At 36.6% G+C, this 144,179-nt stretch overlaps 3 protein-coding genes across 4 annotated transcripts; 2 read left to right on the plus strand and 1 right to left on the minus strand.

The window, feature by feature from the left end:
- Positions 1 to 8,258: 8,258 nt before the first annotated feature.
- LOC129236920 (open rectifier potassium channel protein 1) lies at positions 8,259 to 104,165 on the plus strand. Of its 2 annotated transcripts, none has more exons than XM_054871222.1 (7): positions 8,259 to 8,658; positions 52,824 to 53,009; positions 87,116 to 87,417; positions 89,695 to 89,946; positions 90,027 to 90,130; positions 95,960 to 96,107; positions 101,165 to 104,165. In XM_054871222.1, the coding sequence occupies exons 2-7, from the start codon at positions 52,868 to 52,870 to the stop codon at positions 103,322 to 103,324; spliced, it is 3,108 nt and encodes a 1,035-aa protein (XP_054727197.1). In that variant the 5' UTR covers positions 8,259 to 8,658; positions 52,824 to 52,867; the 3' UTR covers positions 103,325 to 104,165. The 2 variants fall into 2 exon arrangements, with proteins under 2 accessions (XP_054727197.1, XP_054727198.1); XM_054871223.1 differs by lacking the exon at positions 95,960 to 96,107 and adding an exon at positions 100,795 to 100,840.
- A 15,803-nt stretch (positions 104,166 to 119,968) lies between these two features.
- LOC129237310 (leucine-zipper-like transcriptional regulator 1 homolog) lies at positions 119,969 to 126,168 on the plus strand. The gene is made up of 8 exons (XM_054871973.1): positions 119,969 to 120,949; positions 121,030 to 121,338; positions 121,396 to 121,510; positions 121,645 to 121,808; positions 121,865 to 122,692; positions 124,414 to 124,589; positions 124,648 to 124,826; positions 124,889 to 126,168. Exons 1-8 carry the CDS (start codon positions 120,381 to 120,383, stop codon positions 125,291 to 125,293), a joined length of 2,745 nt encoding a protein of 914 aa, XP_054727948.1. The 5' UTR covers positions 119,969 to 120,380; the 3' UTR covers positions 125,294 to 126,168.
- Positions 126,169 to 127,873: 1,705 nt separating this feature from the next.
- On the minus strand, positions 127,874 to 128,688 carry LOC129237311 (uncharacterized). The gene is made up of 2 exons (XM_054871974.1): positions 128,475 to 128,688; positions 127,874 to 128,353 (listed from the first exon to the last, which is right to left on the minus strand). Exons 1-2 carry the CDS (start codon positions 128,532 to 128,534, stop codon positions 128,048 to 128,050), a joined length of 366 nt encoding a protein of 121 aa, XP_054727949.1. The 5' UTR covers positions 128,535 to 128,688; the 3' UTR covers positions 127,874 to 128,047.
- Positions 128,689 to 144,179: the final 15,491 nt, after the last annotated feature.

Below are 144,179 nucleotides of genomic sequence, written 5' to 3' on the forward strand. Positions count from 1 at the left end.
CAAGCACAATTTCCTTTACTTTTCCGATGTTTTCGTCGTTTACTGATGTTGCTGGACGACGGTCATGAGGCAAGTTTTCAACCGATGTACGGCCCTCTTTGAACGATTTGTACCACTGGAAAACACGTGCACTCGATAGAGCAGAGTCCCCATAGGTTGTCTGCAACATTTTTAAGGCGTCTGAAGCCGAAATTTTGTTGGAATAACAAAATTTCAAACAAATTCTTTGTTCAACTTGAATTTCCATCGTTAAATTCGAAGAACACACTCGAGCTTGACTTGTTTACAGTAGCACAGAAAACAAACTACGTGACATATCACGCTGAAATTTGCCATGTAAGCTTATAACAGTCCTACCAAAAAACAAAAAATTTATTTTTGCCATATGTCATCCGCGGACCGTTTTATTGATAACGTCTCGTTCATATTTGAGTAGAAGGTATATATATTTTTAAATTAATTTTTTTGTAATGCATTTCGTAAAATTTTTTTTTTAATTATTTCACTTTTGGAAAATTTTTTCTCTCCCTTAATTTTACCTAAAGCTTCTTCTAATTGCTTTTTTTATTACATTCGAGCTGCATTGCACTACCATTGATACATTAATTTCTTTTTTCTCCCAAATCCGTTTCATTCCCTTTATTAGTATTAGTATTATTTTCTATTTTCTAATATTTTAGTTTTCAACGTCTTAGTTATAGTCTGTGTATGCCATTTTCACCTTTCAAATATGCCTGCAAGCCTAAAATTGTTAGCACATTAAAGACTTCCACAAACAGCAGCAGCTCTTGCAGCAGCCACATCTTTAAAATGATAATAAAGTACAAGTATATGTACATATGTATATGTATATATACATACATTTCATTTTCTGCTACTACTTGTTTGTGCAGCCTATTTGCACATTTATCCGCTTTGCCTTGCTTCGCAGATCTTCAAAAGTGTAGTCTGTTAAATTCCTTTATTGGTATTAGTAACATATTTCATCTGCTTTTTTGTTCTCGCGTTTGTTTTGGTCACCGGTGTAGTGTATCTTAGCGTGTCAGCAAATCACTTATTTTCATAATCAACACTTTTTGATTTTCTTTTATTTACAAACAAAAAAAATTCTCTCTTCATGACGACATGCTTTTTGGAGTATTTGCTCACTAAGCGACTTAAAGTAATCGGTTTTATGTTTACTATTGTAAATTAAAGTAATAATTGAAAGGATTGTTTTGCCCAAAAATATTACATAAACATAATTCATAAAATATAAAAATTTCGACTACCTACTAATATTGTACTTTTAGGGTATTGCCTTTGGCAAATTTAACGCCGTCTTATAACTAGCCGCAACGGCATAACATTATCATGCGTTTTTATTACTCGGCATCCGTCGTTTCCGCTACTACGAAGTACCTACTACTTTGTTGTGTTTCCGACGTTTAGTTTATAGTAATAAAAATGTTTTAATTACCGATGACTTTAAGTGTTCGAAATGTGTTGTAGGCTTATGTGTTTATACTCGTATACTCGTATATGAGTAAAATGTTAAGAATACTAGTGAATATTTCGGCCATATAAATTACAAGGTTGAATAGGCAGTAATTTGAAAGCGGAAATTGTTTTAAGCAGCGCAAAGGAATATAATTTAATCAAATGAGACTAGATTAGGGAAACAATTTTTGTCGAGCAAAAGGACTAGTGCGTCTTTCGAATTCACGAATGCGGCCACTAATACTGGCTTCTAATAACAAATCAGAGGTAGAATTGTAGTTAGAGGTTCAGCTTAGTTTATACAAAACACTCTGGTATAGCCACCAGAAGGTTAGGTTATGTTAGGCAAAGGTAGTTACCGTTTTATATGTCATTTGTTGCAACTCATTGTGATATCATTCAAAAGTGTGTTCAGTGTAGTTCGATGTAAGGCAGTACTTGCAGATAAGTGGCGGAACGGGTACATTTTGAACAAAATTCAGCAAAAATAATTCGATTGATTTCCTAAGTAGTATTAGGGCTCGCAAATCTCCATAAATGCTGTCATTTCATCGAAAAAAAAAACACTGCAATGGTCTAGTTAAGGTGGTTTTAGGTTTAACTAAGGTTATAAGAAGGAAATTGAATTCAGCGCAAGTAACCTTAAGTCTGATTCAAGTTTAAGTTAAAGTTGGGTGAAATTTATAAACTTTTCTGATAAGCTTGCTTATCTGAATCGAATGAAATCTCGCTGTTTTGTGAAATTAAATTCTTTTTTGACGTTATAACGTCTTATAATTCGATTTAACAGGCTGCACGCACGAAAAAATGTGTCGTTACCTTGCTCATTAGTGTTACCTTGCTCATTGCCGTTACCTTGCTCATTTGTCGTTACCTTGCTCATTGCCGTTACCTTGAATGAACTGCAAGCGAAAGCGCGGAGCGAACGACAAAGCAAACAAAGCAAACGAACGGCAACGTTCGACATCTTGCTCTCTCCTACTTAAGTGAGCGTATATGTGTATGTATATGCGCATATGTACATATATAAATTCACGTATTTGTATTTGCATATGCCTTCTTATTGATTATTATTAATTTGATTTACTTGAAGAATTTAAAATAAAACCAAGTTTGTTAATAATACCTGTTGTTTTAATATTATTATTATTTTTTGACGTGATAACGTCTTATAATTTTATGTAGCCGGCTGCACGCACCAAAACATGCGTCGTTGTCTTGCTCATGCGTCGTTACCTTGCTTGAACAGCATGTTATGTTATGTTATGTTAAGTTATGTTATGTTATGTTATGTTATGTTATGTTATGTTATGTTATGTTATGTTATGTTATGTTATGTTATGTTATGTTATGTTATGTTATGTTATGTTATGTTATGTTATGTTATGTTATGTTATGTTATGTTATGTTATGTTATGTTATGTTATGTTATGTTATGTTATGTTATGTTATGTTATGTTATGTTATGTTATGTTATGTTATGTTATGTTATGTTATGTTATGTTATGTTATGTTATGTTATGTTATGTTATGTTATGTTATGTTATGTTATGTTATGTTATGTTATGTTATGTTATGTTATGTTATGTTATGTTATGTTATGTTATGTTATGTTATGTTATGTTATGTTATGTTATGTTATGTTATGTTATGTTATGTTATGTTATGTTATGTTATGTTATGTTATGTTATGTTATGTTAGTTTATGTTATGTTATGTTATGTTATGTTATGTTATGTTAATGTTAACTCATTCTCTATATCCATACAAAATATTATATCTATCAAACAAATAAAATTAAAATTTTCTTTTGAAAAATGCAACCATTCAATCAGTATTTTCTTATGACGTTATCACGTTAAACTATCGTCAGTAAACCGACTTTACAGACAACCTCTTTTTTTTAATAAAAATAGAAACGTTCTAGTTTTGTTCGACTCTTATTACTACTTTCACCATATTCCTGGGCGCTTCAATGCATCAACTCATGTTTTGAGACTTCCCGCTACTGAGCCCTTTTCTGGCATCTTCGAGTGGAGTAAGTGATACGAGTAATTGGAATGACCAATTCGTGGCCGCCGTAGCCGAATGGGTTGGTGCGTGACTACCATTCGGAATTCAGAGAGAACTTAGGTTCGAATCTCGGTGACACACCAAAACGAAGAAAAATGTTTTTCTAATAACGGTCGCCACTCGGTAGGCAATGGTAAACCTGCGAGTGTATTTTTGCTATGAAAAAGCTCCTCATGAAAAATATCTGTCGTTCGGAGTCGGTTTGAAACTGTAGATCCCTTCATTTGTGAAACAACGGAAGCGACAGATGCCGAGTAATAAAAACGCACGATAATGTTATGCCGTTGCGGTTAGTTATATGACGGTGTTACATTTGCCAAAGGCAATATCCTAAATGTACAATATTGTAGGGAATCCTTCCCGTTGGCTAAATGACAGTCCAGGGTATTGTTTACAAGCGCGTGGAAGCATTTTGCAGAGAGTAAACGCGAAAAAAGAAAATCAGTAATGGATTTCAAACGTAATAGGGTGATTGCATTATATTTGGCTGGAGAATCACAACCAGCGATTGTTCGTGAGCTCCAGTACCTTAAAGTACATAAAGTTTTTGTTTATCGTACCATTATTCGTTACAATGATACTGGTAGCATCGCGAAACGTCACGGAGGTGGTCATAAAAAGACTGCAACGCCACGTGAAATGGTTCAAAAAGTGAGGACATGTTGAGCGAAATCCCCGACGGAGTGTAAATTAAATGGTGAAAGAACTGAAAATATCTAACCGTAGCATCCGCTGCATACTAGAAAATGATCAAGCCTTATAAGATCCAAAAGGTGCATGATCTCACACCAAAGCACCAAAAAGTCAGACTTGAGAGAGCGAAGGAGTTGCTTCGCTTGGCCGAAAGCGGTCAATTTCATTGATTGGCCACCAAGAAGCAGCATCCGCCACAGGTAATGGTTTGGGTCGCTGTAACCGCAGATGGGCGCTCCCCGATCGTTTTTATCCAGCCTGACGTCATGGTAAATGCGAAATATTATCGAGAAGATATTCTGGCGGTTGCTTTGAAGCCGTGGGCAGACAAACATTTTGGTGGCAGACCATAGACGTTGGAACAGGACTCTCTACCGTCTCACAAAGCTCGAGTGAACCAAGAATGGCTAAAAAATAACGTTACGAATTTCATAACGTCCACACAATGGCTCTTAAATTCACCAGATGCGAGTTCGATAGATTATTCGCTTTGATCCATTTCGGAGTGCAAAGTCCGAACCAAAAGATTCACCAGTCTCGAGGCGCTGAAAAAAGCCATCATCCGCGAGTGGGCCAAAATACCTGCAAGTCTCAAGACCACCATAGCCAAGGCAAAAGGTGGTCATATCGAGCAAAAGCAAATTAATCCTTAATTTTATACAGGGTGGCCCATATAGCGTTTGCTTTTTGAACCACCTATTTTTTTGAGAATGGTAACACAAATGACATGTCAAATGTGTTCATAATTTACTTAAAGGTTTGACATTTACGAAATGGGACGCTATACGCTTGAACAAAATTGGGAAATATTGAAAACCTATTTCCAAAGTGGTGAGTCTTATTCTTCTTCCGCGGTTACAGTAAATGGCGAGCGTTACCGTGACATGCCCAACGAGTTTTTGTTTCCAAAAATTGAAGAGGATGACATGGACGACATTTGGTTTCAACAGGACGGTGCAACTTGTCACACTGCCAAAGTTACACTCGAACTTTTGGCTACCGTTTTTGAATTCCGATATCAATTGGCCGCCTCGGAGCTGTGATTTAAGCCCGTAGGACTATTTTTTGTGGGGAGCCGTTAAGCTATACGAACCATCTAGAGACGATTGATGCTTTAAAACACGAAATCGAAGTTGCCATTCATGGAATTGGAGCCCAAACAATCGAAAATGTGCTTAAAAATTGGGTTGATCGAATGGCCAGTCGTGGCAGTCATTTGAACGATATTATTTTTTATTCATAAATGACAATGTTCAATCTTCAAAATAAAAAAAAAAATTTGAAAAAATATTGATTAGTTTTTTTTATAGCCGATTCATAAAGCAAATTTTACATGGCCCACCCTATATTATTTTCACACATTTTTTACTTTGAATTGAATAAAAGTAATTTACCAAACTAAATTTATTGCCTTTTTAATTGGTTACACTTCGAGTGCCGCACCCTGTATAACTTGATAGATAAGTTTTAGAGCGCAATATAAAGTCAATTTTAGTTCCAAAACTCGACCTTCTCTACCCCAAATTTTCTACAACTCGAATGAAAAGTTTGGCACATGCTCTGAGTTGATTTTGTTTTTTTTTGACGTTCCTTCTTGGTGTGACGTTTGCCAATGAGTTTTAATAACAGGCTTTCCCACTTGGAAAAAAAACTATGAATTTTGAGTTAAGTAGTTTTTGAGTTGATATAAATTACAAGCATTGAGGCATAATTTGAAAGTGATTTCAAAATCAAACCACGAGTTATCGGTTCTGAGTAACGATCTCCAGATCCTATTCGTATTTACACATCATTACTGTGATAAAAACTGATAAACAGGAGTACGTAATCGCTCCGATTGTTGTCTGTCTAAGCATATTTGCTTTGGAGAGCAATGCAATACACAAAAACAACAACAATCACATGCTACACTTACTACTTGTTTAACTAAAATTTATCTATACATTGCAAAAATGTGTTAGTTTTTATTTTGTTGTTGTGTTTACTTATTTTATTTAGCTTTAGTCCAACAAATTAAGCAAGCCTGTATGTATGTATGCTTATCCATAGTAAAGTATTAGTGTATGTGTAAATAGTGATCGCGAAAAAGCGTACCTTTATTGATTTATTTCTGCGTGTATACGTGTGTATGTATGTGCGCCAGTTTCGGTGATTTTGGCAGGCATGTTTATATGTATGTGTATAGGCTACTGCCGTTGCTTTTTCGGGGACCGTTTTGTATGACAACAAATTTTATAGCATGCTACAAATTAAGCGCCTAGAATTTTGAAATGAAGATGACACCAATGCTGACAAAACTGCTGCGCTGCAACCAACGAATAGACACACAAACACAAATGCGCGGCCTCATAAATCCAAACACCTGTCAATATGGCTATGATAGTACAACAACAATGCGCGGTTGGTGTTTTTGTTGCTCTAGATTTTTTAACAGTACTGCTAAAATCTGCCTAATGCAGTGAGCAGTGAAAGCTACAGTGCTGTACGCCATTGATGGGTGCGACAGGGTTGCAATTCGTGGCGTGCGGTGTTCACCAATGTTTGTGACGCGCCAACAAATTTAATTCATTACTAAGTAAATAATAGCGTTCACAATAAATTCTATTAAAAAACGCAAAAAAAAAAAAACAAAAATCAACAACAAATGTACGGCTACGTAGCGCAAAATCACTGTTCTTTAATAGAGCCATGCGCTATTAGATTAGCATAAGCGCTCTTCAAAGGCGCGTCTTTGCGTGCAGAACGGCTATTTGTACAACTGCTAGCAGCACGAGCTGTATTTGTATGCGTGTGTGTGTGTTTTTGTTTTTTGTATTGAGTAGTATTATTGCTCGGCATTTTGAATCGCGCCGCACCGAGTTGAGCCACAGCGCGGCTCAAAATGAGTACGCTACTAAGTATGTATGTGCAGGCGTGTATGCATGTATGAGTGTGTGAGCATTCCCCAGTTATAACACCTACGCGCATTGCGCTTAAGCTATTCACATTGAAGTTAGCTATGTATGCGTGCGCGATCGCACTTCCCCTAATGCAGCGTAACAAATATATATTCGTATAGTAACAACAACTATAATAACAAAGTAAACTACCAATACAAACGTATTTATATGCACATATGCGCGTATGTAGAGCGTCAGCAATGCTCTGTGACTGGGGTGTGAAATTGAAAATCGAGCAGCAGCAACAGCAACAAATCACAGTGAAGCCAATAGCAGCAACAGCAACATCAGCGGTAATCGTAGTAGTAGCAGCAGTCAGTATCAGTAACAGCAACGAGCAACCAGCAACGACGGTAGCAGCCACAACACAGTAACAACGCGTTAAGAAAACTCGGTTCAGCCTGCTGTGCTGTGAGCGTGTTTTTTCTTTGTATTTTTTTATATTATTATTCTTATTATTATAAATATTCTGATTTTTTTTTGTTTGGTGTGCAAAAAGGAAATTTTCACTTAACGTTAGCGGTGCACACTTTCAATCGGCCAGTCATATGATGGACATTCCGGTGAACGTATGCCGGTTAATGCAGTGATACAGTTTAAATAAAAATTAAAAAAAAAAAGAAAATATTTATAAAATACTCGAGTACGCCGACAACACAGAGAGCTTAGCCGTCGAAGCCAGTAATACGTAAGCGCGACTCGACGCGTACACACGCGTCCGAGATTTGCGAAAAGTAACGAACTTAAGTTATTCAAAACAAAAAAAAAAACCAACAGAATCAACGTAGAAGCAGAAGAATAACACACAAAATATATAAATTACTTTTGTAACATTCAAAAAGGAGCAAAGCAAAAAAGCAAAATTTATTTGTAGCGCGAGAATATGCACATTACAAAGCTGTAAGCGTCGCTCGGTGCTGATCTCTGCTATTCGCAATCGAAACTCGATCAATCTGCGCTTGATCGTTTGCATACATTTGACGGCCAGTAAGTCAACCAGACGCGGCGGGTGGTGACTTTATCGGTGCTAAATCGTGTGTCAAGGCGTGAAAGTAACAGGTCTAAATAAATAAATAAGAAAATTACAACACAAAAAAAAAAAACCGTTTAAATAAATTGCTTTTCGTTGGCGTATAAATTTCTTGCAAGCGCAGCATAAGTTTTCGTCAAAAAAAAAGAATAATAACAACAATCGAAAATGCAACAAAAATATGTTTTTCGAGTGTCGCTACCGTGTTGAGTTAACAGGCTGGCCAAGTGTGCAATTAAATAATAATAAAACAAGTATTGAGTTGTGTGCTGTTAACACTTCATTTATTGTAACTTAAGTGCATTCTTAAATTTATAAATTTAAACCAAATAAAATTGTAGCGTGATCTCGTAACCCCAAGGATTGATATTCGAGTATTATTAGCGCAGAAAAGAATAAGGCGTAGGAGAGCAGCGTTTGGTGTGAATACTTTTTGGAGTAACTGTAGGTTGCCTATTTTAAGACAGTTTGTGTTTACTTATAGAGATGTGGACAACTAAATCAAGTGTGAGCCAACATGCACTGTCATGTTTCCCGAATTATTTTCTAGATAACGGTAATTTTTTTCCTTTAAATGTATTAAATGATACAATTTTGCAAAACTTTTATATGAAATGCAATGAAATTAAACCTAAAATATGGTAGTTCGATTTGAATAATTCGGCGCCATTTATAGGGTGGTCCTTTAAGCATTTTTAATTTAAGTTGTAATAATATAAGACGCAAGCATACTTTTAATTATTAATTTTTTTTACTTAGAAATATTAAATTTTATCATTAAACATGGAAGACAATCTCAAGCCAAATGATTTTCACGTCTGTTGGTACATTAGCCCATTCTGTCAACCCAATTTTTCAGTTCATTTTCGCCAGTTTCGGCACTTACGAGTATCTCAACAATGGCAATTTTGCGTGCATAGTTCAACTCATGAATTGTCTCTGTATGTCTGTATCCTTAAAGATTTCCCACAAAAAAAAGGCTATTGAAGTATTTGATTTTTGAAGAATTTATGTTGTTTTTAAAATTCGCCAACTTTATTCAAGCGAAAAGCAATCATCTAAACATAAACGAAGTTACTGACACATTACGAATATAATTTTAGCTGCCAAAGTAAAAAAAAAATCCACAGTTCAAACTCCAAATGCTTAATGGACCACCCTGTAGTTGAAGCGTAACTTTTTAGTGCAACGCAAGCGTCCTTTAACTGCAGCTTAACATAAAAACGAGTTGGCGCACTAACTTGATGCACGCGTATATCCAGGATGGCTGGAATCTGTGAAAATCTGTGCTTTGAAGTGCGCCATTCAAAAGCAATTTATTAGCCCCAAACAGGATGCGTAATTTTCGGCAGCACGCACGTTTGAAATTCAAACCATTTTCGCAAAATCCGCAGGAAAAAGAATTGACTCTATTTAGTTGTCCACAACTGCACGAAGTGTACTTTTAACTTGAAATCAAAAGTCAATCAAAAAATCGCATGAAAATCATTTGAAGGGCTGTTTAACTCATAGCCCCATTATTCCAATTATTGACGGAAGAACTTGAATTAATCTTATCAGGCGTTTTTTACAGACCGCATTTCAAAATAAAAAGCGAGTTTTTGAAAATGAAAACAACAATGAGAGTTTAAGGTAACAATAAGTGTTTGTTTTATTCAAAATATGCCCTTACAACTGACATACGAGTATGCACGGTGTACAAGAGAGAGTAAAATTGTTTGAAGGCAGACAACATTTTGAACAAACCTCGTATGGTTGAAATTTATTTTTTATTTTTTAACAATGAAACAGAAAATAAAATACTCAAAACAAAAGTAAAAAATCTTTGACAGTTGAAGTGTGAGCTTTAGTCAAAAAATCGGTCATAATTGATGATTTAAGAGATGATTAGACAAAAATTAGTCTCAAAGGGCAATAACAAGTGACTATCGATCAAATCCCTATTGCAAGATGCTCTGAAAACTCAGGCGATTATGAAGCTTGGTTGACAGTTAAAATGCGATTTTAGTTACAAAATCGCTCGTTAGTGATGATATTGTAAGGAAAAAACATAAATTACAAATGACGATTGATGATATGCGTAAAATTCCTTCTATACGAAATTCAGGCAAAAATCATGGTATCAGGTTCACTAAGGGAAAGGCGATGAAAGGAGAAAATCGAACTTCTTAGCAATAAGAATAATAATGTGCTCGTAATCTTAAATAGGTTAGCCTAAATTTTTTAATAGATGGTCCTTCCATTTAAATCAAACGATCGATATGAAGAATTTGCTTCTACCATTTTTGACGTTTCATGTACTCAATAGACTTTAAATGCATAACCGCCATACTCTCTTGCTGCTCACTCGCATAAAAAATACACAAAAATACACAAAATCGATGGTTACTCGACTGAAAGCTAGCTTCGGAATTTGTTGAACAATTTTTGCAGGGTATATGGAAATTTCTTTTTGCTCCACAGCTTAGTTCATCATTGCCTTACTGAGAAAAAAAATGGATGCGCCAGAAAATTGTGATGTTATGGCTATTAACTAGGGTAGGAAAGTTCGTGCTTCTGTTTTTTGGAAACGTGCATGACTTTATGTCCTTTGAGTGATCTCTTTTAGAGCAGCTCGTTTATGCTTTGCTTCAGATTTAGCTTCAAGTTGGCTCCTTCAAGGAACTTTGTTGTTCTTCGAAGCTAAGCCTTGAAGCTATTTCGAGCCCCGAAACTTTAAAAAATCTTTTTAAGCATTCGGTGTGGCAGTAACTCAGTCACTCATCAGACTAAACACAGTGAGTGAATTCAGAAACCGTTAAGTGCTTGTGTTTTTTTTACTAATTCAAAGTGTCTTTCTCGGGTGTGCTCATAGGATGTGTAACGATGATGCGGATGAAAAGAGTCGGAAAGACTTTTGAATCTAGAGATTCCTTCTGATTATCACTATGGAGATATCAAAGGGCTGATGATGTAATGGGAGTGTAGAGAATTGCTGGTCGAATTATAGTAGTTACTCACGATTTGTAGCATCCAAGAGGCTCAAGTGATAACCGCTTCAAGCAAGTGGTAAGCGATTCAATACCGTTAGACTTACTAGGCTTCGTATGGAAAAAGTTGTGGGAATCAAAGAACGAGCTGGTGAAAAAAAGATTTGTAGCATTCAAGAGGCTCAAGTGATAACCGCTTCAAGCAAGTGATAAGCGGTTCAATACCGTTAGACTTACTAGGCTTCGTATGGAAAAAGTTGTGGGAATCAAAGAACGAGCTGGTGAAAAAAAGAGATGGCAAACCTGCAGAGTGCGAAACAAAAACGCCAAGGCTATGACTAGACCGTTGGAGAAACGAAACACGCGGCAGATGGATGGCTAGGCTAATAAAAGATGTCGTCACATGGAATTTCGGTGCAGTAAATTCTCATACAACCCAAATGTTTCTGGGCACGGGTATTTCCAGAAATACCTGTTCGAAAAAGGGAAAAGCGAACACCCTACCTGCATTTACGGTTATACAGCCGAAGATGACGCTGAACACAACTTATCCCAATGCGCGCATTGGGAATAAGAACGTTGAAGGTTGGAGAATGCATATAACTACTGAAAATGTAAACGACAAGCTGCTAAGTAGCGAGGAAACGTGGGGAATCATCAGTGGATACGCGAAAAATATAAAAATAAATAATAATAAATACTTGGCGTGTACACCCTTTTTGAGTGTTTGGCCGAGCTCCTCCTCTTATTTACGGCGTGTGACTTGATTGCTCCACAAATGGAGGGACTAACAGTTTTAAGCCGACTCCGAACGGCAAATGGTTTTTTATGAGGAGGGATCTGTCTAAATCTGCACCAGTACTCATTTCCCTAGTCAAGTTACGAGCTGCCATAGTCACTAGTTTTGGACTTGACAGATTTGTGTACCTAGCGCCATAAGCGTTGACGCAGCTTGTCTTGCCAGACTTTTTTGCCGCCAAATTTCTTATATGTAAATACGCAGACGACAGGTTCATTTGTTTACCTCATCTTTGTGTGTTATTTTCAGCAGCAACGCACAGTGGCTGGGAAGTGTAATAATAAATTTGTACAGATCCCTGTTAACCGAGCCCTCGAGCCTTTAATGAGACTGACTAACCAATAAAGTAAATACAAGTGGAATACCACTTTAGACGGTACACATTTGTATGCGCATAACTCAAATAAATCAGCTTTGTAAAATTCTGCATGAAATATGTATTAAATCTGCATTGAATTTTAAGGTAATGCAAAAAAAAAAACCCAAAAAAACACTAAATTCGAAAAGCGTCTGACGAGACGCGACGAGCGTCTTCTGACTCTGTTAAAATTGATTCCGGTTTTATTTCCCATTCATTTACACTGAATTGCACGTCTGACTTTACCAATTTATTCGATTTGAAATCACTCATTAATAAATTATCAAAGTAATAAAAATGTAATTAACGAAAAATTAAGATTTAATCAAACGAATTTGTAATTACTTAGCACGAAAATATAATAAAAAATGATATAAACAAATGTGTAACTGTTTGTTTTGTCACTTTGTCATTTGTACCCTGCAGTGAATTGAATTGTAACGGGACTGCTGAATAACTAGTAATCCATAAAGGTTTCAATATTCTGGTTTGAAATTGAATTTAATTTGGATTGGAAATTTAAGTGAAAAAAATGAGCATTTTTCAAGGGGTAATATCAGTTAAGAGGTAGAAACTGTAGACACTCCACTACAGAAAGAGACTGTAGTTATTCCAAAAAATCCATTTATTGCTTAAGAAAGGCGCCAAATACTTTAAAAGTGGCGTACTGAAAGGCTTAAGGTACAAAAGGCGCTGTTTATGACCGCGAGTTGCTCGATGGCGGGCGAGATGCTCAGACGCAATTTGAAGGCGACTTTCTTTGTTTCTTTCATTGAGCTCTGAGTTCGTGAGGCACCCAAGCTCCCAATTTTTCGGTAAATCCCATTGAATGAAGGTGATTGAGAATCGTTTTATGATCGCAGTTCATTTTTTCCGCCAATTCGCTACTGTTTTGGGGACCTTCTTCTTTCAAAAATGATTTGAGATGTTCTTCATCAAATTTAGAAGGCCTTCCGCTGTGGTTCGTGTCATCGACGTGCTATAGACACCTTCTCGCCTATGACACCTTCTCCATACACGTCGCAAATGTCACAGCTCTTTGGCAGCTCTTTGACCTCAATGAAAAGCAAAGAAAAGTTGATATCGAAAATGTTGATTTTTACCTTCTGGGCATTCTGTTGTTTGTTGATCCCTTCCGAAATATCGGATTTGTTCAAGTCTGAAAAATAGTCATACGTTTCTGCAATCCCATTTCTCAAATTTTACGAACAAATAGTAGATAGAGGGATCCGCGTGAGCCAAGTCTGGAGAATAGGGAGGATGTGAAACGAGATGGACCCCGATTTCCTTTAATTTTGTGACCACAACTACTGAGGTGTGAGCTGGTATGTTGTCGTGATGGAAAAGGAAAATCACTCGACTTCCTCGACTCAAACGAATGCCAATTTTTCCCCCGATTTCCTTTAATTTTGCGTCTACAACTGCTGCGACGTGAGCTGGCGCGTTGTCGTGATGGAAAAGGAAAATCACTCAGCTTCCTCGATTCAAACGAACGCCAAACACAAAGAATTTGATCGATCTATGTAGCTGAAACTTGGTGTGTGTTCTTCCAAGAGATGGTACCCTAACTAAACATAGACTCGATACCCGTCAGTAGTGCCATCCCTCTGACTTTGCATAGAGTTACCGATCGCCAGAGCCGTAAAGCTATCAGCTTTCGCAATAAATAAATAACAATAATCTCGAGGGTGTGATTATCATTCATTCGGCATTTAAACTCTATAAATCCCATCAGTCTAGTGAAGGCGTAATACTTATAAGTTCAGAAACATTTAAGAGATTCCAGTCCCTGCTCTATCTTACAACCACAATAGTTTTGAAACATTTTGGAAGGCTCCAGCGCTCAGAGGCGCGATTTTATCTCAAATGACGTTTCCTAAGGTGTTCTAAGCAAACTTTTTTCTCTACATAGATGAAATAATGAAATCCAAGTTTAGTGCCTTTTAAAAGGGGTTGACCGAACCATTCGTAGTGCACATTTTCAATATATCTGTGAGCTCAAGAGGCTGTCACTATTGTCCCTTTCTGATAATCAATCATGGATACGAATTTGTGGAATAGCTTCATTGGCCGTTGGGTGTAGGAACTTTAAGGGATGGTAGGAAGTTGAGTGCATAAGGAGATCGGCGTGTCCATCGCGCATACGTCCTTTCAAAATATGTTAACCTGAGACACCGCCGAATACTCCTCGACACATTTTACAGCGTTATATCCAGGATCTCTTGAATCCTAGTATTGACGGAGCTTTTAAAAGTATCAAAACACTCATAAAAGTAATGTGCTGTAGTTGTTGTTGTAACAGGAGACTCCAGTGCTCCTTCTCCTTGAATGTAGCGCTAAAGTGCGTAGAAGGTTTGTGGGATTGCCGTTGAAGTGGCAGACTTTGGTCGGCGGATTTAAATGCGGCTGGTGCCAGTAACTGATACCTGGCTCTCGTGACTAATGTCGAAAGCAAAATCTTTCTGAGTGCTTGGCTGACAATGCCAAAAGTTTTCACCTTTTCTGGCAGAGGTTAGGTTAGAAAAGTTAGGTGGTAAAATCCTGAATGCTTGGCTGTCAGTGCTAAAATATTTCAATGTTTCTGTCAGTTATAAGTTAAGTAGTTAAAATACCTTTATGTTTCGATAGATAACATAGTCCCAATTATTCTTTTTCGAACCCTTGAATAATTATCTAGTTTGATAGATGTCACCGGCAGCTTGAGGCACCTGTGACAATGGCGAGTTCGATGTGAAGATGCCTACTATTTTTTAATAAATCAAAAAATGCATATCACTTACTTTCAAACAAGTTCCTTTAACTTGACCATGAGTGGTAAGCCTTTATCATTTTGCGAGGATTATATATATTTTAAACACGAAACAAAACCGTATATAAATACCTCTTGCAGACAATGCAATCCACAAAGTCTTGGTGTCGCCTCAGAAAAAAAAAATATTTTGGTGTCTCACAGTGGCTAAGGCCAAGCTTCTACTCCCATTTGTTCATGCAAATGTTTCTCTACAAATAGGATGTACCAATTCCACGCCTCATCTAAATGTCAAATAATTTTTTGTGAGAAGTTTTTTTATGATAAAATTGTATTTGGACACCAGCAAAAAATTTTTAATATTTTAAGACCGCAGTGATCATCGAACTCAGTATCTACAGTCGATATATCACGCACAATACCACTTGCCAACGAATGTCGTTTCCGTCACAGTCATGCATTCCATAAATCTAAGCAGATAATAGCTTGTCAGAGGATGGTACGAAGTAGGACAGTTTAGTTTTAACTCATCAAAGTAAAAAACCCAACTTGTCAGAACTTAGGGAACATGTCAATTTTGCTATAGCTGTCTTTTATAATTTTTTCTCTTCCAATGTTTTCAAGAAAGTTACGGGTTTTGTCAGCAAAATATTGACGCTGGCAAAAAAAGTTATAATAATAAAATATTGATCATGGCTTTTGTGGGTGAGTGAGTTGCCAGCTTGTGGACATGATAAGTATGGCATTAAAATTATTTAGATTTTTTTATATAAAAAATTAAAATATAGATATAGTGGCGCATGCCTTGATGTTGTTCCACAAATGGAGGGACTTACAGTTTTAAGCAGACTGCGAACGGCAAATGGTTTTTTTATGAGGAAAGGTTTTCCATTGCTTTTTTTCATATACACATCTTTTCCTTTCATTTTGCTGTTTCCTGCACGGAGACTCGATCCTACGTACCAACCCACTCGCCAACGGCGGCCGAATAAGCAGTAATTATTTATTGTACGAGTATATAAATTTATATTTTTGTTTTTATTGTTTTTGTAGTTGTATATATTAGCATAAATAAATAAAGGATACGATTAAAAAACATTTAAATGTAAAAATATTTCTGCAATTATTGGTAAAAAAAACTTTACGAACTAATTTTCACAAGCCAGTTTTTTGGAGCCCACGAAACTTTTGCAAATGCGATTGAATCTTAATTACTTAGCTGCCAACTATATACAATCGATAGTCGATCTTAGCTGCTACCAAAATTGTGCGCCAATCGCCTCTGCATTGCGCGCGTTGACGCCAGTTAGAACAACCACGGACGATCAGGTCGTCGTCGACTTGGCCTTTCCAACATAGATGACCATGTCCTTTTTTGCGAGTTCCACTAGTACATTTCGAAAATAGCACCTTCTTTGTTGGAGCGTTATTGACCATTCGCTGAACGTGACCTAGTCAGCGCAGCTGCTGAATTTTAATCTTATTCGGTATGCATCCTTTACGCAAATTGGACCATAGATCCAGCGAAGAATATTTCTCTCGAAATCTCCTAATAACCGTCCATCGGTGTTTGTCAATGTCCAGGACGATTTTTCGTGCGTCGAAAGAGGGCTCTGCTTTTCAATTGCCTACCTAGCCCAAAGCAGCACCTGTTGGCAAGAGTTAATCTGCGCTGGATCTCGTGGGTGACGTAGTTGTTGGTGTTAATGCTGGATCCGAGGTAGACAAAGTCCTTGACCACGCCGAACTCGTAATTGTCAATCGCAACCTTTTGTCCAATACGCGAAGACTGGAGATGTTGATTGAATCTCCCGTCCAAACTTTTTTGTTGGGTGTTTGGCTGAGCTTCTCCTCCAATTGTTGTTGTTTTTTCACAAATAGAGCGACTTACAGTTGTATGCCACTTCCAAAAGGCACATCGTTTTCCCGAGAGTCTTTTTCATGGCAAAAATACCATGAGTAATATTCGTTCTCTAAATGGTGAGATACCTGTATGTCTTACTAAAGACATCTAGCGGAAAATGCTCAAATTTTTTACTGCCACACTAGTTGTATTTATTGTATGTTTGCGATGAGAAGCAGCACCTGCCGCTGGGTACACGATTGGTACACTTCCACTTAGTAACTCACACAAATAGAAAGCAAATTAATTCCCTTATTTTTTGTAATGAAATTTACGTTTTGTATTGCGCTTATCACCCTAGCAACTTTATTGCATTCCCTACAAAAACTTCATAATTTACAAAACTTAATCCATTGACTTAACGCACCATTGTTATGATAAATTCGCTGATTTAAAATTAAGGCTTGCATGCCCATCAATTATGTGCCTTTTTTCATAAATTTATTAACATGCTTAAGTAGTAATTTTCTTGTTCTATATAGAGCGATTTTTTTCTTTTATTGAAATGTGATTTGTCTAAATATTTGCATTGTTGATATTATTAATAGGAATTTAGTGTGCGCAAGAAAATTGTTGAAAGAATTCAAAACTTAGCACATACAGACATACCATTTGCGAGTAATGTGCCGCTAGCTGGTATAACGATACAAAGTATGGAACGAAAGAAATTTGCTACTATAGAATACTAAACAATCAGTTAAGTGATCTTGTATGGGAAACTTTGCTTTTGTGACTACAACGTTTTTGACGTGATAACGTCTTATAATTCGATTTAGCCGGCTGCACGCAAGAAAAAATGTGTCGTTACCTTGCTCATTAGTGTTACTTTGCTCATTTGTCGTTACCTTGCTCATTTGTCGTTACATTGCTCATTGCCGTTACCTTGAATGAACTGCAAGCGAAAGCGCGGAACGAACGACAAAGCAAACAAAGCAAACGAACGGCAACGTTCGACATCTTGCTCTCTCCTACTTAAGTGAGCGTATATATGTATGTATATGCGCATATGTACATATATAAATTCACGTATTTGTATTTGCATATGCCTTCTTATTGATTATTATTAATTTGATTCACTTGAAGAATTTAAAATAAAACCAAGTTTGTTAATAATATGTTTTAATGTTATTATTATTTTTTGACGTGATAACGTCTAATAATTCTATGTAGCCGGCTGCACGCACTAAAAAATGCGTCGTTATCTTGCTCATGCGTCGTTACCTTGCTTGAATAGCATGTTATGTTATGTTATGTTATGTTATGTTATGTTATGTTATGTTATGTTATGTTATATTATGCTATGTTAATGTTAACTCATTCTCTATATCCATACAAAATATCTATCAAACAAATAAAATTAAAATTTTCTTTTGAAATATGCAACCATTCAATCAGTATTTTCTTATGACGTTATCACGTTAAACTATCGTCAGTAAACCGACTTTACAGACAACCTCTTTGTTTTTAAATAATTAATAAATAAATTTCATTTATTCAAACTTCAAACTTAATGGCAGGGTCATATGAACTATTGCTGAATCTCTTTCTTCGATTGCTAGACCATAGCTGTGCATCCCAAGCGAATATATTGATTATCATCGTTTCCTTTACCGCCCTATTGGCACATTAGGGACCCAAAGCGGATATATTAGCCACAAAAGAAAGGTTTTTCAGCAACTAGTCTCTCTCTAAAAAAAAGCCCTTCAACTTTAATTAGTGTCAGTCCAAGATTCTTATATAATCGTCGTAGCTAGTCTACTGTTATACATAGTAACTCCAGGTTTGTTCGAGTCCGACACTCGAAAGGCCATAAATTTAGTTAGGAAAAGTACTTTTATTCAATTCAAAGTAAAAAATATGTGAAAATAATACAAAATTAAGAATGAATTTAGTTTTACCTTGACTATGGCCTTGAGACGATCCAGCAACGAATCGCAATCTGCCCGAATGCGACTTGCAAGTAGTTTGGCCCACTCGCGGACTATGCCGTTTTTCAGCGCCTCGAGACTGGTGAATAATTTAGTTCTGACTTTGCACTCCAAAATGGCTTAAAGTGAATAATCCATCGGATTCGCGTCTGGTGAATTTAAGAGCCATTGTGTGGATGTTATGAAGTTTGGAACGTTGTTCTTTAGCCATTCTTGGTTCACTCGAGCTTTGTGAGACGGTGTCGAGTCCTGTTGAAACGTCCATGGTCTGCCACCAAAATGTTTGTCTCCCCACGGTTTCAAAGCAACCTCCAGAATATTTTCTCGATAATATTTCACATTTACCTTGACGTCAGACTCGATGAAAATGATTGGAGAGCGCCCATATGAGGTTACAGCGACCCAAACCATTACCTGTTTCGGGTGCTGCCTCTTGGTGGCCAATCGATGACTCAGATTTTCGTGTGAACGGTCGGTGAAATAAACCCAATCGTTTAGGGAGTTTACGAATTGCTCAATTTGAAACATTTTTCTCGTCAGAAATCACAATGCTCGGAAATTGACCGCTTTCGCCCAAGCGAAGCAACTCCTTCGCTCTTTGGTGTTAGATCATGCACCTTTTGGATCTTGTAAGGCTTGGCTTTGAGATTTGATTTGATTTTTCAGTATATGGCGGTTGCTATTTTCAGTTCTTTCGCCATTTAATTGGCACTTCGTCGGGGATTTCGCTCAAGCAGCTTCTTGACTTTTTGAATCATTTCACGTGACGTTGCAGTCTTTTGATGACCACCACCATGACGTTTCACGATGCTATCAGTATCATTGTAACGAGTGCGATAAACAAAAACTTTATTTACTTTAAGGTGCTTGAGCTCACGAACATTTGCGAGCGGTCTGAAGTTGGTTACATTTCCAGTGCCGGACCTTGCTACGCCCTGCCCAACGTAGGTGAGATTTATTTTGTCGGAGCAAACTAGCAAGTACAACATTCAAACAACATTAAGTCCATTGTACTGCACTCGGGTTCCCTTTTTAATTTTTTTTTAAATCTACCGGACCTTCGAAGAAATCTGAGTAGATCTTGTGGTGCCAAGCAGTCAAATTGGTCTCTTCTTAACACATCAGTGCCAAAGACTTAAACCTGATTCGAGCGAAGGCCGAGAAGAAGCACAGGAAGTGGTCCGTCGTCTCATCCTCCTCTCCACAAGCTGGGCAGATTGCACTGTCTGAGATGCCCACCCTTTCCATGTGCTTCGCCCACAGAAAGTGGTCCACCATCAGTCCAATCAGCTGCCTATGGTAGCTTCTGCTTAATGACAGGTGGATCTGCGACAGTCGGTCGTACATGACAGGTAACATCAGTTTTGTCCATTTGCAGCCTCTTTCAGCCTGACAGGTTCGCTTAAGTAACCCGTTTGCTAACCATAGCTTTGGTGGCTGCAGAAGGGAGTGGCAGAACAGGCTCTGGGACCAACTTCTTAGTTAAAGAGTCAGATATCTCGTTACTCGCGATACCCCCGTGTCTCGAAGCCCATACTAATATAGCATCAGGATATTATGTATACCGACAGCTCAGTTTAGTTCAGTAGTAGGCGAGATACGATCACAGTTCGCAGTTTTTTCAAAGATTCTTTTTGAGGTTTAAGTTTGCTGAGGCCCTATAGATTGTGGTAGAGTCAATAATTTCTATCACAGCTAGCAATAACCTATACCATTCATAAAATAAAAAAATTATGTTTTCGAACCCTTTTCTATTTCCAGAAATGTTGGCAATTTTTGACACTTTCAGACACCAAAACCAAAATAGTTAAAAAAAAAAAAATTGAGCTAAACTCATAAAAATTACTACTCGGAAAACGGTTAACACAATTTTATTCGGAACTGTGTATTTTTTTATTATTATTTTTATTATGTTTTTATTATTAAAGCTTTAATTTGGGTATACATTAGGCCGCGTCGATTTGTGGGGAGGCAAAAAAATCGCCCATTGCTTTGTGAAAATCATATTCTAGGGATCAAAATAAGAAACGTTGCCGAAGGAACCATACCTCTAAAACGAATTCTGATGTCCCCCAATTTGGGTCGAACTTTTAGTGTCTTTTGTGGGGAGGCAAAAAAATCGCCCATTGCTCTGTGAAAATCATATTTTAGGGATCAAGATAAGAAACTTTGCCGAAGGAACCATACCTCTAAAACGAATTCTGATGTCCCCCAATTTGGGTCGAACTTTTTAGTTTCTTTTCTCATGTAAAGGCCAAAAATGGTGATATTTTGAAATGATGGGGAACCCCCCAGGGAAGTTCCAGGGGGTGTGCCACTGGCAAGGGTGGATCGGCCGTCCAAAGTTAGTGGAGGTCGGTCATACATTTGGACTCGATTGGAGCACTCTAAATGGGTCAAAGTGGGATTTTTTGTTCGACCCAAATTGGGGGACATCAGAATTCGTTTTAGAGGAATGGTTCCCTCGGCAAAGTTTCTTATTTTGATCCCTAGAATACGATTCTCACAGAGCAATGAGCGATTTTTAAATCGACCAACCCTAGTATACATACATATGTATGTACATATAGTATGTTGAAGTCTCTGGCTCATCAGGGTTTTGTGAAAAGCGTTCTATAAAAAAGCTCATTAAGACCTGTGCGCATGCACGTAATCCATATTAAGATCTTTCGAGGTTTTCGGTAGTTAAAAATAACGGATCCCGAGATTTCGGGATTGACACCACTAATATGTATATGTTATACTTCCACTCATTTACACTTACTCCCTCTCTTTTTTATAATAAAAAAAATCGAGCTCCAATATTTCGGGATTGCCATCACTAATATGTATTACATTTACATATGGAGCTCTTCATTTAATAGTCACTATCATTCATATTTAAAAACACTGTATCATATTTAAAAATAATGGATTCCGGTTTTCGGAACTGCCAGCACTCCCTCTCATTTATACTTAAAAAACCGAATCCCGACATCACGGGATTGCCTTCACAAATATGTATTCACTCATTTACATTATATTTACTTCCTCTGATTTATACTTAAAAAACCGAATCTCGACATCTCGGGATTGACATCACTAATAAGCACATACTACATTTCCATATTTAGTGCGTCATTTAATAGTTCCTCTCTTTTATACTTCCTGTTTGCCATGGAAAATCACTCATACCTCCTTGGGTCAATTGATATTCAAATATCGTTTAAATGTATGCCTTTCTTGAACCAAGTTAACGCACCAACGAAGGTCGCCCTCTTGGCACTAAACACCAAGCAACGTCATCATAAAATTGGTCACAAACTTCGATGGGCAATTTTGGAGTATTCATACAAGTGTGTGAGTGTGTTTACATGCATGTACGTACGCATGTATGTATGTATGTGTACAGCGCTGTGCATTCAACCAATCTATGGTGCTTGAGCATTAAGAATCGATCGATTATTTGCACGCTTGAGCTGTATTCTTTCTAGCCGCATACGTACACACAAACATACATACATACGAGTATGGCTGTCAAATTTAAATAACTTTAATCAAGTCAAAAGAGGCTCCAAAGCCACGATAATCCTGCGCACAAAGCAAACCGCAAGCGGTACATGCAAATATGAATTAAATACAAATTTATTTATAAATAATCGATCATGTTTTTTGAGTGTGAGTGTGTGTGTGTTATTTTTTATTTTTTTATTTTGTTTTCCTATTTTATTAATTTTATTTAATAAATGATTTGGCGTTGAACTTGAATTTACGCATTTTTCCAGTGACACTATGTGTATGTTTTTCATATTTACAGGTATTTTTGTTGTTGTTTTTTTATTTTTTTTTTCATGCAATCGATATGGGTGCGTGCTGAATTTAAATTCATGCGCAACATAAATTTAGGAACTACTAATTAAACGCTAATAACGCATGCAAGACAAGTGTCTGTGGCTGAGTGCGTACTGGATATGTTGAGCGAAATATTCTGAAAAAAAAAACAAACAGAAAGTGAATAAAAATAAAATGAAATGAATTATAATGTTGAATTACATGTGTAATTGCGACAAGATATGTACTTGTAATCAAATTGCATTGCTCAAGTTATGATATCAGCGTCGTTCGCCGCCAACACAACCACATGCGTACAGGCAGGTGGGGTAGATCAGGCCAGGCCAACGTAAACTGGGGCAATCTTATCGAAGTTTACGTTAGATTGACACTCGAAATGTGTGCAACACAATCAAGTGAGCGTAGATATTTGTGCTAAATTGTTATTTATGCGCTTTGCTAGGCTAGTCTGAGACTGGACTAGCGTATGACCAGCCAAAAGTTAAGGTGTGCACACTGTTGGAAGCGGGTCGAAAGCGCTAATTGTGTCACAAATTGAATAATTTTAGAACTATGTTAGGAGTTTGCACGAAATAGTCGTTAATTTGAGATATAATCAAAGACAAGAATTACATGGAGTGATTGAACAAAATTTTGTACTGAACCAGGCCGACGAGTTGAGGTGGGCAGTGAGAGAACTTTTGGATATGGGTTGATCATAAGTTGATTCCAATAAGAGGTGTTATTCCCGTAAAAGATCAATGGTTTCGATGCTTGTGTGGCACGTAGCGCCGTCTTGTTGAAAATAAACGTTGTTCAGATCAATACCATCTAATTCCGGCCATAAAAACTCGTTAATCATCTCTCGATAGCGCAATCCATTCACCGTAACTGTTGCTCCAGCTTCATTTTCGAAAAAGTTAGGTCCAATGACTCCGCCGGACCATAAACCGCACCAAACAGGCACACGTTGAGGATAAAGAGGCTTTTCAACAATAACTCTTGGATTATTTGAGCCCCAGATCCGACAGTTTTGCTTATTGACGAAGCCACCGAGGTGGAAATGAGGCCCATCACTCAAGATGATTTTTCGATGGAATTCCGGATCATTTTCATGCATTTCAACGACCGAATCAGCAAAGACGCGACGTTATTGATGATCGGCCGGCTTGAGTTCTTGTATTAACTGGACTTTATAAGCCTTAAGACCCAAATCTTTATGCAAAATACGGTGTAATGTCGTTTGTGGAATGCCTAATTCCAAAGAACGACGAGGAATAGACAAACCTGGGTTTTCTTCAACACTTTCGGCTACAACAGCAATATTTTCGGCCGTTCTTGAGCGACGTGCACGAGTTTTCTTCTTCATATCACTAACTTGTCCCAACAGTTCGAATTTTTTCACCAATTTCTGTATTGTGGTCCGACAGGTGCTTCACTACGCACTTTTGCGTTAGGTGCTGATACCGAGGAGCTTGGTGATGCTCAGTCACCGTACGAGCTGCGTGTGCTACGTATTTTCGAAAGCTGTATTATCTTCTTCTTCCTGATTGGCGCGATAGCCGCTTACGCGATTTTGGTCGAGTTTAACAAAGCGCGCCAGTCGTTTCTTTCTCTTTCTAACCCGAACCCGTTGGAAACACCAAGTGAAGTCAAATTCTTCTCCACCTGATCTTTCCTACGGAGAGGCGGCGTTCCTCTTTCTCTACTACCACCAGCTGGTACCGCATCGAATACTTTCAGAGCCGGAGCGTTTGTATCCATTCGGACATTTATTATCTTAATCATCAACATATTCTGACAGCTTGGTGGCACTATTGGCAATATTATTTTCTGCAATAAAATCCAAGCTGGTAAAAATATACAAAATGAAATAGTCCCGACCAAGGAAGAGATCAGGCGACAGCCGGTTCGACGTTACCGGAACCACGGAACGGATTTATATGCGGCCAAGGACTGTCACTTCATTTCCCAAAAAATTATGAAAGAACTGAAAGAGTTAAGGAAATGAGAAGCAGAATGAAATTAGAGACAGAAGCAAATGAGAGAGCAAAGAAAATGAGAAAGCCAAGGAAATAAGGGGCAGCGTGAAATGAGAGATGAATAGTTAAATAGGCTAAGGGAGGTGCCTGGCTGGCTTAATCTGTAGCGGTTGCAATATATTATATATCCTCGCCATCTTATCCAAAACGGAATTCAATTGTACGCTCTTGGATTTACTGTACCGAGCTGCTTGTCTACCATCGGACGCGTCCCCAGGTGGCGGATCGAGGAGTGTTCTGTAGATATGAAGGGTAGGTGGGAAATAAAATACCACCCGCGACTCAAAACAGGCACTTACCTGATTGAAGATGCAGATAGACATCCTATCATTAAGCTAGGGTAGACGCACTAAGACTTTGTATAGCTTGGGACTAGCACTAACGACAGAAATGACGTCAGCCTGGAGATCAGACGGAAAATAGGCAATTAAAAGCAGAACTCTCTCTCTCTCGAAGGACCAAACTGACACTCTACAAAATGCTCATCATCCCCGTCCAGAAGTATGGACAATGTCAACATCAGGTGAGAAAGTTTTGGGAGCCTTCGAGATAAAAATACTAAAATTCTAAAAGATCGTTGGCCCTCTACGCTTTAGTGAAGAGTACCGCGTATGGTAGAACATCGAGTTGTATGAGCTATATAGGGACATGGACATAGTTAGGCGTGTAAAAATACAGCGGCTACGCTTGGCTTGGCTATGTCACCCGTATGAAAGAAGAGGCAAAGCGAATTTACGACACGATTCGATGCGAATTTACGACCCCAAAAAGGAAGACATGGAAGAGGAAGACCACATCTCTGTCGGAAAGACCAAGTGCTGCAGGACTTGTTATCACTCGCTATTTCCAACTGACTCCAACGAGCGCAGGACAGAAACAGCTGGCGCGCTATTTTGGATTCGGCCAAAACCCGACACACGGTTGTAGCGCCACATAAGAAGAAGAAGAAGGTAGGCTAGCAACTTACCTATCTGAAACTTGCTAATGAATCGTCAAATTTATTGTCTCGGATAAAAAAATCAAATCAGTCGTCGACGACTATCATATTAGTACTATGATCGGATTCTGGAATGTATAAACCCCGAGAGACGCTGACAACGACATTAGTATGAGGTTTTTGATGCCCCAAACTCCAGTAGGAGTTGAAGGAAAATATACATATATATTCTTGGATTAGCGAGGTGGAAGTGATCAGACATTCCCTTGGCACGAAAATCGGTTCTGCGTATCGGACTGACTCAGCGTTTTGTCAGCCCAAGAACTGCAATCTTACACTGTTTATATGGGTTAACTTCACTATTTGTGGATGATCAGACCTCCAAAAGTGTAGAAATGCAAAACAGCATTGACCAAACTAGTGCAGGCGGCAATGTTTCAATGAGTTGGGACTCTCAACTCGGTGGAAATCAGCGACCTTTTAAGTTTCTGAACGTTTCCCAGGAGAGATCAGGGCAAGTTACCCTTGCGGCATCACAATGCGCTATGAGCCTGAGTGTAGCCCATAGTGGACAGCCGATACAACCTAACCTTACTCAGCGCAGAGTGAAGACAATAGAGCTGCAGAATAGAGAACAAGTGGATTTCTTCAACATTACCACATCTGAATGGCTTGAAACAGAATTTTAAAATGCAACTGAAAATGATGAAATGCTAAATAACAGTAATAAATAATAATCATCATAATATGTAAAATCCATTAACTATCGTTCAATGACCTGCGTGAAGCGATGATAAGCTTCTGCTCCTCGCCGCTCAAGCTATCAGGCCATCCGTGTACAACATTAATCAATCTTATGAGTTATTGGTGATGGAAAAGTGGCTTACTTTCTTACAATAAATACAAAATATAAAAAAATGTATGTAGAATGCCGTTATTGTAATATTTCCAGGGCAAGCATTCATTGTTCGCCAATCATTTGTGGGATTATTACAGATATATTTATAACGTACGGATGTGTGTTCATAAACACGAGAGTCGGTTAATAAGTATTCGATGATGATACGTTTTTCGTAATTTATTGAATTTTAAAACTCATCAACGGTTTTGTCATTACTTGAATCAAAATTCTAAATCGTTTTCAAAATATTAAATGTGAAACTCTGATAGTTACTGGGCGACCCTCGTAGTTATGTATATATGTATACCTCGTCCACTCGCCTCTTGTTCTTATGCTTAGTTATTCACTTGTTCTTGATAAATTTAATGCTTTTGGCACACAGCCTGTAATCGCACCAACGACGTCATTCACTTGAGCATTTCAAAGATTAGTTGGTGGGCTTTATTTGCTGTTGATCGAGTTTATGGAATTATCAAATTTTTCAAAATAAATTCAATTTAGAAAAAAGCATTTAAATATTTATTCATTACTGACAACTGGCTGATATCGCTTGACAACAATGATATCATCGCTATGAGCGATATTAAAAAAAATAATAAAATTATATAAAAAATGTAAAGGGGAAAAATAAAATGAAATAAAAAAATGAGAAATAATAATAGAAAAAAAGTAAAAAATTATAAAATAGCAAAATAAAAAAATAAATAAAATGAAACAAGAACTAAAAATAAAAATAAATGAAAAATAACGATAGCAAAAGTGAAACAAAAATTAAAAATAAAAATATAAAAATTATAAAATAAAAAAATTAAATAAATAAATAAAAAAAAAATTAAAAATAGAACAAAATTAAATAGAAATAAAAAAGTAAATTAAAAAAAAATTGAAACTAAAATTTAAAAAATATAAAAAATTATAAAATATTATATATAAATAGAATAAATAAAAAATAGAAAAAGAAACAAAAAATAAAAGTAAAAAATTATAAAATAAAAAATTAAATAAGTGAAAAATAAAAATAGAAAAAATTAAACAAAAAATGTAAAAAATTATAAAATGAAAAAATTAATTAAATGAAAAAATAACAATAGAAACAATTAAACGAAAAGTAAAAATAAAAAGTTTTTAGATAAAAAATAAAATAAGTAAAAAATAACAATAGAAAAATGAAACAAAATTTAAAAATAAAAATAGAAATGAATGAGAAATTATAATAGAAAAAATTTTAAAATAAAAAATAAAACAAAAGATAAAAATAAGTATTAAAAAATTACAAAATAAATAAATAAAAGAAAAATGAAGAATTAAAATAGAAAATAATGAAACAGAAAATAAAAATAAAAAATAAAATAAATGAAAAATAACAATAGAAAAAATTTAAATAAAAAATTATAAAATGAAAGTTTAAGTTAAATGAAAAATAAAAATAGAAAAAATGAAACAAAAATTAAAATAAAAATAAAAAAATTATAAAATATGTAAATAGAAAAAAATGAAAAATAACAAATAAATAGAAATGTAACAAAAAATAAAAATAAAAAACTTTATAAAATAAAAAAATAAAATAAATGAAAAATTACAATAAAAAAATGAAAAGAAAAAAAATGAACAACAAAAATAAATTAAATAAATAAAAAATAAAAATGAAAATAGAAAAACTAAACAAAAAATAAAAATAAATATAAAAGAATTATAAGTAAAAAATTAAATAAATGATAAATAAAAATAGAAAAACTGAAAAAATAAATTAATATATGAAAAATAAAGTTACAAAAAATTAAACAAAAAATATAAAATAAAAAAATTTAATAAATGAAAACAGCTATAGAAAAAACTATTATTAAAAATACAAATAAAATAATTATTACATAAAAAATTAAATTCATGGAAAATAACAATAGAAAAACGAATAAAATAGAAAAAAAGATAAAATAAATGAAAATTTATGATAAAAAAATTAAAAAAAAAATAAAAACCAAATATAATAAATATAAAAAATTATAAAATAAGTAAATAAAGGAAAAATGAAAAATAGAAAAAAATTAAAAAAAGTAAAAAAAGTAAATGCAAAATAATAATAGAAAAAATTTTAAGAAACAAATTATAAAATAAGGGAATTAAATTAAATTAAATAAGAATAGAAAAAACGAAACAAAAATTAAAAAGAAATAGAAAAGAATTATGAAATAAAATAAAATAAATAAAAAAATTGATAAAATGAAAAAAGTATGAAATAAAAGAAAAAATAAGAAGAAAATTATAAAAAAATCGAAAAAATTAAACAAAAATTAAAAAAAGTTTTGGAATAAAATAAATGTAAAATAACAATAAAACAATGAATAGAAACAAATGTAAAAGAAAAAATTATAATATATGAAATATAAAATTAGGAAAAATTAAAAAATTAAAAAACAAAATGATAAATACAAATAAATATCAAAATAATATACTAATAAATGAAAAATACAAATAAAAAAAATTAAAAGTATTAGTATTAAGTGAATATAAAAAGTATATAAAATAAAAAAAATTAATTTATGGAAAATAGAATTAGAAAAAACTAAATAAAAAATAAAACTAAAAAAATTATAAAATAAAAATTTAAATAAATGGAGAAAAAATCATAAAAATAAAATGAAATAAAAAAAACGAATAACAATCAAAAAATTATAAAATAAAATTTACAAAAATCAATTTTAAATTACATAAAAGAAAAAACAAGTATTTAATAAATGGAGGGAAAACAAGAGAAAAAAATTAAATCAAAATACAAATCAAAATCAAACAATTATAAAATAATATTTACAAAAATCATTTTTTTCTATTAGAAAAAGTACCTCTATTCTGATCTCTCTGATCTAAATTAGAAAAAATTAAATAAAAAAATTATAAAATAAAAAATTATAAAATAAAAAATTAAATAAATGAAAAAAATAAGAGAAAAAAATTAAATAAAAATCAAAAAATTATAAAATAAAATTTACAAAAATCAATTTTTTTCCATTCGAAAAAGTACTTTCATTCTGAACACTCTGATCTGAATTAGAAAAAATTAAATAAAAAATAAAAATATTATAAAATAAAAAATTAAAAAACAAGAGAAAAAAATTAAACAAAAAATACAAATAAAAATCAATAAATTTGAAAATAAAATTTACAAAAATCAATTTTTTCCATAAGAAAAAGTACCTCCATTCTGATCACTCTTTATTTGGGCCACTTTGTATACATGCGAGTTTTACCTTTCATCGGTGCAGAATTTACCCATTCCATTATCAACAGCATACCTTTGAAACCGGAATTCTCCGGATGATGGTAGCTAAAAATTTATGAATTTTGCAACTCAGCCGCGTAGTTTTTTTCATTTAGACCTGCTAGCAGCATCCAATTAAAGTGATTTTTCTGGATAACAATACATCATACCCAGCAAATCGTGCCAAGTAAATTTTAGCTGGACTTAGCTGGGAAACACTGCCCTTTGTAGGTTATTCAACAGGTCTAGCTCCATATAATTAGCACTAATTTTCATGAATAGGACATGCGCATGCTGAACAGCACTTCATTTCTTGTGCAAACATTGGCCGACGACTAATTTGGCGCAAAAAAAAACAACACTTCTTTCTTACTCACGCATTCACAACGGTAGCGTAGTTTGGGGGAGATCGATTCGCTTGATGAAAATGAAAGATAATTAACGTGAGAGGTTTAGCTGCTTTGTTATTGGAGTTATAGCTGATGAAGTCTTTGAAAAGTTATCTAAAAAACGTGAATACTGGAGCTCTTTTTCTAATACAGATTTGTTTCAGCAGACATTTTGTAGAAATTATGGTTACTTGAAATAAAATACTATATGGGATTTTGTAAAATCATTTTTTTTCTTATTAAAATAATAAATCATAGGTATATACTTGGTATGCCTATAGACTTGCCTTATTTGGCTTATAATAAATTATTTCATCAGGCTTTACCTTTGACTAGTTGAAATTATCAATCGATCAGCTAAGTAAATCAATATGAATGCAATGATGGCAACATTTCTCAGTGCGAAGTAGACATGACTTGGATAATAAAAAAAAATCGTTCACCTCTTTTAGGGTTTGCTGTTGTATTAATTTACTAATAATGACAATCCCTAAAGGCTACAAGAAAACTGTATCAGATAACAGACAAACAGATAATTTTTATAACCTTTAGGGGTGTGTTGTTTCGAAGAATTGGAAGCAATTGATAACACCTTTGCCAAACCTTCCGACGAAATTGCCATTAAAATCATTATTAAAAGCATTTGTTTGTCTTTATTTATTTATCGAATTAATCTTAAAAAAATTATTCACCATTTACGTAAATCTTTTCATATCAAAAAAGGGCGTTGGTTATGTTGGAAAATTTTTTTATCAAACCCAAATATTAGATTGAACTTTTATTAATATAAACAAATGAAGGTAACAAACACTTGTTAATTATTTGGAAACCATTGAAGTGATAAAAATATTTGTGTTGCGTAGTTTTAGTCAATAATATCGTTTATTGTTTTATAATTATTACAATTGACACTTTCGAAATACGAGACGAGCGTTTAAAAAATTGTGGGTAAAATTAATTAAAAATTTATGATCAAACCACGAATTTGTTGAATGTTGAATTAGAGAATTAGAGTGGAAAAAATCCGTCATTTTCCAAACAAAGATTAAGGAACCTCCATAGCGTTAGGGTACTTTTCTACGTAAGAAATTTTGAAAAAAAAATTCATTTTAAGATTTTTTAGTGCAAAGAAAATGTAACCCTAAATTTCGTGCTTTTTCTACCTGTGTAGAAACTTGGCATTTCTGTGAAGAAACTTGGCATCTGAGAATATCTGGTGACAGTCTGCAGCAAAGTTGTGCAGTGTCAGTTTGTTCTTGATGTGGTGGCTGTGTAAATTTTCCGTAAGTTGAACAAAGAGAGTTCCTTTTATTTCGTGATCATGGATCAAGATCACAGGGTATTTATGAAACTTTTGACTTTTTTTGACTATTGGAAGGCAACACTTTGCCTATTCCGCTGTGGATAGAGGATGCCCCTCTTTTTCTGCATCCAGGACTTAAGCGCTCTTAGACTGCCCCTGTTCGTTTGTTAGCTCCTGTATTTGCAATGTTCACTTTAACCCAGAAGCACCTACTACTTCCTGAACCTGGACGAAACTCATAGAAATTTCTATGGCGTGTTTTTTTTTATGAATTTCCAAAATTTTTAGCAAAAAAACACGCTCGATTTACGTTATTCATGCATTTTTTTGAGTCAATTTGTTTATACTATATTTGCATTTTTCAACCGCTAATCATTTCTTTATTCGAAGCGGAAATGTGACAATTTATTGAATTCACACGAAAAATTTCGGTACCTAGGTGGGTATGTAAATATGAAGAAGTGGCTAGATGACACGAATAAAGCGACAAATGAAGAATGCCGTAATGTCAGTGAAATAAAATTTGTAAATAACATAATTGAATGGGGAAATACTTGCAGGGCAAATAAAACAGGGTCTCTCAAGTTTGAGTTTTTTTCTTTTTTTAATTTTATTTTATTTGTTTTTTCGGAAGACAAATATTTTGAATGTTAATTCATAGTGTGTGAATGCTAAATTAAATAATATTATTACACGTTTACAATTGTCCATTCGTTAGTTGAAATTTTCAATGACAATCAGGTATAATTTGAGTTCACCCCTAAGCTGATGGAGCATTGTACACCCCCCTGGGTCCGAGTGGTACCTTTTCCATTCATATTCCCTCAAGGGAGGAGTGGGTGGTGTGCAAAATTTGGAGACAGGGCATGGCAAGCGTGTTTACGGATAGCTCGAAGTTAGACGGAAGAGTTGGTGGGGGCGAATTCTGCGAGGAGCTCCCTTTCAAACTCAAATTTAGACCACCGGATCAATGTAGAGTTTTCCAAGCGGAGGTAGCCGCAATTAAGGAAGCAGTGGATTGGTTGCTTACTTCTGTAATTCCTATAAAAGGCGTAAATATCTACTCAGACAGTCAAGTGGCAATAAGGGCCATAGGTTCGTTATTTGTGCGTTCGAAAGCAGTAAGGGAATGCTTGACTTCTCTCTCGATTACATCCGAATACTTTATAAGCTCATCTGGGTTCCCAGTCACAGCGCCATAGAGGAAAACTGCTGGGCAGATAAGCTGGCTAGACAGATGACCCTGGAGATGGTTTCATCGCAAAACGAAAGGATTGGTGGTGCCTTGAGAAGCTGTGGTACACTTCTGGAAAAATGGGCTTTGCGTCAACTCAGCGAGCGCTGGGCTAGTGCGCAAACCTGCATAGTCGTATGATCTTTCTGGCCACGGGAAGATCGGGGGCGCTCGTGCGAGCTTCTAAGTCTAAGAAAGTCGCAGCTCTCGAATTTAGTAGGTATCCTTACCGGACATTATCCGTTAGGTGTCCATGCGTTGAGACTTGGGATTGCTTCAAGTCTTTCTGCAGAAGCTGTTGGGAGGATGAGGTGCAATCATCTCAGTACGGAATATTCGACTCATGCGTGAAGTCCGTCATGTTGTACGGAAGCGAAACATGGCTGGTCTCTAACAGCATCACACAGATGCTAAAATCCTTCATCAATAAATGCCTACGCATCATCAGCAGAATTTTCTGGCCAAACACCATCAGTAACGACGCACTGTGGAGAATACCGAATGAGGAACCCATCTATAGGGAAATCAAACGCAGAAAATGGCGATGGATAGGTCACACATTCAGAAAACCACCAGATAGCATCACGAGAATGGCTCTGGACTTGAATTCGCAAGGGAGCAGAGGTCACGGTCAATCAAAAAACACTTGGAGAAGGTCGATGCTGCGCGAACTAGCAGATGTCAACATCCCATGGGACGGTGCAAAAACAACAGCACAGAACCGTGTACGATGGAAGAGTCTTGTCGAGGCCCTATGTTCCCGAGAGGAGTGAACAAGGGAAAAAAAAATACAACCGCTAACTACTTATTTATTGCAAGAAATCGTATTAATTCAAGAGCAAAAACAACAAACAGATATTTGCAATAAATAAATACACCAACAAGGGATAATATTGCATGTCTAACGCTCTAAAGCACAAGCGCACTTGAGGGCATTCATTTTTAAAATTAATTTATTTAACTTTATTAATTTTTTTTATACCGATTGATACTGGCAACAATCAATTACTATTCCATCAAGAAACTATTACTAAGGGTGATAGAAGTCACAGAATATCCGAAGAAAAAATATACAGTGGTCACACGATTTATTCGTACACCCTGCGTAGTACGTAAAAAGCTTTAGCTTTGCGAAAAATATTTGCTGTGACAAAACATATATTTTTTTTTGGGTCAGTGTAAGAATGTTAAATTTCTGATGAATTGCCACAAACAAAACTCCCGTTATTTCAACTCACACTGAGGGATTCCAAGGAAAGCAGGCAGACGTAGCAAAATGCTGCAAAATATTTACACCTTCAGATCATGATATTGTTGCTACAAAAGTAACAGTAAAAATCGTTTGGGTTTTTACTAGTATTGCTTAAAACGAAATAATATAGGTGTTTTTTTTATCTTTTCTTGCTGATTCAGTTTCAGTTGCGCGTAATATCTCGATTGAAAGTGGCAAAATGGGATGAAGTGCAGATTTACCATTAGAAATGCGTAAAATTGTTATTAAATTGTACATGGAAAACAAGTCTCGGCGCGCTATCGACAAAAGACTGGCAAATCGCATTATACGGTGCAAAGTGCTATTGCTAATTACGTTAATACTGGTAAATTGGAAGCTAATCACCACCACGCCGGAAGGCGAAAAATCTTGACTTCACTTGTAGAACGCAACATAGTAGCGTCAGCCGCGCAAAATCCCAAAATAACCTTCACGATACTGTGCCGAAATATTCTAGAGTCTTTGCATAAAAAAGTAAGCCCATAAACAGTCCGTAATTGTCTGCAAAATGTTGGTTATCATAGCAGAGTGGCACGCCGCAAGCCTTACATTTCAGATATGAACAGAAAGAAGATATTACAGTTCGCCAAATGCTATGTAAATAAGCCAGATTCTTTTTGGGGAAACGTCATATTCAAAGATGAGTCGAAATTCAATGTTTCCGGAGCAGATGGGCCTCCAAAAGTTTGGCCGCGAAAAGAAAATACAGAACATAATGAAAAAAAACCGTATTCCTATCGTTAAGCATGGAGGCGGAAATGCAATGGTTTGGGGGTGCATAGTTGCATTTGGAGTAGAAAAATGGTTTTTATTGATGATAAAATGAACAAACATTATTTAAACATTTTGAAGAATAATTTGCATGCTAGTGCCTTTAAACTTGGACTGAATGCTAGAGGGTTCTTGTTCCAACAAGACAATGACCCCAAAACACTCATCTTATCTCGTGTAAGTCTGGCTTATTTACCACTGCAAGCAGCTTAAATATTCACCTCAATCACCGGATCTGAACCGAATTGAGCATGTCTAGCACATTGAGTGCCATGGCTACACGTTTTCGTGCAACACCAAAAACTTCCTGGGGTGCCACGTCGTACGAAAACGTGCGACAGGCATTGTCTGGCCTTAGATATTGTCGTTCGTTTCTATTTGACTCTACCGGGTTTTTTATTGTTTTTCTAGTAGCCTAATGTTGACCCTAAATTTTGGTCCAAGCTTCATAGAGATATCTTCATTTGTGCAGTTTTTATGATAAAAACTCGGAGGTTCTTTTAAATTTTGAAAATTTATTGGAATTCATTCGAAAAAAGTATAAAAAAGATAGAAAAATATTAAAATTAAGATATGATAATTTCAATTTACATTAATTTTTTAAATGCGTATATTTTGGAAAGCATTCAATGCACAATTGGGGAGTGTTGGGGCATTGCGGACAGTACGTAGTTGTCCTTTTTATGTTCTGTCTTGCTTCCTTTCGACTAAATTTTCTTTTTGCTTCAGCTTAGCATAAAACGCAAGCACGTCGGATGGTTTTATTATTTTCATCTACTCTTTTGGTGATGATATGCTGCGATTGCGGTACAGGCTGCGGGCATGTAAAGCCTAGTAGGTCCTTAGCAACGCGTTCACGGAATATTCGTATACTCATGGTTTTATTATTCGACGCTGCTTTATACACAGTAAAGGCATTAACCACGGAAAGTTCAATTCCCAGCTTTCGATACCAGTTTAACCCTTTGCGAAGGGTATTTGGTCGGAAAGATCAATGCCTGCTTTCCCCTTATTATATTCTACCACAGCCAATGGCTTTTCTGTTGCTCGTCTTTTACGCCTCGCTCCTCGACTAGTTGAAGTCTCTTCAGGATTACGCGCTCCATCTGTTGTGGATACCATTATCGGGGCATGTTTCGTCAATAGCATTCTGACGTCGCGTTTATCTTTCCATTTCAGAACAACTATACCATTGGGATCTTCTCTAGCCACTACTTCGCCTTTCTTTATAGATGCAATCATAACTTCTTTTGGGAAATGTTTCTTGTTGGCACGGAGTGTACCGACAACATGTGTTTTTGATCTAGCATTGAACGAGCCAATTCATAGCTTGTATAAAAGTTGTCTACATATAAAGTTCGACCTTGACCTTTCAAATCAATAATCAGATCCTCGAAAGCACTTTTTGCCAAACCGACTTCTCTCAATCCACTTGATGACTTTCCGGAGTATATTCTCAACGACCAGGTGAATCCTTCAGTAGCGCAGAGCTTAAAAAGCTTTATACCATAAGGATGAGCTTTATTTAGTATATATTGTCGGAATGATAGTCTGCCTCGCCATGGAATAAGGGTCTCATCAATTACTATGTTTGCACCTGGTACGTAAATTCTTTGGTATCTCATTTGTAGCATGTCCAATAGTGGTTTTATTTTACCAAGCCTATCACCTGGTACAATTGAGTTATTGTCTGTGAAGTGCAGGAAACTAAGCAATAGTTGAAAGCGATTACGTGATATTGTTTTCCCCGGAATTGAAAAGTTGTAGAGCGAATCTTTGGACCAATAGTCTTTTAAACTCCCGACCTTCACCAAACTCATCCACAAAAGAAGGCCAAGGAACTTCTTCATTTCAAAATCTGTTGTTGGTATCCAATTTTCCAAAAATTCCAAAATAAATATAAGGAAAACAAAAAAAAGACAAATAAAAAAAAATAAAAAAATTTAAATAAAAACAGATATAATAAAAAATTTAAATAAATGTAAATGAAAATGCGTAAAAAAAATTAAGAAATAGCAAACAAAATCGCGTCGCACATTTTCGTACGACAGTGATTTTTACGATTACAATTCCGTCGTGCAGTGCCATGTCGTACGGAAACGTGCGACATAAAAAAACCGCTATAAAATCCAAAATAAACCACAAAATCATCCGGGATTGGAGCAGAACTGAATATTTTCTACTTTTACACCAGTTTATAGCAAAAAAATGTTCTTGGCACCCGGGGAAGGTTTTCGTCAAAACCCCTTGGCACTCAATGTGTTAAGAGCGCTTAGAAGGGAGAATCAGAAAGCACAAAATAACATCAAAGGCGTCACTAAAGACAGCTTTAAGTGTTGAGAGGGAGAAAACTGCAGCTAATGAAACCAAGGTATTGGTAAAAAGTATGCAACGACGTTTGGAAGCAATTATTAAAGCTAAAGGCGGCCCAACAAAGTACTAAATACTCGTTTTTTTCATTATTTTCTTAATAAAATATTCCTTATATGGCTATGTACGAATAATATTTTTGCATAAAATTGTGCTTTATTTCGTTATTGCCTTAAGTTCTCTAATTCCAGAAATGAAATTGAAATTTTTTGTTCCTTAAGGGGACAGATACTTGTAAACGGTCATATTTTCCCTGATTTTTATTAAAATTATTTAAAATGAAGAAGTCAATATATTTTTTTCAAAATTGGCATACAGTTATGCATTAAAATAATACATTTTTTTTTTATTTTAAAAATTTAAAATGGCGGATGTACACTCAATTCTTCCAGGAAGGTCGTAGTGGGGCTTCTCAATTGGTGGGCATTGCAGCATCGACGTCAGTGACCTGAATATAAAAGACCAACAATTTTTTTGTTTATTAATGTCATAATTTCTATATGAATTAAAAACAAATAGAAAAAAAAAACGCGGAATAAAATGCTTAAAAAAATGAATTTTGGGGAGAATTTGCATACAATTTTTTGTTTTGAAAAAATAATTTTTTCGAAAAATTTTCGAAATGTAAATTCACATAGAAAGTAATATCAGAAAAAAAATGTATGCAAAATTTCAGGGAGATCGGTCAATAACTTTTCGAGTTATCGTGTACGCCAATTCGAAAAGTAAAGTTTTGAGAAAAACGCGTGTAAAGTTTGAATATATGAAAATTTCTCCCCCAGTGCTCGAACGCAAAGAATATATTCGTCATGGTTGACGATCTACAATATAATATAAGAAATACTTAAATTTACGTTCTAAAATTTGTTTGACATATTCTTAAAGGATTATATTAACATTTTATGAAAAAAAATTTTTTTTCTCGTAACTCTACAGGTATCTGTCCCCTTAAATTTTGAATGAATATGTTATTCTTTACGAATAGATCAAAATTTTGTTCGTTTGTATCAGGTGTATCTGCTTATAAACTGTAAGTGTGCGAATAAATTGTGTGACCACTGTATGTAAAACTCAGTGAACTGTTTAGCTTTTTTACGTCAGTCAAAGAATACCACTCTAATAGTCATTATTTTATGGCTTCAATAAAAGTATAAATTTTGATAATTCAATATCAGTAAGTAAAATAATAAATAAACTAAATGGGTTAGGTACTCAGGCGTCCTTCAGATTATCCCACCTGGGAACTAAGTTTTAAAAATTATCATTAATTGGTCTACAGATTATTTCCGTGCTAAAATGACAATAGGAAAAAAAATTATAGACTCAAAAATTGCAGCGTTTAGGTACGAGCAGTAAGAGTTAATAATATTACTTTGCAATAATTGACGCACTGACGTCATTAAAAAAATTCTGAAAGCTGAACAAATTTTATATAAAATTTATATTTGTATCAAAATTTTTCTGCAAGAAATGCATATTTCTTTAATTTATTAGTAGTTGTTTATTAGACCCAAATTCATTTTTTTAAATATCCACTAGATCCAGTTTCCTTTTGAGAATCAGGTTATAGCTGGCTTTCTTCTGGCTGCAGTTGGCCGGGATGTCTCCACCTTCAGCGTGCTATAGCGCTACATTCAAGGAGAAGGTGCACTGGAGTCTCCCGGGATTGGTCGCAGAAACGACAAGAATCAGTGGACCATATCCCGATTATGTGCAAATGTCTACGTAGTCTGCAGTGACCCGTAAAAATACCCGTGAGCATTCTCAGTATATCCTTGGGGAGGGTCATGAGATTTTTAAACCTCTTTCGGTTGTACTCTCCCAATAAGGATTTCGTCAGGCGTAGCCTCGTACCAGTAAAGCCGTAATTCTTGACTCCTAAGCTTCTCCTTGCTGATGCGTTGTCCCATAGCAAGGAAGAGCTCGGGTCTTATTAATGGCAAGATCGCAGCCTGTCTCGCCAATGCGTGCGCTACTTCGTTCATATTTATACCTCAGTGTCCTGGGCCCCAAATTATCCGTATGCGATTGTGCGTTCTTCCTAGTAGATTCAGTTTCTCGATACACTCAAGGACCAGTGAGGATTTAATCTCACATGATGATAGACATATATAAAAATTTTTTTTTTTGTCCTAGAGTGAACATTTTATTTGAGTATCAAACTTTCCGACAACGAAGCACTTCACATTAGAAAAGGTTTCCGTTACGCACCTGTGCATTCCCCATTTTTTTAAATTAATTTTTAAAAATATTTTTTTTTTTGTTCCAGAGTGAACATTTTATTAGAGTAGAAAAGGTTCCCGTACGCATCATTTCATTTCTCTTTTTTTAATTAATTTAAAAAAATATTTTTTCACAGTTTAAATTATATTTGCATAAAGACCAATAAATTCCTTTTCATTTAATCCTTTGCCATAAAAAATCTTATAAAGAAGTTATTTTTTAATGCTTTCGCGCTTTAAATTCTCTAAGTGACTCAGTGACTAAGAGAAAATCCCCTGAGTGACTCAGTTTGAAATGCTAATTCAAAGTTGAGGTGAAATTCTCAAATAAAAAGATAAAAACTTATTGAAGTTATGATGCGAAACATTAAAAAAAAACTACTTATACAAAAATTATAATTTCACACTTCAAATTATATTTGCCATAAAGGCCAAGAATTTTTTTAAATTTCTTTTAATTTTTTGCCATAATATTTCTTATAAAGAACTTACTTTTTAACGCTTTCGCGCTTTAAATTCACTAAGCGAAAATACCCTAAGTGATTCAGTTTGAAACGGTAATTCAAAGTTCAGTTGAAATTCTCAAATAAGAAGGCAGAACATTATTGCAGTTAAGCTGCGAAACATTTTTAAAAAATCTACTTAAATATAGTGGGTGTTTGGCCGAGTACCTTCTCCTATTTGGGGTGCGTCTCACTTGGCGTTGTTCCAAAAATAGGCGGACCTACAGCTTTAAGCCGACTCCGGAGGACAGCTTTTTTATGAGGACCTTTTTCATGGCAGAAATACAATCGGAGGTTTGCCATTGCCTGCCGTGGGGCAACCGCTATTAAACAAAACTTTCTATTATTTAGGTGTTTAATGCACGGAGATTCGATAATAAAAAATATAAGTCGAGTAAAAATCGTTTGAAGTGCCGTTTCGTGTTATGCGAGGTGATAGGGGGCGACTTCGAAATTTTATGGTATACATTTTTTCAGTGATTCAGCGTTTTCCCTTAAAAGTTAAAAGCTATGCTGCCCGAAAAAAACGTTTGAAGTTCAGGTAGGCCACCGTTTCGAGGCATCTGAGATGCTAAAGCAGTACTTCGAAATTTTATGGCACACATTTTTTTGTCAGTAAATCAGCGTTTTCCCTTAAAAGTATTTTATATGGTTCAAAGTGCCTTTTAAGCCAATTAAAAATTTAATATGAAAAAAATTTCACTCTCCTGCTACGCTTTAACATCTGTCAAAAGGTACGCCATCGAAATGTGACAGCTGTCAAAACGAAATACTGCTGAAAAAGAAACCCAAACTTGAAGGACCCTGTACGTATGTATACATGCATATTTAAGCTTGTCCAAAAATTGTTTGTCTTTTATTGTATAAGAAATTTTTTTTGTACTAAAAGAAATTCGAGCACTACCAGTGGCGAGTGCGACAAAAGCAAACAAAATGTTAAAACATCTGTTTCCCATAGATTTGTTTTCAATTTAAATTGTATTGTTTATTCATTTTAAAACGATGTAAGATTAGTAAAAAGAATCACGTTCAATATGCTATTTTGCGGTTTCTGAACTACATCTTTTAACCGAATCGCACTTTGCCACTTGCCATTTTCCCTTAGCGCGGTGTTGTCAAAAACGACGCTAATAAAAATAATTTAGCAGTTATCACGTATTTAAAAAAAATATTCATCGACGTTTGTGCATACACCAGTAAATCTTCACATACAAAAGTACACACACATATGCACATATTTTTGTCGTTGTGAGCAATTGTTTACTTTGTTTACAAAGCTGTCTACTGATGCCACACAGATTTTGCTTTTGTTTTTGTTTTTGTTTGTGTTTTTGCAGTTTTCCATGAATTTGTTAAAAATGTGCAGTTACTAATTTTTGAATGCAAGTTACTAAACATTTTCGCAATATGTCGTCATATGTTATTTTGGCAAATAAATGTAAATCACCTGCTAATGAGCAGTGGCGAAAACGAAATGTGACAACAAGGCGGAACGAAGACCACAACTCACCACACACACACAGTGATGTGCTATAAAATATATTAGAATCACACAATCGTTGACGGTTTTACTTTAATTTTATCACATCCATTGTAATAAAATTTCTAATAATTAACTGTACATTATTAAGTACATGCCGTTATTTCTAGAATAATTTACGTTAGATTAGACTAGATTTGTGGGGGTTGGACAAGTCCAAGCACTCGCTCAGGAAACCATTGTACTGCACCCGGATAGATTACAGTAGAAAGAATAGAGGTAGGACAGATAAAAAAGTGGGTGGTAAGACGGATAAATTAGTTTGAGGTCACTCTTCCACAAATCTCTTGGCTTCATTGATGAATCTGAAGAGATCCGGAAGAGAAAGAGTATGAACTTTATCCATACTCAGTCATTCGCAACCCAATATCCTAAGTCTGATTCTGGAAAACGCCGGTCAGCTAAGAGAAAATGCTCTGCAGTGGCGTCATCCTCAAGATAGGATAGGCATATCGGGCTGTCTACGACCCCCATAGCAGGCATATGCTGACCACAGGCGTTGTGCCCTGTGATTACACCCAACAGTACTCTCAGGTACTTAGTACTGCTTAGTTTTAGGAGGAAGGTCGCTATTTTCCTGTTTGGTTCTTTCACAAAGCACTTGGCTGCTCTGCACGAGTTCAACACAGACCAACGTCCTCATGAAGTCGTCAATCCATAGTTGAATCGATGGGGAATCGAAACCTAGAAAGGGTTCAGGGCCTAGTGGCATACTTGCAGAACCTTCATTAGCCAATTTATCAGCTAACTCGTTCCCTGCAATACCACAATGTCCAGGCCCCCAAATAAGACTAACTTTGTTGTGTTTTGCAACACTGTTCAGTTTTGTCTCACATTCACCGACTAACTTCGAAGAGCAGTGTGGGTTAGCAAGGGCTTTCAGTGCAGCTTGACTGTCACTACAAATTCCAATACTACTACCCCGCTACTTTTTCTCTATTAGCCAGTATGCCATATTCAAGATGGCTTAGTCTTCCGTAAGGAATACCGTGACCAACTGTCCTGTGGCATAGATAATTTATCCTGCTTTAATGTTTGAAATATCAGTGAACTTCGTAAAACCGGCAGAAGCTAAAGAAAAAATCGCTGAAAGTTTTGGCCGTACATAAGGAATTTCTCAAAAATGCTGTCAAATATAAGAAGCAACCAGAAAATAGACACAAAAATTCTAAAACAATAACTAATTTACAAATACTAATTCTGCATCACCTTAAGAAGTACAATTTTGTAAAATCTTAAGCCTAAAAAAGTAGTATTAATTGCATATCGGAATCTCTCTAATAGAAAAAATGCTGTTTAAAGGTGTAAGAAAAGCTGAGCAACTGTCTTCCAGCTAATATGGAAAAAATATTTCAATTTTCTCAGGAGTGTTTAGAATGTCTCGTGAGTAGGTAGCGAAATATTCTTTGGTTCAATGAAACGAAAATTAATTTATTTCACACTAACCAAAGGTGTGTACAGAAATCCAAATGCTTGCTTTTAGTGGATGTTAAGGGCCTAATCGTAGGACGGTGTGTCTATAAAAATTGCCAAATAATTTCAACTCGTCAAATAAATTGACACACAAAGACTAATGCAAAAAATTATTTTAGCAGTATTTTTTCTTCAGAGGTTCATACCACGCGTTAGTCTGTAAAATATTGAAGTAGGCATCATAGTAATATAGTATGCGTATGTTTCTCATACAATGGAATAGTACCGTTATATGTGATAAAGCATAGATGTTGCTCAATACATAAATATTATATTTTAAGCGGCAGAGTTCATCGACGTAATCAGGGTTAAAACGCTGAAGTGACCGTCCTTGGTGGGGTAAAACCCGTGCCTTGCCCTGTATGGAATTGGTCTTTCGACAAGATAACTGCCCGAAATACTTCGAGGTGGCAAAATAATGGTTTCCATGAAGTGAAAGTGGCGAGAAGAAAAAGTGATTCTAAGAGGTTGACATCCCATCAATAAGGCAATAAGGGGAATATGTGAATGTTTAATGTTTACTTGTACGTGCTTCTTGGAAATAATGGTCAATTGCTTGAAGAGAGAGAGAGGGAAAGAGAGAGAGGGAGAGAGTTGACGATGATGGTACAATTTATTTTAATTGATTATTTTTCTGAACTCAAGTTTTTTATAGCTCACATTTTAGACAAAGCAGTTTTAAACTTTTTATTTAATTGTAAGTAGTACTATTTAAAAATAAACAAATTGAAAACTTTTGTTATAATCTCTTGCTTTGAATACTTTGGTTAAAGAGTCTTTATTTCAATGCCCACCACTGTACAAGGCAGCCTGGATAAATACAGTTAATCACTGAAATCACCTTTAAAAAAAAAAGAATAATTTATGGAACACATAAATACATATTTAGCCTCCCAGAGTAATACTTGTAACGGTAGCTTCTTTAGACGCACTCAAATTGCAATAATAAATATAGCAGTGACAAAATTAAAAAAAAATGATACAAATTAGATATTTTTTAGCCAGCCATTGATTTCTTGAGATGCAATTTTATCAAAATAATTTCCCATAGTGGTCAACAATTTTCTTCCTTCACAGAAAAGCTTCAGATAAAAATTGTTTACCAAAAAAATTACGTTTTTTTTATTGAAACAATCGAGGAATGTACGGCAATTACGGTCATTCTCAAGTATCATTCATAGCCGGTTGTTGTTATTGTACAATTTCAAAGGTAGTATGTAAAATAAATTTATTGTTTACCCAATACTCTCTCAAGGGACGATAACGAGACCCACGTACTCAAATCAAATTTTTCCTCTCATCAAAGTGTTTTTCTTTCATAAAATGATACTAGCGTCATAGCTCCCATACTTTGTACTGATACATTACTTACGTGTTTTTTTGCTCCGTTAAGCACTTAACAGCAATGGGGCATGGATACATACTTATAGGCAAGAGTGTATGAATATCACTCTGTCGACATTGGTGCTTAAAATACTCCATATATTTCACAGATTGCAAAAAATATATGTAAGTGAAAGTGTATAAGTGTATACATATGCATGTATGTATGTGTGTCGCCACTACAACTCAGGGAAACCCGCTAGTACCGAATTGTTAAGAAACACGCGTTAAGGAAGTGTTAATTGCCCTCGATCTTGTTTTGATAGTTCGAAATTGCGATAGATGAGATCTAAAACGCTTCGATAGCTTCGAATTCGATAGATGAAATGTATTAGATTTAGTACTAAACTTGATATATAAGATTTTACATACACTGAGTCTCTTTTTCGATAGTTTGGAACTATTCCAAATTTCAAAAGACACGATTTGTCACGATCTCCGTTAATTTTCCGTATTTTAGAACTATTTAGTATTAAATTCGGCAGATACTTTTTGACACAGTGTCATGTCTCTTTTGATATTTCATAATGAGTGCTAAATTCAAAAGGTGAGACCTAGTACGAATATATGCCGTTTTTGATAGTTTAGAACTAGTACTAAATTTTATATATACGATTTGGCATACTGTGAGCCTCTTTTTCGACAGCTTAGAACTAGTACTAATTTCAAAAGACTCGATTCGGGACGATCTCCGTTCCTTTCCCGTATTTTAGAACTATTTAGTATTAAATTCGGCAGATACTTTTTGACACAGTGTCATGTCTCTTTTGATATTTCATAATGAGTGCTAAATTCAAAAGGTGAGACCTAGTACGAATATATGCCTTTTTTGGTAGTTTAGAACTAGTACTAAATTTTATATATACGATTTGGCATACTGTGAGTCTCTTTTCGTTAGTTTAAAACTAGTGCTAATTTCCTTTTCCGTAGTGCAAAGTGGTTGGCTTGTTAGCGTAGGCTAAGGACGTAGGTCTAAGGAAAATAATCAAGCAGATCGCTGCGGCTAATTGATGAACTCTTCCAGTGAGATGACCCAGTCATCAAATTTCCGCTATACAACTTCAAGCCAGCATTTGAAGCTGTCAAAATATTTCTGCCACTATATTTTCGGTATAGCCATCAGAGCCGCATCATACACTCTCACCAGGGACACCACTATTTTCCAAGCGGAACTATACGCAATAATGGAAGCAGTAAACATCCTGCAACGTAGAAACCATAAGAGAGTAAAGATCAAAATACTCTCAGACAGCCAATCAGTTCTAAAAGCTTTAGGTAGCTATACCTACAACTCAAAAACCCTCTTAGAATGCCACAAGGCACTCAATAATCTGGCATCCAAAAACAATGTTTCATTAATTTGGGTACCGGGACATGAGGGATATGACGGCAACGAAAAGGCAGACTTTCAAGCCAAAAAAGGGGCAGATGAAAACTTCCTAGTCCTATGTTCGGATTCAACAAAAACAACCTAAAACAAAAAGTAAAATACTGGGCCAAAACTCTATGAAATCAGCATTGGAACAATGTAGAGGGCCTTAGACACTCCAAAAAGTTCCTAAATTTCAACGCTAAAAGAGCTAACATGGCCTTCACGTTAAACAAAAAGAGCATTCGTACTCTCACAGGCGCCCTCACTAACACCAGCACCTGCAAGTTCTGCTGCGAAGATGAGGAGTCTATAGAACATCTCATTATCGAATGTCCGGGGTTGACGCATAGAAGGAAAAGGTTTTTAAACAAGTTCATGCTTACAGATGAAGACCTTCAATCACTCCCTCAGAAGGAGCTGGTACAATTCATAAGCATACTTAAAAGTCAATAGACAGCATAGGGTGCACAATAGATCAATATGGTCGCAGTGCTAAAGGGCCACACCTTAACCCTTTACAACAATTAACCATTAACCAATAGAAACTCGCTGTTGCAAATTCCAATCAATTTTTAAAACTGTAAAGCATCGAAAAGGCGTGCAGAGGTAGATTTACTCAAGGCGGCGTAACTTTTACAAATGTCAAGCAATAGCGATTAAATTTTATTAAGCACAGGTGTGGCAACATAACATAAATAAAAAAGGGACCTCACATCAGTTGACTTAAAGCGTCCCCTGGCGGTTTTTCTACGAACTTTTTGATCAAGCTGGTATGACCATCCTTCTACAAGGTGAACACCTCTCTTAGTCATTAAGGCTCGACTCTAAAAAGTGGTGAAACGCAAACACTTATGGCCTCGGACTTTGTTTAGTTCTTATCAACCCTTGATTTTAGATTTTAAAGATAATGAAAATGTATTTGTGGGTCAAAATTTATAAACTTTTCACGAAATTGGAAATTGATTAGAACTCTCAACAAAACCAATCAAAGAAAATAAATTGCGCTGTGGCGATACTTTGAGGGCGTGTATGTGCGCGGGTGTGGCTATGTTTTGTCTGGCATTAACTTAGAACTCAAGCAATTAACCAATTATTAAAGTAGTTAATTGCTTTTTATAAGCCAGGTACTGATATTTCGCAGAGGCAAAATGAGTTCGTGTGAAGAAAATGCTTTGCTATGATTTATTACTGTGGAATATTTTTGTGCTTATTGGAGATAAAGGAATTGATTCAAGTATTATGGCTTGACGTATGAAGGCAATCAAATCAGGTAGATCCAATTTATTAGCGCAAACGAATATATTTCCAAGAAATTGGGGAACCATGTGATTAGCCAATCTGTGGGCGTTGCCTCATAGTCATCTATTGACGGTGATAACGGCGAACGAAGTGATGAGTGCTATAAATAGTCGCGGAGTCCAATGAGGCTTGGCAGAAGCGCATTCTAGTAGAAAAGCTTAGACGGCTAACAGATTAGAATTAGATTGTTAAACTTTTACTCTGCAGATCTTCCGTGTAAAAGTCACCCCGGTTGTCCAATCGCAAGTCAGCCAAATGTTGTAGGTTGAGCTAAAAAACTTTGGCCGCTTTACAGAGTGACCGAATTGACGTCATACAGCATGCTAACACAACATAGCCCATTCTGTTTACAAATACGTGACCGAAACTGTACGAGCGCGGTTCAATAAGTACCCGTGTTGGATGATAGCGGGCGTTCCTGAGGAAGTTGGTGCTAGCATCATGTACTGCCATCTATCAAAGGACGGCCAAATAAATTTCAGACAGATTGATAGATGAGTTTGGATTTGGTAGCTATTCGAGTAAAAAGTGTTTCGTAATTTTCGCTAAGATGGAAAATTTGCGGTATCGTTCGGTAATTCCTTTTTTTGTTTTTGGATGGGAAAAAATGCGAGGAGATAAAAGCAAAGTTTGATGCTGTCTATGGGGACGCCGCGCCATCTATCACAGTTAGATATTGGTTCAACGAACTTAAACGTGGGCGATAGTTTAGGAGCGACTAGGACGCCCGGCAGACGTGGTTACCGAGGATATCATTGAAAAAGTCCACGATATGTTTCTCGTCGATCGACGAACGAAAGTGCACGAAGTAACAGGGGTCACAGGTGTGTCGACCCGAACTGCTATTAAGATTTTACATTATAAGCTGGCAATGAAAAAATTGTCGGCCCGATGCTCACGGTAGACAACAATCGGATGCGGCTGTTGACTTCGAAGCAGAATTTTGAGCAATTTAAGGAATTTTTGAATCGAGTTGTCACCGTTGATCAAACTTGGATTCATCACTACACACCAGAAACTAAGCAACAAGCAAAACAATGAATTTCTCCCGGTGAATATGCTACAAAGCAGGTGAAGACAGTCCCATCGGCCGGAAAGGTCGTTTGGGATACGAACGGCGTCATCCTCATGGATTTTTCACCCTTCCTGGGTGTTTAGCCGAGCTCCTCCTCCTATTTGTGGCGTGCGTCTTGATGTTGTTCCACAAATTGAGGGACCTACAGTTTCAAGCCGATTCCGAGCGGCAGATATTTTTTATGAAGAGCTTTTTCGTGGCAGAAATACACTCGCAGGCTTGCCATTGCCTGCCGAGGTGCGACCGCTATTAGAAAAAATTTCTTCTTAATTTTAGTGTTTCACCGAGATTCGAATCTACGTTTTCTTTGAATTTCGAATGGTAGTCACGCACCAACCCATTCGGCTACGGTAGCTACGACTACTGGACTGATACTACAGTGAATTATTGCACCGCTTTCACAAAAAATTGAAGGATACACGCCGCATTTGACGAAAAAGAAGCTGCTGTTTCACCACGATAACGCACCAGCACATTTATTCGGAGTTATCGCCGCCAAACTGCATGATTTGCGCACCCCCCGTATTCACCCGATCTGGCTCGCTTCCACTTTTTCTTGTTCCTTAACATGAATAAATGGCTCTCGGGAAAAACTTAGTTCAAACGAGGAAATCATCACCGCGACAGAGGCGTATTTTGGAGAGTTCTACAAATCCCATTTTTTTGGAGGATTTAAAAATGGCCGGAGCGCTGGGAGAAGTGTATCTTACTGAAAGGGGACTATAGTATGTTGAAAAATAAAAATTTTTTTTTTTGAAAAAATGGTGTCTTCATTTCTAACACGACTACTTATTAAACCCCCCTCGTATTTTTGCTACGTAAAACTTTGAGTGCAGCAGGGTCAGCCCTTTACTCATAAAAAGTGATGACTTTAGAGTGTTGCAATATTTACTAAGTGGCTGCGATACTTATTTACTTAAATATATATATATTTTTTTTTTACTTTGTTTGCTTTATATTATATTACAGCGAACAATACGCATCTTTTGAAGAAAATATCACATTTTTGGCGACTGAATGCAAGTCATTCACGATTCGCTTAACAAAATACTTGAGTTTTAAAACATCCGAGATCGATATCGCGCATGTAGACACAGCAATTACATGCGTGAAAGTGAGTTGTTGTAATCAATATATTATCTGAATGCATGTTGAGCAATATTTTAAAATAAATTATAAATAGCATTATTCTAAAAGATAAGCAATGCGGGGGGAAATATTATGACATTGCCAATAAATATATAAATGAGAGCACTTAAATGTGTGTGTGTATGTACCCTCGGGAACATAATGAACTAGTAACATACATAAATATCCGATCCAGAACTACTTCTTTGATAAGTTATGTAGATCTTCCTATTTTCTTTTTTTTTTTTTTTTCTCTCGAATTTAGTATTAGTTCAAAAATTTGGCGAGAGATGTAAAGCGTACCGAATCTTATTCGTGGAACTTAGTGCTAGTACTAGAGTTGCCAAAGCAACCGGCATGCATGGAAGCTCATGGTAAATCTTGGAGGTGGTCCAACACAGAGCAAGCGAAAACTTTTAATGGACCCGATGAACTCGATTCTTCTACACGGATGCGAAATATGGGCAAATGAAATTCCGGGGAAAAACTTTATAATCTGTGCAATGTACCTGCGCTCTCAGAGTGGTTTCTTCATACAGAATAGTATCGGATGCAACGGTTTTAGTTATCAGCGGAACCATCCCTATAGATCTTCTAGCACAAGAGCGCAAACGAAGATGTGAGGCAAAAATCACAGAAATTTCAGGACAATGTTTCTCCGACATTAGAATTCAAGCGCTCACATCTTGATCAACAAGATGGAACTCTGAACAGTTCGATAGATGGACAACGGGTTTAACACCCGATTTACAAGAGTGGGTAGAAAGAAAGCACGATAGAGTTAACTATTATCTTTCACAAGGTTTTTGTCCGGATACGGGTCCTTTCGCAAGTATTTGTGGTGAATAGAAAAGGTGAATCTACCAAATAGCATTTATGGATGTACTGACTACGTTGATACGGACACACCTTCTTCAAATGCGAGAGGTGGAACACAGGGAGAACAGCTGTGCAGCGAGCTATTGTACACCTGAAGAAATAATCGAAAAAGTGATGATAAGCGAAGAAAAATGGAATGCCGTCGCAAACTGCGTTGAAGGTATTATTCGAAAAAAGAAGCATGAAATTGGAGACTTATGCTGAAGAGCATTAAGCATATATTGCTCAAAACAGGCGAGTCTGGACGTACAGTGACTAAGTGAATGTGTTCTTCTTTGGGCGCCAACTTGGACCTCTACTTCGAAGCAATGTGGTAGCAGTTCCGGGGTTGAGGAAAAATCCAAAAGAAGAGGAGGGATGTTTTAATGGAGGCACCTCACGCGTAGTAACGACGGAACGACGGTTACTAAAGGGTTTTCCAATAAGAGGTGTTATTTAGTTATTCAAAGAAAAATGCTACTTTTTAATATAAATGATCGGATGTTTATTTCATTATAAAGAGGAAGGTATGCCATTAATATTGGAAAACAACATCATGCAAATGACCACCACGATCATGAAATTTTCCATAACCGTATTACAAAGTGGCTGCCCTATGCCCTCGATAGCCTCATGAATTCCATCTTTGAGGTCTTGAATCGACTCTGGGTTGTTGCCGTAGAGCTTCTCTTTCACGTGGCCCCAAAGAAAAAAGTCACAAGGTGTTAAATCACAAGATTTCGGTGGCCAATTGCGATAACCTCTTCGAGAGATAACACGGTCTGGAAACTTTTACCGTAAAAGATCAATGGTTTCGTTGCTTGTGTGACACGTTGCGTTGTCTTGTTGAAAAGAAACGTTTTCCAGATCAATACCATCCAATTCCGCCCATAAAAAATCGTTAATAATCTCTCCATAGCGCAATTCATTCTTTCATAGCACTTGTTATTGGAAAAACCCGTTAGTTCTAAGCTATCGAGATATTTATAAAAATGTGAGCTATGAATTGATATGAATTACTGCCTTACCCTCCCGATTTCACCCGATCTGGCTCCCTGCGACTTTTTCTTGTTCCCTAACATAAAGAAATGGCTCGCAGGAAAAAAATTTAGTTCAAACGAGGAAGTGATCGCCTAGACAGAATTGTATTTTGGAGAGTTCGAAACATCCTATTGGAGGGGTTAAAGAAAAGGACGGAGCGTTGGGAAAAGTCTATATTTCTAAACCGGGACCATGTTGAAAAATAAAAAAAAATAAAGAATGGTGTCTTCATTTCTAACACGGGTACTTATTGAACTCCCCTCGTAGGTAATAAATAAAAACTTTTCATTTCTAAAATCGTTGAAAAAAAATATTACAAAAAAATGGTGTCTTCATTTCTAACACGGGTACTTATTGAACACCCCTCGTAGGTAATAAATAAAAACTTTTCATTTCTAAAATCGTTGAACAAAATATTACAAAAAAATGGTGTTTTCATTTCTAACACGGGTACTTATTGGACCCCCCTCGTTGGTAATAAATAAAAACTTTTCATTTCTAAAATCGTTGAAAAAAAAATTAAAAAGAAAATGGTGTCTTCATTTCTAACACGGGTACTTATTGAACCCCCCTCGTAGGTAATAAGTAAAAATTTTCCATTTCTAAAATCGTTGAAAAAAAATATTAAAAAAATGGTGTTTTCATTTCTAGCACAGGTACTTATTGAACCCACCTCGTTGTTAATAAATAAAAACTTTTCATTTCTAAAATCACTTAACTTTAATAAGTTTTTCCTACTACAACTAAGAATAATAATAAATCACAACAGTAATTAATAAATCACGTGCGAGTACCGTAAATCACATTTCAAAAGGTATTTCAATATTTTCGCTAAGTGTACTTTGGTTGCTTGGATTGCCTTGAATTCTTCCTAATCTCTTGTTACGTATGGTTGTCGATAAACACAGACGCACAAAAATGAAAGAAAAAAAAGCAACTCTGAGGTATGTGAAAGTAAACAAACGCAAACACAGTTAAGTAACGGTAATCACGAGCACAAAGATCATCATCATCATCAAGACTTGCTTGCTTTAATTTTATTTTTTATATCGCGCGATTGCCGTTAGCGCTGATATCTTGAAATTAGTGATAGTTTTTTTGTTTTTGTTGTTGTTTTTTTTTTGTTCCTAATTACAAATTAGTTGTATACTGCTGTCTAATTGAGGGTGGCAATTGGTGGGTGGAGTGTGCAAGCGCCTGCTTGGCCATAAGGCGCTGATAATGCCAGCCTACTTCAAGTAATACTTGAGCACTTGAATGGCAAATAGGAATACTTTCTTGTTTGATTTAATTTTTTGCGCTATTACTTTTTATAGTACAACTGCATAGGCACATACAAACATACCAGCTATATTGTCGCTTTTAAGTGAACTTATAGGCACCAGCGCTAGCAGTTTGCGCGCTATATTCCGCGCGTCATGTACGCGTTGCATATCAAACTCGTTTCTAGCGAAATCCTGCAATTTAGATTTTAAACGCGTACCTTAAAACAAAAAAAAAAAAAAAATTACGCGACTTCCCCTTCAAATGATTTTCATGCAAAAATAATATTATTTAAAATAAATTAAATTTTAAGCGTGCATTGTGCACTACTACATAATTGTTTTTGTTTTTTCTACGTTCCTCCATTCGTTCGTTCACTGAAAATCCTGCGACATGCTTTACTTAATGTTTGCCAAACGTTTGCTTGCATTGAAATCATCATCGCATCATCGGCATGGCACAGAGTTTGGCAGAGGCCATCGGCAGCAGGATTGTGTGAGCAGAGTAATGTCGCCGCAACGCTGGATCTTGTTGCTCATCTTTTACATTGCATATTTGATGTTTGGCGCCAGCATCTACTATCACATAGAACATGGCCTCGAAAAGCAAAATCGTGCAACGGAGCTGCGCGAACGTATTGAAATGAATGGTAAGTAAATAGCGAGCTTTGGTTCGAGTATCAGGTGCGGAAAATATTTATTTATTACTAACTAATAACTAATAAATAATAACTAATAACCAACTTGTTGCGTTGCGTCTTTACACTTAATAACGGGCATTGCACACTTTTAAATTAAAAAGCAAACGCTTTTGGTCTTATAATTATTTCATTCGGTACAGAACATGTAAAATACTAGCAATAAATGTGACATAATTCCCGTTATGACATATACCGTTTTAAATATACAACCATGGTCATATAAATAGCACATTTAGATTCTGAAAGCAAAGAATTGAATATGATTTTAAATAATTACACCGGCACACAAAAAAAAAAAGTGGGGAGTACTTTTGACTAGACCCATATATCCCTATGTATTTTGACGCGCTGAATCCGAATTCGGTGTCCGTTTTGCCCGTACACCCCCAAAATTTTAAGTAAATAGCGAAAAACCGTGAAACCCCATGAAAAATCGCTGAAAATCGCATTTATAGACGTTTGTCAATTTTAAAAACTTTTCTTATGAGTGTATTATACCTGATTTCAGTGTATTTTGACGCACTGAATCCGAATCCGGGGTTTGTTTTGCCCGTACACCCCCAAAATTTTGATTAAATAGGCTAAAACCGTGAAAAACCGTGAAAAATTGCTGAAAATCGCATTTGTAGACATTGGTAAATGTTCGAAAGTTTTCTTGTGAGTGTATTATACATGATTTTAGTTCATTTTAATGTGCCTAATACGAGTTAGGTGTTCGTTTTGCTTTTAACTACAGATTTTGCATAAACTGTACATATGCGACTGTGATTGCATAAAGAAAATGATAAATTTTTTTCATTTATTTTTCATTGAGTGCTTATGATAGAGATGGAAAAATATGTGAGAAATGCTGCTCTTACACTGTTCTTCTTCTTTTGTAACATGCTCTTTTTTCTTCAAACGACCTATGTCATGGATTTCTATTTCTCTTCTTGTTCTTCTTTTTTTCGTCTCTCTGTAACATCCAGCAAAAATCCGCCATCATGTTGACATCCCATCTTCCCTGATACCGATTCTCTATTTCACTTATGTCTTGATGGAATCGTTCACCTTGTTCTTCACTGGAATCTCCTAGATTTTCAGGAAAGTATTCGAGGTGAGAGTGTAAGAAGTGCAATTTTAAGTTCATTAAACAACCCAAGTTTTTGTAATTTTCTAGTAACCCGTCAACTATATTCTCGTAATCCTTACTTTTCGAATTTCCTAAAAAGTTTTAAGAAACATTTTTCAAACTTCGCCAAGCTGCTTCTTCAGTGTTGTCCATGCTTGTAATAAAATTGGCATCTTCAAAAAGTCGGCGAATTTGTGGACCATCAAAAATACCCTCTTTCAACTTAGCATCACTTATTGCGGGAAACTTTTCTTGCAAGTATCGAAAACAGTCTTTCTCTTTATCCAAAGCTTTAAGATACTGTTTCATAAGTCCTAGTTTAATATGCACTGGTGGTAGCAGATATTTTGAAGGTTCTATCAATGGTTTGTGTAGAATGTTCTTCGATCCCGGAATAAAGTTAGTTCTCTTTTCCCATTCTTTCTTTACATAGTGATTTATCCTTTCTCTACTATCCCATAAACACAAAAAGCAGGGATTTTTGGTATAACCAGATTGTTGGCCTAGAAGCAGACTAGCAATTTTCAGATCACCACAAACTTGCCATTGGTGTTCTGAATACTTTATCTTATCCAATACTATCTTTAAGTTTTCGTAAGTCTCTTTTAACTTTGTTGAGTGGGCTATTGGAATTGGTGCAAATGTATTACCATTATGGAGAAGAACGGCTTTCAGACTTCGTTTTGACGAATCAATAAAGAGTCTCCATTCTTCATCTTCATATACATTTGGTTTTAATTCGTCCACCAATCCTTTAACATCTGAACAAGTATGTATCTGATTTCTTGTAGCATTATACTCTAGAGAAGCCAAGTTACCCACTAATGTAGAGCTGCGGTCGCTGGATGACGACGACTGCGGGCCCGCTTTCTCACCCTGACCAGTCGCCGATACTGGGGTATCCCTCCCCTGCATCGTAAAGCACTTGCTTGTACTTGCCATGACGACACGATAGCCGTTAACCCAGGGCTCCGCCAGATTGCTCTGTTGCCCACCGCCACCTCGTGGAGGTGCCCTGGTCGCAAGTACAAGCAAAAGAATAGATTCATATGCCAAGGTTTCTTCAGTAGTAAAACTATCCATGAACTAGCCTATTTAATCAAAATTTTGGGGGTGTACGGGCAAAACAAACCCCGGATTCGGATTCAGTGCGTCAAAATACACTGAAATCAGGTATAATACACTCATAAGAAAAGTTTTTAAAATTGACAAACGTCTATAAATGCGATTTTCAGCGATTTTTCATGGGGTTTCACGGTTTTTCGCTATTTACTTAAAATTTTGGGGGTGTACGGGCAAAACGGACACCGAATTCGCATTCAGCGCGTCAAAATACATAGGTATATATGGGTCTAGTCAAAAGTACTCCCCACTTTTTTTTTTTGTGTGCCGGTGTTATTTTTTACTGGGGAAAAAAGCAACATAAAAAATAAAAAACTTATTTATTTTCACCCTTAAACAGAAAAATGGTCAAAAAGAATTTCAGTTCTGATGTAGTGTACGAGAACGTTGATAATACACGAAACCACCTGGACACATAAATAGCACATCCTAAAAAATCCAAACAAAAGCAAAAATAGCAAACAAATGAGATAGTTAAGTAATAATATTGTTTTACCAGATTAGTACTTTGTACTATATCCACCGTTTCTGATTACTTCTTCAAGCCGTCGCTCCATTCTTTCTACAAGCTTGTGGCATCTTTCCTTTGGAATCGAGCACCAAACCTCCATCGTAGGTTTCTCTTTTAAAGGCAATATCGCTATTCTTTCGGATAGCCAAGCTGCAATCCAGGCACTGGGTTCGGCTACCACAACCTCTAAAGTGGTTGAACAAAGTATCTTCTGCTCAAATATGAACGAGACGTTATCAATAAAACGGTCCGCGGATGACATATGGCAAAAATAAATTTTTCGTTTTTTGGTAGGACTGTTATAAGCTTACATGGCAAATTTCAGCGTGATATGTCACATAGTTTGTTTTCTGTGCTACTGTAAACAAGTCAAGCTCGAGTGTGTTCTTCGAATTCTCTTTTATGACTTCAATTGTCTCAAAATGTTTTCCACGGAGCGGCAACTTGAGCTTGGAAAACAGGAAAAAGTCACATGGAGCCATATCAGGCGAATACGGTGCTTGCGGAACGATATTAACATTACTTTTGTTCAAATAATCGCGAACAAGACGTGATGTATGAGCTGGTGCATTATCGTGATGCAAGAACCATGACTTGTTGTCCCACAATTCCTTCCTTGTAAGACGAATGTTCTCGCGCAAACGCTTTAAAACGTATAAATAATATTCAGCGTTAACCGATTTTGCGATTTGTGCGATTTTCAAGCACAATTTCCTTTACTTTTTCGACGTTTTCGTCGTTTACTGATGTTGCTGGACGACGGTCATGAGGCAAGTTTTCAACCGATGTACGGCCCTCTTTGAACGATTTGTACCACTGGAAAACACGTGCACGCGATAGAGCAGAGTCCCCATAGGTTGTCTGCAACATTTTTAAGCCGTCTGAAGCCGAAATTTTGTTGGAATAACAAAATTTCAAACAAATTCTTTGTTCAACTTGAATTTCCATTGTTAAAATCGAGCTTGACTTGTTTACAGTAGCAGAGAAAACAAACTATATGACATATCACACTAAAATTTGCCATGTAAGCTTATAACAGTCCTACCAAAAAACAAAAAAAAGAAAGTGTGTGGTAGTTCACGGAACCCGCACGATTGAAGTGAAACTTCTTTTATCAACAAATCAATAATTTAACTATTATTTCAATATAATGCATGCAGAAGTCATGGAAAGCATGGAATGGAATTTTATTAAACAGAATTATTTATTTATTTTAATATAAAAAGAAATGAATTTATTGTACTCAATTACATTTGGTTCTCGGCATTGTCATTATCATTATTGGATTCGTTTTCCAAAAATGAAACAAGGGCTTTATGGTAACTGAAATACGTAAAAAATGATCTACATTCTAATCTATCAAGGTATCGATGAAATACTGCATCAATGGTAGTTCCGCATCTTGTTGTTGGTACTTCACCATCATTAACCATATTTAAATTTAATTTTTCTTTGAGGAAACTTATTAGAGTCTTTGATCGCTCTTCTGCAAAATTGACATTAAAGTCGCCACTTAAAATCATCGGAATTTGATGATCATGTTGTCCTAGCAACTCAGACAACATAATTAGGTCCATGATACTGATGAAATGACCGCCCATCGACTGATCGATTTACGGAGAAATGTTCTTCATCGATATCCTGATGCACAGATGACAAATTATCACTTATCGTACAACCGGAGGATTCACTGTCACGGTGTTCAACAGTAGCTCTTAATTTTTTACGCTCCAAATACTCACGTTGCCGTTCAGCACCTGTTTTCGGTTTCCGTTTTTGTTGATTTGATGCCATATTTAACAGAAATCAATCAACAAAACAAAATATGTTTGTAAGATTTGCTCAAAACTACACACACACTCTATGACGCGTCTCGCGTTACTAATAATATTGTGTTTGGGAGAACTGTCAACTGTTTCCACCGAAATGCGTTCGCAAAGTGTATGGTCTTTGGTATGGTAAACAGATTTATGATACATTATTTTGCGGCGACAGCACAGCGCAATAGCCCAGCGGCTAGCAATGTGGGCTTCCGATCCGAAATCCTTGGTTCGAATCACAAGAAAAATTTTTTTTTTATACATTTATTTCATTTTGTTTTATGATATGTTTATGAGCAGATTTTTTTCATGGCAGAAATACACTCGGAGGTTTGCCATTGCCTGCCGAGGGGCGACCGCTATTAGAAAAATGTTTTCATTAATTTTGCTTTCACCGAGATTCGAACCAACGACCTCTCTGTGAATTCCGAATGGTGATCACGCACCAACCCACTCGGCTACGGCGGCCGTCAATCAAATGTCATATTCGATAAGAATGCAATAATAAACGACCGCATTACATTCACGACGACACGCCACGCCAGTCTTTTAACAGATGGCGCTGGCATAGCGTGAGTTTTACGTAGTTTAGCGTAGTTTTACTCCTCACAGCGTTTCATCCACGCCACGCTTTTAACAGATGGCGCTGGCGTAGCGTCACATGTCGATGAAACGCTATGGTTTTACTCCTCACAGCGTTTCATCCTTCGAGACAAAAGAAGTTTCACTTCAAAAATTTATTTTTGCCATATGTCATCCGCGGACCGTTTTATTGATAGCGTCTCGTTCATATTTGAGTAGAAGGTAAGAATAGCTTTACCACCTTGAGTGAGAACCATAAAGTTACCTTAATCTGGGTTCCGTGACATCGGAACATTGAAGATAACGAAAAAGCAGACGAACTGGCAAGAGGGGGATCTGCCATCAGTAACGCTCTTGCAGAATCGGTATTCACACCATTAGATACAGTCAAGAATATAATTTCCCGAAAATACCTCCGAAACGCGGATTGTAGATGGAGAGACCAGACGAAATACAAAATTAGCAGAACGTTATGGCCCACCTACAACCTTAAGCAATCGTCGACATGAAACGACGGGACGCCTGGAGACTAACGACAGTCACAACTGGCTTTTGGTCTGTGGGGGAACAAGCAGCCAAAATGGACATCCCTCACAACACATACTGTCACAGTTGTAAACAACTGGAGAAAAAGGAAACAATATTCTATTTCCTCTATGAATGCCCTGCCCTATGGAAGGACAGAATGTTAACCCTGGGCCAACCGCTGTACGAGAACCTCGATCAACTGTTCGGCCTCGACGTCAACAACCCAATAAATTTCTTAAACCGCACAGACTGGATATAGTCATGCTGTAAATAACTGTTAAACAAGTTGGTAAGGAGAATGTGGCAACAAAATGGTGCGGAAGCGCTAGTTGGATTCTGGAACAATCACCACCTTAACTAACCAACCAACCCTCCTCAATTGCGACCCACAAATCATCAACAGTTTTAAGATTTTTGTTAGCGATTTTGATCTTAACGCTATTCCACAAATTTTCCATTGGATTCAGAGCAGGGCTCTGCGCCGTCCAATTAATTTGCTCTCTTCTAACCTATTGCTTCACTGTCTTTGCAGCGGATCATTGTCCTGCATAAATGTCCAATTAAATGGCATAAACTCAAACACAAATGGCTCCATTTTATTCTGGAGTATATCCCCCTCGGCAGGCAATGGCAAACCTCCGAGTGTATTTCTGCCATGATAAAGCTCCTCACAAAAATATCTGCCGTTCGGAGTCGGCTTGAAACTGTAGGTCCCTCCATTTGTGGAACAACATCAAGACGCACACCACAAATAGGAGGAGGAGCTCGGCCAAACACCTAACAGAAGTGTACGTGCCAATTATTTATTTATTTTTTTTTATATCCAGACACTGAAATCTATCCATTTTACCAAACACGCGAGCAATCGGTCCACCACCATGCCAGGAAAAAGCTTCCTAAACCCTGATGCTTCCGCCGCCGAGTTTAGTCGTCTTTTTTTGTGAATCTAGGATTTAGCGCTGGTTTTTTTTTTTTGGACGACGTACAATAGTTTTCTCATCTGGTGCCATTCTATTTATTTTGGTTTCATCGGTCCAAAGTACGTTTTTCCAAACCTGAATAGATTTGCCTTTGTGGGCTTTTGCAAAGGCAAGTCGATGTTTGATATGTCGAGAGGAGTGGTTTTTTCTGCTTATGCGGCCAAACAGCTGGGCTTCCATAAGTCGTCTTCCTGCAAGCTTTCTGGACACCTGTAGACCAGATTCTTGGTTTATTTTAAGCATTATTTGTCGTACCAACTTAAAAGGATCTGCTTTGCTCTTGTGTATTATAGCTCTATCCACATAAACATCAGTTTTGCGCGGCTTTCGTTTTCTCTCCGTGTTTTTGCTTAGATAGGATGAATCTTTCTTAACTAAATTAAGAGCATTAGAAACCATTTTCTGAGAACACATCATCATTTCAGCTATTTCCTCAAAGCTTTTTCCGTTTTGACTCATGTGGTATATAAGAGCTCTACTAAAAATCGCTGAAAAAATATTAAATTTTCTCTCTCCGCTGCACAAGTTAAAATGTGCTATTTTTATTATCCACTTCAAAACAGCAAAATAAATAAATAAACTAGAACGCACAAAATTCCATCGAAAAAAAGCGGTAAATTTCTCTCATAAATGTAAGCTTAATAACGGTAGTAAATGTAAACAAACAAATTTATTTGATCAAAGCAGAGTTCGTACTAAAAACTTAACTTAACATATAAGTTTCACATTTGTGCTATTCATCTGTCCATGGCTGTATAATCAACGAAACGATATTAGGACATTTTCCTAGTATTGCTTTAGTAGATATCATCATAGACATTTTGGTCTTATAATTTTTTGTGCGGTGTAGTATTGGCAGCAAAGTGTGAAAAATTTCACAAAGACTAGAGCAAACATGTAAATTTAGGCTCCGGTTTCCATGCAAGTATGAAACATTCTGCTGCATATCGCTCATTACTTCTTCGGCGTCATAATTAAAAAAAAAAGATTGATTGATATGCAAAAATCATCAGCAGCTCTTCTTTTACGCTTTGCAAAAAATTCACAGCGAGATCTGCTAATCGCATCTCATTAGATGAAAATAGGTCTGTTCATGAGGAAAATAGTTTGTAATAATTGTTACAAATTATCACCTTTTGGTGTTCATGTACCCAAAAAACGTGCAAAGTAGGGGAAAGTGAGAGAGCAAAATGACTTTTCATTTTAAGGGGAAGTTGCAAGTATTTACAGGATAATTTTTTAACACACTTTTATTAGCTCGGGTTGTATGTATGTATGTATGTATGTATGTATGTATGTATGTATGTATGTATCTATGTATGTAACGGAATCTTTGAGCTTAATTTTCACTGGCTTCTAAAAATCTAATCGACTTGAAATTTTGCACACCTATCAAGGACCGATGACAATGCAATAATTTGATAAAAGTTTTCCATTATCCTTATTAGGATTGCCAGGATTAATATTTTCTTTTTTTACCTGTGGGCAAAAAGTAAGGTGAATTTGGTTGTAAAATGAAAAATCTTTATTTCTAATGAAATCCGTCTTTTATGCGTATTTAACCCCAACATCTACCGTTTCTACTAAATGTGTCTTATAATACGTTCACATATAAGTAAATGATCTACTTTTTCGCGCTTAACTCAAAATCTGTAATTAAAAAGCGCGATTTCCCATACAAAATTTGTCTTCCAAAATCTGAGATTATAAAATAATCCTAGATAATAACGATATTTTTTGGCATACAACCCTGTGTTTTCTGTGTTATCGATAATTATTATTGCGAATGTAAGGAGAAACAGCAAAATAAAAACTAAATGAAATGGATGCTGGGAAAGAAAATAGGTCTGTAAACATAATTCTAATAAAATTTTTGTCAAATATTATTAAATAGGGATTCATTTTACAGAAAAAAGCGTGTGTCCATGAACGTTTTGTCCTCTTATTATAAAATGTAATACAGCAGCTAGTCCTTGACGATTTGCGCAGAATGCTTCAGGTCATTATCTTGCTGGAAGATCCAGCTCGACCCTAGGTCTCGTTTGTCCACGGATGGCATCAGGTTTTGTTCCAAAATGTGCTTGTATTAGAAGCGATCCATATTTCTTTCAATGAAAACGAGGTTTCCAGCTCCTGTGGCTGCAACTGCTCCCCAAACCATGACACTGCCACCACCATGCTTTACAGTCGGAATCAGATTCCTAGGATCCATGGCAGTGTTTGGTTTTCTCCAAACTTTGGCTTTGCCGTCGTATCCAAATATGTTGTATTTGGACTTATCAGTGAATAAAACTAGTTTCCAAAATTCTATTCCCTTATAAGGTACTTTTTTGCAAACTCCATACGAAGCTTTCAGTTTTTCTCGCTTATAAGGGGCTTCTTGCGAGGAGTTCTGCAGATGTTACCTTCATTATTAAGGGTCCTGCTTATTGTACGTGGGTGGACAACAATTTGATACCTCTCGGCTACCTCCTGGGCCAAATCAGTAGCATGTATTTTCGGATTCTAATTCACTGCTTTGCGAATAAAGAATACATCTCTCCGGTTGAGCTTCTTGGGCCGGCCACTACGCGGCTTAATCTTCAATTGGTTGTTTCAAAGTTTTTACAAACAGTTTGTACCGTAGACTTGCTTAAATGCAATAAATCAGCTATTTAACCAAAGGATGTCTTATTACTTCTGTACTCAACAACTAATTTTCTCAAATCAGTAGAGATTTCTTTGCGGAGCGACATTTTTCCGATCGTACACAAAAGACAAAATGCCATAAATTTTAAGAAGAATGAAAAGTAGAACCACAAAATAAAATAAACGGTACTTTACAGTTAAGTATTCGCAGAAAAGAAGAGCAAAATAAGTGTCCTAATATAACGTATGTACACTTTTGTCAGGGCATTTTTTTGGTTTTTCGTGAATAACTTTTAAAGTAACTACTGAAAATAATTTTTTTTTACATTTGTTAGACTGTTAAATAATTAGACTTAAAACAAAATTGCATCATTACATTCCTTTTGTATGCTTTAGATCGGGAGAAATTAAGAATAAAAAATAGTTAAAAAAAACTAAAAAACACGGTTTTATTGCTAATCGAACTAAAAAGTAGAAAATAAAAAATAGTTTAAAAAAACTAAAAAACACGCTTTTATTGCTAATCGAACTAAAAAGTAGAAAATAAATTTTAATGACAAAGGGACCTATAATGAAGTAATAGCAAATCGAACGATCAGTCATAGTCAACTACCTCAGAACAGAATTATAACAAAAATTAAGATACAAATAGAGTAATTCAAATTAGAGTTAAAAGCGCGGGATGCTTGATATAGTAAATATTACAATCATTCTATTGGCAACTACCTATGTACAGAATGTTATGAAAGTGAATCAAAATGCATCCCACGCTTTTAACTCTAATTTGAATTGCTCTATTTGTATCTTAATTTTTGTTATAATTCTGTTCTGAGGTAGTTGACTATGACTGATCGTTCGATTTGCTATTATTTCATTATACTACTGTGTCCAAAAAATAAGGTGACATTGTATTTATTTTGAAAATTCTTTATTTATTCTTCCAAATCAATTTCATCCCCTTCAAAGTAATCCCCTCCCGACACAATGCACTTATGCCAACGTTTTTTCCAATTTTCGAAACACTGGTTGTAGTCACTTTCCGGGATGGCCTTCAGTTCCGTCTTCGTTGCGGCTTGAATCTCCTCTATCGTGTCAAAACGGTGTCCCCGGAGCGGTCTTTTGAGCCTGCTGAACAGCCAGAAGTCGCACGGTGCCAGATCAGGTGAATACGGTGGTTGCGGAACGATATGGGTTGAGTTTTTGATGAAATGATCACGAATTACGAGTCCAAAAAATTCAATGTTTTCGGTACCAGTCGAGATTTGACGCGCTTGAGGCCCAAAACATCCTTCAAAATGGTATTGACTGAGCCTTTCGATATGCCAACATCATCAGCAAGGTCTCTAATCGTTAATCGACGGTTTTTCAACACCAAATCTTTGATTTGTTGGACGTGAGCTTCGTCAGTTGAGGTTGATGGTCGCCCAGGACGCTCTTCGTCTTCGACACGTTCACGACCGGCTTGGAACTCACTATACCACTTGTAAACATTTTTTTTAGACATAGCCTCATCACCAAAGGCTTTCTGCACCATCCTCAACGTATCCGAAAATTGATTCCGCAAACAATATTTAATGCAAATTCTTTGCTCAACAAATTTCGACATTGCAAAAAACGAGAAACTCACTTTTAGCAGCTCACAAAACGACGCGTATCTCAAACAGTAAATGAATATTTCACATGAAATTTGACATAGATGTCACTCACAGTACTACCAACCTAAAAAAAAAAAGAATTCTTCTAATCCTTCAAAGCGCGCAGTTTAAAATCAAATGTCACCTTATTTTTTGGACACAGTAGTAGGTCCCTTTGTCATTAAAATTTATTTTTTACTTTTTAGTTCGATTAGCAATAAAAGCGTGTTTTTTAGTTTTTTTAAACTATTTTTTATTACTTGTAAGAATTTGCAAATGAGGAAAACAGCTGATCGCAAAGTAAAAACAAACACGATTTAAAATTTGCGAATTGCAGTTGCTGCAGAAATGTTCTTCATCTGACAGCGATGATGAAATGGAAGAAATTATTGTGCAGAAAATGATATAATGTGATTCCAAAGCTCGTTATTTTGCATTTTATTTGCTTTGTTTTTTATTTTTTATTTAATACGAGGTAGCTCAAGTAAAATAATTTTAATTTTTGTGATTTTTCCTGCCAAAAATTTAATCAGATGTTCGTAAAACTTCCAAATTGTTACTGGTTTTGCGTTCGTGTACTTTTTCGATATTTTCTCTTTGAGAGAGAATTCTCAGATTTAAAGTTACTGGATATTTTTTACACGAACAGACATAAATTATCATTACTTTTGCTTAGGGAGGCATAGTATGCAAATTGGAGACTTTGTAGCCCATTCTGCTACACATTTTGATTTTTTGTGTTATGACACTGATGATATTGAAGTAAATGAGCAATATTTACATTAAGTACAACCACGTTTTCCGTATATCCTAAAATGTATGTTTGTATGTATATATTATTATTATTATAGCACCGCGCATTGCGAACAAAATAGATATACAAGGTGAAGCCCAAAATAAACAAGACATAGAAACGACAGGAGCTTTGTTCTGTTAACTTCGAGTTTATTTATTCCAAATAGCCTCCCCTGGCCTCGATACACTATTTTGCGCAATCTAAAAGCTTTTCGAAAGAGTGTTTCAGGTCATTGACCGGTGTGTCCTTCAGGATGTCAGTACAAATATTTTGGATGGCCTCTGCGGACGTAAAACGTTTTTCTTTCATGATCAAATGCAATTTTCCGGATAGGTGGAAGTAACAGGTAGCCATATCAGGCGAATACGGTGAGTGATTGATGGTTAAAATGCGATTTCTAGCCAAAAAAAAAACAGTCACAAGAGTAGATCGATGAGATGGTGCATTATCATGCAATAAGCGCCAGCTTTCTCCTTCGCGCTATTCAGGGCGAATTCGACGAATGTGATGCAACAAACGTTTCAAAACGCCAAAATAGAAAATTGCATTGACGATTTGCCCCATTGGCACGAATTCCTTGGCACCGCATTGTAAAAACAACTGAGCATCGACTTGATTTTTGACTTCTCCAAACGCGATTTTTTGTGTGGTGGCTCATCTGGGGCCTTCCATTCGGCACTTTAACGCTTAGTTTCGGGTTCATGTGGGCAAAACCCCATTTCATCACCAGTTACTATGTTGTAAAGGAAGTTCTCCTCATTTCTCGCCTCTTTAATGAGGCCTTTCGAATGTTGAGTTCTGAGCAATTTTTTTTGATTCTCAGTTAACTTGTGCGGAATGAAACGTGCACAGACCTTTCGTAAGCCCAAATGATCAGTTAAAACGCGATAAATCGATGTTTTTGGAGATATTCAACTACGATTCAATGAATTTCAATGATGATTTCCGTTCATTCTTGATAAATTTACTAACAAATTTGATGGAGTGTTCGGGGATTACGGATTTGTTCATTTTCATTTATGTCCTCACAACCATCACTGAAACGTGTGAACGACTCATGAACTTTGGCATTCAACAATTTGAGAATTCAAATGTTTCGATAAACGCTTTACCGATTTTAAAATAAAATTTGATATTAGCTCTTTGTTCGAAACTCATTTTTGTACCGATGACACAAACATACCAGGTGTATAAGCTTAAATCCGCTGATTGCTCGTAGATGGCGTTAGTGAGCATATCAAGTTACCATAGAAATGCCATATTTTTTTTTGCATGGGTTCGACACCTGTTTACATCAATCACTGCACATCATCAGTGATTTCATACAGCAACACACTTTTTTCCTTGCGTAATCATGTCTAATTTTGTGCCAAAAAAAGAGCATATGCGGGAAGCTCTACTTTTTTGCTTTAATTTGAAGAAATCGGCTGCCGAATCGCATCGAATGCTTGTGGAGGCCTATGGTGACAGTGCATTATCGGAAACAACTTGCAGAGACTAGTTTCGTCGGTTCAAAGACGGCCATTTTGACTTGAGTGACAAGAAGCGTGAAAATCGGCCCAGAAAAGTTGAGGACCATGAATTGCAGGCTCTTTTGGATGAGGACGATACCCAATCGCAAAAAATGCTTGCCGAGCAGTTAGGTGTCACTCAACCAGCCATTTCCATGCGTTTACGTGCCATGGGAAAGGTCCAAAAAGTCGGAAAATGGGTACCCCATGAATTGAACGATAGACAGATGGAGCGACGCCAAAACACATGCGAAATCTTGCTGGCTAGGCATAAAAGAAAGTCGTTCCTGCATCTTGTGGTGACTAGCGATGAAAAGTGGATATACTTTGAGAATCCTAAACGAAAAAAATCATGGGTCGATCCCGGCCAACCATCAACTTCTTCATCAAGACCTAATCGCTTTGGACGCAAGACGATGCTGTGCGTTTGGTGGGATCAGCAGGGTGTCGTTTACTATGAGCTGTTGAAACCTGGTGAAACTGTTAATTCTCATCGCTACCACCAACAACTCATCAAATTGCGCCGTGCTTTGCGTGAAAAAAGGCCTCGTTATGAACAACGACATGAGAAGCTGATTTTCCTCCACGACAACGCCCCATCGCACACGTCAAGAATGGTCCAAAACTACTTGGAGACAATCAATTGGGAGGTGCTACCTCATCCCGCTTATTCACCAGACCTGGCCCCTTCGGACTATCATCTGTTTTCATCGATGGGTCACGCGCTCGCCGAGCAGCACTTCGATTCGTACGAAGACGTCCGGAAATGGCTTGACGAGTGGTTCGCCTCGAAAGATGAAGAATTCTTTTGGCGTGGTATACACAAATTGCCCGAGAGATGGGAAAAATGTATAGCTAGCGAGGGCAAATACTTTGAATAAATTATTTTTTTGCTTTCTACAATATAAAAAAATGGGTTTTTTTTGACCCTTTAGACGCAATAACTTCGCTTCCACTGGACCGAATGTCACCAAGCTTTCATTGGAAGTCAGCTAGGGATGTAACTTCCAATGCACTAACTCATTAAAAAGATGGCGTCATAAAAATATTTTTGAGTTATTTTGGACTTTACCTCGTATATATACAATATAATAATAATAATTATTATTATTACAGCACCGCGCACTGCGAACAAAATAGATATATTATGCAAAGTCTAATGATATATAATATAGTATAAGTAGAGCCGCCTTTTCTGCCCTTCGCCGTAACAGAGCACTGCCGTTCTCCGCTCTACCATTTATTCCCCTTCATTCTACGTACATTCCCCTTCGCAGCCGAAAAAGTTTACGCTCTTACATAATTCATTTCTGTTATGTTTAACTCATTCTATTGTCAATTGGGAACAAATGGAAGCAAAGTTCCACGGACAATTTTTATTTTTTGTTAAAAGCGCAAGGTTCTGTTTATTGGATTCCGCCTAGTGATCGGGTGTTAAGTTAAATACAAGTGGGCGTATTCACCCGATCTGGCTCCCTGTAACTTTTTCTTGTTCCCTAAAGAAATGTCTCGCGGGAATAAAATTTGGTTCAAACGAGGAAGTCGTCACCGAGACAGAGGGGAGTTCGACAAATCCTATTTTTGGAGGGATTAAAAAAATGATGGGAGCGTTGGGAGAAGTGTATCTTTCTAAAAGGGGACTATGTTGGAGAATAAAAAAAAAATATTTCAAAAAGTAGTGGCTTCATTTCTACAACGGGTACTTCTTGAATTCCTCTCTTAAGATTTAAATTGTTAGCCTATGAATTATAAAGAATTTGTAACCAAAAGTTTAACAAATATGTTAGGTTGGGGAATAAGTTCGACGCGGTTTTACCGAACATTTCTATTAAAAAAAAAAAAAACAATATTTTAGTGAATTTCCTGCAACACATTTAAAGTACGGTTTTTCATTTCGCACTCGACCTTAAACTATGTACATATGTGCCGCTGACTCTTCATCCGGGATATCTTTAGTTCTAAATTTTGCCAATTCGGCAATTTCTCTTTTGTCATGTAAAGATGCTAATAGGTGTTTCAGCTATCTTGCTCAAGAATTGCCCAGCGTTGGCAATTCCTCTTGAAATCATTTTTAACAAAATCTTATCTACGAGCATTTCTTTAAATGAATGGATATTAACAATCATCACAACTTATTTTAAAAGCGGAGGAAAAAATGATGTTCGCAATTATAGGCAGCCATCCAAGCCATCAAGCATCTCTAAACTATTTGAATACCTTGTAAAGGACAAAATTTATTTTGCGGTTAAGTTTTTAATTAACCCAAATCAACATGGCCGTCCTACAGCTACTAATTTTGCTTTTTTAGCGAATTCTGTACGTCATCGTTTTCCAAAGGACTCCAAGTTGATTGCATTTACACTGATTTCTCTAGGGCATTTGACAAAGCGTCGCACGAGATTGTAGTGAACAAATTTCCGTGCTTGGGCTTTCACTCTACCTTTTTGCAATGGCTTAAGTCATATTTGAGCGAGAGACGGTGCGTGGTAAAAATTGATGGAGTATTAACAAATCACTTTTTTTCTACTTCAGGTGTTCCCCAAGGGAGTTAAGAGCCCATTTCTCTTCGTCATTTTTATCAATGACATAAGTTAATGTTTTTCCGTTACGAATTTCTGCTCTTTGCGTATGATTTAAAAACTTCTCATCTGTTAAGGACTCAGTGGATGCTTGCAGGCTGCAATACGACTTGAACAATCTTCGTTGTTGGTGGATGAGACAGACAGACGCGTCGTCTTTGAATATTAAAAATGTTTTCATTAAACATTTTTGAGGCGTCATCACGTTTTTAATAAGTGTTACACTATTTCTAATAATGCTTTACAAGGTATAACAGAATTTAAGGATTTTGGTGTTTTTTTCGGTACGAAATTTTCTTTCAGTAGTCACATTAATTTTATTCTTTCACACAGAATGTGTTTTTGCGTCCAAGCACCCCGTAGATCGTTGCTCGTTTGTTAATGAACAGTTCTTCTATTTTACTTCTAATAAGATACTCAGATCGGCTTATATTTTTAAGCACAAAATAGGTGTCAGTGTACGAATAACTTAGGATTTGAAAGCAAGCCCACCCTTTGTATGTGTAGAGTAATTTTTCCGCATACCAAGCTTAGGTAATCACTTAAATAGTTACAAAGTATTGCGCTTGTATTTCAGCTTAAATGTTAATTATTATATAAATAAAAAAAAAATAATAGCCCAATATTTACCAAAAATATTGGCAGTGCACTTTTTCACTTACTCGCCGATTTAAGGAACTAAAAAACTAAATTAAATAAATAGAAATGCGCAAAAGTCAAAGAAAAGGTAAATGCAAAAATAATTCACACTACTCTATTTTATTTTACTATTTTATTATTATTATTTTTTGGTTTTTTTTTTTAAGTCTGCGTTTGGTTTTAAATAAAATATAATATCCGCTTAATTTACAATACAAACAGTTAAACCTTTTATTATTTATAAATCGTGCACGATTTGCTAAAACTCAAGAAATTCGTTAACGCCATCGGATCAATTATCGAAATATCGATCACATCAGCTGCTCGTAGGTACATCCCTGTCACGCATGCACGCGCTATGTGTGACTATACAATTCGAATTTATTAGCGCAGTTTTCGACTGCTGCTAATTTCTTATGCAAAGCAACTATAAAATTGCTCTAATTGACTAAAGTAAATGAGAGAAGACGCTATTTATTTTATTGATAAATTTATTATTATTTATTTATTATTAAATTTGTGAACATATTTTTAGCAGCTATTTGCGCGCTTACTGTAAGTAAATTTCACTGCATTTTAATTTTTCACATTTAATGACAGACCACTAGAAGGATAAATCTGTTATAAAGGATGGTTTATTGGCAGGCTTCACGAAAATATACCATAAATTGTTGAAATTTTGACTGGGAACATCAACTCAGGAAAAATAGCCTAAAGTGTATCTAAGATATATATAAGATATAGGCCTCTCTCTACTTTTCCTCTACGTTATATCTTTTTTCTCTCTCGCGGAACGAAAATGCCCAAAACGTTGCATGGCCTTGAAATTTTACTCTCCATTCTCGCTCGCCCATCGACGCCTAAGAAGTTTCACTTCAACAAAATATTTATCGGTGAAAAAAAATCTTCGATTAATTACTAAAAAATATATTTAAGAAGCTCGTGTTAAAATTTGAGACTAATCGGTTTAGCCGTTTTCGAGCAATGTTGGTCACCGCCTTTGAAAACAACATTTTGAGAAAAACGCGTTTAAAGTTTGAAAAGCACTTTCAAGCACTCCGAAACGCCTTTTTAAATTTGCGCGTAACTTCGAAAATATTCACCGGAACGATATTAAATTTACTGTGTGTATTCTTAAATATATGTACATTAAGAAAAAATAAAAAAAATCGACTTTTTGAAACTTCTAACAGTATATAACCCCGCAACTGAGGCTGCAGCTCTTTTCCCTTCAAAATCTTTTGATATCATGACCAGAATTGAGTTGCTGGCATTCGGCAAGAATGATAGAAAGAAGATTGCGCCCCTCAGAGAGTACGTGACGTCACGTTTTTCCAAGTTGTGCTTTTTTATACCGAAAATGCGAAAATTTTGAAGTTTCGTGTTTGTTTCTTTTTTTTAATTTAAAGCTACCACAACTTTAAGTTAAAAAAAAAAACTGTATTATTATACGAAAGAAGGTTAAAAAAGGCCACTCTGAGAAGATTTTAGTGATAATGAAAAGTCGTTGGTTCTTATAAAATTTGATATTTTGAAAGTGAAAATTTAATTTTTTGTTCCTTTTAAGGTTATGTTTGAATATTAAATTATTAAAATTTCTTTCAACTCTTCTTAACATTGAAAACCTTTTTACATATTTTAAAAAGCATTTGAATTTACTGAATGCGAATTGAAACCATAGAGGTGTAATCGTTCCTCCCGGCCATCAATCCTTAGTGGGACGTAGGGCATCAATAGATGTATTCATTGTAAAAATAAGCCACTGGTATTTGTACAAAAATAGTACCTTATCTAGTTACATAACCTCAAATTTAGCAAATAAGTCGTTCCCTTAACAAAATAGTCTCGCTTAACAAAAAAAATCTCAAATTAAATTGTACATAAGCTAACACATTTATTTAAAAAAAACGCACATTCTAAAGACAATTTGTCACGCATATTAAGTGATTCAATAAAAATTTAGTGTTTTAATATATTTTCTTTAAATGGGCATTTTAGTGCGTTTTTATATCCAAAGCTAGACAACACTGCAGTAGTGAGAAAGAGATTTGAGCGCCGAAAGCAGAAGAACACCAACAACACCTGCACTCTCGGGCAATGCCACCAGATGTTAAAAAAAAGTAAAGCTAAATAAAACTGTGTGAATTATTTAAATAATTATTAAAAAATGTATATTTTACAAAATTATAAACATTACATTTTAATTAGAACAGCTATAAAAATGTCATGAAGAAAGAACTAAAACTCCAAGACTAACTAACAAAAAAAATGCTAAACCAAGTTACGAAAATGGTAATCTGGCCATACTGGAGCTAAAATCACGTACAGTGGCTCAATAAAGAACTCGGACAAACCTTAGTTAAAACTTTGTATAAAAAACACTGCTAAAATAAAGGCGATTTGAAACAATATTTTTCTATTTAATATATAAATGCCTTATTTATATAATTTAAGAAATAACAAAAACATAAGATAAGTCGTGTGCACTTCTTTTACAATAACAAAAAACTTTCAAAATGAGGAGAATTCACGCCAAAAAAGAACTCGGACATCTGGCATCACTTCGTAATTTCTGACAGTTTAAATGGGGGAATCCCATTTTTTAAATTATGTATAGTTAATTGAGGAACGATCGACAGTTTTGGAAGTAAATTGTGTCAATAAAATTGTGTCAAGTACGCATTTTCTTTTTTCTTTTTTGTAAAATGAGTCGACAACGTGGCCAAACTTCGGTGGAAGTGCGAAAAATAATTATTGAGCAACATAAAAATGGAAAAACCATGCGTGAAATCGGCAAACTTGTAAATCGACCGCGATCAACTGTATGTGACACCATAAAACGCTTTAAAGAAACAAAATCTGTAGAAAACAAAGTGAAATCAGGACGGCCAAAGCTTTTTACGGACGCTAACGAGCTGTGGATAGTAAACCAAGTCAGAGCAAATCCTCATTTAAGTACTCCAAAACTTACAACACAAGTTAAAGAACATCTTGAAATTGACTGCAAACCAGAAACTTTGCGATTAGTTCTAAGAAAAAACTACCTCAATGGCAGAGTCGCAAGAAAAAAACCCTACATTAGTAAGAAAAATAAAAACAAACGAATTAATTTTGCAAAAACCTATAAAAATAAGGACATTGAATTCTAGAAAGATGTGATATTTTGCGACGAAAGCAAATAAAACATATTCAGATCAGTTGGGCAGTCGTATGTATGGAGGAAGCCAAATGAGGAGCTGAAAGTGAAAAACCTTCGTGCCACTGTTACACACGGTGGCGGTTCAGTGATGGTTTGGAGATGTATGTCCGCCTCCGGGCCCGGAAATCTTTATTTTGTTGATGGCATAATGGATCACAAGCAATATCTTTCAATTTTAAAAAGAAATTTAATTCAAAGTGCTGAAAAATTGGGTATAAAGGAACAATTTTATTTTTACCAAGACAATGACCCCAAGCATAAGGCGCTTGAAGTTCGCTTGTGGTTGATGTATAACTGCCCGAAAGTGCTCGAAACTCCACCGCAGTCCCCTGATATAAACGTCATTGAGCATTTTTGGGCGCATTTGGAGAATAAACTCAAAAATCACAAAATTTCAAACAAAAAGGACCTCGAAGCTGCTCTTAAGGACGAATGGCCTAAAATTTATCCTTCCGTTTGCAGAAATTTGGTGGAGTCAATGCCGAAACGACTAAATGCTGTTATTAAATACAAAGAGTTTCCCACAAAATATTATTTTTTATTTTTATTTATCTTTATTGAGCCACTGTAACTAGTTGTCAAATTCGCTGAGAGCAAAGTAACGGGACCACGATAGGCGCCATCTCATTATTCTTTCCATCATGGGCATTCGGTATATTCTCCTACTTTTCCAGTAAAAAAAGAAAGAAAGAAGAACGAATTTTCTAAAAATTTGAGAGCATTCACTCTGAGAGCGGCAAATATTACAAGTACAAAAAACTTGTAAGATCCAGCACGCAATTCAAAAAAGTTAAAAAATAATGGAAAATTTTAAATTCTACTGCGATCTGAGGATATTTGTACACTTTTCTTAAGTTAACCTGTTTCTACTCAAACTTTTTCTACACAGGTTTTTCAAAATTCAATCTTTTATTCGTATATTGCATGAGCGTATGCTTGTGAAACACGTTTTTTTCTATTGCCCTACTCTTACAAGTAAAAATTTATCCAGTAACAACTTGAAACTTCTCCTCTAAATGAAATGTCACTTTGCGCTCTCAGTTTCCCCTTCCTAGCAAGTACAAGAACGTTAAGTAACAATTGTCAAAAACTGGGCACAAACTATCGCGCATGAGAACTACTATTCAGTATCATTGGTGCCAAACTGCACCCATTGACAGTTTCTAAACCAATACAACCATCAATGGGAGCCTATAAACAAAACCGAATCAATGTAGAAACAATTGTAAACAAAACATTGACATCGAACTTGAAAAATGTCGCTGCCAATTTAGGGGGTGTAGGTTAGCTGTACTCACTCCATACTCGCACGCATATACTTATACATACATACATACAACGATATGTAAATTCAACTCATGTAAATTTGGCAATTCACCGACCAACGAACTGCACACAAAAAAATCACAGGTTTTCGACGTCGTACAATTTCTTCCGTAAACGAACGTCGCCGGTGCGCACGAATTAATTTGTATGATAAACACACCTACGATTGTTTTCATTTTTTTCTCGGTCTGTTTATTTAAACTTAGCTGAGTGGCTTAACTAGCCAACGCCAGACCAACGCAAATTAAGCGAATTGCCCAATGAACCAAATACAAAAGCGACGAAGTGACGATTCAAAATTTGTGACAAAAAAAGTAGCTGATTGAATCGCACTTGTCGGTCTAATGTCCCTGTAGGAAAAACTTGAACTAGGACGAGAAATTCCTGATTCAGCTTTAGTACTACTGGTACAATAATGCTAATGATACCTTGGATCAGATTCTGTGTTACTGTCCGCATTTTGCAGATGCCGACTTAGATGTCTACGTTCTTGTGTTTTACGTTCCTTCCCTCGTTGAATGATTTTATCAACTAGAGGATTAGGAATTCATGACTCTAAGCAATCCCTTGCTAACTTTAGATGCCACTTATTTAGATAACTAACCTGGCCTAACCTTATATATTTCGCTAATTAATGCATTTCGCTCAGGAATTTTATAATAATAAAGAATTTAAAGTATAATAAAGAATATTTAAAATAATAAGATACACTGCTTTTCTTCAAGTTGCATTCCGAAGCCAATATAGTCAAATAGCTCTTCTCGCGGGTCTACCCTCAATTGCATTGGGCTGCAGCAAATGAAAGTGAAAAAATGTGACACAACCAATAAGCTTCAGTTTTTTGTAGATTTTTTGTAGATATATTGTACGAAAAATTTATAATTTATTTATTTAAGATCACAGTATTTTTTACAAATATTCGAATATATAGTATGAAATTAAATATAAGTAACATTAAACAAAATATTATAGTTATTATAGGGAGCAACTATATAGTATGATAATTAGTAAAAGAAAATTAGTTATACAAAGCTTTTTTTAAGCAAACATAGTTAAATTTGAAACTCTTAAATCGTAGCCCCAAACAGATGGATAAGTTTCCTAAAATTGATGAAAAGCAAAATTACCTCAGAGGAATGCTTTGATTTAGGAAATATCAATTTTTCATACAGATAGAGTGCCGAATTCGTACTCAAGCCACTCAAAAGTAGGAAAGGGAAAATGTAGTTTGTACCCTTGAGTTAGTCAGAAATCTCAAACAAGGAAGACATCTAAACTGATATGGGTCGTATGGTCGTATAAACTCATGGAATGAGGCACAAATTTGATATAACTACATATATTAATTCAGAGTAGGTGAAGAAAGTTAATTACCTACCTACTCCAATTTTAAACCATATGTATTCAAAAAACAAAAAGTCCCAAATACAAGTATAATCATCCTCTTTAAAGTTTTAGCCATGTAGCCGCAGTGTGTAATAATTGATTATTATCCAGTTTAGACCTATCTATACATGTTTTTAACCTTCAAATCCAGTGGATAACCTCTTTTGCCAAATAAATGTAGCTTCAAACCAATTAGCAAATTAAGTAAAAATCTTTTTTCGGCGGAGAAAAATCAAACAAAATTTATATAATCCCATTTATATCCGTCCGATGGCATAGCACAAAAGATAAGACGATGGGATGCGGAAGATCAATAAAATACCGAGTTGGTGATGGCGAATGATAGAAATAGAAACTAGAATGACGATAGACGATAGACGTAAAATAGTAATTATCATTCGATTGGGTACATATTCTGAAAGTAGATATTCGATGCAGTTAATGTTGGTGGTGTTAAATGAAGAGGGTGACCTCTTTTGCTCGTTAGAAAAACCAAGTGACCTGGCTTCAATTTGTGTTTCTCATTGAAGCTAGTTAAACTCGGCCTAAACAGATTATACAGGGTCATCAGGAAAACCGTCTTATTTACTTAATGATATTATTAATTTGGTCATTGCTGTTTAATTTGAATATACCCGCACGACATGAAGTCCAAAACTTAACCGTTTTCGAAATATTCGATTTGAAATATTTAAGAGGTTATGGGTTAGTGGCCTGAAGAAATGATATATTGTAATAAAAAATAAAAACAGCATTAATACATCATGTTTCGACTCGACTTTAGCAAAATTTCAAAACAAAACAAAAAAATTAATAATTGTAAAATAAAAAAAAAAATTGTAAAAAAATAAAAACAGCATTAATACATCGCGTTTCGACTTGACTTTGGCAAAATTTCAAAAAAAAAAAAGTGAATAATTTTAAAAGTTATCGTTGTTTGTGTGGAGCTCGTTTCTCCAGAAGTCGCTTGCCGTGATCATCACAAGTCCTTGGAGACTCATCTAAAATCAATCGGTCAAGAGAAATTAGTTTTATTAATAGATAATCTTGGTAAATTAACAATATGGCGACCTCAACAAAGTTTTGAGAAAAAAACCGACAATTAATTGTTAAAAAAATTGAAAATTTGAAAAAAAATCCTTCGATCAGGCACGAGTTTCTTATGTTTTTCAAAAGCGGTATAAATATTATTGAAATCCTACAAGCGGTTTTTAAGTTACAGTGATCACCAGTTCAAAAAATATAGTTTTGAGAAAAACGTATTTAAAGTTTTGCTTTCGGTTGCTTGCAGCTGCTGCTAGCTACTTGCTCGCAAACGCTCCGCAGCGCCCGAGTGCCCTTTATTACTTGTTGCATAACTCGAAAAGTATTTGTCGGATTCACTTCAAATTTTCACACAATATTTTTAAGATATTTATGCAAATAAAAGCCAACTTTTTGAAAATTCTGACCATCCCTAACCCCTTACAACCATATACATTTTTCTTTGCTTGCACGCCCACTTTTTAATGCTGCTTCAAGAGACCTATTTTTTCTGTTTAGTTTAATGGGTAATAAGAATCATAGTTTAAAAAATCATAACAGTTTAACCTCTTGCGCTATTTGGACGTGCTATACACGTCCAAAGAAATTTGGTCTCAAAATTTAAAAGATGTGTCACGCACGTCTTCAAAGCTTTCTGAGCTTTCTGCGTTCCTTACTTAATAAAGAACTGTAAAAATAGCTCATCTTTTATTAAACATAATATATTCATACATATAAAATATTTATTATATATAAAATAATAAATAGTAGAATTATGTGCATTTTGAACACGCGATCTGCCCAAAGCTTTGACAGAAATTATTCCAAGTAAAAGCTCATTTGGAATTTTTTTGCACGGGATAGTCACACGCTTTTGGAAATTAATTTATAGCTCAAAAGGTTAATAAAAATCATCAGTAAAAAATAGAGTTAAAAATAAAAAAAATATATCTTTTAGTTTTTTCATTAAGTGCTTCGCACTTCAAATGATTAAAAAAAAGAAAGTGTGTGGTAGTTCACGGAACCCGCACGATTGAAGTGAAACTTCTTTTATCAACAAATTAATAATTTAACTATTATTTCAATATAATGCATGCAGAAGTCATGGAAAGCATGGAATGGAATTTTATTAAACAGAATTATTTATTTATTTTAATATAAAAAGAAATGAATTTATTGTACTCAATTACATTTGGTTCTCGGCATTGTCATTATCATTATTGGATTCGTTTTCCAAAAATGAAACAAGGGCTTTATGGTAACTGAAATACGTAAAAAATGATCTACATTCTAATCTATCAAGGTATCGATGAAATACTGCATCAATGGTAGTTCCGCATCTTGTTGTTGGTACTACAAATTATCACTTATCGTACAACCGGAGGATTCACTGTCACGGTGTTCAACAGTAGCTCTTAATTTTTTACGCTCCAAATACTCACGTTGCCGTTCAGCACCTGTTTTCGGTTTCCGTTTTTGTTGATTTGATGCCATATTTAACAGAAATCAATCAACAAAACAAAATATGTTTGTAAGATTTGCTCAAAACTACACACACACTCTATGACGCGTCTCGCGTTACTAATATAATATTGTGTTTGGGATAACTGTCAACTGTTTCCACCGAAATGCGTTCGCAAAGTGTATGGTCTTTGGTATGGTAAACAGATTTATGATACATTATTTTGCGGCGACAGCACAGCGCGATAGCCCAGCGGCTAGCAATGTGGGCTTCCGATCCGAAATCCTTGGTTCGAATCACAAGAAAATTTTTTTTTTTTTATGCATTTATTTCATTTTGTTTTATGATATGTTTATGAGCAGATTTTTTTCATGGCAGAAATACACTCGGAGGTTTGCCATTGCCTGCCGAGGGGCGACCGCTATTAGAAAAATGTTTTCATTAATTTTGCTTTCACCGAGATTCGAACCAACGACCTCTCTGTGAATTCCGAATGGTGATCACGCACCAACCCACTCGGCTACGGCGGCCGTCAATCAAATGTCATATTTACAAATTACATTCGATAAGAATGCAATAATAAACGACCGCATTACATTCACGACGACACGCCACGCCAGTCTTTTAACAGATGGCGCTGGCATAGCGTGAGTTTTACGTAGTTTAGCGTAGTTTTACTCCTCACAGCGTTTCATCCACGCCACGCTTTTAACAGATGGCGCTGGCGTAGCGTCACATATCGATGAAACGCTATGGTTTTACTCCTCACAGCGTTTCATCCTTCGAGACAAAAGAAGTTTCACTTCAAAAATTTTTTGAATAGAAATTATTCAGCAATGATTTTGAAAACTGGCAAGTATTTTCAGCTATTCAAGGTGTGATATTTAGAAATTACCCAAATAATAATGCCCTTAAGTATCTAGTACGGATTTTCCGATAACCCTGTATATAATGTTCAGTTTCATTTGTTCAGATTAGCCCACCGTATAAAATATGACACTTAGCTTGACATTTATTGACGAACTCATTTACCAAATTTAGTACTAATTCCAATCTAACGAAAATGTATGCATAGCAATTCCTAAGAGATCGCCATGCAAAATTACAAGCAACTGTTACCCAACTTACGAAAAACTAGCGGGCTTAAAGTCATTAGCACCGCGCTTGTTCAGCACTAGTTTATTTCCTGCAGGGTGATATACGAGTATTTATTAGCGACTAGCTATACAAACATCGTCTACAGGGAAAGCCAATACATAAATTCCTCAGCACTGCATGTGATTTCATGTGCTCGGATGTGTTTATGTTCGCTTTCCGTTTGCCGGTTTGCAGTTGTGTGTGCGTGTGTGTGTATGCGCACGGAAGTATCAATGTTGGCTCGTGTGCATGGAAATCAAAGCACAATTTTTCTCACTCTCTCTTCTCTCTCATTCCCGCTCTGTGCATATATGGGTGAGTGTATGTATTCAAATGAAGCGCGCGGTTGTCAGAAGAAATTTATGTCGTTGTGTTGGCTATACAAATTGTCTTGATGTAAATATCTATTATAACATTAATGATTGTCAAAAGCAGGTATTTGTACTTGCCGCCATGTCAAATGACGTCATTAATTGATGTATTTCGGAAGTAGCGGCGTTTAAAGTGTCACGGCCAATGTGAGACAGTGACAGTGATACGGTTTTAATTGCGTGTAATCGATTTGTAAATGCTGGCTAAGCTTGGATTTTGTTTGGAGCATTTAGTTTATTTAAATTCGTTTCACTTTTAGATGCTGATTTTTATATGCTTGATTGCTTTTTTTACATAATCACAATTTTTACTTTCAATTAAATTACTACATAGCATTACACCAAATCAACATTTTTTTTCTATTCTTACTTTAATTAATTTATTTCGATTATATGCTGTGACTTTGAAAAATGGCAAATCTCCATATGACAGCTCATTTGCACTAACTGCTTGTGGTTTTTTTGGATGCCGAACTGGGAGGTGAAATCTTCTAAAGATACGTAGAAGCCGACTCATACGTATGACTGATGCACATGCGATATTCCCCCGCTCTTTTTGATCTAAATTTCGTATTGCCTACGGACTAAACCAGCCCATCGCCTGGCTGTTTTGCTTCTTTCACCTCGGGATTACTAGTTAAGATATTCCTTCAAGGGGGCAGAATGTGTTTATTCACTCATTTGTCTGCGTTCATTATCATCATGTTTCAGCCTTCGCATAACACTGTGCGACAGTGAAATTATACTTTTATGGAGACCTAGTTCAACTTGTAGGTATTTTAATTCAATTACAGTCAAATGTAGCTCATTCGACGCAAAATTAAATTTACTATAACAGTAGGGTACTAAAAAAAATTCTCAATATCGGATAATACCGTAAAAATTATGTCAAAGTCGAAAAAATAGAGAAAAAATAAAAAAATTCCAAATACTTCCGTCTACAGTCTCGTCAGTTGTCATTTCAGAAAAATTGTCAACACACTGTCAAAAAGGCTTGTTTTTGTTCTTTCGAACTAAAAAAGCAAATTCGAAATCGGATGGAAATTGGCGAAGTTGGGAGTTATTCTTCACATGAACCTACTGAAAAACGGTTTTATGGCCATAAAATGAGATTTTGGGGGTGTATTGGAAATTTCTCCTATACCATTTTTTTAGTTTTTCTATAGCCACAAGTTGTGCTAGGTCTCCATAAAAGTATATTTAATTTTTTTTTTGTCACACAGTGTAATTGGTTAAGCTACGTTACAACCATAGTTCTACGTTTCTAGGCTAGCAGCTGTCATGCTCTCGCCGATATTTGAGCGCCACATGCTTCGTTCCCCATCAAAGCCAGAACATTCTAATGGGGCATGCTCAGGAGTTTCATATTTTCCTTGGCTGTATAGGCAAAATGAGGAGTCTGTGTGCTTGTATTTGTACAAATGGTGCCTGAAACAGCCATGCTCAGTTAAAAAAAAAGTGCCGAACTATCTGATAAAGCTAATTGCTTCATACATTGACAACAGAACCCTATGTTATAATACAGACGTAGGTCCCAAAAGCTATAAGGTAACTGGAGGAGCTCTTCAAGGCTCTGTACTACGCCCGGCACTGTAGAATATCACGTATGATGGAGTACTACGCGTTGAACAACACGAACTAGTAAGTATTGTTGGGTATGCAGATGATCTAGCTGTGGTAGTCGTAGGAAAAACGCTAGAAAAGGTCTCACGAAGGCTAGAGGATAGCGTAAATAAAATTAAGCAATGGCTACACTCGTCTGGGCTAAGACTAGAAGACCATAATACCGAACTGGTTCTCATAAGTTCTCGACGAAAAGTTGCAAACCTTCAAATAAAGGTTGGTGGTCACAATATAACATCCACAGATACCATAAAATATTTAGGAGCGATGATCGACAGAAGACTTAGTTTTAAAGAGCATTTGGAATACGTAAGCTCGAAAGCTGCAAAAATCCTGGGCGGCTTTATCGCTACTGATGCCCAATGTGGGTGGAGCAAGACAAGCAAATGAGAGCATTGTTAGCAAGCGTCTGCAACTCGATCTTGTTTTACGCTATAGAAGTGTGGGCCGAAGTAGTGAAATATCCCAGCTACTTGATGCAGCCTAAACGGGTGTACAAATTATGCAATGTTAGATTCATTAGATGCTACTGGACCATATTTGACGAAGCAGCAGGGGTAATAGCAGGCAGAATCCCTCTCGATATAAAGGCAAAATGCATGAAACAAAATACCAGCATACAATCAATGCGCGGATATCTATCTGGTAACAAAGCCTTACTGAGGGACGCCCTACAGAGGATCGATGATATCGCTCTGCAAAATTGGCAGACCAAGTGGAAGGATAGTGGGAAGGGAAGAACCACTTTCACTATGATCCCCGACATACTAACTGCTTGCGTGGAAATATATTTGTGCACGTGCATTTACGACTGTGAGTGCGTGCATACATACAGAAAATATTATATTTACATACAGTGCGCTGCTCCTATTTTGTATTAAGTACATTTTATTGACATTTTCAATTGCTTAATGACACTAAATTTTAGTTTTATTTAGTTGTTCAACTGCCTCACATTAAGATTAGGTTTGTTTTCCTTATCAGTTACAAGTTGCTAATGCAATCAAAATAAAATGCTTCACTTGCAATAAAATAAGTAAATAAAGACCTGACGTAATACTATTTTGTCTTATATTAATTAGCAAAACGTTTATTTTTGTAAATTACAAATTACGAGCAAAATGATTTGAGATTTTATAAAATGCAAAATTTCACCTTTTTGCACGATTTGAAAGGGATTGGAAAATTTTATCAGCTGTAGAATAATCAATAGCAGCAACAACATATGTTTGTATGTATACGAGGGGTGCCTTTTATATTTCGGGATTTGGCAACCCTGGTGTTGCAATTTGGCAACTGACAGCTGTATCGCAAAGTTTGACATTTTTTGGCTTTTACGTACTCGGAACGTTTTGAAATACCAGCGCTATTTGTGTTGTTTACAGTAACTTAAAAGATTCATCTCGGTCCAAAAATGGAATTAAATCGTGAACACGAAAAGTGCGACTATTTTTTACAACTTTCGACGTGGATTAACTCAGCAACATTGCATGGATGAACTTAATTTATTTTTTGGCGATGAAGCTCCATCAAGGACCAGTGTTTATCGATGGTATGGTGAATTCAATCGTGGTCGTAGTTCACTCCAAGACGAATTTCGTGAAGGTCGTCCAAAATCAGTTGTTATTCCCAAATCCATTGATGCTGTGCGCGAACTGATATTGCAAGATCGTCATGTGACCTATCGTGAGATTGAGACAATCTTAGGCATTAGTGGGCCCAGCAAACATTCAATATTGCATAAACATTTGACTGTCAAAAAAACTTTTTCGCGTTGGATCCCACACAATTTGTCAATCGCTCAAAAAAAGGCTCGTATCGATTGGTCGAAGGAAATGCTCAAAAAATACGAACGCGGGGCTTCGAAACACGTCTATGACATCGTGACAGGTGTTGAATCATGGATTTATGCGTATGAGCCCGTATGAGAAAGTAAACAGCAGTCGACTGTATGGGTGTTTCAAGATGAGCCAAATCCAACAAAAGTTGTTCGTGCACGAAGCACTTCCAAGCAAATGGTCGCCTGTTTTTTCGGAAAAACTGGACATGTCGCAACCGTACCACTAGAACAACGCAGAACAGTAAATTCTGAGTGGTACACAACCATTTGTTTGCCAGTTGTCTTCCAAGAAATTAGGAAAACCAATCGCCAAAGACGGATCACTCTTCACCAGGACAATGCGAGCTCTCACACATCGGCTCAAGCAACTGCATTTTTGAGCACCCAAAACATCGAATTAATGGGTCATCCGCCGTATAGTCCTGATTTGGCACCGAATGACTTCTTTTTATTCCCGTACGTAAAAAACAAACTGAGAGGTCAACGTTTTTCGACACCTGAAGAAGCGGTTGCGGCATTCAGAATGCATGTTTTGGGAGTACCTCATTCAGAGTGGCAAAAGTGCTTCGACAATTGGTTGAAACGCATGCAAAAGTGTATAGATCTTCATGAAGAATATTTTGAAAAACAATAAAGTGATTTTCGATGATTAAAATTTGTTTTTGTTCTCTAATCCCGACATATAAAAGGCACCCCTCGTATAGTACTCAGTGGCAAAGGGCTTCCGCTTCCTATGGCAATGGCAATTTTTAAAGTTAACCGTAGATTTGTTCATAACTGGCATGAATTACACAGAGCGCTCCAAAAAAATGTATGCACACTTGACGTGATTACAAAAACTGTAGATAGGTAGGTAGGTATAGTGGTTGTCAATTGACACACCTAGACCTGCTGTAGGCCAATTGTGATACCACCAGCGCTGTCCCCTCTCCTCACTCTACATTGTTCTCATTGGTTGGTTCCTGTGGCTTTAATATACATATCTACCAAGGCTTGTTATTTTTAAATTGGCTACTTCTGCCAAGTTATTCAAGGATCTTGCTCCTAAAATATTGAACCTTCTTCTATCCAAAGCCATGCACCCGCATAGAAAATGTTCTATATTCTCTTCTTCTTCCTTAATGTCGTTACAGCTTCTGTAATATTCGTTATGGGGTGTTTTCAATCTGCTGGCGTGCCTGCCAATCAGACAATGCCTTGTTAGAACCCCAAGAAGATTTCTCATATCCTTCCTGTTCAGTTTCAACAGTCGGATGGTGCGGGCCATGTTCTATTCTGGCCATGTCATTCCACTTGTTGCATCGGCCAGGGACTGAGTCCAAAGCCCGTTAGCAGCTCCGATAGTGTGTTTGTCTATAAGCATCTTACAAGTTGCTAAAGGTATAGGTATGTTCGCTTTGTCAGGTTGGATCGGTTAGGTGGTACCCAATCTCACTATTGCATCTGCTTTGCAATTGCCTGCCATGTCGCTGTGAGCCGACACCCAGATCAGGTTTATTGTAAAGTACTGTGATAGTTCTGTTAAAACGCGATACTTTCTTTAACCGCCTTCGAGTTAATATTAGATGATTGTAAGGTTTTCATCGCCGATTTGATATCTGAATATATAATATCTGTGGGGAGAACCCATTTTCTTTAGGGCTAACAGACCTTCCCTGATGGCCAGAGTTTCAGCTTAAAATGCACTACAGTGATCCGGTAGGTTTCATAGGTATACCTACACCTGTTGGCTAGCCACAGATGTTTATTTCTTCCGTTGGCATGACCTCTGTTGCTTATGAAATCTAACAATTAAGTAAAATTGCGATTCTTTCTTCCTGTTTTTTAAGTAAATGCTTAATTTTTTTCAATCTTCAAACAATTTACACAGATAAACGCCTACAATTTTCTTAATTTACACACCAGCACACACACACACACACACAATACGTAACGATTTGTACAAGGAAAGAAAGAAGCAAATAAAATGTTAATAATGGAAAATTGCAACTAATTTAGGTAAACGTTTAACTTAGTATTCAAACAAGTCGAGAAATCGAGAACGTCAACCCGATGCTGCGCCAGACGCTACTCATTGTTAGTTGGCGAGTTGCAGCAAAATGCAATTTGTACCACAAATGAAGCAACTGCGTGTAAGTGGCGACTAAATTGTGTGCGTTATTTTCGTCAGGCGCTGATCAAGTGCAAGTGCTTACACATACACATATACACATACATATAATACATATTGCGCTACTAAGCCACTCGCATTATTGGGGTCATTACGGTAAATTGTCGCAAATCTCAGAGTATGAGGGCTTAGGTGGAAAATTTGTATGCACTTGAATGCCAAACTTTCATGTGTAGTGGTAGAATATCTATACATAAGATACGTGCATTGTTGTTGTTCTTTCTCACTTTCCATACAAGTAAGGATAGTTGTGATTTTACAGCTATGTTCTGGGATTTCTTACATGGGTAGCTTTGTAGAGCCTCAGCAGCCTATGGAAAATATTTTTAAGAGGCGGAAGATTATTGTTAGTCGCCTTTGAAAGCTAAATAAATGTAAATATCAACCAAAAGTGATACAAAGTGAATATGTAGGTACGAGCGTGTATGTAGTAGTGCATGTGTATGTATGTATGTACTTGTAGACAGTGGCATTGTACTCTTGGTAAATAAAAACTATTTCAATTAATTTGATTATTTAATTAGTGGCTCAATTTTAGTAAATCTTTTTGTGGCTAAACAGCGACGCTATTCAAATAGAAGTCCAATTCAAAATAAACTCTTATGGCTTTATAAGACTATATGCGTACGAGGGTGGCTCAATAAGTCGCTGAAAATTGAAATAAAGCACATACATATGTGATATGGGAATGTTTTATTGATCAAAATAGTCTCATTTAGGAGAAAATTCTTCTTTAGATAATTTCATAAGTTGTGATGCCTTTCAAATGTTTGAATTTCGAGTGACCCGCAAAACTATGATCACTTCCGAGATTTTCATTGCACCAAAATCTTTCCTTGACAAGCAATTCCTTAGGTTAGGTTTTTGTCGGGATATACTAGCAAGCACAGCCCTCAAACAATATTAAGTCCATTGTACTGCACTCGGGTTCCCTTTTTAATTTTTTTTTTTTTGAAATCTACCGGACCTTCGAAGAAATCTGAGTAGATCTTGCGGTACCAAGTAGCCAAGTTGGTCGCTTCTTAACACATCAGTGCCAAAGACTCAAGCCTGATTCGAGCGCAGGCCGTGCAGACGCACAGAAAGTGGTGCGCCTTTTCCTCCTACCTACCTTGTCCATGTCCTTCGCCCATAGAAAGTCGCCGGCCATCTGTCCAACCATCTGTCTACAGTCCCTTCTGCTTAATGACAGGTGGATCTGCGATAGTCGGTCGGACACGATAGTTAACATCAGTTTTGTCCGTCTGCAGTTCGCTTGTGGGTTAAAAGAAGTAAATATTTACTCCGCCAGCTAAGCGGCAAAATTCGATAATCCTTCCGCAGAATCTGTATCTCAAATATTCCAAAGAACGGCTCATCGGATATTGTCATCGTCCAAACTTCTGCGCCAAACAATAGGACGGGCATGATGACAGGCTTATAAAGTGTTTTGACCGGAGAAGACTTTACCAATAAATTGCCTAGTTAGTCTAAAGTAGTCCAGAGACATTCTCTGCTGAATTTCAAGGCTGACATTATTATCGGTGTTAATGCTGTTTCGTAAATAAACGAAGTCTCTTTCAACCTCAAAAACAAAACTGGCAACAGTGACGTGTGTGCCGATATGCGAATGCGCCGACTGATGACAGGAGTACTTCCCTTAGTCCTCATTGATTACCAGACCTATTCGCTTTGCTTCTTTAGCCAGCTTAGAAAGGACAGAACTAACAGCTGAGTTGTTAAGTCCAATGATGTCAATATTTAATAAATTTTTTTCAGAGCGATTAAGTTCTGCGGCTCGCATAATCTTTTTCAGCATCAGGGTAAAGAAGTCGCACGAAAGCGAGTCACAAAGGGCTCGAACAGGTGTTTCCCAATTCTGACGTCGCTACCGGCAATGATCAACGACATCTTACACAGTCGTACTAGTTTTGCGGGGATACTAAATTCAGACATCGCGGCATATAGGCAATTCCTTCTCATGCTGTCGAATTATTTTTACCTCTAGTCCTAGTATGATAAATATTTATACGAGTACTAAATATTTTACCATTATTGTTTTTTAGCTAATATTTTTCCTTCTGTTACTTTTTTCCAGAATACCTCGTTAGTGAATTAGCTGGCAAGAATGAGAGCACCATCACCGAGATACTTGAAAATATATCGGATTATTGCGGGAAACAGGTGACCAACTATACAGCGGATGAATTTGACCCACCCTATACATGGACATTTTATCATTCGCTTTTCTTTGCCTTCACTGTCTGCTCGACTGTGGGTTACGGCAATATTTATCCCACTACATTTGCTGGACGCATAATTATGATATTCTACTCGATCATTGGCATACCAGTGAATGGAATACTTTTTGCCGGATTGGGCGACTACTTTGGGAGAACGGTAAGTGAAATTAAGTAATTTTTAATTTTATAAAGCTATTGTTAGTTTTTCAGTGCGAATGCACTCTGTGCTGAAATTTTATACTACCCATCAGTTGAATTGGAAAAATAAAATTGAACGCTCCAACTTAGTTTAGATGGAAAGTGGGTTTAAATTTACACTGAAGATTTGCCGCTCGTACTATTTTGAAAAATATTTTTTTTGCAATAGTTATAATATTTTCCATATTTTGAAAATAATAGAATAAAAATAATAAAAAGACAAAAAGTTTAAATAATTAATAATATTTTGAAATAATAAAAAAAATTAAATAAAAACAAAAATTATAAAAAGAAAAAAATAATTTTAAATAGTATTTTAATATTTTTAAAATAATAAAATAAAAATAAAAATTATAAGAAGATGAATATATTTTTTTAAATAATGAAATAAAAATCATAAAAAGTATTTTATAGAAAAAAAGAAATTAAATAATATTTTAATATTTTGAAAATAATAAAATAAAAATAAAAATTGTAAAAAAAAACATTTTTTGATAATATAATATTTTGAAAATAATAAAATAAAAAGAAAAATATGGTTTTTTTGAAAATAATGAAATAAAAATAATAAAAAAAAAATATTTTATAGAAAAAAAAAATTTAAATAATAGTTTAAAATTTTTGAAAATCTATAATATAAGAATGAATCGCAAAATGTGATGGTAAGTATAACTCAACAACGCATGGACCAATTTTAACAATTATTTTTTTAAAATGTTCCTTGAAGTTTAAGGAAAACCATAAAATAGCCCTTTTCTTTTTCCCATACAAATATTGCGTGGCCAAAGTTCGTGGGAGCGAAGGTACTTAGGTCACCCGAGCTGACCCTTTTCTTTAATTCTCCTGAACAGAACCATTACCATGATGATAGGGCGGTGTGTGAGGGTCAGCAGAGTAAAAACATCTTAAGGTCAAGATATAAACTGGCACATTCAAAATCTATTTAACAGAACGAAGTCTGTCGGGTCCGCTAGTAATGAAATAAAAATAATAATAGTGAAAAAACGATTTTCATAATATTTTAATATTTTGAATATAATAAAATAAAAATAAAAATTATACAAAAAATATTTTTTAATAATATTCTAATATTTCGAAAATAATAAAATAAAAATAATAATAGTGAAACAAAAAAATATTTTTTAAGAAAATTTGAATATTTTGAAAATAATAAAATAAAACTTATAGAAAAGAATATTTTAAGTAATATTTAAATAATTTGAAAATCATAAGATAAAAATAGAAAATAATAAAATAAAAATAAAAATTATAAAAAAAATATTTTTTAATAATATTTTAATATTTCGAAAATAATAAAATAAAAATAATAATAGTGAAACAAAAAAATATTTTTTAAGAAAATTTGAATATTTTGAAAATAATAAAATATAAATAAAATTTATAAAAAGAAGAATATATTTTTTTAAATAATGAAAAATCATAAAAAATATTTGGTAGAAAAAAATAATTGAAGTAATATTTTAATATTTTGAAAATAATAAAATAAAAAGAAAAATATGGTTTTTTTGAACATAATGAAATAAAAATAATAAAAAGAAATATTTTATAGAAAAAAATAATTTAAATAATAGTTTAAATTTTTGAAAATAATGAAATAAAAATAAAAATAAAAAATTGAAAATAATAAAATAAAAATAAAAATTATAAGAAAAATATTTATTAATAATATTTTAATATTTCGAAAATAATAAAATAAAAATAGTAATAGTGAAAAAAAATATTTTTTAAGAAAATTTAAATATTTTGAAAATAATAAAATAAAAATTAAACTTATAAAAAAAATATTTTAAGTATTGTAGTATTTGAATATTTTGAAAACAATAAAATAAAAGAAAAACAATTATTTTAAGTAGTATTGTAATATTTTGAAAATAATAAAATAAAAATTATTAAAAAAATATTTTTTAAAAATATTTTGAAAACAATAAAATAAAAATAATGAAACAAAATTTTATAAATTATTTTAATAATTAAAAAAAAAAATGTAAATGTTTTTAACAATATTTTAAAAACTTTAAAATAATAACACAAAAATAATAAAAAAACAAAAATTTTAAATGATATTTTATTATTTTGAAAATAATAAAATAAAAAGAATAAAAAAAATATTTTTCAATAATATAATATTTTAATACTCTGCAAAACATTTTAATACTCGTATTTTTATTACTTTACAAAAATCACTACATATTTATTAATTGCATTTCATTTTCAGTTCCAAATGATCTATCGTCGCTATAAAAAATATAAGATGTCACAGGACAAACATTATGTGCCACCGCAATTGGGTCTAGTCACTGCAATACTTATCGCCTTAATACCGGGTATTGGCATTTTCATACTACTACCGGCACTTGTGTTTACGTACTTTGAAAAATGGTCTTACTCCATTTCGATTTATTTTGCCTATGTGACTACCACAACCATTGGTTTTGGTGATTATGTGCCCACTTTTGGCGCCGATCAGGTAATAATGCGTTAATGTGCATTCAATTAATCTTTATTTAATAAAATGTATTTTACTATTCATTTTTTGTTTCCTTTTAGCCCACCGAATTTGGTGGCTGGTTTGTGGTTTATGAGATATTCGTCATATTCTGGTTTATCTTCGCATTGGGCTACTTGGTTATGATTATGGGCTTCATAACGAGGTAATTACTTGGATGTATTTTTCTAATTTTATGTACTAAAATATGTAATGTACTATATGTATTCGTATGGGAATTATTGTGTATTTGTTTGTTTTGTGAAACTAATCGAATTGCATAAATTTTTTAAATTATACTACTAATTTATCGAATTATTTAATTTAACAAACATCTACCAGTAATAGTAAATCAGTTATGCACTCGTACAGCGATGGGCTTCTTTTTTTATAACCGCATGCTTGAGAAAATTTCCTTTCTATACACACAGAATACTTGCTTTTTTGAATAACTTTTTTACTAAAAGAAAAAAATAGTTTTAATGATGGAAATCTTTTTTTTTTTTTTTGACCTTTACGCTCTCCTCTCTCTCGGCTACTCTAAGCCGACTGCCACAAAAACCTAACCTAACCTATGTACAGTGATGGGCATAATTCTTAGAATAACTAAATATTAAACTTTTGGTACTTTTTATAATCGAATGCTTGCGAAAATTGTATATAAAAAAATTTCTGTTCACTGAACATTTTGTAAACCCTTTCAAGCCGCTATCTCCGCACGATGTACAGTTGTCTTAAAAGAAATTCCCGTGACTGTGTATGCAAGTGCAGGGAGGCTACGCGAGGAGTCCTTATGGGAGCTTGTGTTCAGAGCCAGAATCAGACACTAGACAAGAGCTGTCTCAACTGTGTCTGTACCACCAATATAATGGTGACGTAGCATCGAACGTACTTGAAGTCCTGCCAGGGTATTAGCGAGATGAAGGCGATTGTGGTATTAACCTATCAGCCACTTCGGGGCGGTGTCACCCTCCTGAACTGAGGTGATAGAATACTACTTTCACCAGCCCTTAGACTGTTTAATCCGAATAATTAACACACTTTTATTAGGTCGAGTTGTATGTATGTATGTAACGGAATCTTTGAGCTTAATTTTCATTGGCTTCTAAAAATCTGATCGACTTGGAATTTTGCACACCTATCAAGGACCGATGACAATGCAATAATTTGATAAAAGTTTTCCATTATCCTTATTAGGATTGCCAGGATTAATATTTTCTTTTTTTACCTGTGGGCAAAAAGTAAGGTGAATTTGGTTGTAAAATGAAAAATCTTTATTTATTCTTGTAAATCAATTTCATCCCCTTCAAAACAATCCCCTCTCGATGAAATACACTTATGCCAACGATTTTTCCAATCCCCGAAACATGCCAAATAGTCCATTTCCGGTATAGCCATCAGCACCTTCTTCGATTCAGCTTTTATCTTCTCAATCGACTCGAAACGCGTTCCCCGGAGTGGTCTCTTGAGTTTTGGGAATAGCCAGAAGTCACACGGAGCCAAATCAGGCGAATACGGTGGTTGCGGAACGATATGCGTGGAATTTTTGGCGAAATGGTCACGAAGAACGAGTGCAGTGTGAGACGGTGCATTATCGTGATGCAAAAAGCAAGAGTTGTTGGCTCATAATTCTGGTCTTTTTAGACGAATTGCTTCACGTAAACGACGCATAACGCTCAAATAATATTCTTTATTAACGGTTTGACCAGGTGGAAGGAATTCATAGTGCACCACACCACGAAAATCGAAAAAAACTGACTAATGGAGTGGGGTAGCCGTTTCTCAGGCTCCCTCCACGAAATAAGTTCTTCATCCCGATTACTTCTTTATCACGGTCGATAACTGCATAGCTTTAGACTCACAGTCGATAAGAAAGGAATTAAATATAACACGAATATATCGAATCATTAATTCACTGACTGCAATGATAACAATAATTTTCATTCATAATAAAAAATAGTTAAAAAAAAAAACTAAAAAACACGCTTTTTTGCTAATCGAACTAAAAAGTAGAAAATAAAAAATAGTTTAAAAAAACTAAAAAACACCCTTTTATTGCTAATCGAACTAAAAAGTATAAAATAAATTTTAATGACAAAGAGACCTATAATGAAGTAATAGCAAATCGAACGATCAGTCATAGTCAACTACCTCAGAACAGAATTATAACAGAAATTTAGATACAAATATTTAGAATAATTCAAATTAGAGTTAAAAGCGTGGGATGCATTTTGCTTCGCTTTCATAACCTTCTGTACATAGGTAGTTGCCAATAGAATGATTGTAATATTTACTAATATATATCAAGCTTGAGCTTTACAGCCCTACCGCTGGCGATTGTCAGAGTATAGGAAACAATTTAAGGCGTGTCACTTCTTCTCCGACCGGATTTTTGTCGCCTCTTATGACAGGCATGCTTTATCGCGGATGTAATCTTTTTACCGACCCGCAGGGGTTACTGAACACTTGTCCTGATATTAAATATTAATATTATCAGTTTTTTTAAGAGCTTGAAAACTTAAAAGGATAATAAAAAATAGAAATATTGTTGGTATAATTTTTTTATAATAATCTGGTAGATAATTTTATGGCATTTATTTTTTGGAGTTGATATCCGTCATATGTCCGCTGCGGCTATGACTTACATGATCCCTTCGAACAGTACAATAAATCGATTCTTAACCGCGCTGTATGGCAAGTTGCACTGTCTTGTTGCAACCAAGTGTCGTCGATGTTTAGCTGATTAATTTTTGGAAATGAAATTTCAGGCAGTAGAGCTTTATAGCACTCGGCCGACACCATAACGGCAGCTCCTTCCCCATTTCGAAAGAAAAAAGGACCGATGATGCCGCCAGCGTGAAAAACGCACGTAAAATGGACGAACCTCACAAACAGATTTATTTATTTAATAATGTTACTACGAGGTGTGTTCAAAAAATAAGGTGAATTTTCAAATTTTGCGACCTACGTACATTCGACTTTCGATTGTTATTATTTTTTTTTTATGTTGGTACACTCGTCTCGCAGATATGTTCACGATTTTAGCAATATAGCTTGTTTAGTTTGTTTGTGAGAGGCATAACTAAGGCAAGTTTTTGGCCAAATTTTGTGTGAAAAATGGAATTAAGTGCTCAAACACACTCGAAATGTTGACAGTGGCGTACGGTGAGAGTACTCTGAGTCAAAAAACTTACAAGTGCTACAAGCTCTTCACAGAAGGTCGAGAAGATGTGAATGACGACGCTCGCTCAGGATGCCCCAGCACATCAACAACCGATGAAAATGCTGAGGAAGTAAAGAAAATTATTATGGAGAATCGTCGAATCACAATTAGAAGAGTTGCTGAGGATGTCGGCATATCCGTTGGCTCATGCCTTGCAATCTTTTCGGAAATTTTGGGCATGAAGCGTGGGGCAGTGAAGTTCGTTTCAAAATTGCTGAATTTTGAGCAAAAACAATGTCGCATGAGCATCGCTCAGGAATTGTTGAATGACGTTCACGAAGATCCAGATCTTCTTAAAAGGGTCATAACTGGTGACAAATCATGGGTATATGGTTATAACATCGAAACCAAAGCCCAATCGTCCCAATGGAAGAGTTCAGGAGAGCCAAGACCAAGTTCGATCGAATGTCAAGGTTTTGCTCACTGTTTTCTTCGATTACCATAGCGTAGTGATTAACATAGCGTAGTCAGGAATTGTTACCACAAGGTTGTACGGTAAATAAGGAGTATTACTTTGAAGTTATGCGCCGTTTGCGAAAAAAGCGCCCGGAATTGTGGAAAAAAATGCATGGCCTTTGCATCATGATAATGCACCTGCTCACTCATCTTTGCTTGTGACAGATTATTTGGCCGAAAAACAATATCGTTATTATACCTACCTCAGCTCCCGTATTCACCAGGTTTGGCCCCCTGCGCTTTTTTCCTGTTCCCAAGATTGAAGAACCCCGTGAAGGTACGGCGTTTTGCGACAATTGAGGAGATAAAAACCGAATCACTGAGAGAGCTCAATGGCATACCAAAGGTGCATATAAGAACTTCGAGGATTGGAAAAAACGCTGGCACAAGTTTATTATATCATATCTAAGGGGGATTACTTTGAAGGAGATAAAATAGAAATTAATGGATAAATAAATATTTTTAGAGAAAAATTAAAATTCACCTTATTTTTTGAACACACCGTATGTAAGAAGCAAAATGGCTTCAACTCTCAGGCTTCAACTCTTCCATTTTACTGTGAGTTATTTATGGCCCTCGCCTCATTCGAAATGGTGTTTTTTGGGTGTTTCTTTAAAAACGTGTAAAATGGAAACGAAAAAAGATTTTTTATTTTTGTTTTCAGTATTTTGTTTTTTGATATATTGTTAAAAAATCAAAAATTTTTTTTTGGCCATACAAGATTCGTTCAAAAAGTTGTCAGCCTTCAAAAAATGTAAATATGCGATTCTCCAGCGAAGGCAAAAAAGGTATCATAATAGGACTATGTTTAAGTTCGTGCGGTTTTTTTCGAAATTTGAAACTTTATTGACGTAAAATGGTTACAAATTTAATATTCAAAGTATTGTCCATCGCTTACTACTACTTTTTCCCATCTTTCTGGCAATTCACGGATTCCCTTTGTGAAAAATTCGGTCGGTTTTGCCGCAATCCACGAATCGATCCATTTTTTGACTTCATCGTAATTGCGGAAGTGCTGGTCAGCCAGGCCATGTTGCATCGATCGGAAGAGATAGTAATGGGATGGCGCAAGGTCTGGACTATACAGCGGGTGGGGTAGGACATCCCATTTGAGCGTTTGTAAGTATGTTTTGACCACTTGTGCAACATGTGGCCGAGCATTGTCATGTTGCAAAATAACTTTGTCGTGTCTATCGGCGTATTGCGGCCGTTTTTCTCGCAGTGCTCGGCTCAAACGCATCAATTGTCGTCGGTAGACATCCCCCGTAATCGTTTCATTCGGTTTCAGTAGCTCATAATACACAACACCCAGCTGGTCCCACCAGATACACAGCATAACCTTCAGGCCATGAATATTCTGCGCCGACGTCGATGTTGAAGCATGGCCAGGGTATCCATACGTTGCCCGACGTTTTGGATTGTCGTAATGGACCCACTTTTCATCGCCAGTCACAATTCGATGCAAAAAACCCTTTCTTTTGTGCCGTTGAAGCAGTTGTTCGCATGCCATAAAACGGCGTTCAACGTCTCTTGGCTTCAATTCATACGGCACCCAATGGCCTACCTTTCGGATCATTCCCATGGCTTTTAAACGTTTGGAAATGGTTGATTGATCAACTCCCAAAGTTTTTGCAACCTCTTCTTGCGTTTGAGCCGGATCTTGATCGAGCAATTCCTCCAATTCGGTATCCATGAACTTTGGCGGCGCACCCTCGCGTTCTTCGTCTTCCAAGCCAAAATCACCACTTTTAAAGCGTGCAAACCACTTCTGGCACGTTCGCTCAGCTAGAGCATGCTCACCATAAACTTCCACCAAGATACGATGACTTTCGGCTGCTTTTTTCTTCATATTAAAAAATTCCCCGCAAAAACACATTATTTGGCACGAAATTCGACATTTTCAAGTGTGGTAAAAATATTGTTGTTTACGCTTCAAATAAAAAACTTATACTGACGTTTGTGCCTTACGACAGTAGCTCTCCAATGAATGTTTGGAAATGTGGATCGATGGAATAATAATCAAGTTACGCCATCTGTTGTAAAACCGCACGAACTTATCGATAGACCTATTATTTTTGACGGTTGATTGTGGGAAATTATTTTTATTATTTATTTACTATCCGTAAATGTCTAACTTTTCTAACTCCCTTTTAATTGTATGTGTAAATATTAATAGATTTATGTACTTATACGAGTATGTGTTTCATTTAAATTTAACACTATTTTTAACACTTTTGTCAAAAACAATACAAATTTAATTTACTCAAATATTTTCATTTTCAATTTTGCACCCTAAATTTGACAAATTGTTTACAGAGGTTTACAAAGCAAAAAACTAAGGCGTTTAGAACAACAACTCTCCACTAATATAAAAACAACTCAAAATCGTATTTGGACTGGTGTTACGAAAGACGTCGGCAATCTGCGAAGGATTTTGAATGAGCTGTATATACTGAGAGTGAAGGTAATGCAAAAACCAAGTATGAATATACGAGTATGTAGGTGTGTATATTAATAAAGGTATGCAGAATACGCAAAAAAAAAAGGTTTACTAAAAAATAATCAAATAATGATATGCTCCTTACAAAACATTAAATAATGCTACGTTCATATCTGAGACATTCTTTGGGGGTGGGGAAAAGAAAGAAAAAACTCACCCAGAAATAAATTGTATCCATTTTTTTTGTCAATAATAACCCTCTGTAACTCACAACTGAATGGTAGAAAAAAAAAAAATAGCAAACACATTTTTTTACGTGTGAAATGTCAACTTGACAACGAGCAACTTTAAATTGTTTGATCGATATTTTACGAGATATCGATCACTCAGGCATCTATCGAGAAAATAATGGATTTCTTTTTCGCCAAACAAATATGGGTAGCATAGTTTTAGACCCATGAAACGCGTGGTTGCCACAAGGATTTTAATTTATGTGCCACTTAATTTTCAAATGTCAACAATTTTTGAACTGATTACTCTATTAAAAGAAATTTGGAGAGTGTTTTAAGCAGAATTTTCTAATATTTGAAATAAAAGATATTTCACTCTTAGTAATCACTTAGATGTTGGTAGCTGGAAGCTCGCTAAATTCTAGTTGCACCTACAATTTTTTACCTACACAATTTTTAGCAGTTAATCTGACTTAACGCCTTTAAGGGGGGGTAGGGTCACAAAATCGAAATTTTTTTTCTTCACTCATCTTATAGTAAATCATTTCAAGAATGTTGTGTCAAAATTTTAAGTGGATCGGAGCAGAACTCTCAAAGTTATAGCTTTTGTAGGCACTCTACCTCGAATTCGGAGCATAGATAATTTTTCAGAGTCATTTTTTCAAACGCGTTTTTCCCGAAACGACTTCTTAAAAGTCGGTGCCAATCACAACTCCGAAACTATTCAACCGATTCTTTTCAAATTTGGCACAAGTTTTCTAAATCAAAAATACCTCCCCCCTACAGTGTTTTTTTTTTATTTTTTGTTTTTTTTAAGGTTGTTTTTCACTTACAAATATGGCGAAATTTTTCGCCAAAAATGCTCGTTTTACGTTTTTTTGCCACCAAAACTACAAAAATGAGAAAAAAAATTTTTTATTAATGTAGGGGGGAGCATTACGTCATACTTTAACTGAAAAATTCGACTTTTTTAGTTTCAGATGATTCTACGATGAATGCCGATTGGCACCGCAGAGCACCTCTCGAAAAACATATCTCCAAAAAAACTCTGTCATGGGCTTATTTGTCAATATTTTATTATTAATATTTTTTAAAAACTTATTGAAAAGATGTACAATAACATGTAACTGATTTTATTAAAGTATCTTAAGCCATATTTCTGTAAAAAATTCACAAAAAAAGTGTTTTTTTTTAGCGCTAAACCCTACCTCCCCCTTAAGGCCTGAAGCCATACTCAATATATGTCCAGCATGTGAAGGTACACCGCACGATACTAACCATCTATTCACATGCCCTCTCAAACCCCTTCATCTAACATCCCTCTCCCGCGGGACTCAACCTGTCGAAATCGCACGTTTTCTGAGTCAACCGTTAGATGAGTTAGACGAAGATGCCCGATGACTACATTTCACTGACAGTGTTTAGTATGGTTAAAGCTGCAACAACAATCATAACGTTCTGGCATCTTATTTAGAAAAGTAAATAGATAGCTTTTGCAAATGAAACGGCGTACCGATAGTGGCTTTTGGGGTTTTCTCTTCTTCAAATCTGGAAATTGTGCTTGCTTATATAGTCATCGGACCGAAATAAAGCCTCACCACTAAATTTTTTTTTTTGTTTTTTTTTTATGAAAAACACGATTTTTGAAATAAATTTGCACAATTTGCTAGACAAAAATGCACTTGGAGTGCCATTGACTACCGAAAGTTCACAGCTATTAGAAAAAAAGTCCATCACTTGGGCGTATACTTTCTAACTTTCTTAGCTGGGAACTACAACCGATGATCGGTCTTGGCTGCTACCAAAATGTTGCGTCAATTGCTTCTAAATTCCGCCCATTGACGCCAGGTAGAAACACCAACACACGATTTCGGTGTATAGTTCGTACATCTTCATTCGCGCAAATCGGGCCATAGATCTTGCGACTAATTTCTCTCGCGAAAGCGCCTAATAACCGCCCATCGGTGTTTGTCAATGTCCACGACTGAGCGCCATAGAGGAAGAACGGGAGGATGAGTGATTGATAGAGAGAGAGAGCTCTGCTTTTCAATTGCCTAGCCAGCCCCAAATAGCACCTGTTGGCAAGAGTTGTTCTTCGCTGGATCTTTTCGCTGACGTTTTTGTTGGTGTTAGTGCTGGATCCTAGGTAGACAAAGTTCTTGATCATGCCGAGCTCGCAATTGTCAATCGCAACCTGCTATCCAATAGGCATAGACTTTTTGGTTGTTGACACACGGTACTTTGTCTTGCCCTCATTTGCCGCAAGACCCACTCGACGAGATCCTTTTTCAATACTGGAGAAAGTTGCACTGACTGCCCACTGACTAATGCCAACAATGTCGATATCATCAGCGTAAGCGAGCAGCATAACACTTTTATAGAAAATGGTGTCGGAGATGTGGATGTTGGGGGCGCGAATAATTTTCCCCATCATTAAATTGAAAAAATTGCATGATAAGGGATTGCTTTGTCTGAAACCCCGCTTCGTTTGCGATGGCTCAGAAAGATCTTTGCCAATTCTCACTGCGTTGGTGGGTCATTCTGCAAAGCCGGATGAGCTTTGCGGGAATGAAGGAATTTAGACATGGCGATATACAGGTGATCCCTTACCGTACTGTCAAATGCAGCTTTGCAATCGGAGAAAAGGTGGTGGGTGTCGATCTGCTTCTTTAGTGTCTTCTCCATCATTTGACACAATGTGAAAATCTGGTCGATGGTAGATTTGCCAGGTCTAAAACCACAGTGATGAGCCTCAATCAGTTTGTTGACGAGGTGTTTCAGCCTTTCACAACGTACGCTTGATAGGACCTTGTATGTGCTACTGAAAAGGCTTATCCCACGATAGTTGACGCAGTTCGTGGGATCAGCTTTTCTGTGGATTGGGCAGAGAACGCTGAGATGCTAGTCGCTGGGTCGGATATTTGGCCTATGAGTATTTGCATGCTTTTCGTTAGCTTATCACTTCCGGCTTTGAAGAGCTCTGTCAGTAGACCATCCGCACCCATAGCTTTGTTGTAGCCGGTCAATAGCTCACAAAACCTCGTCAATCGCGGTGAGACGCCGACCACGTCATCAGAAAGTACACGTAGGGCGTAGACTTATGCAGCCTAAAAAAAGAAATTATTAAAAATATGTATATATTTATTAATCGATAATTAAAAATTAATTAGGAATTAATAAAAAAATTTTAAAATATACAAAAACTTTATTTATTAATTCATTGCTACCCAGGCTTTTTCAAATTTTATGAAGGATGGTAAGCAAACCCAACACAACAAGGCGAATCTATTAAAGGTGGTGTTGGTAAATAAGCTGGTTTGTTTTTTTTTCTTTCGCTGTGTCCATGTGGCTGTCAGCAAAGAACAAAATAAGGCGACTTCATTTTTTGTTTTCTACTTTTTCGATACTTTGCCGTGACAATCAGACGTACAAAACATTGTTGTTGGTCTAGTGCCACCACCTTTAATAAATGTGCCTTGGAACATAATATAACAACAATAAAAAGATATAATACTGTATTTTTTTTATTTAAAGTTATTTTTTACACATTTTTTTTATATTATTTTCTAATTTTTAATTAAGTTATATTTTAATAATTTTTTTTTTTTGGGTTATTTGCACATAAAATTGTTTGATGTTTTGTCGAAAAATATGTAACTGTAATTTCGCATAATCTTAACACTTAACCATTAATAATTAAGGGTGTAATAATTTAATCAAAGGTCCAAGCAAAAGAAAGGAAAATTTAGTGTCGTTTTCTCAACTAACTTTTAAATTTAAAGCTCGTCTTATCAAGCTGATAAACATATTTTTGCGCGCTCAAGCGTTTGATATTTTAAAACGTCAGTTCAGTGCTCCTTGAAATTTGTGGTTAGGTTTGATGCAATAAAGTGAAGTTGCATAAAATAAGGCGAGGCAAATAAAGAACAGCTGGTTTTGCTCAAAAGCACGGTCAGCCTTGAAAATGGTTGAACACAATAGTGGATTTTTAAGGCAGCCTTACCGTTCCATATGAACTAGCAAATTTTGCTTTAACAATTTCAAATTTGTCGATAGTTGGAAACTGAAAAATAGTTAAATCCAACTCTAAGTTATAATTAACGGTTCCCTCTAAAAAGCTTACTTTATTGGTTGGATGAGAAAATGACACTTAGAATTTTTATTTTTGATTTCTTCCACTTTTTAAATTGCATTTTTGTAGCATAATTACTAAGCGGGTTAATCTAAGCATATAAAATACGATCAAAGCTAATTAAAAAAACAAAAACACTTTTTTTCTAATGTTTTATATTAGTTTTTTCAAAGTAAAAATTTAACGAAAATTCACTATAAAAACAAAAACACTTACAAATAGCGTTGTTGATTCATTCAAATTTTTCAAGTGTTGTATTTGTGTACCACAATTACTAAGCGGGTTAAACTCTGTCTATAAAATAACAAAGCAACTGAAGGCAAATTTTATTCTTTTTAATTTTTTATAGTTATTTTTCTAAAGTAATCTCTAATATCGGCCGCAAGAAATTCGTTGTAAGTATGAATGTTGAAATGTTGGCTACACATAAATATTAAAATTAAAAATTAAAAAATTAAAAAACAAAATAATAATTTTTGTCAAGATTTATGGATTACATACTTGGATGAGTTGGAATACGAAATTGCAAAAATTTCAAAAAATTATATGTGCACTTAACGGTAAATTTTATTTTTATTATACGTGTTTTATATTCAAACTATTCACTGGCTTATATTTTTTGATAAATTTCTTTAAAATGTATTTATTTATATAATATTTTTTAATTATTTTTTTACCATTAATGCATCTTACTTTAATTAGTATCTCTCATTTTTCAGCCTGTCTACACCGAACCGGATAAAACTCAACAGCTGTATCGTTCCAGCTCCGCACCCGAAATCTCCATGTATCGTGTGGACCCGCCGCCCGAATTTCCACGCAAACGCGCTTTCTCCGAAAGCTATGATGTGGTGGAGGCGCGTGGTATGCTCGCACCCGTGCACGCCGCTTCCGATACGGAACTGGATCGGCTCGACAAACAAAAGTCATTCCAAGATGCTGACGCCTTCCTACAGACCACCGAACTCTTGGCCAAAGTCGTCAATGCATTGGGTGCTGTGCGCGTACCACCGCAAGAGGAGGATGATGCCAGCATGTTTGGTGGCTATCATGGCTTCTCCGATTCACAAATACTCGCCAGCGAATGGTCGTATCCGAGCATTAATGAAGCGCCGAAACAGCGTGTACGCGCCAACTCCGATTACAACTTCGAGCCACCATGGCGTCAGCGTCGTCCAACCGCGCTGCCGAACGAATGGACTTGGAGCGGTGATAATGAGCGTATACAGGAGGCTATTAACAGCCGTTACAAACAGGGTGATGGTAAGGATTTGTATCGGTCCAGTTTTGGTCTGCCGCCACGTGATTATGTGGTGAACATGGAAGAGGAGGAGCCGCAGAAGCCGCGCATGAAGAAGTTCTCCATGCCAGATGGCTTGCGCAGACTGTTCCCTACGAAGAAACGACCCTCGCAGGAGCGCATAACGGCGGCAGAAGCCGGCGTGGATACTGCAATGCCAAATAGTGCACGTCGCTTCTCGATTATGAGCGTGCCGGAGCCTGCGCGCCGCACGCCACCGCTCGACTATTACAGCACAGTTGCGGCTGATGTGAATGCACCTTATTACGGTAATGGTAAGCCTGCGCTACCGGCGCCTGCAGGCAACTACCCTTCAGACAGCAATCTGGCAGCGAAACAGTTGGTTGGCGCGCCCAATGGTGTGCCGGTTGCCGGTGGTGGTGCACGTAAACGACGTGAATCCATTTTCACACAAAATCCGGCGTCGGGCGCTAGGCGTGGCAGTCTATTTCCCACCTCTAATGCGGCTGGACTCACGCACCGACGCGGCAGTCTTTTTAGCACCGCTGCACAAGCAAACAACGGTCCACCATCGCGTCGTGGCAGCCTTTTCCCCGCCGGCGGTCGTGGCGCAACAGGCGGTGATCGCCGGCCGAGTCTCTTCTCCGTTGCCTCGGAGGAGGAGCGTAATGTTTTGGAGAATACAACAATTGCTGATTTGATACGCGCACTAGAGGCTATGCATACGGCGGCGGTAATGGAGGAAACCGCCGATAGTCCACCCATAATCACACACGACGACATGGGTGGCATCTTCGGCAGCGATAATAAACAACGTAAAATGGGTAATGCCGGCCTAGATTTGCCGGATGTGCCACCTTTATTCTCACTCCTTGGCAGTGACGATAAGCGCGCCATGAACGCCGAGGCGGCAAATCGTTTGTACGCACGCCGCTCTACGGTCGTTGGCGCACTCCCCACCTCATTCAACAACACACCCACAGGCTCGACAACCGCACTGGCGCAATCAACGGGTCCGACCAGCGTGTTGACGCGTCGGCGCAAGTCATCAGCCGTACAACAAATTGCCGAACCGCCACCAAGTTACAGTGAGCGCGACACAAATGTGCCGCAAACTTCCAACGCCCCCACGGCAAGTAACAAGTTCAAGCGACGCTTCAGCGTGCGCCCTACCGCGCTACAAATACCACCGGGCAAAGCGCCGCCAGCCGGTGCGAATATCAATAGCGCGCTGCAGCAACAAACGGCAACACCACCGTCACAACCACCACCACCAGCCTCTACTCAAAGCGTATTTCAGCGGCGCCACTCATTGCGTCCATCACCGCTCGCACGCGAACTCAATATATCAACAACGCCATCTACGACCAGCAGCTCAGGCGATCCCAGTCCAACCAGCCCGACGGGTACCGGTGTGACAGCATCAAGCACTACGCGTCTACTACCCGCCACCTCAACGAGCGCAACACCCAGCGCTGGTGCTGCCGCGCGCCCACCCACAACGGGTAGCACACATTCACCACTCTCGCGCATTGTGCAGATTACGCAGGCGCAGCGAAAGAGTAGCAAACCCGAAGGATTTCAACTAGAACGCACTCAAAAATCGGACGAATCGTAGGCGCTTAAGTTAGCAAATGTGTGGGGAGGTGATGAAAAGCTGAAATTAATTTAATATAACGACTAGAAAACAGAAATTTCTAAAGTGCCTATTTATTATACCTATACATATACATTTACGTAATATACATACAAATGTCCACTCTGAGGTTGTGCCCCTGATAGTCATAATGCCAGAGGGATGGAAGCAATAACGGTATGCCATAAGTTTGCCACAGTTTTTGATTCAACTGACATTATTAGTATTATTTGTGTCCTCAAGTACGTGTAATATTAAACAAAAAAAAAACGACGTGACGAATGTGATCGTTTTAAGAATTAAACATTCCAGCTTAGTTTAGTTATTAGCACTTACGTAGTCGCTAGTGGGTTCGAGGTACTCAGTCGCCTATCTTATGCCACAACTATCTAAAACAGCGCGCGGCTTCTGAAGTGTTAATCCCCAAAATTGCCAAAAAAATATTGTGATAAGTTTAGTATTAGCGCAAAAAACAAAAAAACAAAAAAAAGTTATTAAATTTAAAATGACAATAACTGAGAAATGAATTTTGTGTTTCGTTTCTGCGCGAAAAAAACCAGCAATAACACAAATATTCTTTCAAAAAAGTGACATAAAAATCATATTATTTATTTATTCTATAACCATTAAAATGCATCCATACATATTTCCTGTGAACACATCTTTTGCGAACGAATGTACACGATTTCCTGGCTTTCTATTATTAAGTAGCAGTTTAAAAAAAATTTTTAGCAAATATCTAATATTTTGTGAATGCAAGCAGAGCGAAAATGAACAAAACAAAATGTTACCTAATAAAGATGCTATGAAATGACAAAAACAATTTTGATATTTTATTTTTTACTTAACTTACAACGAATGGTAAGATTTCAATTCACCAGCGAATAATTAGATATTTTTGCTATGTTTGTTATTTTCTGTTATGTTACATTAAGACCACCATTAAATTTATAGTCGATCGAAGCATTTTTACCCAGCTACTCGTGCAAAGATATCGTATTTCTCGCATTTCGTTTGAGCGGAAGTCTAAAGTGTTGGAGTGGGAAAGAACGAATTGCTTCTTATAAAGGGTGATTTTTTAGCTATTATCTTATTAAACAGTTCGTGTTTTGCTAAGAAAGTTTATCGCGCGCTTCTTCCATTTTATGGTCAGTTTAATCGACCCACTGAAGCGGCTATTCGAGCTATTGTGACTAAATTTAGAACCAAATTTACATTATTGGACATCAAACCACCAACACGCTTACATAGAGTGCGAACTGAAGAAAATATCGCAGCTGTATCGGCCAGTGTTAATGATGGCCATCAATTACCGATTCGTCGCCGTTCGCAGCAATTGGGCCTCTGTTACTCAACAACGTGGAAAATTTTGCGAAAGGATTTAGGTGTGAAGCCTTGCAAAATACAGCTGGTGCAAGAATTGAAGCCGAACGACCTACCGCAACGCAGAAGCAGTGGCGGCGCTAGACCAAATGTGTACGTCGGCGAAATCAACTTCGCGAGGCCTCTTTACTTCGCAGTGAAAAAACCCGTAAAATTAAGTGGGCCAAATTATAAAATAATTTATGAGTTTAACGAGTTTTATTGTTAATAAAATGATGACAAAAAATAATTACACACAAAAATTAAAATAGTCGAACTTTGCGGCTTTTAGCCACTATTTCAGCTTCGATTGACAGAACTGATAACGCGGATAGTCTGCCTTGGCTCATTGTGCTTCTCAAATGGGTTTTTATCAATTTCAACTTTGAGAAGCTTCTCTCAGCGGAAGCTGTGCTGACCGGAACTGTGAGCCTGATTCTAATTGTAATATAATATAAGCATTTGGATATATTTCTTCTAAATTATTTTCTAAAATGTATTGGATGAGTTGTTTCGCGTCGTTGATAGAGTCTAGTGAATAAGTTTTTAAAAGCTGAAACTCTTCATATAGTTCGAAAGGCTGTATATCACTGTGTTCGCCTTCCCGAAGTCTTGTACCTAAATCAGTAAAATGTTTGAGAATATCCTCTTTTGGCATAGGTTTCAAATAATTGATATCATAAATAAAACCAAATTGTTCAAAATATTCATTGAGCACTATAAATCGACATTCGGTATCGACTTTTATAGCATATTATACCATTGTGTTAAAATGAATAACTCTAAACTGCATTTCAGGAGATTCAACTGGTTCATCAGTATGTTCGTAACTAAGCATTCGTTTTTTCCTGGCAATTCTTTTTCCCTTAAATTGAGACTGAATTTCACAAGTACTTTTCTCCACAAATAATCTAGTTTCTGTTACGCTTTTTCCAAATCCTGTATTTCAGAATTCTTGAATAAGGCTACAAAATGAACCTAAAGTATCAATAGCGACTTGCAAGTTGACTTGAACCGATTGCCATAGTTTACTTATATTATTTACACGTAGCAAAACCTCATACCACACGTGTAATGCAACAATAAAACCAAAAGTTAACATTTCCTTTATAACTTCATTACATTACTGCTTCACATTCGCTTAGAGTTTCGGAATCATCAGTTTTATTTTTCAGTTCATTCACACATTCGATGACATCATCAAATTGTAAAAATATTGCTTTTATGCTCCGATTCTACTCTCCCACCTCGTTTCAGACAGAGTTTGTAAAGTCAATTTTAATTTAGTTTTTACTATCTCCCAACGCTTCCTTGACTTTGAAAACAGCACATAGATTTTATTGATAAAGCCGAAAAATGTTTTGGCTGTCGTTGAAGAGTTAAGGGGGGGGCGGGGGGTAGGGTCACAAAATCGAAATTTTTTTTCTTCACTCATCTTATAGTAAATCATTTCAAGAATGTTGTGTCAAAATTTTAAGTGGATCGGAGCAGAACTCTCATTATAGCCTTTGTAGGCATTCTACCTCGAATGCGGAGCATAGATAATTTTTCAGAGTAATTTTTTCAAACGCGTTTTTCCCGAAACGACTTCTTAAAAGTCGGTGCCAATCACAACTCCGAAACTATTCAACCGATTCTTTTCAAATTTGGCACACGTTTTCTAAATCAAAAATATCTCCCCCCACACTGTTTTTTTTTATTTTTTTTTTTTAAGGTTGTTTTTCACTTACAAATATGGCGACATTTTTCGCCAAAAATGCTCGTTTTACGTTTTTTTGCCACCAAAACTACAAAAATGAAAAAAAAAAAAATTTTATTCATGTGGGGGGGAGCATTACGTCATACTTTAACTGAAAAATTCGACTTTTTTGGTTTAAAATGATTCTACGACGAATGCCGATTGGCACCGCAGAGCACCTCTCGAAAAACATATCTCCAAAAAAACTCTGTCATGGGCTTATTTGTCAATATTTTATTATTAATATTTTTTAAAAACTTATTGAAAAGATGTACAATAACATGCAACTGATTTTATTAAAGTATCTTAAGCCAACCCCCTTAACTGCATCTATCAAAAGTAAATTCCAACTGTGGCATACGCATGGTGTGAAGAATGCTCTTGGATTTATATTGAGTATTCTTGTTATGATACCTTTTCTAATTCCGACCATATTGGCGCCAATATCATATATCTGTCCACGACAGTTTCGGATATCTAGATCATTTCTTTCCAGTTCTTGTAATATTGATTTTGTTAAATACTCTCCTGTTGTTTCTGCGACGTCAATAAACCCAATGAAATGTTCTTCTACAGCTCCAGTTGACAAATTGCAAAATCTTATTATAATATTATTGACATTTGTTCAACAAGGCTTACGTCCCTGGTACAATCAAGCAAGATGGCATAGTATTTTGCTTGTTTAACCCTGTGTATAATTTCGTCAATAACTTATTTAGACACTAAAGTAATTAATTCGTTTTGGATGTCGTGGCTCAGATAATGTTGATTAAGTTGTTTTTCATTAATACGTTGCATATGCTCCCGTAATGTCGGATCATATTTAGATAACAACTTAACGAAGTCTAGAAAATTGCCAGAATTTTTACTATTGTTCAATTTCAAGAATTCTCGATAAGCGCTAAATCCCAAATTGTGTGAGGCCAAGTAGTTTATTATATCTATCAATCTTTCAAACAAATTATACCAATGCTTTTGGGATTCCCTAATCAATCTCTCGTTATCCTTATCTATTGTTTTACCGTGTTTGATTGCTTTAAAGTGTTCAGTCCATTTCATCATGCACTCCATGTGTCCTTGACTTTGTTCATGTCTTTGCAGTATCCTACTCATATCCTTCCAATCACAACATCCTTCTTTTACTATCTGTGTCTGCAAATGTCAAAAAAGTCTACATGGAAAGCAATAAACTTTATCTTGAGACATGGAGTAAGTTAACCATCTGCGATGTTGCGTTTCGCCGTTACTCAATTTTCTAGTATAATGAAATTTAGAAAAATGTCTTTTACTTTTGTCTTTTGGGTAATTTTCATCAGATTTCTCTAGGTCTTGATCGGGACCGTTTTGAATTAAGAGATGACGCTGCGCGTCATTTAGTGGCAATACCCACTTCCCCGGATCTAGGTCTATTAATGGCACGCTTAAATGAACTTCTTGCTCTTCATTTTCTGACTTACACATATTCACACTTTCAAACTCTTTATTGGATTCAGAAATTTGGGTCACATCAGATTCACTCGATGTTGAAGGTAAAGTTGTATCAGAAATTTGACTAAAAGTTTCATTGAACTATGTAGCTGATTCTGTTTCAGAAAATAAAGATTCATCACATGACTCTGAAGCAGTGGCACCTGAAGAGTGCTTTTTAAGAAATTTCATCATACTGGAACTCAGAGCTTGGTTGGATACAACCATTTCAGCCTTTCTTTTCCTTTTTGACGCACCGGATTCCCATTTTCTCCCTACATCTCTGTCTCTAGAGGGTCCTCCAGACATGATAACCTTAAATATTTTTTAGTTAAGTGTGGTAAGAACGCAATGTTACAGGATACAGATAATAAGAGTTGGTTGATAATTATTAAATGAAAATCAAATGAAAAGAAAACGATTATACAAAATTTACGAGTCAGCTGCCAACTTTGTATCAGCATCATCTCAACCGGTAGGCATCTACTGCTGGATATAGACCTCCCCTAAGAGCGCCACCTTGATCTGTCGCGGGCCTACGGTCTCAATGGTATTTGCACTTTATCCATGACCACCCTGTATATGTATGTACGTACATGCCACAGATTGAATATTTTTATTTTATAGGCACTATTAAGAAGGCAAAGATAAAAAGTATCAACCTACTTATTTTGTTGAATACGTAATGCAGAAGCAACTTATTATAAGCAAGGTCTTTCTATGGAGAAGTGAAATAATTCATTGTAGGTATCTATTCATTCATATGATTTTGTACTTATTGTAGGAACACCACAAGATATTTAGGTATGTATGAAAAAAGAACTCTGTGAAAATAATTGTTACGAATTTTGACGCATACAAAATATACTCGAAGGCATTGGTCGGGAGGCGAAATATTTACTTATCTAGGTAAATATAAAATTGAATCTATTTCTTTACTAATATAATATTACGAGTATTTACGACTTATAAAAGATATAGGTAACTATTGATTTTGACGAAATAATTTTTCTTGATCACTCTGCCGAAAGTACGGTGTTTCTGGCCGCATTTGACTCCAAGAAGAGCGACTTTTGAGGCCTGCTCGAGCCACAGCGCGCTCTAGCGGATTACAAGACTTTCGTGGCCGTCTCGGCCACCATCTCATACCCGCCCGGAAATCCAACTTTCTGGCCTTGGGTTGTAGGATACTATCGTTAAAGTCGTTAAAAAGTTGATGTTGACTTACCTTAACATTAGGTATGAAATTAACAACAAATAACGTACAACTTTTATGCACTAGAACGTCGGGGTGATGACTTTACAATACAATAAAAAGAAACTTTGCGCTTGCGAGTCTGCAAGTTGTCGTATGAAGAAAATTACTCTCACAGACAAATGAAATATAGATAAATAAACTAAACAACACGGGGATTCCCCGTGCAGAGACTCGTGCGGCGTGCGCGAAATCGAGCGCTCGATATTGGCATTGGACGCTCATAATGAAGAGGACACACACATATTATGTTTGTATATATGCTAAACTAAAATCTTTTGCACGTATAACTGATTTATTTATTGCATTCATAGGTTTACCTGCACCCATGAATTCAATCAATAAATAAATGATAAATGCCACACACATTACTTACAAACATTTTCACCCAATGCAGATATCGTGTCGGGCAGTGTGTGTGAAAACGCTCATTAAGGCGAAGCCAGGATGATTGGCGAAACGAAAATAAATAGGTAACTCGTTTATCTGCGAGGCCCCCTCAGGCGCGAGGCCCCCTCAGGCGCGAGGCCGTCGGCGGTGGCCGACATCGCAGAAGTTTTGGTGAATGGGCTCTTGGAAAGTTGACCGAAGATCCACTTTTTTATCGAAAAATTGTGTTCAGCGACGAAGCTCATTTTTGGATCAATGGGTACGTAAATAAGCAGAATTGTCGATTTTGGAGTGAAGATCAGCCAGAAGCATTGTAAGAGCTATCAATGTATCCAGAAAAGGTCACAGTTTGGTGCGGTTTATGGGCTAGAGGTATCATTGGACCGTACTTCTTCAAAGATGCTGCGAATCGTAACGTAACTGTGAATGGTGAGCGCTACCGTTAAATGATATCCAACTTTTTTTTGCCCAAAATGCAAGAGCTTGACTTGCATGACATGCGGTTTCAGCAAGATGGTGCCACATGCCACACAGCATGCGTAACAATGGACTTATTGAGAGGCGAGTTCGGTAAACATTTTATTTCACGTTCGGACCTGTCAATTGGCCACCCACATCGTTCGATATAACGCCTTTAGATTATTTTTTTGTGGGGCTATGTTAAAGCTCATGTCTATTCAGACAAGCCTGCTTCAATTAACGCATTGGAAGACAACATTAAAGCATTTATAGGTATGTGAGATACCGGCCGAAACATTGGAAAGAGTATGCCAAAATTGGACTAAGCGGATGGACCATTTGAAGCGCAGTCGCGGTATAAAATAATCTTCAAACATTAAATTAAGGGACTGTACTATCGATTTAAATAAAAATTTTCTTGCATTTTTCTGAATTTTACGTGTGTTTTTTTGAAAAACTTTCCTATAGCTCTTAAAAAATCAGCTTTTATATTTTATACGTATGAGAACCCCAACACACCCTCAGTGGGTTTCCCTTAAATCATGTTTCTATAATAAATTATTCTGCCTTAAAAAAATTGAAACAGCATCGGTCGAATTCATACAGCACTACAGCGAAGCTACTGAATCTTTTCGTGCATAATAGGATTTTATATTCACTGACAGCATTTGCTGTGACAAATAGCGACGGTGCCACAATTTCTGTCGGTACACCGCCTACATACTGAGCTTTCAGAGCAGAAACAGGTGCATTGAATGAAGCAGTAATAATTAAAGTAAAAATTACTTAGCTGAAAAACTAACACATGATTGGGCCACATACTCGTATCAACACTACTACAAATTAAATAGTCCCCGTGGAACTAAACCGATTTTCCCATCTGACTCTCCTTGCAGAGGTATCAGAACTTTTGTGTGGCTACGAATTGGACACTCAATTCCCACTCATAGTAATTTACTAAAATGAGCCTTGAAGCCGTCATGCTCATACTGCAATATTCATTAGTTCAACATCTCCTGGATGAATGCCCTGGCCTAAGTCAGATCTGAACAACAGTTTTTGGCAGCAGCAAGCCCTCTGACCATCTGAAATTAGCAAACTCAGATAATATTAACGCTTTCCTTAAATTTCAAATCTTAGCTAAACTAAATATGTGACCTGGTCTACGAAAAGGTACCTTACGTGCGAAAACAAGTTTTCGAGAAAACAGCAGTTAAAGTTTAAACTTCTAAAAACCCTTGTAACTTTTTTAAATATTAATATTTTTCAATCCGGTTTGGCTTATTTTCTTCAGCATAGATCACAGTATCAATAAAAGCACAGAAGCAGTGAAAAACATTTTTCTTATATATAAATAAATAAGAAAAAGTGAATGCAAATCGCAGAAATCGTTTTAAAAAATAAGTTAGCTTTTGTACCGACATCCATGCCAAAAAAGTTATAAGACCCGGTGACAAAAATTTGTCGAAGTACTTTACTATTCTTTCTCTTCACTCTGAAAAACCTTTTAATAAACTTGTCAAAAAATCAAAGACCCTAAAAATCCCCGACTAAAAAATTTCAAACGAATCCGATAAATTTTGTGTTTCGAAAACCATATTGGATCCATCATTTAGAATCTTTTAAATTTGATATTGGATTCGCAATTAGCGACACCAAAAACCCCTAAGTAACAGGTTTAGAAAGAATTCGATGCATTTTTTAAAATTTGTCCGCCATATTGGATCAGCTATTTTGATTTTTTTAAATCTCATAACAGATTCGTAATCAGCGACCTCCAAAACCCCCGTGTATTGAATCTTAAGAGGATCCGTTAAATTTAAAAAAACATGTCCGACATATTGGATCCGCCATTTTGATTTTAAATAATCTCACTTCATATTCATATTCAGCGACCTCGCAAACCCCTGAATAACAGTTTTTAAATATTTTAATTAACTTTTGATGTTGAAACAATGCCACAATTCGTGACAAAAATTTTGACAAATCCTTAAAAACCACCATTTATAAAGTTATGAATACATTTTTTGTAACAAATTTTTTGAAAACAGACTTCAGTATCGTATTCATTACACCTCAGACTGTCCAGGAATGGTTCAGTTTTTAATTTGCACAAATTATTGTCTTCGTTATTCTAATTTGTATCATGACAAAAAAATCAGTCTTTTTCGTATTTTTTTACTTTTAACAAACTTTTAAACAAATTATGACTTTCTGATTTTCACCATCAACATCAATCAACAAAAAAGTGAAAAATGATTTTTTGACACGTAAGGTACCTTTTCATAGACCAGGTCATATATATAAAATACATAACAACAAGTTTTTACATTGTTAATGCAAATGATCTCTAAACTATCTAAAATTAGTCTTATAAGTATAAATCTTGAGCCGAAGGCCTTAGTAGCCAGAGTTCTTGTTAAATTTTAGTGTATTGGTTATTTATAACTACTACTCTTACATATAAAAAAAAAAATAAATGTTATTTCCTAATACTTTCGGATATGTTATATTATGTTCTGTTATTCTATGTTATGTTTTGTTACGCTATGCTATGTACATTATTTTATAATACTTTCGGATGTGTTATACATATTATGTTATGCTATGCTATATTATGTTACGCTATGCTATGTTACGTTACGCTATGCTATGTTATGTTATATTATGTTATGTTATGTTATGTTATGCTATATTAGTTTTGTTTTGTCCCGCAATCTGTTAGTTGCTATAATTTAATTATAGCTCGACTGCTGGCTTTCTAAATGAGCAGTGCCCTCTAGTGCGTTCTATTAGTGATCGTCTTAAGGACCTTGTTCATGTTGTTGAATCAAAGTTCAGTTGTTTACTTTATTAGTTGTGGAATTAAAGTCTGTCAACAACGAGTTTCTAGTCATTAAAAATCGATATCTTAGCTGCGCTCACCTCTACGTCCAGCTACATAACCCCTTGAACAGAACTCCATTGCACAGCTGGTAACGGATTGACAGTTTCCCGCGTTCAAAATTAGAACACTTTTAATAACATGAATTTGCACAGAATTGCGGCGGGGACGGATTTCTTGCTGTCGGTTATTTTTACGACGGCAAAATAATTAAACTAATTTCAATTTTTTCCGACGAGTTGAAGATTCGGCGTTGCATTTTTGATTACTTGATTACAATTTATTTGCTTACGAGCAACAGCGGGCAAATAACAAGCAAATAATATTCGATATGCACAATACATCTAATTTGCAGAACTTAGAAAGGTGAAAGGTGGAACGTTTTTTGTTTTTGTTTTTGTAACAATAAGCTGCAACGAGTTGCTTCACAAATATAGCAAACGGAAAAATTTTACTATAAAATTTACTTTACTGTAGCCCCAAAATGTCAGCTGAAAACCGGCCCATCGTAGTAGTGCTTTCCGTCCCGTCGCAATTGGGTTTAACTGACCGAATTTTCCGACGAAATTGGATCAGCTGATCATCACCTGGCAACCCGTCAACCCGCTGTCCCGCTAGTTGTTCCTGGCCTAAGTCTCATTTTCTTAGTCCAGTTGCCAATTGGGTCTGATTAATGGTAATTTATTCGGCCTAAAAATTAATTAACTGCATAAACATTTCCCATATAAGTTTTGGGAATACTGCTGAAGTGGCAGTATTTGGTTGGATATAATATAAATCCAACTCGTTTCGATAGCGAAGAATCAACTGCCATTGCAAAAATAAATTTTTGTAAATAATCATTAATTATAACTTGTCAATATCGTTGTATATTGACATATTGGAACAGTCATAAGTGTCAATCATATAGACACTTCTTGGAATCGCGGTAGAGCTACGAGAGTTGCAAACTCTCGCATAGAAGAATAGTACACCCTTTCTAGAAATCTCTGTTCTATCTATGCTATGGAAGATCCCTCTAAACCAAGACTGTCTTAATGTGGCGGCAAAAGGCAGATGTTGTATTGGAAATAGGCGGAAACTATATGCCCAGGCCATCGGACAGAACCGCTGGGGCGATGTGTGAGGCTGTGAAGATATCGCAGAGTTCTGTCAGAAACACAACTGCCCTTGCGTCCATATTTTTTTCGAAAATTAAGGATTTTGTAAGCTTTGTGTTCACCAGCTGTGATTTATTCAACGGTATAGCTTTCCACCATGGCAAACCTCCGAGTGCATTTCTGCCATGAAAAAAGCTCCTCATAAAAAAATATCTGCCGTTCGGAATCGGCTTGAAACTGTTGGTCTCTCCATTTGTGGAACAACAGCAAGACGCACAACACAAATAGTAGGAGGAGCTCGGTCAAACACCCAAAAAGGGTATACGCGCCAATTATATGTATATACATACATACTGTGAGCGTCGAAATAAAGTGTACAAAGCATTTTGTTATAGTATGGATTTTATTTCAGTCTTTTATAACAAAACAATATATTTTAATTTCATGTTTTTTAAATAAGTATTTGATTCTCTACTAATTACTAGAAAACAACAAAAAAAAAACACCAGTCTAACGGTTAGACGCGATAGAAGTGAAACCTTCCGTAAAACAAACTGAGAGAGAATGAGACGAAAGCAGCATTAGGAGCAAGATAATTATAGGTTCATTATAATATTGCTATAAAGTTCATATTTTATTTTCTTCATTTTATTATTATTCATCCTCAATGTTTTCAATTTCAACAAATGATACGAGTGGCTTATGATAGCTAAAATATGATACAAATGCTTTGGTTTCGATGTTGTCAACATGTCTTTGAAATACCGCGTCAATGGTTGTTTTTGATCGTGTTGTCGATTCAGTGCGATTGTTACACATTTTTAAATTGAATGTTGTATAGAGAAAGTCAATTAAAGGAAGCACCAATGCATAATTTACGTTAAAATCGCCACTTAAAATCATTGGAACTTTATCGTAATCTTTTCTAAGTATCCGCGATACTTCTGGTGTATACTTTATTAAATTTTCGTGAATGAATTCCGTGATGCTATTTATTGATTTTTTTTCTGTCGATACTCACGACACTTTTCTGTATTATTTTTCGGTATAATTGCGGTAAATATTTAAAAATGAAAATATTTACGAATATAAAAATACACACGCGGTTGCTATTATGAGCGTCCCCAGCAAAACCTGCGTGGCCGAAACTCTAACACAATTACATTTTTTTGAATGTTACAAACACATATGCACGCAGGTTTTGCTGGGGCGTGACCGAAACTCTAACACAATTACACATATGCACTCGTATTTGTTTGAAAATCGACTTTTTTTTTGGTTCTCCGTCACCTTTGGAAAATGTGTAAACAGTAAGCAAACTTTATTCATATTTTTTTCCTCATTTTTGCATCAGTAAAATTAAACAAACGCCGTAGCCGAATGGGTTGGTGCGTGACTACTATTCAGAATTCACAGAGAGAACGTCAGTTCGAATCTCGGTGAAAACACCAAAATTAAGGAAAACTATTTTTCTAATAGCGCTCACCCCTCAGCAGGCAATGGCAAAAGACCGAGTGTATTTCTGCCATGAAAAAAGCTCCTCATAAACATATCATAAAATAAAATAAAATAACTGTATAAAAAAAAATTTTTTCTTGTGATTCGAACCAAGGATTTTGGATCGGAAGCTCACATTGCTAGCCGCTCGGCTATCGCGCCATGCTGTCGGCGCTGGCCTAAAAGTTATTTAGTTCGTCGCTACGTGTATATGTAATATTCGTAGCCAAGAGTGTCGCTTTTTTCGTTTCACTTTTTCTCAAATCACTCCCAACGATTCTAAAGAAGTTTTCACTTCAAAAAAAAATTACAACAACAAAAGTTGCAAGACAAAAACAAAATTTAGTGCATATTCTACGCATCAAAATAAAGTGTACAGAGATATATTTTACAAAAATGATATCGATTTAGTATTTTGCTGATTTCCCTTTTGCTTTGATAACGGAAGACAGTCTTCGGGGCATCGACTCAACTAGTTTTTTGTAACGTCAGATGAAATTTTGTCCCACTCTTCCTTTATAGCGAGTTTCAGCATATCCATTTTGGTGATTGTCCTTTTCCGGATTTGGTGGTCTAAATGCTCCCACAAATGTTCAATAGGGTTTAAGTCCGGTGAATGTGGAGGATGATCCAATGTCTTAGGAGTACGATAAAGCAGCCATTCTTTTACTATTTTTGCTGTGTGGTTGGGATCATTATCTTATTGAAAGATTCAAGATCCCTGCAAGTCTAATTTCTGCATACTGGTTAGTAAATTATTTTGTAAAATATTCAGATAATCTGTTTTGTTCATGGTACTTTCAATAAAAACCAAATCGCCAACTCCGCTTGCCGCTATACATCCCCTCACCATCACCGAACCCCCACCGTGCTTAAGTGTGCTTATCAAATTTTGGTCGGCATACTCTTTATTTTTGGTTCTCCAGACTTTTACCGGTTTTTTCTGCCCAAATACCTCGAACTTACTTTCATCGCTAAACAGGACATTATTCCAGAAAGAAATGTTTCGAGTTTCGTATTTTTTTGCATAATCAAAACGTTTTTTTTTTATTAACTGTCGATATTAGCGGCTTTTTTCGTGGGAGACAACCTTGTAACCCATTTGCGTGCAACGCTCGACGTATTGTACTGGCACTTACGCTAGTATCAGATGCAGTTGAAACTTCTTGTGATATTTTGACCGCACTTTTAAAGGGATTTTTCTTCACATCACGCACTATAGACCTTACTTCAGTCTGATTTAAAATTTTTGGACGGCCTGCACCTGGGCGATTTTCTACTTTGCCGAACTTTTTGTATTTGTCAAAATTTTTTTTTTCACAGTATTATGGCTTCTGTTGACAATAGAGCCAATTTCACGAAAGGTTTTATCTTCATTGCGGAGCTTTAGTACCAGTTCTCTAACAGCAGTCGAAGTTTGTCTACCCATTATTAAAAAAAATAAATAATAGAATTTAATTTACTGTAGACAAAAACTTTTCACTCTGCCGATCGCAACCAATTAAAATACAATATGAAAAAAGGTTCAATGCATCAAAAAAGGAAGTAAACAACCAAATATAACGGTATTTTTTACCGTACAACATCGCTAAAATGCTACTGATGGACGCTGTACACTTTCTTTTGACGCGTAAAATATGCACTAAATTTTTTTTTATCTTACAACTTTTGTTGTAATTTATTTTTTGTTGTTTTCTAGTAATTAGTAGAGAATCAAATACTAATTTAAAAAACATGAAATTAAAATATATTGTTTTGTTATAAAAGACTGAAATAAAATCCATATTATAACAAAATGCTTTGTACACTTTATTTTGACGCTCACAGTATATAATAGCTTCATACGATTATTGAAAATTCCAGGCAAGGGCCACTCCGCTATATGTGAGCAGCGTTATTTAAGAACTTTCGTCCTAGGATTATCGGAAAATTCCAGCCAAGAGCCATTCAGTAGCATACGCCCATGCCCCGTAAATTGGTAATCGCTCCGTGATATGGAACGAGTACAAGCGTTCGGCAGTTTCTTCTTTACGCCGTCTTTTCAATCATATCTAAACTCACCACCCCAATAAGAATCCTCCATATTGAATCTGGCTTGCCTACACTTGAAGAACGAATCCAAGAAATCAACTCTAAACTTATTCCAAAAACACTATTCTTAAATACATCAATTATAAAAGATGACGTAAAAAACTGCTACCATCCAAAAAAAGCTACAACATTACGCCTGCGCTACTCAAATCATTAATGTTTCCCGCGGATATAACTTAGAAACAAAACCGCAAACACTCTCCTATTATAATCCTCATTGGAAATTAAGCACTCACACATGTGATTCCACACTTCATACACATAAAAAGACAACACCACCAATCCAATATTTAAGCAGCTTTTTCTCGAAAAAGTCAATACCCATAAAAATAACGGCTGGTCAATAGTTTTTACTGACGGATCTAGAACGGAAGACAATGTTGCATTCAGCGTAACATCCGAAGATGGCATATTTTTAAGTTTAAAAACCATGTTCCCTTACTCTTCTATATTCTCGGCAGAAGCAGCGGCAATACACGAAGCTATGGTGTTATCTATCCAGAAAAAGACGAAAACCATAATATGCTCCGACAGTTTGTCAGTCATTCAAGCGGCTAGTAGTCCCACTTGCAACAAATGGGAAACTGTTAATCAAATAAGGGATTTGCTAATAAAAAACAGTAAATTACTAAAACTGCTGTGGGTCCCAGGACACACAGGTATCGAGGGAAACACATATGCCGATAATGCAGCGAAATTCGCTTGCAATGCCCCAATTATAACCAGCCCAAAAACAGAAAGACTCGATATAAAACGACATATAAATACATGCATAATACACAAACAGCGGCAATCATTAAAAAACTACAAGCACGAACACTATTCTAATATTAATAAGAATGGAAACCCTCCACTCTACCCAAAAAATATACACGGATTTAAAACCCGAATTTTTCCCGCCTTCGCCTAGGCCACACAACACAGACCCATGAACATATCGCACCCTAAATACAAAAGGGTCACAACTCAAAATACTAAGATTTTCAGGAGAGACGAAAAACGTTTTATGTAAAAATTATTGTAATAGTTTAAGAAAATATTGTTCCATCATGAAAATATACAACATTGAAGAAGGTTCTACTGTATTTTTTTCAATTTTATATTATGTTTGCGAAAATAAAACAAAATTTTGATTTATGACTCTTTAAGTGAAATTTTTTCGATTAACTAGTGATATTATCTTAAGTTGTGCCTTTTTAACTGATAAAATGTTTTAATTTTATAAGTTTCCTAACCTAATTGAACTCACTTTTTACAACTAAAGGCAGAACTCAAAATAAAACTCTTTATGTGTAATAAAAGTAATCAGCTGTTGTTGAGCCCATTAACGCAACTAAAAATAATTCTCTTTAGTTGATCGTGCGAAAGCAACACACTTGACATAAAAATAGACATAACTGTATTTTTCCAGTTAAAGAAGATAGTTATGTGAACGAAATATTTGCAGCAGTTAGAAATGTGTATTCTGAATTAATTTATGCAAAAAACTCAGTTTTGGAAAATTTTGAGTTGTGACCCTTTTGTATTTAGGGTGCGATATCTTAAAAAAAGAAAATCACCCTATCTGTACAACCTGCAACACAAACCAAACATTGGACCACATCCTCAACAAAGTCCAAATCACGCCAACGCAAGAAAAGAAATACTAAACTCAGAACAAATAAGCGACATCCTCGCCATTCCCAGTCATTCAAACATCGAAAAAATAAGCAAATTCATTAAAACTATCGAAATGACAATATAACAAATAATCCAGACACCCACAGACGACACAGAGCTGATGGCCTCTGCAGCCAATGCTCAAACATAATTTTAGTACTGGTATTCATACCAGTCACTAAATAATAATAATAATATGTTTGAAATCACATATTCACCAAGTTGTATATAAATAATTTTCCCTGAACTTACTTTACTTACTTTTTCAATCTTCATGGCGATTAATTTATTAACAAAATTTTAACATTAAACTGGCAGGTGCATATTCTTAAATATAATTTGAGTGTAGCCTTCTTATAATACTTAAATTATATAAGCGCAGGCAGCACTGAAGCTTCTGGTATATAAAATACGGTAGCATCAATTTCTTCAGTGTTTATGTCTGCAATAACTACACCACCAGAATAAGTAACATAGATGACATAAGTAAACTCCTTCTACTAAACTCATGTTTTGTACTGATTTTTAATTGCTTTACGATTTTAAATAAATCCCCATATCTTTCTCCGCTGGATCTTATATTACGCTAATACATTTACCAGAGAACATTAAATATACATTAATGTTCTCTGCATTTACCCTGCCTCCAAAAGTTGGTAGCTCTGTCGCTCAGCTGTTTTTTTGGCACGGGCCAAATTGTCAATTCATTCATAAATATTATGCCAATTTCTGGTTGGAGACAAGTATGTGAGGTTTATTGTGGACTTGTATTCTGGTATACAGACAAAGCAGTTGGGGAAAATTGCTGTGAAAAGAAATATTTATCGTGAAAATCTATAAAATTATTGCAAAATACACCAATAGTGATAAGTGAGTCGCAATCGGAATTAGCGCAAACTTTGAATGGAGCAGTGCGACGTGTTGGACTTGTGAATATTGGCTTGCGGTTGGCCTGCTCCAGTTGTGCGTGTGTGTTTTGCATGCCCAGTGTGAGAAAGTGTGTGGGCGTTAACTAATATAATCAAAATATTTGCAGATTTGTTTTAGTTTTCTTCTGAACTCTTTCACTCTGTACAAGTTGACAAAAGGCCACCAAAATAAGCCAACGAAGGAGATTTTATACCTGTAACTCGTTAATGCTGAAAGCTTTGCTCGGCTCAGAGTCCACAGATTCGACAGAAGACACAGGCGGCGGTGGCAGCGGTGGAGGAGGTGGAGCTGGTGCGGGTGGTGGCGGTGGTGGGGGTAGCAGTAGCCTAGCATCCAGCTCTGTTTCGAGTAGTTTGAGCACTGCATGTGGCAGTGCGACTGGTACGGGTGGTAATTGTAGTCAATCGGCTTGCGGCGGCAGTGTTGGAGCCGGCGCTGGCAGCGGTTTCACTTGTAGTCTCTACTCCTCCAGCGGTTATTGCAGTGCCTGCCAAGCACCTGTGGATAGGTCACACAGCAACACAGGCAGTCGTTCCAGTCGTAAGAGCTCTTCATCGCGCAGTAAAATGTCACACTCCAACTCCAGCTCAATGCGCGGTAGTAGCGGTAGCAGTTGCCGTAGTAGCGGCGCCGTGTGTACTTACGATGTGGGCAGCTGCAAGTCCATATCGCCGGGCAGTTATAGCTTGAATGCCTTGAATGTTGACTTTAGCTCGTACACTGCAACGCATCAGTGGACGAAAATGTTGGAATGTGCTGAGTTCGTGGGTGCTAAGTAAGTTTGTGGTGCACCGCATCGCATATGCACGCCAGCGTGTTTTCTTATTAACATTTCCTATATTTATTTGATTGCAGGCGTAGCAAACACACTGTGGTGGCATATAAGGATGCCATGTTTGTTTTTGGTGGCGACAACGGCAAAACGATGCTCAACGATTTGATTCGCTTTGGCGTAAAAGATAAGTCGTGGGGTCGTGCTTGTGCTACTGGCACGCCACCGGCGCCGCGCTACCATCATTCGGCAGTGGTGTACGGCAGTTCAATGTTCATCTTTGGCGGCTATACGGGCGATATACATTCGAATTCCAACCTGACGAATAAAAATGATTTGTTCGAATACAAATTCCAGAGTGCTATGTGGGTGGAATGGAAGTTCTCGGGACGGTAAGCAGCAAGAACATTCAGTTATACATATTTGAAGTTAATTCTGCTGATTTTTAGAATGCCAGTGCCACGCTCCGCGCATGGTGCAGCCGTCTACGATAATAAGATGTGGATTTATGCTGGCTATGATGGAAATGCGCGGCTAAACGACATGTGGACGCTTAATTTAACAGTAAGTGTATATTAAGTGAAATGGTGAAATGGTTGAAGTGCCAGTCTGGCACTCCTCAAGCAGCACTGAAGCGCCAGCTTGACCATATTAATTAATATTTTGTAAACTTGGTTTTTAACTTTTTTTTTTAATAGGGCGAAAACCACCAGTGGGAGGAGGTAGAACAGAAAGGTGAACGCCCACCAACTTGCTGCAATTTTCCCGTCGCTGTTGCGCGCCATTGCATGTATGTCTTTTCCGGCCAAAGTGGGTTGCAGATCACTAATTCCCTCTTCGAATTCCACTTTAAAAGCAAAACGTGCGTAGTAGTGTAATAAATAGTTTTTCAACATATTTAAAGCAATTTTATTGCAGCTGGCGTCGCATCTCCAATGAATCTGTATTGCGTGGCGCTGCCGCTGCGCCTCCGTCTCGTCGTTATGGCCACACCATGGTGCATCATGATCGCTTCTTATATGTCTTCGGCGGTTCTGCAGACTCAACATTGCCCAATGATTTGCATTGCTTCGATTTGGACTCACAAGTGTGGTCGGTGATCACACCCGAGGCGAATTCGGATGTGCCCTCGGGACGTGTATTTCATGCTAGCGCTGTCATAGGTGACGCTATGTACATATTCGGCGGCACAGTCGACAATAGCGTGCGGCGCGGTGATACCTATCGCTTCCAATTCTCCAGTTATCCCAAATGTACGCTGCGCGACGATTTTGGCAAATTCTTTCACGATAAACAATTTTGCGATATACAATTCATTGTTGGACCCGAGGAGATCAAAATATTAGCGCATATAGCCTTTGTGGCGGCGCGTTCGAAACATTTGCGCATAAAAATTTTAGCAGCACGCGATGCGCGTCAACAGCAAATGGAGAAGGTCTTTGGCCCAACAATGGATATACATTGCGCGTTGGTTACAGCCGGTGGCGATCGTGCGCCCATGCTGGAGGTGCGTTTGGCGCAGGCTTCGCCAGAAGCGTTCGAAATTATATTGAACTACATATATACGGATCGGATTGACCTAAAAGAATCGTATAGCAAAAATATAATAATATTGATAACCGATATATACCAGCTGGCGGGCAGGTTTCTGATGCCACGTTTGGCTCAGGGTTGCATACAATATTTGGATTTCAAGATCAACAAACAGAATGTGTTGGAGGCACTGTACAATGCGGATAAGAACAAGTGAGTGTAGAGGAATGCTGATAAAGTTTTTGTTGTGCATAAAATACGTTGGGAAATGTCAAGGCGAATTGGTACAAGGTGGTGACACTCGGATAGCAACAACATTTTTTAATTTAGAAATTCCAACGGGAAAAGAATAGAAGAATGGAATGAATGACAAACCAGACAAATTGAAACTATCATTATATTAAGGCGAATTGAGTACTGAAGGTGGCGCCATTTAAAAATAGTAACTTCACTCAGACGTCTGCTCCTTTCTCCGTGGCTAGAAAGTATATGTGTGTGCGCACAATTTCTTGTGTTTGGTGGTCTCCATTGCTTTCGTCTATTTTTCTTCTTCACATGGTGAATTCGGAAGGCGCAATCTGTTTCTCCATCATTTTCGCTGAGCTGACGCAAAGCCTATCATTCCAAGAGTAGAGCGCAGGTTGTCAGGGGGATCCTGATCCTCTCCTTTCGCGGGGAACATACCTCACAGGTCCCTTGTCTGGCAAGCTCGTACGCTTCGCAGTTTCCCGCAATGTCACTATGACCAGGTACCCAGATTAGCCTTATGTCGAAGAACTCGGATGCAGTCGAAAGTGAAACCAGGCTAGACCGTGCCAAGTTTCAAGTGCACCATAATAGAGCCCAGGGCCATAATTGTCGCTTGGCTGTCGGAATAAATATTTACCTTAACAGTTTTTACACAAGTAAGTAGACAATCAGCTGCTTCTTTGATTGCGGCTACCTCTGCTTGGAACACACTGCAGTGATCCGGTAACCTGAATTTGAGTCTGATGGCGTAGCTCTTTGCAGAATACTTCTCTACTTTCTACCGTCCAACTTCGAGCCATCCGTGAATAGGTTGACCAAGTCCTGTCCCCAAGTGTTGCACCCGGTCCACTCCTCCGCTTGGACTAAGCGAAGGTACACACTGATGAGTCACTCCAGCAGCATTCCTCGTATGTAAATATGGAGAATATTTATGCTGATAAAACAACAACAACAACTGATGAGTTGTCGGGGGATGGACCCAAAGTTTCTAAGGATAATTGAGTGTCCGAAAATGAGGTCGAGCTTAAAGCCCGAACTTCTCAGCTTCTCCTCCTAGATAAGTAGGAGTTTAAACTACTACAATATCAGGATTGTTATTTCGCCAAACTAACGCGAGTCTCGCGAGGCAGCTGAAGCTCCTCGTCTGCAATAGATGGTTGTTGGCCACCGATAACGGCATTCAGGGATCGGTAGTTTAGGAAGGTGGTAAGGGTCTCCCGATGAATGTCGTTTAGTGTTTGTTTGTATACTGTCCGGCCCAGTAGTTGTAATTGTGTTTTGTGTCAGTGTACTAGGCGTGTCTGGGACGTGACTCAGGCTCTAGAAAAAGTCTGCAGGTGTGATGCCTTCGCTAGCACCCTAAAAGAAACTGCATGCTCACCATCCTGGTGTGCTCCTTAGCTGGGAGCAGTCGTTTTTGTTGTTGTTACTGTATCAACAAAAATATTTCCCATTCGTGTATGGGGAGTGCTACTGAAGTGACAGTCCTTGGCCGGATATATAGAAAATCCGAGTCGTTCCGGTAACGTAGAACCGACTTTCGGGGGTTTTTGTTATGTACGTTACTGGAATTACTCTTATGCTTTTATAACAACAATAACAGCTACGTTTTATGCGTTACAAGATTCTTGCCCCGTTTATCTGCTTCTGTTTAATTATTAACTCTTTCAACCGTAAAACCTCAGAATCCAAATCATTAAGGACCATTGCATGCAGTTCATAACAAAGGATGAAAACTACACCGATGTCGTAATGTCCAGCGAATTTGGCGATCTGGATAAATCGTTAATAGTTGAAATTGTACGCAGGCGCCTCAACCCTGGCAAAATCGTTTTGGAAAGCAATTTTGAGAAAAATGATGGTGCGCTACACGTAAATTCTTAAGCAAATTCTCGTGCTAATTCTTTTGTATGCCACAGGTACCACTTTGGAGAGTGACATGGCACTCTTTCTGGAATCGACTGGCAAGGATTTCTGCGATATAAATCTCATGCTTGACGGCCAAGTTATACCAGCGCATAAGTCCATTTTATCGGCGCGTTGCACCTATTTCCAGGGCATGTTTCGATCATTTATGCCACCCGATAATACAGTGAATGTAAGTTTATCAAGTAAACCACCAATGAACGAATGCTCACAATTGCCTGCCACTGCTTTCAGATTCAAATTGGCGAAATTTCGCCATCACAGGAGGCATTCCAATCGCTACTGCGCTACATTTACTATGGTGAAACAAAAATGCCCCCACAAGATGCGCTATATCTCTTTCAAGCGCCTTGCTTTTATGGTTTGGCCAATAACCGCTTAGCCGCATTCTGCAAGTACTCACTCGAGCATAACATCACCTATGAGAATGTGCTGCAGACACTTGAAGCATCAGATATTACGAAAATCTACGATATCAAAGATTATGCGCTGCGTTTGATCGTCAAGGATTTTACTAAAGTGGCACGCTTGCCGAAAATTGGTTCGCTCTCACGTGAGCTGTTGCTAGAGATTATAGGCGCTGTTGCCGATTCGCAAGGCGAGTTTTTGACACGCATTAGTCTCAATACAGACATCTGAAATTTGGTACTGCTATGGCCGGCATTACAATTGCTCTTGGCTTGGCTGCAAATTGTTGGTGTACGTAGTGGCGATGCTAGTGAGATCGACGTTGACAACGGTGGTGGCGTAGTTAGTGACAACTATGCGCCGGAGTCCGAAGATGTATGACATACATCTTTGAAGTAAGAAAACAAAAAACAATAGGCAACAAACGCGATAGAAACAAAGCGCGGAGTAGCGGAATTTGTTCATTTGTTGTTAATTTTTTGTATCACTACAACTCTCGCCCATCACCAAACGTATTTATTGTAAGTGTAGGCAATAAGTTTTGTAGTGAAACGTATTAGTTATATTTTTAACTAAAGAAACCAACAAAAACGATGGCCAAATTACACCTTATAGTATTTGTTACACCCCCCCTATTGCGAGCATAAACCACTATGCACGAAAAGTAATTTTTGAAATGTTTTCCTTAAAAAATGTTCCCATATGTGATATGAAAAAAAATGTTTCGAAGTTAAACTGCAAAATTTGAATGAAATAATTAGTTGTAGAACTATTTAAGAAGCTGTTATTTTTTTAGTTTATAGTCGGAACTTTTTCTATCTTCTCTCCATTGGTTGCTTTTGCTTTAATAGTTAAAATTAGCAAATTTCTCAAATATTTGTTATTGAATTGACGATTTTTATTATATACTTTTACAAAATATTTAATGAAATATATGTATGTATGTATGTTCTTATAAGCATATTTGTTTATTCGTGCAAACGAAGGGAAAATGTGAAAAATGTAGCTCTCAGTGCGGCCAAATTGTGCGAATCATAACCGTCAGCAATTGAATGACAGTAAAACAGTGTTGTTGCGACAAGCACAAATAAAGTTTTGAAAATTAACTAAGCTGGTATCTTTAAAAGGAAAAAAGCAATTAAATATTTGCGCAAAACGATTTTTGGTGAGCCAAAGAATTGATTGTATCAGCAAAATTTTATGCTCGTATAACCAAGAAATGATTATTGCCGCATACGCCAGACAGAGAACGTTAAATTATTATTATATTTAACGTTCTCTGCGCCAGATATTTGGTGAGCATTTCGTGCTGTTAAAAAATTACCACTATTTACTATAGAAAAGAGCGGCCGAGCGGGTTTGGGAACTAGCAACAAAAGTTGTCTTTACTACTTTGAGCTTTTCATGCAGCTGAAAAAAGAAACATACACCAACCGGAGCTGTGAGTTTAATGTAGCTTATTGGGCTGAGCAACGATTAGCTCGTTCCGACGACAGTCGATTCAACGTTGTTGGAATGAACTGTATTTATATCCTTCCGGTCAAGAACTCTCACTTCAGCAGCATTTTCATTGAATATTTACATATGTTATTACAACAATAATACCAGCTTTGTATAGGCTACTGCAACGTACGCTGCCTCGATGCTGTTCTTGAAAGTGGCGCACTGTGGCGTGAACGGTCTGCTACAAATCAGTACAAGTAGCAGTCAATTAGGTTAAAGGCTTATAAATCGTCAGGCAAATGCTGATGAAGGGGTTTAATAATATGCATTGCGTGGCGTGCTCAACTTCCACCGCCTATTTAAAGGGAATCTTACAACCAGCAATAGTCTAATTCTAGTATTTGTTTCACTATGATCGTTGTTGTGGTTGGAGCAGCATGAACATTCATCATACATGCATAGGGAATGCTGCTGGAGTGCAAAACAGGGCTGAGTATATGAAAGAAAATCCTAAATGGCCCCCTTACAGTCGATGCAAAAATCTATCCGCCTACTATACGAATTGCTTTCTAGTATTAGTTAAACTCTCTTCAGTTAAAATTTGTTCCTAAAATTACAACAGTGAGTCAACTGTTTGAAAGACGTGATTATTCCTAGTGCAGAGCAGTGTATATTGCAGCACCTAACCCTTCTGTCATGTTTATATATATAATTCGCGCTTACACCCTTTTTGGGTGTTTGGCCGAGCTCCTCCTCCTATTCGTAGCGTGCGCCTTAATGTTGTTTCACACCAATCGAGATACCTACAATTTTAAGCCGATTCCGAACGACATATATTTTTATGTAGAGCTTTTTCACGACAGAAATACACTCGGAGGCTTGTCATTACCTGCCGAGGGGCGACCGCTATTAGAAAAACGTTTTCTTAATTTTAGTGTTTCACGGAGATTCGAACCTACGTTCCCTCCAAATCCCAAATGGTAGTCAGGCACCAATCCATTCAGGTGCGGCGTCCGCCGCAGTGACAGTACTTAGCCGCGCATAAACCGGGGCCGTTTCGGTAATGTAGAACCGACTCTTGTGGAAATGACCAATATAAACTTATTATAGACCATTCCCATGGCAGCCGGTTCTACGTTACCGGAATGACTTGGTTTCTTCCCGACCAAGGGCTGCCGCTCCACTAAACTAGCCGTTTCCAATTGGAAAAGTAAGCAGTTAGAAAACTTGTGTTGGCGGCATGACTAAAATCTATTTCTTATGCCGTGAAATGTGAATTCTCTTAACATATAAAGTAACGCAGTGCAGTGCTTTTCGACCACTTACTCGTTTAAAATACACCATACCCTACAATAATACTTATGAATGTTTATAAAATATTAATTAAAATTTAATTTTCCATTTAAACTATAAAAAGCCGTTAAATGCATTCGTTCTTCACGTGCTTGCGCCGTTTATATGAGTGGAAATGTTTAAGCGTATGTTGTTGTGCATGTTTAATATATAAATAAACGGGATGACAAAAAACCAAATAGCCATGCCTCATTCCATAGCTTCATCCGCTAAAGGCTCAATTTCCACTGCACGCGTACGATTCTCCAAGTGCAATATCTCCACTGAACGTTGCAACATTTCCATTTGTTCACGCAGTTGCGCCTGTTTATCAACTAAAATGTTCGTTTTGGGTCGTATACTGCGTGCAGTGCGTCGAATATCATTAACAGCCTCTAGTAATTCCATTAGTTTTACCTCTTCCGTATCGCCGGTCTCGTTTTGTGCATTGATGCTTTGTTCGAAGTCGCAGAGGTCTTTGTATATAACATCCAGTCGAGTGTTGATGTGATCGGTCTGCAGTGAACGGTATTGTAGGAATAAATATAAATACAGTTACACTCAGGTAGCACAGAGCGCAGTAGAAATAAGTAAGAAATAAATCAATAAATGTAGCAGTGTAGGCAAAACTACATACCCAATCTTCGAGGGACATATTGCTGGAATTTTCCGACATACGGCTGGAGTTCGTGGACATATTTGCGGTTTCGTGTACCCGAATAGCCTAAAGCTAATTAATGTTTTGTGAATACAGTCAAGAATGATAGAAAAAATACAGAAAAACAGCAAATGAATAGCGAAGCAATTTATGAAAATTTAAACTCATCTAAAGCTATTTATACTAATCAGCTGTTTTGACACAATGCTGCCAATGCATTTTAAGCAGTCGCCGCAGAGAACGTTAATGTATTTAATGTTCTCTGTCGCCGGTCTGTATTTGCTAACCAGTCAATTTGCTACTGTCTGACAGATGTCGCTGGAGGTTGCCAATTTGGTTGCGGATGTACTCAGTTATTGGCGAGTTTTAGACCAATGACGCATTGCAGCTATTCGTTAAATCAAAGTTTAGTTAAACTGGAGCTAAATATATAGAACTCTCTTTTATACAATTAGTACGCATCTCGACACCAAATTTTTGATTGAATGAACTTGGCAATTAATGCCATCAAATAACTTAAGTCATATATTGCCAACATCTGTGAAGCCATGGGCTGCCATATTGCATGTTTGACAGCCAATTGGTATGTTTTTGTGAAACTCCCATTGGCAGAAGCTTTGATAATTTTAGTTTGTTTTCCAGTCTGTGCATTTTCACCCAGAATATTGACGTCATTCTTCCCTATTCATCATGGAAATCAAACAGTGCTTTCAAGCAATCAAGAGAGCGGACATAAGACACTGGCTTACTAGACGATATTTATAAAGTTTCAAAGAACAGTCTCGGAAAGTTCGGGAAAAATTTAGTATAATGCAACATGCTTTGAAAAAAAAGGTTGTAAGGGGAGCATAGAGGGGTGCATCCCCATCTTAAAACTGAAAAACACACCCTCCAGAGGTTTAAAGCTTTTAAGTAATTTATTGTTAAAGTTGTGTAATTTAGCGAAAATTTAGCGACATGTCTGTTGCCAGACACCTGAACTAAGTACCGAAGTTCCCATGCAGCCACGTTCAGTGGAAGGTTGTTTGTAAATCTGCAGTATTTTTTGCTTTAGTTTAGTATTGAAAAACATTTTCGAAAATATAAACATAGAAAATTGAATTTTACGGGAGCGTCGGCTAGAGGGGTTTTGCAAATTTTTATAAAGAAAATAACCCTCATTAGTCCATTAGAACTTCTTTCCGCGGTAAACTTTACCGCCTATGTTAAAGTTCTTGGCCAACACCCAACGAACCAAGCGGAATGCTAATGTGGCACCGAAACACTGACCATAAGATCGCCAGTTTCGGAATCCCGCCAAAATCAGATACCTACAGGAACCTTAGAGATGAATTAGAGGCAAACTTCATGCAATAATAAAATCCTTCAAGAACTCTAAGAGGCCAGTTCCAGAGCCAGAAGCCCTCGACAGTCTGGGCATAGAGTTGTTGGAAGTGTTCTTTAGATTTGCCAAAAACTCGGTATTTTGTTTGCTGAAAGTCGAAAAGTATGAGACTTGCCTTTCGGCTCACCCACTAAAAACCCACCTCAGCTCCCACCGCGGGACAACCGTTAAGCATGACTTCGCGGGAGGGGGAGCGGGCTATTGCCAATTCTTGAAAAGTTGCGCTATGTTGTGCAGCAACGTCAACCGTCAAGTATCACTTAACGGGAAGAGGAGCGGCCTATTGCCAATTCTTAGGGACTTGCGCTGTTATTCAGAGCCACGTCGTCCGTCAAGTAAAACTCTACGGGCGGGAGAGCGGCCTATTGCCATTTCATGAGGATCTGCACTGTTGTTCAGCGGGACGCAGTTTGAAGATTACTATTTTTGTCATATTACATACAGCGGACCAATGTTCTTCTGACTCAATCATAATATCCACTAGGTTGACAGGTTAACGCCTCCCTTTTCAACGCAAATCGAGGACAGACTAACAAAACATGTTCTGCGTCTTTTGCAGCTGGTGCACAATATGAACAGTACGGGTCGTCTTTGTGCTTAAACCTATATAAACAGGATTTAAAGCACCCATGTCCTGTCAGTATTTGGGTCAGATAGTAGTCTAACTGTCCATGTTTACGGTTAAAAAGAGGTTGTCTGTAAAGTCGGTTTACTGACGATAGTTTAACGTGATAACGTCATAAGAAAATACTGATTGAATGGTTGCGTTTTTCAAAAGAAAATTTTAATTTTATTTGTTTGACAGATATTTTGTATGGATATAGAGAATGAGTTAACGTTAACATAACATAATATACTTTAACATAACATAACATAACATAACATAACATAACATAACATAACATAACATAACATAACATAACATAACATAACATAACATAACATAACATAACATAACATAACATAACATAACATAACATAACATAACATAACATAACATAACATAACATAACATAACATAACATAACATAACATAACATAACATAACATAACATAACATAACATAACATAACATAACATAACATAACATAACATAACATAACATAACATAACATAACATAACATAACATAACATAACATAACATAACATAACATAACATAACATAACATAACATAACATAACATAACATAACATAACATAACATAACATAACATAACATAACATAACATAACATAACATAACATAACATAACATAACATAACATAACATAACATAACATAACATGACATAACATAACATAACATAACATGCTGTTCAAGCAAGGTAACGACGCATGAGCAAGGTAACGACGCATTTTTTGGTGCGTGCAGCCTCTTAAATCGAATTAGAAGACGTTATCACGTCAAACATTTGGCCATTTTCCTGCCATGAAGGCAAGCTACGCTCTCTTGCTTCCTTGCGTATTGTCTGCCGTTCTGAAGTAACTTTGTTTTTGTAAACTTTAGCATACTCTTTTGCAATTAGATTGATACCGTGCGAAACGCGCAGCACACTCTGATGGCACTCAATCGGTACCCTGATTTCATACACTTCACATATGAGTTGCAATTTGTTGCTTTCGCCTGCAGTTTTGCTTAGTCTAGGTGTTAGGGCCTCTGGTGTTCATCATTATGCGCGTTAACGATGTTACTGCCTCTGCTACTTTGCTGCTCGGGTATGATATGTGCTCTCTGAAGGTAAACCTATGGTCAAGTATTCCGCCCAGGACCATAAACTCAGTATGGTGTGATATGAATGTAAAGTATGGAACTGAGGACACTAGAAGGAAGCTAAACCAAGTCATGGTAAGGACGCAAATATGGCTTGAGGATCACGGCCTGGACCTCGCCAAACATAAATCCGAAGTCATCTTAATAACACGAGGTCACATGCCACTCGAGGTCAGCATGTAAATAGACGACACTTTCTTAGTGACCCAAAAAATAGTGAAACAGGTATTCAACTTGACTGCAGGCTTACTTTCTGGGGCCAGATACGGCATGCGGCGATCATGCCGCGGGTATGCTAAGTAGATTAATGGCAAACATCGGTCGGACAACGCAAAAGACGCTAATTATGGCGGCCACAAGCTCAATTCTGCTGTACGGTAGCGAAGTATGGGAAATTGTGCTAAACTGCAAAGCCAAGCGCAAAGTACCGGAGGCTGTGCAACTAACAGCGGCACTCAGAGTTGCCTCAGCCTACCGCATTGTCTCAGGCGCAGCAATTTTCGTGATCAGCGGGCAGACACCCGTCAACCTCATGATCCGGGAACGAATGGATGCGTGGGACTCCAAGAAGAAACACGTCATCACTAGCTTCTCAAAACGGAGATGCCAAACCATGTTGCGGTGGCAAAGCCGATGAGACATTGAACCGAGTGGCAGATGGACGGCGAAACTTATTCCATCAATTGACAAATGGGTTCAAAGAAACTTCGGGGAAGTGAATTACTTCTTAACTCAGTTCCTCTCGGGCCACTGATACTTTCGGAGATACCTATACCGCGTGGGCAACATAACCGATTCCAAGTGCATATACTGCGAAGCGCTGAGCGTTGACGCTGAACACCCGTTTTTTAGTTGTAATAGATGGCTCGCGGAAAGAAATGCTCTGAGGCAGCAGATTGGCGACATCGCACCGAGCAACATAATCAGCAAAATGCTTGCGGAACGTGGTAAAGAAATACATCGAGAACGTATTACGAAAAAAAAGATTGACCTCGACACAGTGCAACAAAGCGAAGCCTCACAGATAGAGACACAAGGAGACAAACCTATAGCATGAAAGCTGGCTACAAATATGGTGGACCCAGACGTGGGTGAATAGAATTGGTTCTTTATGGATGCCGTTCTGTGCCCTCCCTAAGTAATGTAAAAGCAGTTCAGGGAAGGGTGTCCCCCCAAAAGGAGAGGAGGGATCGTTTTAGTGGCCACACCACGCGACGCACGTGAACGGCGGTTACTGTAAGTGCGAAGGCATTTTGAACCCTACCTCACCCACCAAAAAATAAAAAAAAATATGGAATTGTATGATACATGGAACTCATTGAGCCACTACAGCCACCGAAGTGTGCACTTTAAGAGTTTTTCCTTTATTCTAATCTGGCTTAAATATCACAACTACAACTTAAATGCTCCTCACTATCCTTTCAATCGCAACCTTTATTTGACAGCGTGCAGCGCTACGCATATGCTTTATTAAAATTTCATGCCTGCTAGCGTCTAGTCCGGCAATCCATCAGATAACACTTAATACCAATAATTTCCGTTTTCACTATTTCTTTTTAATATCCGTTTCGTATGGAGTTTACGACCATCCGGCACCCGCTGTTTCAATGTACAATCCATGTAGACGCATACATACGCACGCTGTTGCTCACTCCACTTGCTCTCACTCCGCTGTGTACTCGTACATAGAAAATCAACTTAGCATTGTTTGGCAGGCGAAACGCGCTGACCGACCCTTTTAACCTCATTTCAATTTCGTGCCAATGTTGCAGTACATAAATTTTATAAACTCTGTTTTTCACAGCAAAAACAAAAATGTATTGATAAAAATGGAAAAAAGTACGAACGATGTCCGAAAACGAAGAATTATTATGCTTATTAAAGGGCAGGTTTGTGTGGAGAAATTTAAAAAAACTACACATATATCTCCATACCCAAATGTGTGTGTAATCGAATGGTCTTACTGAAAGAGGTCTGCTCCTGAAAGGGAGAATAAGCAAACAATCGTACCTTCGTTAGTTGTTTTTTTTTGTTGTAGTACATTTTTATAAGGAAATGTCCAAATTCGTGACCCTTTTCGATCGATTGTAAGATGCTCCATTTCATGGCGACCATTTCGTATGCCCAGCCTGCTTCAAGATACGAGTTAATACGATAAGATATTTTAAATCTGTTGCTGGCGGAAGGGGGGCCTTAGCAAGTGTTATTAATTATATAGCTTCACTTATTCAGCTCTTTATTTGCTTCTTCTCACGCCTAGTTAATTGGCCGAGGTGAGAACAGAGCAACACAAGTCTCTGCGCACATGCAAAACAGAAAGGTTGATTAGCTAAACTTAGGTAGGTAGGTAGGTGAAACGGTTGAAGTGCCAGTCTGGCACTTCCCAATTGCACTAAAGCGCCGTTTTTATACCATTATGAGACCTCCAAGGGGCAGATGTCTACAGCCAACCAGAGCTGTTGATATAATGGAGAAGATTGATGGGACTTAAGTTGGCGCACTGCCCCAGGCTGTCGAAGAAAGGAGCACCCAGTGGCCATAATCGTCTAGCCGCCAAACCCGGACATTTACAGAGAAAATGCTCAACAGTCGCCTTCTCTGAAAGGTCCCCACAGTTTCTGCAATGGGGTTATATGGTAACCCTAGCTTTTCCGCGTGTGTGCCGATCGTCCAGTGACAGCTGTGACAGCTGCGAGTTTGGAAATTGAATGGCGAGAAGTCCAAAGGACTTTCTGAGTCCTTCGTATATCGCATTGGGGCCAAAGGGTTTTTGAAATAGCTCGTGAAGAAATGGAGCTCCATCTTTTCTGCGCTTTACTGAGAAATAATTTGTGCGATTATCCTTTAACAACTATCAGAAGGATGCCGATGACCGGGTAGGAGGTCTCTGAGGCCAATTCAGTCCCTTTCCTGGCAAGCTCATCAGCAATTTCATTTCCCTCTATGTTCCTCCATCTTGGAATCCAGATAAGAGAAATGTTACCTGCACAACCAAGAGATTTGATCTCCTCCTTACAGGAGTTAACTAGTTTCGTTCTGCACCATGGCGTTGCAAGAAGCCTTGATCGCGGCTTGACTGTCAGAGAAAATGTTAATATCTTGCTCGCTTTCGCGTTCCCTAAGCATTTTGCATACCTGCAGGATCGCAAAGACTTCTGCCTGAAAAACACGAGCAGTATGATTAAGCTTCGGTACAAATTTTCCCCTCGTTCCAATTCTGCCTATTTGGAAAGATTGCCCAAGCACGACTCTCAAACTCCAGTTTGCGGATAGAGAGATTTGTTCGAAGTTCTGAGAAGTAACACCGTAAATCCTCAAAAATGCTACCATGTCCCTTGAGAGATTGTCTCCACAGCCCAACTTCCGTTAACCTGATTGCACTTTGAGCTGTGATGGAAATAACGTAAAAGTCAATGAGTAGTAAGTGCAAAACGAAATTCACGGCACCACTGGGTTGCCCTACCTACCTGCTGAGGTGATGCAAATACATGCAGTCCTTCTCATCCTCCCCTTCGGACGAGCTTTCCACCAAGCTAACTTCAACTCAAAAATTTTCACGAAGGCTTGGGAGTTTGTCAAAAAATTATATTTCAGTAGGCTATGGAACCTTCAATAAAAAATAAAGACTAAAAATTTTAGTGATGGCCAAGCCTTACATTGATGTAAAGGACTGTGTTTTTTGTAGCTATTCACAGGTATAAAAATAATCTGTTTGAAATCTGAAGAGCAAGATCAGCATCAGGGCTCCCCTTTCTCATACCAGTAAAGTTCGTCAAGCACAGTTTATGGTCTTTATCCACCTTATTAAAGTCTTTACCTTCCCACTCAGTTCATCGGAGCCGATGTCTTGATAGTCGGGCAGAATTGTGCATGCGACAAGCAAAAATGCGCTTGCTATTGCGTGGATCTTCTCCACGCGCGAGATACTGAACAATAGTCACGCCAGAAATCATCTCAGATATATAGCAGTTCTAGCGGCGGCTATAGTTCCCACGGGACCACCTATTCATTGATGTCAACGGCTGAAAGCGGCTTCTATTGACGCTGCAATGCTTGGATAGTGCAATAGGAATGGCATTCGAGTAGTTGTTTGGTATTTGCGCGAATCTTCGCAATCTTAGGAACAATTTAGATACTGAGATGCTGAGTGAGGTTGGTTTCTATTTCTGTGCGAGCTTCTCTTCATTGACTTTATGGTCTAGATTAGTGATGGGCAAACTCAGCAAGGTGAGGGGGATAACAAAGCACAGGGAAGAAACAGAAAAATTGAGCGAGTTGTGTCTGTGTTTGTATCCTGAATGAGAGAGCAATTATTCATAAATTCTTACCAGGGATGACAACTTTTAACTTCAAAAATTTCTAACAAATTTGGTTTTTTGGTAGATTTTTCTTCAACAACTAAATTAAATACATATTACACTTTCTAGTATAATAATGAATTAAGATAATAAACAACAATAGACATGCAATAAAACATTTCAAAAGTTCGCGTAATACTGTTTTTTAATTGCTAGATGTAAAGAAGATTAAGGCCTCTGAAAATATTTCATTTGAGACTAAATTAAAATCTTACATATTGGAAAGCAATGACAGTTAAATCTTCAATAATATTGATCACTGCATATACTGACGAATCTGTAAATTATGCACACTTATCTTATGATTACTTAAATGGTTTTTGAGTTCGGATGTATTTTTTTAAATTGAGCTAAGAAATCTAGATTTTCAAGTTTTTTAGCAATTACTTTATAGAACTACAAACTCTCTTTAGCTACCGAAGTTTGTTAAATGTTTTAGAATTTTTAGCTACTGAATGATACCATTTTTTCTTTTATTTGTCATAAAAAAATGGACGTGATTTACAACTAATTTCGTCCATCTAAATCCTATACACTCTGATATGCACAACTGCGTATAAAAATAAACAACCAAGAGTGTATACCTACATATGTATGTATAAAATTATAAATAATAAAATCAACAATGCCCAAAATTGATTCCCACATTTAACATCTGCGGCAACTCTCACTCATAAGTTTTGACATTTCATAAATAAAATCCGTTTTTTCGTAATTTCAGCACTTTTTGACGAAATTTTTTGAGACCGTAAGTTACGTATATTATTATTGTCGCATAAAAAACCACTAATATTAAGTGTATTTGTATGATGTGGATGCAGTGAAAGTGCTGAAAATTCTATTTAAAAATTTGAAACGGCGAACGTCAAAACAAAGTGCACAGTGTTCAACTGCCGACAAAAACAAAAATTTATTTCTAATGTGTAACATATTACTTAACTTTTGTTTTATTTTTATTTATTTTAACTTTTAATTTAGATAAACAAAGTTAAATAAAATATTAAATATAAAGCATTTGGTCCAGCATGACCTCAAATAAACGAACATTGTTAAATTTGTATCCGAAGTGGAGTGTAACTTTTTTATGCAAATATGTAGACGGAGAGTCACAATGCCTTGTATGCATCAAATTATTAATTTTTTTTTTAATTTCTTAGGAAAGCGAAGATTACATTGTAGATGCAAAGCGTGTAACTTATGAAATCGCGTTAAACCTTGTTCGTGAGAATCGTGCATTTTCGGTTGGCGAATTGGTGAAGTCTTGTATGGTATATTAAAAGCAGTAGGAATTTTGTCCCCTTATCTCGTAGAACTATAAGCAGACGAGTAGATGAAATGGCGGAAATTACAGAATATCACTTAAAAGAGCGTATAAAATCAATCACAGCGATTTCATTGGAAATTGACAAAAGTACAGATATATCCGACATAGCCCAATTAGCGATTTTTATCCGAGGAGTTGATGCCCACTTCAATATATGTGAAGAACTTTTGGACGTTATTCCAATGAAAGGGAACGACTAAAGGTGAAGATTTATTTCAATGTGTTAATGAATGTACTGAACGCATGGGTGTATCATGGCGAAAAGTGGTTTGCGTTGCCACCGATGGTGCGAAATCCATGAGCGGATGCAAACAAATTTCTCTAATCATTTTTGTGAACTTTGTCATACTTTGCGCATTTCCATATGCGTGTGATTTGAATTTGAGAGCAACTAAGTACTCACCAATAATACCCACTCTGCTAAGATAATTTCCTCAATGTTTTTTGAAAAAATCCTCTATTTTTTTTAATGGAAACATGTTTTCCCACCAATCTCAGGTAACTAAATTGTCTTTTTTACCAACATAAAATGTATAACATGCATTGTTTAAATAAAACATGGCTGGTTGAGATTACTGTTCGCTGTTGTGACCAGCATTCTTTAAAAAAATGCTCTAACATAAAAGCATACGATATACATACATACTTATATGTAAACGAAGACAATTTTTTTATTCAGAAAAATATACACCCGTTTGTCAGTACAAATTTTTCTCCACATAGTTCGAAACTATGAAACTTTGACATGCGAATGTTCAAATTTCTTGATTATAAAATCGCCTATGCTTCTTGATTACAAAAATTATAAATGTATTTTAAATAAAATAGAAATTTGCAAATACGATGTTAATATTCAAAGAAGCGTTTCCAATAAAAAAAAACGAAAAGCATTTTATAATATTATTTAATATGAACGATCTAGCAAATCGCAACACTTCAAAATCCCCTAACATGGAATGAAGTCCCCTTATCTGGTAACTTTGCTATTGGCAAAGCTTCACTCTCTTTTTTACAAACACATATGCGTTGCTCAGAACTGATTAATATACGTACACCCCTATTGCTTACCCTTCTGATGTAAGTTTGTCGCCCCCTCATCTAGCACTTTGCTAGCACGCTCTGCTGCGAGCGTGCCACTCTGCTGCCCGTCCCTAGTCTAGATGGCGGCCTTTTTTGATATCATATATTCAGATTGTTTGTCACAGGGTGGTCTATCGTCTTGTAAGTCATTTTCTTCACCCTAAACAGTGGCGATTAGTGACTTGAATCCTGGGTTCTAGCTTATAATCAGCTGCGAGGTTGCACGTTGAAAAGGCTAGTAAGACTCTCAGAATCTTTTTGTTAGCTATTGGAATTTTGGAGCTAATGGCTGTTAAGCTGTTAGGTAAGGTTAGGTTGACCTGGCTGGCTGAAAGACCTATTAGTCCTTAGTGGTACCAGACGTAGCTTGGCCTTTACATTTCAGCATTTTAATCTGGTTCTAGCTAATGCAGGGCAGGAACATAGAAGGTGTTCTAGCGTTTCCCTCTCTTCTAGTTCATTGTAAAATCTGCAGCTGTCGTTGTTTGTGATTCCTATCATGTATGCGTGCGCCGCTAGCAAATTGTGGCCTGTCAGCACACCTACGATAGTTCTGCTTTCTTTTCTAGACAGAGCTAGTACGAATCGGACGTGTTTATCTGCACTCTGTGTACACATGATTTTCGTGGTTTTGCAAGGGGCTAGATTATTCCACCTCCTATATGTTCCTATTTCCATGTCCGCAGTAATGTCTTTGTATACCGTATGTCGTTTTCTTGCTCGAATTGTCTGTAAACAGCGCTTTTGGCAATCTCATGTACGATTTCGTTTCCTGCAATGCCCTTATGTCCGGGTACCCAATAGATATGCAACCGTCTGTCTGCGGCTAATCTCTCTATGGCTTCCCTGCTTCTTAGAACATTTTTAGATGAAACTTCATATGAGTTTATTGCTTTTATCGCAGCTTGGCTGTCAACGTATATATTTATTGTGGGGTTGCTTGATATCTTTGTCTTTTGTTAAGTTGTAAAAAGGGATGAAATTTTCTTAGCACGGGGACGAAAGAGTAATGATAGTGAAGGTCTTGAATAAGCGCGATAAACTGCCAGCTAAGTTACGGTGTATGTTCTGAGGTCTAAATAAGTTATGTTACGGAAAGTGAGGAGTATTAAAAAGATTCACAGGCTCTGATGGTGAGTTTATAGAGAAGTTATTATTATAACTAAACCGAACGGTTATTCTTCTTCCGCTCAAACGATACGAGGGTCGTATTCCGCATGCCATTCGGCTAAGAAAAGCTGGAGTTCGCTGAGCGTCGAGATCTAAAAATGTTTAGCTACAGTAAAACAAAAGAGGTGGTCTGTAAAGTCGGTTTACTGACGATAGTTTAACGTGACAACGTCATAAGAAAATACTGATGTAAGGGTTGCAATTTTCAAAACAAAATTTTAATTTTATTTGTTTGATAGATATTTTGTATGGATATAGAGGAGGGGGTAAATGGAATTGCAATGGAATAGGTCTAGTTATATAAGGTTGTCAAAAAAGTCTTGCGGTATTTCCGCAAGCTTGTCTTTGCAAGCGCGTAGTTCTAGTTGTATTCGTTGCATCGGTTCACGCCAGAGCTTTTTGGAAAGCTCTTTTCACTTGCTAACACGTGTTTGATTAATTGTTGTTTGCTTTTAGTCGTTCGTGAGTTATAGCGTCGCAAACATGGAGCAAAATAAAGAGAAAATACGGCATATTTTACAGTACTACTACGATAAAGGCAAAAATGCATCTCATGCTGCCAATAAAATTTGTGCAGTTTATGGACCCGATACAGTTTCCATTTCCACCGCACAACGATGGCTTCAACGTTTTCGTTCTGGTGCAGGGGTAATCGAAGATGCGCCACGGTCCGGAAGGCCTGTCGTCGAAAATTCCGATAAAATCGCTGAATTGATCGAAAGAGACCGGCATAGTAGCAGCCGTAGCATCGGCCAAGAGCTGGGCATGAGTCATCAAACCGTTATAAACCATTTGAAGAAGCTTGGATTCAAAAAGAAGCTCGATGTATGGGTGCCACACGACTTGACGCAAAAAAACATTTTTGCCCGTATGGATGCATGCGAATCGCTTCTGAATCGCAACAAAATCGACCCGTTTTTGAAGCGGATGGTGACTGGCAATGAAAAGTGGGTCACTTACGACAACGTGAAGCGCAAACGGTCGCGGTCGAAAAGCGGTGAAGCTGCCCAGACGGTGGCCAAGCCTGCATTGACGGCCAACAAGGTTCTTCTGTGTGTTTGGTGGGATTGGCAGGGAATCATCCACTATGAGCTGCTCCCCTATGGCCAAACGCTCAATTCGGACCTGTACTGCCAACAACTGGACCGCTTGAATGCAGCAATCATGCAGAAGAGGCCATCTTTGATCAACAGAGGCCGAATCGTCTTCCATCAGGACAACGCCAGGCCACACACATCTTTGGTGACGCGCCAGAAGCTCCGGGAGCTCGGATGGGAGGTTCTTTTGCATCCACCGTATAGTCCGGATCTCGCACCAAGTGATTACCACCTATTTCTGTCCATGGCGAACGAGCTTGGTAGTGGGAAGTTGTCCACAAGAGAGTCCTGTGAAAATTGGCTCTCCGAGTTTTTTGACAATAGGGAAGCGAGCTTCTAAAGAGAGGCAATATGAAGTTGGCATCTCGTTGGGAACTCGTTATCGAACAAAACGGCGCATATTTGACTTAAATCGCATTATTATAACCAATTTTATGAACAATTGAAAATTCAATGAAAATACCGCAAGACTTTTTGGACAACCTTATATTTACACAAACGTGAAAAATGACGAAACATTTATCAAATTCATGAAAGATATGTTCAATTTCGATTGTGCATCAGACGTTAATAAGTCAAGAACACTAAGAGGCACCATCATCGATTTGCCTTTTTCAAGATACTTTACACTCGAAACACTCCCTTTCATTTCCGTCTTTTCCTATCATCGTCCTATTCTCAACAGAGAAATGGTTCATTACCATGCACACAGGATGAATGCAAATACGAATATGTGAATTTATATACAAATGCGCGTATACATGCATATACATACATATATACGCTCACTTAAATAGGAGAGAGCAAGATGTCGAACGTTGTCGAACGTTGTGCTCTTTGTCGTTCGTTCCGCGCTCTCGCTTGCAGTTCAAGCACATTAGCTTACATTTGCTTGCGTACGGAATAGATTCGTATATTTGATATGTCCATATGATTTGTATGCATCTTTACATATAGATTTGTCTTTCTGAAAATTGCGCGAAATTGTATATGTATATGCATGTTTATATACATATATTAGTATACAACATATCTTATAAGGTATGTGGTAAATATTACCACACATTTTTTCCTTCATATATAATAAAAAAAATTAATAATAATAACATTAAAACAACAGGTATTATTAACAAACTTGGTATTATTTTAAATTCTTCAAGTAAATCAAATTAATAATAATCAATAAGACGGCATATGCAAATACAAATACGTGAATTTATATATGTACATATGCGCATATACATACACATATACGCTCACTTAAGTAGGAGAGAGCAAGATGTCGAACGTTGCCGTTCGTTTGCTTTGTTTGCTTTGTCGTTCGTTCCGCGCTTTCGCTTGCAGTTCATTCAAGGTAACGGCAATGAGCAAGGTAACGACAAATGAGCAAGGTAACACTAAAGAGCAAGGTAACGACACATTTTTCGTGCGTGCAGCCGGCTAAATCGAATTATAAGACGTTATCACGTCAAAAATCGTCAGGTGAATAAAATCTAAAGATGAATTATCGTCAATCATTTATTGAGAGAAGATAGCATTCCTTGCTTGGTGATAAAGAGCAGCTCTGATATTCAAAGATACAAATTTTAGCACAAGCATCGAAATGGTTCATTAAGTTCGTAATTTGTTTTACAAGATCTGAAATGTCTTGTTAAACAAGAGAAGCTTAACTTCTACCACTTCTGCCAGTAGAAATAGGCTGTAAATCGATGATATTTTGTAGTTTTCAGTACCGATTAAACACAGTTCCTATACACCGTCCAAATTTTGGCTTTAAGGTCTTTGAAGAGTAGATCTTCATCAGTCAGGTTTGGGCACTGGAATGGCGCAAATTTCACTAAATCAAGGACTATTGGTATTAGTCACTGACCACCAAACACTAAGCAGCAACCTACTCGCCTAATTCTGAAGTCAAACGATGTAAGTATTTTTCTTGTGGTTACGCCTTTTAAGCACCTGCTGACTCTTATCGTAGCTCTACAATGATCAAAGGGTGAGAGGAAACTAGATTAAGCAAATTGATAAGACGTTTTTTTTAGAATAATTTTGCCGAAGAACAGAAAAATATCGAAAATCTTCTTTCCTTGAAGACACTTCCATTATTTTCATTATCTGCTGACTGCAACAATTTTTAAATACTTATAAATACTCTAACAGTACTTATGTATGTATGCAGTTCTGCATATAACTGTGTATTAAGCGTCAGTGCAGCTATTAATTTTAGAGCATTGAGCTCACAAATATTTGTCATGCATAATTTGCTATTGTTTTGCTATTTGTCTGGTAATTTGCCTAACTTGCCTTGCCTTTGCTTCATATCAAATACAGTGAGTCCATAAAGTAGGTTTGGGCACACAGGGCGAGCTATTGCACATTTACTAACATATGCCTAAATGTTTGTATGCTTGCATTAAATTCTCCAATCGGTTCATGCAGTTGTGATTGCTAACTGACATTAGAGTGACCAGAGGCTGATAACAAATCATATAATTGCATGTACATATAAACATATTATATTTCATAATGTCACAGTCAAAGTAGTAAATTCCCATTTGTATTTAAACATAATTTGTGGTTTTAATTAAGAAGAGTGGGATTGAAAGGATGGATAGATGTCGTGTCGCCAACGAAGAAGTGTTCACTGAGGATTTGTTAGACGAAGGGAAATATTAAGAAGTGACAAAAAATTAAGAAAAGGAAAGAAAATGACGAGGGATCAGGGATCAGGCATCAGTAGGGAGAAAAAAGCGAATGAGTAGAAGAAAAAGGACGGAGAAAATTAGGTACAGAAGGAAGTCTACGAAAAAGCGGGAAAATAAAAGAAAATGAGCAGCAAGCATCTGAGCATCTAGAAGCGGTGGGGGGAAAAGTACGAATGAAAATAAGAGGAAATAGAACAGAAAAGGTAGAACAGAAGGAAAAGATACTCTGTTCGGTATCCTCCAGTATTAATGAATAAAATAAGATAAAAGAAGAGATACGAAAATAGAAGAAAACAAGTAAATAAAGAGGTCACGAAGATTGAAAAGCAAGAAATTAAGAAAAAGGAATAGAATAGGAATAGAGGAAAATTGAGAAAGTAGAGAAAAAGCACTAAAAAATGAAAGGAGTAAAGTGAGAAAAAAGAAAAAAATTAAAAAAGATTAGAAGAAGATATTTGAAAACTAGGAAAAGTAGAGAAAAAAGAGAATAGAAGAAAATTCAGAAAAAAGTAAAAGGAGGAGGGGAATAAAGGAGAAAAATTAAACAAATTAAAAAATACTGGAAGGAGATATTTTAAATCTACAAAAAGTAGATAAAGATGAATGAAAAGAAGAAAATGAGGAAAAAAGTAAAAGAAGAAAAAGAGAAAAAGGAGGAAAAAAGGGGGGAAAAATACTAGAAAAAGATATTGGAAAACTAGAAAAAGTAGAGAAAGAAGAATGAAAAGATGAAAATTAAGAAAAAAGTAAAAGGAGGAGGGGAAAAAAGGAGAAAAATGAAACAAATTAAAAAATACTG

Source organism: Anastrepha obliqua, chromosome 2 (genome assembly GCF_027943255.1).
Source record: "Anastrepha obliqua isolate idAnaObli1 chromosome 2, idAnaObli1_1.0, whole genome shotgun sequence".
NCBI classification, from domain to species: Eukaryota; Metazoa; Arthropoda; class Insecta; order Diptera; family Tephritidae; genus Anastrepha; species Anastrepha obliqua.

Bases quoted from the DNA above. Each gene is read 5' to 3' on its own strand.
- LOC129236920 (XM_054871222.1), top strand. From the start codon at position 52,868: ATGTCGCCGCAACGCTGGATCTTGTTGCTCATCTTTTACATTGCATAT. The intron at 53,010-87,115 runs GTAAGTAAATAG...ACTTTTTTCCAG, and splicing joins CGAACGTATTGAAATGAATG to AATACCTCGTTAGTGAATTA. The intron at 89,947-90,026 runs GTAATAATGCGT...GTTTCCTTTTAG, and splicing joins CCACTTTTGGCGCCGATCAG to CCCACCGAATTTGGTGGCTG.
- LOC129237310 (XM_054871973.1), top strand. From the start codon at position 120,381: ATGCTGAAAGCTTTGCTCGGCTCAGAGTCCACAGATTCGACAGAAGAC. The intron at 120,950-121,029 runs GTAAGTTTGTGG...ATTTGATTGCAG, and splicing joins GCTGAGTTCGTGGGTGCTAA to GCGTAGCAAACACACTGTGG. The intron at 122,693-124,413 runs GTGAGTGTAGAG...GTAAAACCTCAG, and splicing joins TACAATGCGGATAAGAACAA to AATCCAAATCATTAAGGACC.
- LOC129237311 (XM_054871974.1), bottom strand. From the start codon at position 128,534: ATGTCCACGAACTCCAGCCGTATGTCGGAAAATTCCAGCAATATGTCC. The intron at 128,354-128,474 runs GTATGTAGTTTT...CGTTCACTGCAG, and splicing joins ATATGTCCCTCGAAGATTGG to ACCGATCACATCAACACTCG.